Below are 144,179 nucleotides of genomic sequence, written 5' to 3' on the forward strand. Positions count from 1 at the left end.
AGTCTATCTTTTGCCCTTAGATTATTCTGTGTTCCTCAGATGCAGGGGGCATACACTAAGGTCTCCATGTAGGCCCCTTGAAACCTCTTTTCCTAAGCTTAAGTTAAAGTCTAAGCACTCCCATCTCTTCCCTTGAGGGCAGAGGTGGGGTAACACACAGGTAAAAGAGCAGTTTTCTCTAAACTTTTCTTCACCAGCTTCTAATTCCTGAGTTTTCTCCATTCAAAATGTCAATGAGGGGTTTAAGGGTCATGTAGCCTGTTTTCTATCATTTCTTTTAGAAATAGTACATTGTACTGAAGACCTTTGCTTTGAACTGTGATGTCTATTGTCTTGCTATTTCAGCACACTCTTCCATGTTAACATCCTGCAGTGCTTGCATGTTCCATCCTCAAAGCAAACAAAGCTTGTATGATCCCTCCTGGCTCTCCCAACTTGCTAGAACAACTTAACCTTTGACTCTCACCTGGGATGGGCTGTGGTAGGGGCAGCAGCTGACACAGCCAAATAGTGTAGAACAGCATATGGGCAACTCCTCCATCATAGTTGTGGTATATACTTCTGCCCCAGAGACCTACTCAAATGCCAGCTACCATTCTAAATAGTAGAATGTGTGCACTAAATGGTTCTAAATGCCAGCTACCATTCTAAATGGTAGATGTGTGCACTAAACCAAGACAAAATATCTCAGCTTCCTCTTTATAGACTCAAACATTTTAAGCCCCAATCCATTCTACTTCTGTTTCACAACAACCTTCCTAGATTAAAAATCTTTGATGTCCATTCAATGCACATTCTTCTGCTTTAGTTCATGTCCCTAAAGTCAGAGGTTTATAGCAAGAGTGATAAAATAGTGGGGGAAAACCCACAAAAAATACTAGCAAACCAAAATCCAGCAGTATATACAAAGGATTATACACCATGACCAAGTGGGATTGGTGGGTTTAATATCTAAAAATCAATGAATGTAATACACTACGTCAACAGAATAAAGGACAAAAAAACACATGATCATCTCAGTGGATGCAGAAAAAGCATTTGACAAAACCCAACACCTCTTATGATTAAAAAAAAGAAACACTCGACAAACTAGGAATGGAAGAGAACTTCTTCAATCTGATAAAAGACACCTATAAAAAAATCCACAGCTAGGAGTATACTTAATGGAGAGAGAAAGAAAAGTTTCTCCTAAGATGAAGAACAAGACACAAAGGCCCACTCTCACCACTTCTATTCAACACCATACTGTGGGTTCTAGCAAGGGTAATTAGGCAAGAAGATAAATAAAAGTACTCCGACTAGCAGGGAAGAAATGAAAGTATCTTTATTTGCAGAGGACATGACCTTGCATATACAAAATTCTGAATAATCCACTAAGAAACAATTAAAACTAATAAAAGATTTAAACTAAGTGGCAGGTTACAAGATTGATACACAGGTTGGGTATCCATTATCCAAAATGCTTGGGATCAGAATTGTTTGGGATTGCAAATTTGTTTGAACTTTGGAATATTTGCACATACATGCCAGTTGAGCATCCCTAATCTCAAAATTCAAAGTACTACAGTGGGCATTTCCTTTGAGCATGACTTTTGAGCATCATGTTGGCACTCAAAAAGTTGTGAATTTTGGAGTATTTTGGATTAGGGATGCTCAATATTACAAAGATCAGTTGTATTTCTGCAAAGATATAAGTAACCCAAAATTAAATTAAGAAAACATTTCATTGTAATAGCATCAAGAAGAATAAAATACTTAGGAATAAATTTAACCAAGGAAGTGCAGGTCTTATACATTCAAAATGACAAAAACATTATTGAAAGAAATTAAAGACCTAAATAAATGGAAATAAATTCCTTGTTCAGGGATGAAAAGACTTAATATTGTTAAAATTCAATAGTCTCCAAATTTATCTACAGTGTCAATGCAATCCCAAACAAAATCTCAGTTACCTTCTTTGCAGAAATTGACAAGTTGATTCTTAAGTTAGTATGGAAATTAAAGAAACCCAGAAAAGCCTAAATAATCTTGAAAATGAGCAAAACAAAGTTGGATAACTCATACTACTTGGTTTCAAAACTTATAGTAATCAAGACAGATTGCTACTGGCATAAAGATAGACATATAGATCAATGGAATAGAATTGGGAGTACACAAATAATCCCTCATATTTATGATCAATCCCTTTTTGAAAGGTGACAAAGACAATTAAATGGGAAAAAATAGTTTTACTAAGAAGTGATGCTGAGGCAACTAGATATCTACATGCAATACAATGAAGTTGTATTACTACCTCACACTATATACGATATATATAAAAATTAATTCAAAATGGGTCAAGCATCTCATTGTAAGAGCTAAAATTACAAAACTCTCAGAAGAAAGCATAAACATAAATCTTCATGACTTTGGAATAGGAAATGGGTTCTTAGATACAATATCAAAAGTACAAGAAACAAAAAATAGGTAAATTGGACATCACCAAATTTTAAAACTTCTGTGCTTCAAAGAACACCATCAAGAAAGTGAGAAGACAACCCACAGAATGGAAGAAAATTTTTGTATATTATATATATACGATAAAGGTTAGTATCCAAAATATATAAATAATGCCTACAACTCAATAACAAAGAGACAAATAACCCAATTTTTTAAATGGCCAAATGATCTGAATAGGCAGTTCTCTAAAGAAGACGTACGAATAGCCAGTAAGAACACGAGAAGTTAAACATTGTCACCTAGTAGGGAAATGCAAAGCCGCAATAAGATACCACTTCACATGCACTAGGATGGCTAAAATAAAAAAGTGGTATAGTGAGGATGTGAAGAAATTGGAGCCCTCATACACTGCTTGTGGGAATGGAAAATATGGTAGTCACTTTGGAAAACAGTCTGGCAGTTGCTCAGATGATTAAACATAGTGTTACCATATGAGTCAATCAATTTCATTTCTGGGTATAAGAGAAATGAAAATACATATCCACACAAAAACAGGCACATGAATATTTCACACAGAATTATTCATAATAACCAAAAAATGGAAACAACCCTAATGTTCATTAACTGATGAACAATAAATAAAATGTGGTATACCCATGCAACAAAATATTATTCAGCCATAAAAAGGAACTGTTACACGCTACAACACAGATGAACCTTGAAAACATTATGCTATTTGAAAAAGGTGATCACAAAGGACTACATATTGTATGATTCTACACACAGTCATGAGTCATTTAAGGATAGTGCTACATTCTGAGAAATGCATTGTTAGGCCATTTCAGTGTTGTACAAACATCATAGATTGTGCTTACACAAACCTAGATGGTATAACCTACTACATATCCAGGTTATATTGTATAGCCTACTGCTCCTGGGCTACAGCCCTGTCCAGAATATTACTGTACTGAATGCTGTAGGCAATTGCAACACAATGGTAGGTATTTGTGCAATAAAAATTTTTCAGCTTCATTATAATCTCATGGGGCCACCACCATACATGTGGTCTGTTATTGACTGAAATGCTGTTAGGCAGTGCATGACTGTATATGAAACATCCAGAATAGGCCAATCTATAGAAACAGAAAGTAGATTAGTCGCTGCTTAGCACTGGAGGAACTGGGAGTAAATGGTAAGTGACTGCTATGGGTACAAGAATTCTTAGGGGGTAATAAAAATGTTCTAAAATTGATTGTGTAATGATTGCATAACTCTGAAAGTACTGAAAACTATTGAATTGTATAATTGGGTAAATTGTATGGTATGTAAATATCTCAATAAAGCTATTACTTTAAAGAAGAGAGCTGATGTAGTCTTTGCAGAGGCAGGAACCATGTTGAAATGAAAAGCATGAAAAGAAGCCTTTCTAAAATATTACAAAATACAGTAAATCTTGGTCTTGCTAAAAGTTGGGGTAAAAGGGTTATTGTTTCTGAGACCCAATATGACCAGCAGAGAAAGTGCACTGAAGAGTAAGGAGATGTTCAGCTAGAAGATGGTTCAGTGAACGCCTGTCCCCTCAACGTGATTCCAAAAGAGAGCTTTGGGCCATAGTCTCTCACGGGCACAAGGGTCCCTGGATCCCAACTGAAGGCAAAAAGCAGTGTCTCCACAGACCTGAGCTGCCACAGGCAAGGGGCCCAGCAGAAAGGGGGTCCTGGAGTCAAATGACCCAGACCTAACTGTGTGCCTAACGGTCATGGAAGAGTCAATAGGCAATGGATCCCTGGCCCCAGAGTCTGTAATCGTAGGGGTCACAATCAGGGAGAATGTGAACTATTGTCTTAGCGTGGGTTTCCTCAAAAGCAAAGATTCATCTGTGAGTGGGAGCAGGAGTGAGGGACAGGGATGATAAACAGGGAGGGAAAACAGTCCACACACCAGTGTATTGTACTCAATCTTCAGGATGTTCTGAGCAGTCTCAGAGAATGAATTTCAGAACCGTTCACTTAGGAGATGAAACGAGGAAGCATTTATCCATAGGCTCCAGTTTTCCACTGGACCAGAGCCATACTTCTGGGTGGTGCAAGCATAAGTTCCCACTGTCATGTAGTGGAGAGAGAGGAGCCCTCGGGTGGGTAGCGCAGGGCACAGTGCACACTCATGGCTGCAAACATGCTTGGAACTTGTAGCCACGACTACGGTTGGAGCCAGATGCAAAGTTGAGAGAATTCTAAACTGTGCTGAAGAGGTGTCTGATGCAACTATCAACTAAATTCTATGAGGACTCAGAAACATCTGCATAATGTGTGGGGCCCAGTGAGAAATGAAAATGTGAGGCCTCTTGTTAAAAAATTATTCTAATTTCAAGATGTGACACAGAGCATTCGACCAAAACCAAAGCCCTCTAAGGACGGGCCCTCTATGGCTGCACAGGTTGCACATCCATGGAACTGCTATTATCTGGACTCTTAAGTAGCAAATTTGCCCCTCACTCCCACTGCCACTCCTCCCCTACCGCATATGTACACATGTACCAGGGACACCTGGCCACACCTTCTAAAGAGCACCAACATTGAGGAGCCTGAGTTCCCCTCTGCCCCAGCTTCTGCCTCTGCTTTAATCAAAGCACCCATAAGCATGGCCTCCAGAGGTGAATTCCTGACCCTGCTGGTGTGTCCTGAGGTTTTCCCAGGCCAAAGTCAAATCTGGACAAAGAGAATTTTTCATAAAAATCTGTTCTTCCCACCATAAAGTTCTTTGTTCTAAGATTCTGCCCTTACTTTAAACATGGACTTATGGTGATAGTTGGATACTTTAAATTTTGCTAGGGATATTAATTTTTTTAAGTAACAGTCATTTGTTAATTCTGGAATTAAAAAAGAAATTATCAATTGACGAAAGCCTGAGAACAACCAGGTTGGGAGGAGGGAAGAGCAGGTAACGGTTTCCCATCCAGGACAGGGTTGTGCAGATGTGATACCTGCTTGAACAGGAAGCGAATAGGGCAGGGTATTTTATCAGTGGTTCAACCCCCTCTGCAAGGTAAAGAACTCTCAAACTCTCTCAGCTTGAGTCTGCCCCTTGTAAATGTTCCTGTCATGCTGTTTCCTCCATCCATTTTCTTACCAGTCTCCAAGGAAACGTCCCTGCATGCCAGGTAGAGTTTGAGCATTTGGGAAGTTCCCTTCCTAAACACACCTCATCTATCCTAAATCGTTCACCTGAAATTCCACTACCAGTAATATACTACTTTGCGTAGAATATGAGCCTCTGGTTTATTCAGAGACTTCATAGATTCGTTCTTTTACAGCGCATTAAAACCCTAGGAAAATTCTTTTATAGTAGTTAGTATAGTGCCTGATGCATTGAAAATACTGCATGATTATTATTATTCTACTAACTTCAGGTGATTATGTCACTAAATTCTAACAAAACCCAGAGAGGTAGGTACTAATATCATTATCCCCATGTTTTTGGCTGATGAAACTAAGTTCAGAGAAATTGAATAAGTCACATTGCTAGGAAATAGAGGGCCAGGATCCAAAACAGACCAAGAGTCGATTATTTAACCACTCTGGAACGTCACTAGGCCTGGGGCACACCAAGGGACAGGGAGTGCAAAGCTGGGCTGAGAAACATGGAGGGTGGGGGACACACCACAGTGGGCCATTGTGCTCCAACTCTTGCCTCCCCTCGGGATGGGCAACACTCACTCATGAGCATTCCAAGTGAAAACACAAAGCCCTGTCCTAAGCTCTGCCTGTCTTTGTCCTCTTTCTCTCATACCCTCATCTGTCCTGGCACTTTTGGTGTCACTCTAGAAGGGTGTACCAGAAGAAGCAGACCAAAAAGACCCTTGCAAGATAGCATCTTGCATCTTCAGACCAAGCAGAGGATCTAGCATTTCACATACATGAGGTGCCTAATAAATGTTTGTAGATCTCTATGAGAAGGCAGCCTCATCCTGGTCTCTATGAAATAGTCAATGGTGTTTTTGTGTATCATAAGCAAAAGATCCATCATTCAGCAGGCCAAATAGTGGGCTCCCAGCCCACTCTCATCCTCGTGCCTCTCCTCACGCAGGGCTAACTTCATTATTAATTATGATGTCTCTGAAAGATGCAGGAGTGGATAGCTCAGTCCCATCTAAAATTCAGGATCCATCACCTGATATGTACCATCACCTGATATGTACCATCACCTTCCATCTACACTCCAAATGTGTCCACTTCAGCTCCAGAAATCTGAAGAACCAGAGAGTAAAGCCAGCTTCTGTTTCACCCTCACCTCACCTAATTAATGCAGGACTATAAGGAAAGGTACCTAGATGTTTGAGAAGGGACCACTAAAGGTTGGAATCTGCCAAGACCTCTTAATACGAAAAAAATGTTTGCAGGAGGTTAAAAAAAAAGAGAGAGAGAGACTGTCCATTCCCAGCCTAGCCCAGAGTATACCCTCTCTTAAGCAAAATCCTGCCAGTCTTCTGATATTAATCTCTGCTATACACTTATTTATTCACCAGTCATTTCTTAGCAGTGACTCCATTATGATAAAGAGTCGAAACTATTCCGTTATGCCTCTGCATATGGGAGAAGCCATTTCGGTCTGATTTTTCAATTTTCTAAAACTTCAATTTTCAATGTTAAATGAAGTTTTGCCAAAAATATTTCTTTCACACTTTGAGCCAGCACCAAATGGTAAGCATTATTTCCTTTTAATTGAACCCATCTGTAAATCAGTAGAATATTCCAGAGCCTCTAGAAGAAAACTTTCCAAACTCTGTTAATTACCTGATTAATCACTGAGGTTTGACATCTGGATCTCACACTGATATTCTGGCTCCAGCAGGCATACTCACAAACAATAACATGGATTATTATTTTTAAATATCTGTGTGTATCTCCTTCCAATATGGACGCCAATTTTATGTGTGCAGTTGCAAAATTAAGAGGAAAAAGAGGAGAGGAAGCCAGACTGTTTTGTTTCACCAGGCTGGTAATCCTAGCTCCAGAGACATTGTGGCTGAAGTAAGGAAGAGGCCCACATGCTCACTGAACCAAGTATGTCTGGCTTCTCCACAAAGAGCAGGCATTCTCCCTGCCCAGCCGATGGGGAACAAAACCCACTTACTGGATTCAGAGATGCTCCTCGGCCTCCCTTGCATGTGCAGATTCAGGTACACACTGCCATCCTACTCCTTCTAAGTGCCTGGATTAAAACAGGCCTAAGAACGATTCTGAGTTGTATAATGACCAAGCCAAGCTTGGGTTAAGCCTCTCATTCCTCCTCCTTTTAAACAAACACTTGAAAAGGACTACACAATTTGGAAGTACAGACACACTGGATAAAAACACTTTTGGAAGAAGGGTAGAGAAATGTTCTTCAGCAACAGTTGTCCATGACATTAGATACAAGTATCTAAGGCATGGGTAGTCATCTCTAGGCCCAAACATGCTATGATTTCATTTATTCTGTAGATTGTGAAGTGTGTTTTCCTAAAGAGCAGTTAAAATTGAGTTGGGAGGAAAGTGTGACTCAGAAGAACAGAAAAGAGATGGAGTGAGAACAAAACCTTTTCCATATGAAACATATTAGAGGCATCAGACTTTTGGGGACACTTTGACCTCATCTTTACCTTTGTGAATTTTCTGTCTCATTTTTACTCTCCTGATGTGTTCCACCTGTTAACACAAGGCAAAATATTTTCCTTAGACAAGTAATATGAAGAAATGAGCTTCCTGCCAAGTTTTGCTTGGTTTTTAATACATCCTCTTTTTTAAATGTTCATGTATACCACTAGCCAATCAGAGTTTCAAATATACTGTGAGATTTCCACTCTATCATGAAGTTTTTAGAATACACTTTTTGCTAGACTTGGTAATAAGTATATCCTTCATTGGGTATACAGGAAAACTCTTCATTGTGACTTAAACAGGGTTTCTCAATCTCTGCACTGTTGGCATTTTCAACCTGATAATTCTTTGTTGTGAGAGCTGTTCTGTGCATTTTTGTATGTTCGGCAGCCTCCTTGGCTTCCACCCACTAGATGCAAGAAGTATCCTTCCCCCATCAGCTTTGAAAATCACAAATGTCCCTAGCCATTGCCAAATGTCCTCTGGGTGGCATGTCTCCCCTTACACACACTCCCATCACAGCCTTCCCACCTCTATTGAGAAAAACTGGCCTCTGGCTTCAAGAAGAATCATTAAACTTGAAAAGGAGATATAAAACACTGATTTGAAAGATCAAAATCTTCCTCAGCAAACATCTTACAATTGCAAGAAATTAAATAAAAGAATGAAATGTCAACAGCCTAAGGAAGGTAGAGCAGAAGTCACAGAAGAGTTCAGTCCTTGGTGCCATTCTTGAACTACCAAACCAGTCTTGGAATGCCCACCCCAAGCATGTTCATTACTTGAGATAATTCAGCACATCTATTACCTACATCAGTGATTGGCAAACTATGGTATGTGGGCCAAATCCAATAACTAAGAATTACTTTTACATTTTTAAAAGGTTGTTAAAAAGAAACAAAGCAAGAAGAATGTGTGAGAGAATATATATATATGTGTGTGTGTGTGTATATATATATATTCACCAGTCATTATATATACACACCAGTATATATATATACACACACACACACATATATATATGGCCTACAAAGCCTAAAATATTTACTACGTGACTCTTTACAGAAAAAGCTTGCCAGTCTCCAACCTAAACCACTGATAGAAGATGTCTTGCAACTTTGCAGCCCAAAGCATTCCTAATACAAGTACTAGTATCTTCATTTTACAGTTACAGAAACTGAAGCTTCAGTTGGCCAATGGTAGGTTCAATTAGACAATGCAAATACAAATTTGTTATTATTACTTTTTTGTTTGTTTGTTTGAGATGGAGTCTTGCTCCGTGGCCCAGGCTGGAGTGCAGTGGTGTGATCTGGGCTCACTGCAAGCCCTGCCTCCTGGGTTCACGCCATTCTCCTGCCTCAGCCTCCTGCTTGTAGCTGGGACTACAGGTGCCGGCCACCATGCCCAGCTAATTTTTTGTATTTTTAGTAGAGACGGGGTTTCACCGTGTTAGCCAGGATGGTCTCGATCTCCTGACCTCGTGATCCGTCCACCTCGCCCCCGCAAAGTGCTGGAATTACAGGCGTGAGCCACCGCGCCCTGCCTACATTATTTATTTATTTTCTTTTTGAGACAGTATCATATATCGCAGCTCACTTCAGCCCAAATTTCCCAGGCTCAAGTGATCCATCCACCTCAGCTTCCAGAGTAGCTGGGACTACAGGCACATGCCCCCATGCCTGGCTAATTTTTTTGTTTGCTTGTTTGCTTGCTTATTTTGTAGAGATAGAGTTTCACCATGTTGCCCAGGCTGGTCTGAAACTCCTGGGTTTAAGCGATCTGCCCGCCTTGGCCTCCCAAAGTGATGAGATTATAGGCATGAGCCACTGGGCCTGGACCATTATTTTAATTCATTGTAAAGTTAAGCCAAATTGAGGCATCACAAAAATATTCAACAAACTTTTCTGTCCCATAAGGCTTCAAACAATATTTCTATTCTAGGCTTGATTTTATAAATTAGAATAGACAAAGCCTCCTGATGAAACACAATGTATTCAGTAGATAATTTCAAAAGGGGCCAGACTGTCCCAGCACTACCTAGAGCACTGAGGCATTTCCTGCACTAGGAAATCAAACCTAGAGACTCCAAGGAGGAAAAGACATTACAGAAAAACATTACGTAAACATACTCATTGATGTGATAAATTACTTCTTCTACATGCTGAAATAGTTCTTGCACTTCCTGCTGACTCACTCAGAGGGAATTATCAGTGTAAAGTATTCAAAGCTTTCCTCCTTTAACTCTATGCCCCAAGTTAATACTGGCATTCTCAGTGGAGCTAACACGTTGTGTACCACCTTAGTAAAGGGTTTAAATATTGACCAACTGATGGATACTGAGAAAATCAGGTCCAGAAGATGACACAAAGAGCCCGTTGTGGAAAGCCCATGAGTGTTGTACAAGTCACAATCAACAAGCCAGCAAACATCTAACCATGGAGCTAGGATTGAACATTGAATCACTAGCAGGGCCTGGCTTTTCTCAGTTGATCCAATCAGCATTTATTTGCTTTATATCCCAATGCCTATCCCAGTGCCTGGAACACGGTAGGTAGTCAGTAAGAAATGTGAGCCCTCAATCTACACCCAGTACTGGTTGTGCTTCAGCGTTGGGTTGGTTTGTTGGCAGAGTTTGACCATGTCGGGGTCCAGGTTCATTCACGTCTCCCAAGCAGCACATTTGTCCACTGGCTCAGCCACTGGAGAATACATTTGTTCACACCGCGGGGCCCTGAAAAGACAGACTGGCGGGCTGCTGGAGCTTTGTAGAAGGGGTGTCACTGTGACAGTGGGAACCGTTATGCTCCTTTCTGGCCTATGACTTGCGGTTGTGTGTTCCAGGCTGGTCTGGGGCTTGATAAGGGGTTTTGCCTTTTCTACCTGTGGCTCAACAGCCAGACAGACAAAACCGCTGCAGCCACTATCAGCAGGAAGACCATGGCAGCCAAGGGTACGATGACCATCAGAGGGTACCTGCTTTCTCTGGGCTGCGTGGGTGCCCAACGGCTGACTATTAGTGGTGGCTGGTGGCCAAATGACCTTGATGGCAGAGACTCTCCATCCACACTGAGCTCTTCACCACTGTGCTGTCCCCAGGGATCTGCTTTCTGCCATCTGGTCTGGGTCAGTTTCACTAAAGTTTCTGTCTGTGCCGTGAGTCCTGAGGAAAACACAGGCTTCTCCTGAGAGAGAACTGAGGTTACAAGGTTGTCTCCAGTGACAAATAAAGGAACATCTGGTGTAAATGTTTGCAAAAGTGAGGGGTCAGGTGGCACTATGGTGAAGGGGAGATAACCTATCACTGACTGTACATGATCTACCCTGAGCAAGAAAGTGAAGGAGTCGTTCAGCATCCCCACGCCTGTTGGTGGAATACCAGCTGCCCTTGGTCAATGTCCCTCTGAGTGAATACAGTAGCCTCTTCCATCACACTGCTGCGAACCCCTCTTCGTCCCAGTCTTCTATGTACAGGGGGCTCTATCACTTCAAATTTGGGATCACTGTTAGTCACATTAGCAAGCTCGGTAGCATCTAGGTCCCTTCTTCTCAGCTGATGAGCCACTTTGTCAGCAATTTTCAGGCCTGACATAACCTGCAGTAAAGGCTGCTCTCTGATGTTCAGTGTTTGTCCTGTCAGGTTGCTTTCTGATGTAAACAGTGAGAACTGTAGCTGGTCCTGTGTGGCAGTGAGATTTGTCATGTGATAAGAAAGTCTTCCTGAATCCAAATCTTCCTGTCCAAAATTGCCGGCCACCTGGTCTTCAATCAGCAGGTGCCCATGTTGGAGGGGCCATGTTATCTTGTAAGAGATTTGGGGGCTCCTCCCACTGGTCGTGGCTGACAGGTGAGCATTGGTGATGGTGATGGTTGTCTGGCCTTGTGGGAGAAGTAGGTCAGTAAGGTTCACAATGCTGATGCAGACGGGAATGACATCCAGGTCAAGAGCTTATATAGGGGCGGTGTGCACCATCTGCCACACTAAAGTAGAACACTCCAGAGGAAGGGCTTCCATCCTGTGTGAACCACACCTTAGAGTTATCAATGTCAGCTTATGCAAAATGGCGAACAGGTGTGTCCAGAAGGTAAGCCATTGCCAAAAAGCCATTATTAGGATTACAGATGATCATAGATCTGATTTCATCTGGAGGACTGTCCAGATCTTCCACTTTCAGATGTTCAGGTCCCACAGGCAACCTACTGCCCTGCAGAACTTTCAACCAAAGCCCCTTTGTCTTTAATTCTGGTGCCTGGTCATTATAATAATATCACCTGGAGAGATGGTGATATTAAACATTTCTTCAACAAAGTCAGCTTCCGGCTTGGTATTGAACTTGCTCTTTTGGTTTGGCCAAACCACAAAGGTAAAATTATCAGCCAGTGATTCAGAGTCATCATGAATGTATGTAATTCCAAATTTATTAATTATATACTGAGACGAACTGGGTTTTCCTTTGGTAATATTTCTTTCTCCAACCATAATTGTTCCGTGGTAAGGAAGAGATGTCGCTTGGAACCAAATTTCGTAGGAAGAGCGCTGAGATTCAGGCAATTTGAATAAGAGGTTGGAGGCATCTAACTTAAATTGGTCAATTAGAACCTTGTCTCCCTCCTTGACAAAAGCTCCTGTTAAAAAATAAAGAATAAATTGGCATTTCATTAGAACTTTTAGATGACAGCTGTAAAGCTCTTTTTTCCTCAAATTTGTCTAGTGGATTATTTGTAACACTTTGGTTGCTCAAGTACTTGAATTAGCATTGCTACTCAAGGCATATTAAATAAATACATTTTAAATACACACACTCACACACAATTAAGTCAACATTTCAGGCAACTGAGCTTTAAAATCTTTATATTCATTTATAAAACGTTAATTTCCTAACTTATCTACTACTGGACTTTCTCTTGCCATGGAAACGTGCAGATTTCAATACCCCTTTCCTTTTAAGAACTTACCCTATTTGTCATTTTAATTTTCTATGAACAGTTTTCTGTCATGGGCACAGTGAGGCCTTCAGTTGGAGGTGCAGATAAAATTCTTTAAAGCTAAGTTGCCATCCTTCTCCCAGTACAACTATTTAAGCTTCTGAGATAAAATAGAAGAGACCTGGAGAAAGAGGGCATGTAAAGAAATAATAACGTTTTATAACTCTTTAAGCTTTATTTCAAAGGTTTATATCATGGCATTGACAATTAAAAGGGGAAAGATTTATTTACAAACTCTCCCTACTTTAATAATTATAGATGAGGCACTGCTCATATCTTGGCGGCATTACCTGTGTTTGCAAGCAGACAACTCTGCTTACCAGGCTTAGTGATATCATATGAAATAGTAATACAGAACTCCTCAGGTCCCAGGGCTGCTGGTGGGGAGGAGGCCGAGAATGTAAAGGAGTCTTCCACAGTCCAGCCAGTGTTCTCACGGTCTATGTGCTGATATAATATCAGCCCTTCACTGACCTGACCAAACAATAAGATAAATTAGCCCCTGGTTTCAGGGGTGATACAAGGATTGATATATATCCTAACTGGAAGCGATACGTGTCCTTTGAGCGTTCACTTTACTCATGCTCAAATTATTGCACATACCCATCTAAATGCAGGAACATTAAAAATGTAGTAACTTATTTTTCCAACCTAGGGGATTCTATTATAAAAATGATCTATTCACCAGAGAAAGAAAAGCACATTGATTTTAAGACAACTAATGTCTAAGGTATTTGTATAATATTATAGAAAGTTTATAAGAAACTTCTACTTAACTTTCCAGAAGCTTCAACAATAATCAACTCAGAACCAGTCTTGTTGCATATATACTCCTACCCACTTTTCTGTCCCATAGATTATTTTTAATCAAATCACAGACATCATATAATTTCATCTTACTATGAAATGTCTGAATGTTGGTCCCCTCCAAAACTCATGTTGAAACTTAGTCCCCATTGTGGCAATATTGAGAGGTGGGCCTGTAAGAGGTGATTGGTCATGAAGGCTCTGCTCTCATGAATGGATTAACCTGTTCATAGATTAATGGGTTAATGGGTTAATGGATTGTCATGTAAGTCGGACTGGTGGCTTTATAAGAAGAGGAAGAAAGACCTGAGCTAGCACACTCAGCTTCCTCATCATGTGATGCCCTGCACTTCCTTGGAACTCTGTAGAGTCCCCACCAGCAAGAAGGCTCTCACCAGATGTGGGCCCTCAACATTAAACCTCTCAGCCTCCATAACTAATAAATTCTTTTTCTTTATAAATTACCCAGTTTCAGATATTTTGTTATAAGCAATGGAAATGAACTAAGACACATCTGTAAATGCTTTAGTAAGTATTGGTTAATGATGACTCTTAAAAACATAACCATAATACCACGATCACATCAAAATATTACAAATAATAACTTAGTATTTTCAAATATCCAAATGTTCAAATGTATCTGGTAATCTAGTACATGTCTTTTTTTTTTTTCACCAGTTGCACTGTTGAGTCAGGATCTTAAGTCCACATCACATTTGTTTGATGCTTCTCATAGGTGTCTTTTCATCTATGGGTTCCTCTGATTTTTTTCTGCGATTTGTTTATTGAAGAAATTGGGCTGTCTGTCTTGAGAGTTTCCCACATTCTGGATTTTGCTGACGGCATTCCTGGGATGTTGATTTCCTCTCACCTCTGTATTTCCTATGTACTGGTAGTTAAATCTAGAGACTTAATAGGAATCAGATTCAGCTTTTGGATAAGAATATTTTACAGGTTGTATTTTATATTTTCTCTTGCTTCTCATTGCAAAGCAAAATAATAGGTTGCCTCTCTCTTGGATATGTTAAGATTGACAGGCAGATTCAAATGTTGGCAGGTTAGTCCTTCTATTTTAAGGTTCCCCATTAGCCTGTCACCTAATAGATTTAAAGAGTCATTGATACCATTGCCTAAATCCATTATTGTTGCAGTGGCAAAACACTGATACTCTTTTATCATTTCTTCTTTATTATCTGGAAGTCTTTTATAAGAAAGAACTTTCCTTTGTCTGCTATTTGGTTATAGTGAGGTACAGGAAAGACAGGATAAATGCTTGATTCTTTCCCTTTATGTACCAAACTTTAATCACAGAAGGGAAGGCTACAGATAAAATATTCAGCCCTTAGTTCCTATGGGTCACTTCTTTTTCTGACCTGCTAGCTATTATAATACTCTGAGTTTACAGGTGTGTTTTGCCAAGGTATTCTATGTCCAGTTCAAATATGCCTAGGATAAACTATCATGTAAGTTACAGAGCAGTTGAGTCCACCTCATCAATCAATATCTGGAAATGCTATATTTCCAGAGGTCTGTTATAGGTTCTATTTTGTAAAAGGCATTTCAAGAGTAACTAACAGAAGTTTGGGTCTGTGAATATATGTTGCTGTGGCTCAATGCTGATACAGAGGCTATATCTTGAACTCGAGTTCTAGAAAGGCTTTTGGTCTGGTGAGTTTCCATGGAAGATAAGCTCCCTGTCCCAAAGTAGCAAAAAACTGTTGGTGAGGACTTTTTTCTTTCTTAGCCCATTCAAGGTTGAGGCAAGGAAATGCTGTCTTTGGAGGATTTTAAGCTGGGAGAAGAAAGAAAAATATCTCTAAACATTACCTTATAGAGAAACAAGGTTACTCAGGAGAAACTGGAGTTTCTCCAAAAATAGCAATTTCTGGTACTAATGAGTGACTCAGTTCCTCAGCAGTTCCTGGGAAAGAAAGTCTGCTTTATTTGGCAGCCCTAGCATTTCAATTCCTAGCTTAAGATTTATGGTTAGTCATAAATGCATTTCCCCTCCCAGAAACAGGTGACTGTGCCATGAATTTTGGACCAGAGGATGCTTTTTAGTCTACTTGAGAGAGGCATCATATTATAAAGCAAAAAAGATCCAATTCCCTAAGATGAAAAGTAACATTGTCTATTAACCAGGAGGAAAGATTTTCTTGGAAGCTGGTCAATCTTGTCCTTTGGTATAAGTGAAAATTAGCTTCCCTGAAAAATATATGAGAAGTTGTTAAAATAATCTAAGGATCTTCTGATGTCCGCGGTGCAGAGAGTGGTTGTCCCAGGAAAGGAATGGTGCTCACAGACAATTGAGATGAAAGTCAGAAATGTTCTGAGGGAAGAGACTGGGGAAGAGTCCTAGACATAGCTTTGTATTTCAGGAACCTAGTGGAGGAGAGGTCTGTCATAGGTTCTATTTTTGAAAAGGCATTTCAAGAGTATGAAATTAAGTGTGAATAACTAATTGCCTAATTTTACCCTGGAGAGTGACAGAGAGGATTTAACTAGATGCATCTTGAGTGTCTGGACTTTAAGACTGGATAGGGTGTTACTGAAAGTGCTGACCTAGAAATAAAAGGGAGTAAGGTGCCTGTGGAATGTGCACTTGCCAGCCATGCCCTGAAAGAAGTTTGCAGGTGAATAGAGACTCTTTGATGTTCAGAAGAGAGTTTTTCCTTCTGCAGCTTTAAGAGCCAGGTTCCAAGGGGTGTGTGTGTATTAAGGAGAAGGCCAGGAAAAGCAGAATGAGACCAAGACTTCAGGAGAAAATGTGTGGGGTAAACCTGAGGAGAGAAGGATCTAAGAGAGGATTAGGAATTTTGTCACTTAAAATAGAAAATGGCCTTGGAAACAATTTCCAACAGCTCTGCATATTTCCACGGTATTAAATATGGATAGGTAAGCTATTTAGCTGAATACCTGGGCTCTGGGGTTAGGGAGAGGAGAGAAGAGAGGTTTTTATTTCTTATGGATTTAGTTTAGCCCAGATATTTTCTCCTTAACAGATGAAATCTTTCTGGAATGTTGTTAGAAAACCAATGGTGTTGAATTTCAACTAATAAACATAGTAGGAAAAACAAAATGAGAAAAATCGCCATTTGGCAACCTCTACAGCAATAAACATTTCAGGCAAGAATCCTAAAACTAGTGGGTGAAAATGTGATGAGAAACAGGCTATTTAAATCTTTCCAAAGTGTCTCTTCACATGATATTTATTAATTACAAAGGGGAAAACGGTACCTTCAAGGGGATAAACATGAAAGCAACACCTGACCAAGTGACAGAGGTAAACATCCTCAGTCCTGGGCAAAGTGAGCCTTAGGGCCTCTGATGGGAAGCTCTGAGAACCCAGCAGCTCTTCCAGTATTCCTGCCCTAAATGCACAACCTAAAAAGATTTGATCATAAGGAAACAGGGTAAAACACCAGGCTAAGGGATATTCTACAGAGAACTGTCCTGTACCTGGCAAGAAATGGCAAGGTCATGAAAGGTAATGTGACTGAGGAATGATTCCAGATTGAAGGAGACCAAATGTCAGAGGCATTCAAACCAGAGTACCTCCATCTTAAATAGGGATTGGGTATAAAATAAAGCTGAGACCCGCTGGGCTGCATTCCCAGGAGGTCAGGCATTCTTAGCCACAGGATGAGATAGGAGGTCAGCACAAGACACAAGACAGGTCACAAAGTCCTTGCTGATAAAACAGGATGCAGTAAAGAAGCTGGCCAAAACCCACCAAAACCAAGATGGCAATGAAAGTGACCTCTGGTTGGCCTCACTGCTCATTTTATGCTAATTATAATGCATTAGCATGCTAAAAGACACTCCCACCAGTGCCATGACAGTTTACGAGTGCCACAGAAATGTCTGAAGTTACTATATGTAGTCTAAAAAGGGAAGGGGCCCTCAGTTCTGAGAACTCTCCACCCCTTTCCCAGAAAACTCATGAATAATCCACCCCTTATTTAGCATATGATCAAGAAATAACTATATGTATATTCAGTCAAGCAGCCATTGCCGCTGCTCTGGATTGTGATCCCTTTCTGGTAACATAAAGATATGGGACAATTAAATGCTATGTTTTATGCTGTGCCCTTTTTCTTTTGCTAAAAAAAATGTACTGAAACCACTTGTGAAATTTGAATAAGGTCTATAAATTATGATAGTACTGTGGCAATGTGAATTTCGTGGGTTTGAAAATTATACCGTGATTCTGTAAGAGAATGGACTTAGTTTTAGGAAAAACACACTGAAATATTTAGAAGTAAAGGGGCATGGCAGCAACTGGCTCTCAGAGTCTCCGAAATGTGTTTGTGTGTGTAAAGAGAAAAATGATAAAGCAAATGTGGTTAAATGCTAACATTTGGGGAATATGGATGAATAGTATATGGGAATTCTTTGTACTCTATTACAATTATTCTGTAAGTCTGAAGCTATTTCAAAATAAAAAGTTAAAACATGATAATTTAAAAAGTAAACTTCATGGTGTTTTACTACATCAACTTCAAGAAGGGACAAGTAATCCCTCTTCTCTGATGACTCAGAGTATGCAGAATGCGGGAGGGAGACCCACTCACAAATGCCTTGGGCACTTGAAAATCAATAAGTAATTTTAAGATCAAGATATAGGGTCTAGTTGGTCGCCATACCTGCCCCATCTCACCACCACCACCCAGCTGCCACCTCTAACCTGGGCCATTTCTCTAGGACTTTAACAAGGCTGTAATCCTGCCTTGCCTATGAAAAGGTGGATATGTGGTTCCAAATCCGACAACTTCCCAGACTAGTGCTGTTACAGGTAGTTAGGCATTAGTGGGACAGGAGAGGGCTTTCCCCCCCAACCCACTAGAAATGCCAGGTGATGGCTCGGCAATTATTTCATTGCCTCTCTAAAAGTGATAAATTGGCAGCTGGCACCAGGGAGAGGCCATTTCCTGATGGTCCACACATGTTAATGTTAAAGCGTTAATGAAAGGCAGATCCCAGGGAGAAGGAACTTCCTGGGCATGCATATTAAGAGACAAAAATGGCAAAGTATGGTCTTCAGGGCACACTCCACCAGAAAAAGGAAGAAAGACTCAGAAGGATATGCATACAACTTCCTAAGCACAACGCATGTGTTCAATTCCCAAGGGTAACAAAGGTACTGTGCATTCAGGAAGCCCACCCTAAGGGAAGAATCATGGGAAAGAGGCGAGCCTATAGAACCCTAGAATCAAGGCAGATGTCCCTTTTTTCTCTTTGACCTTCAGGTGCCCACTTCAATCTCTTTCAAAGGTTCTTTCCTGTCTGTTCTAAAACGTTTTTAATAAACTTCCACTCCTGCTCTGGAACTTGGCTCAGTCTCTTTTTCTGGTTTATGCCCCTCAGTCAAATTCTTTCTTCTGAGGAGGCAAGGCCTAAAGTGGCCGCAGATGCGTATAGATTTACCACCAGTAATTTGGGGTGACTCAGATCTCTTCCACTGCTAACAGTGCTTTCATTTGAAGGGGCAATATTATAATATCCCTCAGATCTCTGAGATTTAAACTTTCTGGATCTCATATCCTTGATTTCTAGGGAACCACAAAGAAACCCATTTGTTAGATACTAAAGAGAGATATTTGGTTCTAAGAAGGCCAGACTTTTCTGTGATGCTTTAATGTTTACAGCTGAGAAGCTCAGAGAAATTGGAAATTTAAGGAAAGACTCCCCACATCTACCCCCATACCCTCATTGCACACTAGTTGGTAGCAGAGCTGGGACCTGAAGCCAGATCTGCAGATTAGTCGATCAGTGCTTTCTCCTGTAGCAATAACTGGGGCCTCTGGCTCCAATGGCTTGAATTATTGCTTTTCTTCCTCCAAGGAAGAAAAGGGCACTTGTTAATATGAGAATGCAAGCCAAAGAGTAGAGTAGATTTTGAATCATGGATTGATCAGACCTAAATTCAAGTATAAATGCCACCAATTTTCAGCTCTGTGGCCTTTGTGCAAGTCACTTAATCTCTCCGAGCCTCAATTTGTGCATTAAAATATGGAATAATACCTCACTTGTAGATATGCATTTGACTAAATTGGCCTATTGCATATCAGTGTTCAAAAAAATGCAGGCTCTGGGCATTTCTAGGTTTTTCAAGAAAGCTAAGTTCTCACCAACCAATTCCTTACTAGAACATCAGAGGATTCTGGTTAAGTATACTCTTTTTTATACTGAATCGTGGATGTGAATATTAAGCAATCACAAAGTTCTAAAATATGCTTAATAAAATATTTTCCCATAAAAATGAAGGAATTTATAGGCTAAAATCTTGGCACATTGCAAAAGCTTACTTCTGGTTGCTTTGTAAATAGATATTTGTTCACTGTTCTAAAAATGTTTGCCAAACGGACAAATAAACTACTTTAAAAGTGTCATACAAATCTAAAGTATGTACATTTTTTACCATGAAGCAGAATTAAGGCCATCAAGGATATTTCTTATTTATTTAACAAAAACACATAGACAACACCTAACTTTTATTGAGTCCTAAACACAAATTCCAGGTGCTCTATGAGTCACTTTATATAATTTATAATTCATGCATAGACAATAAGTTGGAGAGCCTAGTTTTGAACCTAGCCCTGCATGACTCCAGAGTTCATGCTTTTTTGGCTACCTAGGAGCCATGCCTACAGTATGGAAAATTCAATGAAATTCTAGGCAGCAAAGAAATTCGTAAGAGCTCTCCAATTCCAAGAACCCTGGCAATGTGGAAAGTCAGTTGCAAGTATGAGTAGGGCAGATAGGTGCCATTTTTTGGCCTGGCCTGGGAAAAACACAGTCACTATTGACAAGGGCTTGTCCAGACTTGTAATGACTCAAATAAATAGCTAAATAGCTCACTTTACGTATTGTACTTATTACAAATGGCAAGGTAAAGAAAGGCTGTATTACCATTCTTCTATACTACTGCCTTTTTATTTTTTTTTTTCCCTGAGACAGGGTCTCACTCTGTCACCCAGGCTGGAGCGCAGTGGCATGACCTTAGCTCACTGCAACCTCCACCTCCCAGACTCAAGCCATCCTCCCACCTCAGCATCCTGAGTAGCTGGGACTATAGGTGTGTGCCACTATACCCAGCTAATTTTTTTATTTTTTGATAGAGACAGGATTTCACCACATTGACCAGGCTGGTTTTGAACTCCTAAACTCAAGCAATCCACCCACCTTAGCCTCCCAAAATGCTGGGATTACAGGCACAACTGCCATTTTTGATCAGGGAGAGACTCTCATTACTCTATTAAAGAGTAAAGACATCGGGATTAAAGAAAGAGGAGGTTTCCTGAGGGCAATTCCTGTTTGGGCCCCAAGGTGACTGACAGATACCTGCCTATTCAAGGCTAAGCTTTTAAAACCTGGAGCCAGAGAGCTAAGGATCACTGTGAGTGCCCTTGGATGAACCCGGGGATGAAGCAGGAGCTCAGATATACTATGCTTGGGTGGAGGGGGGTCAACTGTGGAATATAATTTTTTTTCCCTGAAGGTATTCTACAGGTCCACAGAAGTACACGGGGACAGAACTGAGGTAATGAGATCAAAACTGTCAAACTTGACCAAAAGGCAAGGCTAGAACACTCTGGAGAATATCTTCATTCTAAGGGTGTCTCTAAATACAGCTCCCCATGAATCTGATAAGAAAACCAGACCATGAGTCCTTTCCATTGATCCTTCCCACAGTGGGGCTAAAAAGTAGCTTTGAAATTCCCACTGGAGAAGAGAGTAACTAAATTATCTCCAGGTCAGCTGGGAGAAGGACAAAGAAGAGATGGAGACAGGAATCCACTTGCTTAATTCTCCACAACACAATGGTTTTGTCCAAGGTTCAGGTCTCCGGACAGGACAGCAGTTGGCCAGAAGGAAGAAGAGAAAGAGAACTGGCCACAAAAAAAGAAGAAGGAGAAAGAAATCTCTATGCCAGAGATTCATGGGGAAAGAGACTACAGAAAGTCAAACCATTCAAGAGGGTAAAGTCTGCAAGGGTCCATGAAAATTAACCAAAAAGTCCTAAAAGCTAACATTCTGAAGACACCAAGATGCTGTACTTCTGAAAGATGAGCACCAAGGAAGAGCTCCTCTCTGTTTACCCTTTCTCTTTTCCACCAGGACTGACATGACCAGGGCTACAGAGAGCAGCCAGATAGACAGGGTTCAAGGTTCCCAGAAGAGATCAGAAGCCCAGGCAGCCCAGGATGCCAAGGCTTAGAGAGGGCCCAGGAATCAGGCTAAATAAAGTGGGGCTGAGTTAAGTCCCAGGAATAATTTCCCTTAGTGGGAGTGGGTAGAAGAGGCATTTCAGAAAACCTAGGTTCCGAAATGGTGGTACTTGGAAATCTGCAGCTGGAAATGGGCAACTGAAACCTAACCCAAATAACTATCCTGGAGTTGTGGCTCGTGCCCTTCCATAACTGGGTCAGTCTCTCCAGAAACCAACTAGAATAAAAATCTTTTTGAGGAGCACAGCAAGATAGCCATCTATAGCCCTACCTGGCAGAGAAGTCCAAATTCACATTTATATAGACCTAAACATAGATTCTCATATGCCTTGTACCATTATATGTGTATAACCTTTAATAAAACTACCAAATGAGATCATATAAAAGACTGCTATTAGGAAACAGCAGAAGGCAGTATGAGATGTCTTACTTTTGTTATATGTGAGTGTAGTAAGTTAAACATTGCCCCCTAAAGATATCAGGCTCTAATCTCTGAAAGCTACCTATGAATGTTCCCTTATATGGCAAAAACCTTGCAAATGTGATTAAGTTAATGATCCTGAGATTGGAAGATCATCCTAGATTATCCAGGTGGTCCCTAATTGCAGTCAAATGAATCTTTACAAGAGGGAGGCAGAGGGAGACTTAGACAAAAAAGGAGAAGGCAGTGTGACCACGAAGGCAGAGATGGGAGGGATGCGGCCATGCACCAAGGAATGCCTGCAGCCATCAGAAGCTGGGAAAGAGGCAAGGAAAAAACTCCCCCTCAGAGCCTTCAGAGGTTGCACAGCACTGCTGACATCTTGATTTTGGTCCAGTGAAATGGAGTTCAGACTGTTCTCAGGAACTGGGAGGGAATAAATTTCTGCTCTTTTAAGCCACCAAGTGTGTAGTGATTTATCACAGCAACCATAGGAAATGAACGGAAGAAAAAAGGATAAATCACTTTCACAGAAATGGGAGTTTGTTCTATCTGCTTTTTGAAAGAAAGAGCCAACAGTTCTAAAAGAAAGAAACACTTTTGGTTATTCAAAGCCATTGGGCCAGGACCCATCAGCCAATTTCCAGCTTGAACAATGAACAGGTGATTAAATGATAATACAATAATACAAAAGCATCAGTGAAGTTTAAAACAAATGGCTTCGAATACAGATTATACACACACATACTTATAAAGACACACTTATATTAAATAACATATATAATATTACATGTTAAATGTAAATGAAAACACGTATATCCTGCAGGACTTATTTCTGCAACTATGCTTTGGATTTTAAGTCAGTCTTCAGTGATAAGGGGATCCCTTTTTATTTATTAAATATACAGTTTATATATGGGAAAATATGCTAGCACATAATTCAGTGAAATGTAACGACAAAGCCAAGATTAGCCCAAAAGAACAAAAACTAGTGGTAAATATCTGAAATAACTTCGATGTCTAGTCATCATTAAGTTTATTACTGAAAAGACCCCAAGAAAGCGGCAGTGGAGGTGGGGAGCAGGAGTAATCACTAACAGCAAGACCCTGATCCTTCCCTGCTCAGAATATTCAGGGACCAAAGTTTAATAATCCATTCAGTTGATTGTACTCTCCATTAAGTTGTAATAAATTAATTTCTATCCTATGGGAAGTGTGCTCACAATTTCTTAAAATGTGTTTTCTTGGGCAATAAATATAGATTCTGGGAGAAGAGGTAATTAGACAAAAGTCATAACCCAGAATTGATTGTATCATTTTCTAAATGTGGCCCCGGACACCTGTGTCCATACTGCAGCAGCAAGCAGAGAAAAGACGGATGATCTCCCACCCCCAACAGTACAATGGCTGAAATGAAATTGCTGGCTTTATGGAAAAGAAAAAGGGCCAGGACCGCACATCTCAAACTGGAACGCTTTGCTTTTTAATGAATCTAAATTATTTCAACGAGCACTGGAAATAAAATCATTCAATTAGCTTCATGCTATATTTGGAAGAAATTAGTGCCTCACAGAATTTAATTTTTATTTTGTTTATACATTCTTTGAAATGAACAATAATTTTTCTAAATTTGTAAAAAGCTTTATTTAATTTTAAAATCTGATGATTTACCTTCTCTGTGTACTTGCACACTTAATTCTTCAGGATACAAGATTTTAGCAAAAGTTTTTGTGGTTTAGCTTTTCCCATTTAGGCAGATATAATTTATGGTGAAGAGCAAAAATATTACTTGCTTATCTTGGGTAGGCTGACATGGTTTGGTTTGGGAAAAGAGTAAATTTATTCTGGGATATGAAAGTATTTTTGGACTGTGCCATAATAATTTTCCTCACAATTATTTTGCCAAAGTATGATCTTAAGTATAATAGAGAGTAGAGATTTCTTTCAGAAGCTATATCCATGCATATATTGCCTGGGCTGGAGCACAGTGGCATGATCATAGCTTACTATAACCTAGAACACCTGAACTCAAACAATCCTCCTGCCTCTGCCTCCCCAGTAGCTGGGACTACAGACATGCCCCACCACACCCAGCTAACTGGGTTTTTAAAAATTTTTTATGGAGACTGGGGGGCGGAGGTTGGGGGAGGTCTCACTACTTTGGCTAGGCTGGTCTCAAATTCCTGGCTTCAAGCAATCCTCCTGCCTCAGTCTCCCAAAGTACTGGAATTATAGGCCTGAACCACCGTGCGTGACCAAGCACGAGTGTTACTTGTAAACAATATGGTGGTTTTACCTCCCAGTGAAGGGCAGTAGAGAGCTAGGAACATTTACTGCTTTCAAGTAAAGGTGTGAAAGCACACTCAACCATCAACTACGTGAAACACTCCCAACTTAGTAGGTTATTGACTGGAATTGACTCTTGAAATTAGAAAAACTTATCAAGGAAACCAAATAGTAATCAAAGCCATTTGATCATTTATACTCAGCTAAATAGTTCTGAACTTATTTTACAATTGAAATTGTTTCCTGGGTATTTTTTTTTTCATAAGTGAGATTGAAGAGAACTAATTATAGTATGTGTTAATAAGTGTCTTCATTAAGCATTTCAGAGAAAAGGTTTTGATCATCTTCACCAACTCCATAACCTGTCTCCAGGTTTCTTTTCCTTCTCAAAATGTTCTGGAGGTGCTGGGTAATAAATCTGAGCCATTATAAAAAGACGGAGAGTTGACCAGGGTCCTGCTTGACAGAGGTCATAAAACTGTAGACTTTAGGAAAAGATTCACATTCTATTCGCATGAGAAAAAGGAGACAGGATCTGGCGAAGGGAGAGCCAGGAAGATTAATAGTAAGTTTTTACTCTTCCCAAGTCACAAATAAATATGTGCATTTTTGAACACACAAGCTAACCAGAATTGGAATGCCTTCAGATTAACAACCATTGTACTGTACTTACGGGTGATGTTCTGTGCTTTCTCGACATAAATCTAATGTTTTAATGTTTTCTTATCTTATAATATACATGTATTATTTTTATACTCAGAAACTAACACACACACACAGAAACATCAAGATAACTTACTCCCCTGAAAGAGCCAGAGCTGGCATTTCGGTTTATATCCTTACGGAATTCTCTCTGCACAATCCCTCTTCTCCCCACATTATTGTTGTTCTTTATGACTATTAAAGTGGAAGGGGAGACAGAGTATTTCAATGACATGCACAGAAATTTAACCAAACATCTTTTGTAAAAACACCTTAGTTTAGCTAAAGCACTCTCAGCTGCTCTGACCCACTGGGATGAGGTTCCTGGAGCTCCCCCAGCCCCAGGCTTCATTGCTCCTCCAACCTTTGCTATGCCAGAAAATGAAGTGTTCAATCCCCACATGAGACCCCATTACATTTTTCTCAGCCCTCCCCTCTCATCGTCACTCAGGGAAATGTATTGGAGAACACCAGGGGCTCTACCCAAAGGGAAACAGTAAGTGGATTACAAGGTGGAACAAAAGTCACTCTCCTCTAACGGCCTCATTTCCATTCATTAAATTACTGTAGCACATTAGGGTAAGCACAGTGTCCCAGAAAATTCCCTTCGCCTGTGAAACTCGACTTTCAGCTATTAGGAAAGGAATTTCTCACATTTCCAAGAATGAAAAGATAATAACATATACCTTAGCTACCATTTATTTAGTGTTTGCTATATGTGGGGAAATGTGTCAAGCATTTATTATCTATACATCCATTATCTGTCTTATTCCACATTTAAACACTAGAAGGAAGGCATGGCTTAGTTGACAGGAGTATGACCTAGAGTCAGAGGCCCTGGGTTCGAATCCTGGCTCTGCTATTTATAAGCTGAGCACCTGTGGATGGATTGTTTAACCTTCCTGTACTTTAGGATCTAAATCTGTAAGTGGAGATAACAGTAATATAATAGAAGGCTTAGAACAGTGCTTGGTACATGATGAATGTTCAAAATGCTGTCAATTATTATTGCTATTATTTTTCCCATTTTACAGATGAGGAAACTAAGGTTTAAAGCACAGGTAATTTGCCCTAAGTCACAGAGCTAATCCAGATCTTCAGACTTTAGAGGCCAAGGAACTTGTGCTCAGTCAGTAAGCAGTCAGTCGTAGATCAAAGAGCAGCAACAGGGTGCCTGATTCCTAAATTATAAGTTCTGTCTGCCCATCACACACCAAGGGTGCAGAAAGTGTGGGTTGCTGTGCTGAATTTCTATAGACTGTAAATTTATCTTAGATGTTCCTTTCAGGAGAAAGAAATTGTCATAGCCAGGAGTGTGTGCCTTGCATAAAAAGCCTGATAAACATTCTAATGTGTTGTACATGATAAAACAATCTCTCATCTGTCCTCTGAGTGAAAGCACTGGACCAGGCTACTGGTGTCACAGGTGCACACGTGGGAGAGGAAAGGGTGTGTGGTGAGAAAAGCTGGACACCCAGTCTATTCGGGAAGGAGAACAAAACTCTCTCTCCACCCCTCACTCATGGGACTTCCCAGGTTGTGCTTCTAGACAGAAGCCTTTTCCCATCTCCATATGGACTAGCAGTCAAGGGCCTTTCATCCTAGACACCCCTGTGTGGCCCTGAACCTTAATACAACACATCGCCTGCTCTGGTTCCACCATCACTTTCTCCCGCCTGCTGCAAGGACAGCAATGCCCATGAGAAGGGCTGCTTCTTCAACCCAGATGCTGGAATAAGGATGACATATAGAGCAGACCCATAGCCAGCCCACACGAATGGACAACGTAAGTGAGAAATATATTTTTGTTATTGTAAGCTGCTGAGATTTGTTTGTCACTGCAGCATCACCTAGAGGATCCTGGCTACTGTGTCGACTGTTTGGATAATATTGATCTAAAATACCATATATTTGCAAAAGCAGTTGAAAATAATGCTTGCAATGATTGTATTCAATTAAAAAAAAAAAAAAAAAAAAACTAGGGCTACAGCCAAAGCGTCCTTATATGACTGCTATCATTCTTATAAGTATTCTAAACGCAAACTGACTCTGGACATGTTTTGATGTCCTTGGGCGCATTTCAGCTCCCCCACACAATGGAGTTTTAATTCTAATCCTTTTTTTCCTCTTCTGGGTGCATCTGTGAGCTAGAGAATTCATACTTCCCTTTTCAGCATCACATTCAGAGCTTTAACTAGCATCATGACCAGTTCTCTTAAACTGATTCCCAGACAAAGGCAATTGCAAAGCGAAAGCCAAATTCAATTTTGCCACATCATACTGGAGAGAAATGGCTCGAAGGTTAATGGCAGACATATGGTTTACACTTGCTATTTCCTCTAAGCTTAACTTTGGATTTTTTTTTTATCCCTTAGTTGTGTAAAGCTATAGCCAAATCAGTTCTCAGATGCATGTAAATACTGTTTCAGAATGGAAAAAGAAAGTTGAATGGCAAACAAGTGAAATAGTTGTATTCAAGAAGACTATTTGGAAGCATAGACTTTTAGAAAATAAAATCACATATAAGTAAACATGTCTGGTCAGTCAGATTCCTGGCTAGAATGCAAAAAAAAAAAAAAAAAAAAAAAAAAAGTTTGAAGGCTTAGCCAGTTAAATAAGAAAGTATGTGTGGTGGTAGTGGTAAGCACCAGTGAAGTTTAAAACAAATGGCTTCAAATGCAGATTATACAAACACATATTTATAGAGACACACTTATATTAAATAACATATATAATATTACATATTAAATAGAAATGAAAACACATATATCCTGCAGGACTTATTCCTGCAACTATGCTTTGGATTTTAACTCAGTCTTCAGCGATAAGGGGATCCCTTTTTATTTATTAAATACACAGTTTAAATTTTCTCAGTGTTTTCTAACAATTATGTCTCATATGCTCCCTACAGATTGTCCAGTTTTAAAACCTGCACAGCTGAAATGAGTAATTGCCTGGGCAAAGGGTCACACCTGCTTGGTTTAACAGGATGCAGACAAATGAGAGGCCCGCCTTGCAGAGACGCTCAGCCCTGCTCAGCAGCACAGACCTCAGGACTCACCAGATATTGGGTAAAAACGGAAACTTCCTCTGTGCTGCTGTCAGAGTTCAGTCTCACCAAATTCCTGAGTCTAGGGGAACTTAAAACTGGAAAAGTTAAAGTTCTGTTTCCTGCACTGTCCACATCATTGGTCACAGCTTTCAGGTCATGAGATGAAAGGGGCTTCACGGAAGCTAAGTGAAGACTAAAACATGTATGTAAGTAAGTATAAAGCACAGAAAAGCTGCCAGTTAACAAAATAATCTGTACAGATCCCTGAAAACTCTCTGGAAAACACTTGGTTATAACTTGGTTATAATAGGGGGCACTGGCTAGCTGTAACTTGAAACTGGGCTATAAGATGCTAGTGATCCCTGAGGCATCTATCTGTGGACATAATTTGCTACTAGGGCCCCAGATGAAACAGGCTTCTTACCTCCAGCCCAGGCCTTAGTGTCTGATCCCTAGAGAAAGAAGGCAATGCCAGCATGTGTGGCCCCAGGCTCAGCTCCCAGTACATGAAAGGGAAAGCAAACTGCGAGGTGCTGAGAACACAGGAGATAGTACTCTCCCCTTGGAGGGTGGGTAGAGGCGTCCTGGCCTGATGGCGGCTGCAGTTGCTCAATGGAGTGCCCATCTGCTGATACCTAGGGGCAGAGGGTGGCTCTTGAACAAATGTGAGACATCTCCTGGGGACCCTGACAAATGCATGGACATTGTGGGGAGTGAAGGGCCCATTGAATGTCATGGGGGAAAGAACCAGTGACACATGGGTTTGTGTGCTAATGTGACCTCATTAGTAACCAAAGGCCAGAGAGACTTGGGGACACTCAAGTTAGAGCCAGAGAGGCTCGGGAACGTTCAAATGCTCTGTGGTGAAGGATCAGTGTTACCTAATTCACCATGGACAAATAATTTTATAAAATACAATAAAAATGTCATAGCAACATCAAATTGCTATACAAATTTCTAAACACTTCCTGTTGCTTTCAATTCTTATCGGTTTACAGACTGGAAGGCCCGTGGACCACATTTAGAGGAGCACAAAGTTGGAGTATATATCCCTTTACTTTGCAATGATTTGGGGAACATCTCCAACCTTTCAGGATGGCAGGTCTGAAATTGACTCACATGGTTCTTCCAGCCCAGAATCTTCTCTCATCTCGTTTGTTTGAGCCTTTGCTAAAGGTTTTAGCATTAGGCCTTCGCAGGGTAGCCCTCTGAAAAGGCACTTCCTAAATTGTTTATGAAGTTGAGTTAACTATCTAACAATTATTAAGCTTCCTGAATGACATCATGTTTTGCTTTCTTTGCTCAGACATTGTAGTCTTAGAGAGCAAGGGCCACGAACCGTAGTACTCAAACTACACTAGGCACTAGCTAAGTCCAAGGAGACACCAGCATTGTATCTGCAAGATTTCCAAACTTGCAAGGATTGTCCTAAGCCTTCAATTTGGCGGCTCCATTTAAAACGTCTGAGAACTTTGGGGTGGACACTAGGTCCTGGGGCTCCTTGGGGGTGAGTGCCTGGGCAAGTCAGCCACAGGAACACAGTTCCGCGCCAAGTTCAGGACTGCCTTGGCACAAGTTTGTTTATTACACAACATGCTCATATGATGCTGGTAACTGCCACCTGCATTCCTTTCACTTCTTGCTGTTGACATTTTTTGCAGTCATTGCCACCTTCTGGCTTCTGGAGCTGGGAGGCTAGAATCAGAGGTCACCCCAGGGAGACTAAGAGCAGTGTTTCTGTGGCCTCAGTCTATGCTACATAAAGCCATACCGGGGACCTTCCTTTGTCACCTGTCAAAGTAGGATGCCCCCTCCTCTCAGACGGATTATGTCTCTAATGTGTTTAGTCTCTGGCCACCCCCACATCCAACTTGTCCATCTTCAGTTTTTCTTAGAAACCTTTCCTCACTGTGCCTTCTTTCTTATAAAGGGCTCTAATTCATAATTCACTTGTTCCATCATGTCCAGGGTTGCCTTTGGCAAGTAGGACTCCTTTTTAAAATATATATTATTTCATTTATCTCAGCCTTTTGGAGTAGAGGAGCCACCAGAGCTGTCCCAGGCCAAGAGTGCTTTTCTCTCAGCTGTAGCACATCAATCTTCATCCTGTTCTCCAGCTATGTAAGCCAGAAGGGTATCTAGGTTTAATTCCTACTCAGCAGTCACTCAACATATTCAGTAAGCAAGACTAGCTCACCCCTGCAATTGCCTGACAAGCCTCTCTGATGACCCAGCCCAACTCTCTGAAAGGCAAGCATCATTTACCTCCTGCCCACCATATTTCATCCAAGCAGTTCATATTTTCATCAATGAGCTCCAGGCATTTAATTTGGAAATGATTTCTCTAAGGCCCTACCTAAATCTATATCCATAGAATAACTGCCCAATAAAGGGTATGGTCATAAGAGGCTCTGAAACCACATCTGTCTGGCAAGACTTCACTCCCTATGCCCTTCATGGAGATTTGAAAAAGCAAATCTACATTCTGAAGTCTCTGAGAAGTCATGGAGTAAAGAAATCTGTTTTATCCTCCTTAAAAACACAGGATTTCTCAAAATCCTTGTATCCCAGCATGTTTGTTTCATGAAAAAACATAGCCAGATTTTCATGGGCACTAGGCTTGGAAGCCTTAGATATTTCTTCAGTAAACACTATCAGGTACCTAATATATGAAAGACCCTACAGTGAGGAGCACAGCTATACCAAGACACAGCACAGACACAGCCCTACCCTCTCTTTTAGATATCATAACCCTAAGAAGTATGCATTTGTTTCCTCATCACTATGAAGGGATGATAAGGCTTAGCATAGTTAAGCAAATTCCTTGAGGGTCAAGTGTAAGTCTCGCTGACTCAGAAGTTAGTATTTATTTTTAAGTTGACGCTATCTCATCTATACTCTTCTACTTAGAACTCAATGGAGGAAAGGACATCCGAGTCAGGAAATAATGCGATTGACCATTCAAGAAATCTGACATATTCTCCTCCCCACATTCCAAACCCATCCTTCCTTCCCTGAGTCTTCACTTCGTGGTCTTGCTGTCATCCCTGGTGTGCCCTCCCCTCCTCGACGCCACCCACCAAAATGCTGCTCATTCTAAAGGGGCAGCTCGAGGCTTGTCTTGGCCAACAAGCTCCCTTTGACCCTTGCAGTCTATGGGACATTTCCCTCCTCCAAATTCCTGCAGCTCACCCATTCTGTACCACTCACTGGACACTTACTATATGTTTTACATGGTTAGTGTACTCTTGAGTGTAGAGCTCTCATTTCACCAATTAATAGGCCTTTAATTACTTCCTTGAGGATTGACAATCTTTTCTCATAGTTCTTGGTTACCTCCCACTAAATCTTACAATATTCAATTCAGTGTTTCAAGAGCCACTGACTAAAAGGTTTACAAATCCCTGCTCTAAACCCTTTAGTAACACACTGTGAGTCCCTCTCCTTTCTTTTCTCCTTTAGTTCTTACCATGGAGGACAGACAGCTGGTGGTGAGATGTAGCTCCTTCTATCTCATGACCAGAGACTGAAGTCACAGACTTTTCCAGGAAAACCCTTGGCTGAAGGGCTGCTTAATTCTGGGTCTATGTAAGCCTATATTCTAGACCATTCTAAACAAAACTCTCGAGGTCAATCCCTCCCCAGTACTTTTTGGAAAAAAAGCCAAGTGCAATTTGGATAAGCAGAAAAACCAGGTCCTAAAGCCACAGTATATTCCAACACACCACCACCAAAGATAAACAAACGAAATCAATGGCAGCATTCAAGGTGAAAAGCTGGTTATAAAACTCCTTTCTGGGGAGTAAAGTTTACAGAAATAAATAGAATGTGTTTCAATTTATATACGTATAAAATATAACAAAATGAAAATATACTTTGGCTAATTTTTTTTCTTAGTTCATTAAAAAAAAGTTCATTTAGAACTATAATCCTTTCTACTTTAAAATAACCAACTTGAAAGATAATTTTCAAATTTGTCAGGGCAGAGAAGTCATGGTTAACCTTAAAACATTCACCATACTAAGTACTATAATTATTTTGGCTTACCATGCAAATTCTATGAGTCTCAAGCTAGGCCCACTTTTTAAGGCTGGGTGCAAGAAGGAAGCAAAAGGGAAATAGCCAAAGTCGGACAAGCTGGTAGAGGAAGTTTGACTAGTAGGGGATAAATGTGAGTCAAAAAAAAAAATTGTTGACTAATGCCAGCTTGCAATATTTCCCTAACGAAGGAGAGTAAAACACAACATTTCTACGTAATCGTTGCTGCTTATTAAATTGCTATACATATTTTCCTGGTTGTGCATGTCAAAATTCTTCAGTAATATCGAGAAGGAGATAAAATAAACAGCTACCGTGATGGCCCCATTCTTAGGAAACCAACATTCTCCAGCAGAGACAGCCCTGGGACACTGGCCCAGACATACAGCAGAGGAGTGGCCCCATGCAAGAACAGGATTTAGAGTCGGAATTTTCACTTAGTCATGAGCCTTAGGATCCCTATTAGTTACATGACCTTGAGTCTTCCCAAGCCTCCATGGTTTTTATTTGATTTTTTTTTTAGAGACAAGGTCTTGCGCTGCCATCCAGGCTGGAATGCAGTGACACCATCATGGCTCACTGCAGCCTCAAACTCCTGGGCTCAAGTGATCCTCCTGCCTCAGCCTCCCAAGTACCTGTGACTACAGACACCACCCCATCTTGCTAACTCCATGTTTTTTATCTGCCAAATGGGGAGGACCAAAATTTGCTTTTATATATACTCTCATTTAAATCCTTATAGCAACCCAGTGCAATAGATAAACAATATAAAACACTATAAAAACACAAAATAATTACCTGCACTTCTAATTATTTCACTATCTCAAGCGGGCTATATTCTGCTAAGAAGGGAAAGAAAAAAGGGAAAGACCCAGCCCTGCTCTTGTGAAATTTCTACAAGAAGAGAATTCTACTCCCACACTCCTATCAACGGATTAGTGATATCAGTAAAGTTATAAATTAACTTATGTGCAAAGCTAAAACTGAGATGGATCCCTTATCGATCCAGTTCCCAGGAATGCTGGGACTCACAAAGCACCGGGCAAGATTCCTATGCAGACAGCCTAATGTTCATATCCCCATCATCCCTTGAAAATGTCCACCCAGCAGTACATTTGGAGGCCCACAGGTCGTTGCATCATGGAATGGGTAGAAATGTGTCTTTGTTACCCTCAGGGACCACGTGGCAGGGAACAAAGGAGACACCGTCAGACTCTGCAATTCTGTACAAGTACTCCCTAGAAACATGATTTAATAAAAGGTAGGTCAATGGCATAACACGCTCTCAAGTCCTTGTTATCTAAGCAAACCCTGAGAGTTCTGATTACACACACACACACACACACACACACAAGGTTACAGACTTAAAAAAAATTCCCAGTATACTCAAAAGTCACCATTTAAAAAAAGAGAGAGAGAGAAGTCTGAGTCTGTCTGATTCATAACAGGGGTCTACAACCAAATGTTCTTTTTCATTTGCTTGTTTTTCTAGAAATAGCACTTCAAAAGTTTTTAATGAAACATGCAATTAAGGAAAGAACATTTTCTGCCATTAGGCACTTTGAACTCTTCATTAATCCAGAAACAAAATAGAGATGGAATCAAAAGAATGATATCAAAGCGAATATAGAATTTTGTATCGGGTGTGCTCTGACAGACTATGACCAAATAAATATAAGGAGAGAAACACAAAAAGCAAGGTTGACCTGTGCATTTTCCACTGTACAATCTCAGATTTTTCCTGATAGACCTTCCAGAAGGGTGACCTTATATAAATCACTTAGCCTCCCACATATTGGTTTTATCAACCTACTTAGGTTGTGGAATAATGAATTCAATTACTGGTGGAACACTTTGCAAATATAAAATGCTAAGAGAGACTACTTAAGCCCAAGTCTTTGTTTGGGGCTGATGACGGACAGATGCACCAGGGGAGAACCAGCTGGTTTCAGCAACAGCCTCATCTGCAGCTGGGCTGCAGCCACTTTGAGGGTTATTAGTTGCCTCCATATCCATTTAGAAAATGTAATGGATTGGCTCTCACGTTTAGCTTGCCTTTAACTCTCTTTCCTACTTTTCTAGGAGAAATTATTTTCTCCACTCACCAAAAGTAAATATTGACCTGGTAGTGTACAAATCAATCCAGCAAGCTAATTTTTGTTTTAATCCTTCATTGAAAATAGTAACTTCAGTTCTTCTACCTACTCTACCCTTCAGTGGGTGGCAGCTAGTGGAGAAAGCCCAGCTTTAAGCTGTGACAAACTTAATCTTTCTGAGCTTGTTTCTTTTTTTTTTTTTTTTTTTTTTTTTTTTTGACACAGAGTCTTGCTCTGTCACTAGGCTGGAGTGCAGTGGCATGATCTCGGCTCACTGCAACCTTTGCCTCCTGCGTTCAAGCGATTCCCCTGCCTCAGCCTCCCAAGTAGCTGGGACTACAGGCAACCACCACCATGCACGGTTAATTTTTTATTTATTTATTTATTTATTTATTTATTTATTTATTTATTTTATTTTAGTAGATATGGGGTTTTACCATGTTGGCCAGGATGGTCTCGATCTTCTGACCTCATGATCCACCCACCTCAGTTTCTTTATCTCGAAAATGGAGTCATTCCTCCCTATGGCCCAGAGGACCTCATGTGATGAAAAGACATGGATTGCAGAACTGCACCTCTTGTGGTGCCTGACAGGTGGTAGTTAGTCAATAATTCCTTTCTACTGTGGATTTCACAGTTTTAGAAAACCAAAACTTCTTTTGTGCAATTCTCTAGAGCAGTCGTCTCCATTTTGAAAATATTATAATCCTTTCATAAAAATGAAAAACTTTCTAGGCCCTCACCTAACAATACTTATATAATACTAACAATACATAAGTGGCAGAAACATCCTATCGATTCAGTGCCTCTTCAGAGGAATTGTATTTTATTTAACCAGCACATCTTCACACATTTGAAAAATAGAAACTTGCATGTGGAAAATACCATTTAGTCTAGAAACTAAGCTTTGGTACATATGTAGGTAGATTTAGGACCTTGCTGCAATGAAACTAACCTCCACAAGTCCAGGCTACAGGTTTAGAACCACTATGTGAGAGCATTCGCATAGTAAATTCTTTTCCGATTCTTTGGGGGAGCCTTTGCATTAACTGTGAAGGTAGTCAGGAAATTACTCCATTTGGATTTAGAGGATATTTTACCTTTATTTTCTTTGCTATATTTTCAAAGAAGATAATTTGAAATAACTGAAAACAGGGCTTTTTAACTTTCTCGTCCAACCCTCCTAGCTCATGCTCCCTCCCATTCGTGCTGCAGACTGGGAATGGCCTGCTTCTCCTCTGACAAGGGCAGCCTGAAAACAAAGCCAAGCCACCCTTGCAGAGTGGCTGGGTCACCTTCAGCAGATTTACAGCAGTCATTTGGCCTACTGATTTATTGATGAACAGGAGGAAGAAGAAAAGGCCTTTCAAAGTCAGGATCTCTTAGAATTAAAGTTATATTCATTCATTCATTCATATATTCATTCATTGAACAAATTTCTCTTTGTGGTGTTTACTAATGTATTCCTAACATCTGGAACTTATAACTGGATACGTAATAGGTGTTCAATATTATTTCATTCTTTCAACAAATGTTTATTAAGCGCCTACCATGTTTTATTAAGCACTGCTAGGTGCTAAGGATACAACAATGAACAAAACAAAGTTTTTGCCCTTATAATCTATAGGGAAAGACAGATAACAAACAAATATCCAATTCAATCTATACTATAAGGTCAGGTATTCTGGGAAAGGGATGGAACGTGGCAGAGAAGGGATTCTATTTTAGTGGTGTTCAGGAAAAGGCTCTCAGAGAAGCTTATATTTGAGCACAGACCTTACATGAAAATTTGAGTAAATCAAATGAGAGTTATAGGAATGCTAATGTTTGCTATTATTAGCCTTATTAAAACTTGTCACTTTTTTAAAAAGTCTAGTGCCTGGAGAGTTTCTAGATGGCCTGTGGTTTTCAGTCATATGATCATCACATTAACCACTGATTAAAGTGCATTTTAGTTTCACATTGTTTTTCTCTGTAACATACCGGCATGTACAAAAACTAGCTGGCCCTCATTGATTGGTGCCTGGGTGAAGTTCTGAATGCTTTGGCTGGGAAAGGACTTAAGAGCCCAATGCCCATTGCTGGGTGGAGTGACCCAGTAGGCCAGGTCCTGTGGAGAGGAGTCCCCATCTTCTGCACAGAGGTCACCACCGGTCATCTCAGTGAACAGAATTCATCCACACCTTAAAAAGAAGTGAATCACAGATCTTTTGAGGACCAATGTCAATCACATCACATTAGTAAACTGGATAACAATGACATCCTGTCCTCTTGCACAAAGATTTAAAATCCAAAGCAATTCACCAGAGTTTTTAAAGCATGAACTTTCTTCATTTGAAACAGATGTATAATTAAATGCCAGATGAAATACAAAGCATGAAGTACTGTTTAGTTAATTTATGAGGTTTATGAGGTTTCAATAAAGAAATAATATTCATAATTAATCCAATTTCATTATGTAAAGTGCATGTACATTTGTATAATGTAGAAAAACACCAAAAATTGATGATGACTAAGCCCCTTTTGTGTGTATGACACATGCTGGATACTCTATATGGGGTCTCAGATAATTCAGGACCTACTTCATAGGATTTATTTAAGGATTTCCATTCATTGCTGTAAGACACAAATTATTTCACTAGCTTTTAAATAGTTGAGGGGAAATAAAAACCACATTGCATATTTTTTTATTCTATTTGTCCTACCTGTCTTACAAGAAGACAGATATCTGGTTCTTATGACCTTGCAATGTTTGCTGTGCTGATAGCACACATCTGCAATTGTATCTGAGTAATAGTCCCTGTTTTCCAATTACATTTAAAATCTATTCACATTGCCTAAACATCTTAATTCAATGATTCATCAAGCATTTATCGAGCATTTCCCATCTTCCAGACAATGTTCTGGGTGTTTGCAGTACATCAGTAACCAAAAAAAGAGTCCTGTTCTCAAACGCCTCCATTCCAGCAGGAAGGGACAAAGGAACACAGAGAAGAAGCAATGGCATAATAAAGAAATGAATTAAATAAGGTGTCAAAAAAAGTCATATCACTATGAAAAAAGAAAACATAAAGCAAGATAAGGGGAGGCCTCAGGAGTGGGCAAATGTTAAGTATGAGGTTCAGTTTGAGGAAAGACTGGAAGGAGGTGAAGAGGGAGCCCGTGAATACGTAAATATCTAAGGGAGGACCATCCAGGCAGAGGAAACAGCCCAAAGGCAGGGCTCACCTGTTGGAGGACTAGGAAATCAGTCAGTTGGAAGGAGCAGAATAAGCAAGATGAAGAGTAAAAGGAGATGAGTTGAAACATAATGAAGTCGTCATATGGTTTGGGGTCTTGAACACTACTGTAAAAACTCTGGCTTTTCCTTGAGTGCAATTATGGATCATTATAGAGTTTTAGGTGAGGAGTGACCTGGTCAGACTCATGTTTTCACAGAATCCTTTAGCTTCTGTGTCAGGAACAGACTGTGGGAGGGACAGAGAGACCAGTTAGGAGGTGACTGCAATCATCCCAGAGAAGGATGATGACAGAAGAGAGCGGCCCCAGAAGTTGCAGAGGTGGTATGAAGTGGCCAAATTCTGGGTGTCTGTTGAAGACAAAACCAGCAGACTATTTCAATGTGGGGAGGTGTGAAAGAAGGAAAGGTGGTGACAATGACTCTATGGCTTGGGCCTCAGAAAAGAGGACAGGGTTACCGTCAGTTGAGATCAGGAAAGCTGAATGTAGAGTAGATTTGGGGAGTAAGATCAGTAGTTCAGTTTTGAACATGGGTTTAAAATGTTTATATGGACACCAAATCACATTTGATGGAATTCAGCTGTTTTGAGTTTCTCTAATCATGTAGTCACAGGATACTTCACTAACACTAAAGACAAGTAGTTTTATCACTAATTCAATTTTCACATTTCTATCTGTATTTGTATTTATATATATTTTTCTTACCCACAGAAACATCATGTGCACATACCCAAGCATATGTGTCATTCTTTTTCTCTGGCTAGAACCTTATCATCTTCTAAGCTTTTTGCTAACTTGTTTAAAAATTCAGTCCTAACATAGGCATAGGCAAGGACTTCATGTCTAAAACACCAAAAGCAACGGCAACAAAAGCCAAAATTGACAAACAGGATCTAATTAAACTAAAGAGCTTCTGCACAGCAGAAGAACCTACCATCAGAGTGAACAGGCAACCTACAGAATGGGAGAAAATTTTTGCAATCTACTCACCTGACAAAGGGCTAATATCCAGAACCTACAAAGAACTCAAACAAATTTACAAGAAAAAAACAAACAACCCCATCAAAAAGTGGGCAAAGGATATGAACAGACATTTCTCAAAAGAAGACACGCATACCGCCAACAGACACATGAAAAAATGCTCGTCATCACTGGCCATCAGAGAAATGCAAATCAAAACCACAACGAGATACCATCTCACACCAGTTAGAGTGGCCATCATTAAAAAGTCAGGGAACAACAGGTGCTGGAGAGGATGTGGAGAAATAGGAACACTTTTACACCGTTGGTGGGACTGTAAACTAGTTCAACCATTGTGGAAAACAGTGTGGCCATTCCTCAAGCATCTAGAACTAGAAACATCATTTGACCCAGCCATCCCATTACTGAGGATATACCCAAAGGATTATAAGTCATGCTGCTATAAAGACACACGCATACGTATATTTATTGCGGCACTATTCACAATAGCAAAGACTTGGAATCAATCCAATGTCCATCAGTGACAGACTGGATTAAGAAAATGTGGCACATATACACCATGGAATACTATACAGCCATGTAAAAGGATGAGTTCGTGTCCTTTGTAGGGTCATGGATGCAGCTGGAAACCATCATTCTCAGCAAACTATCGCAAGAACAGAAAACCAAATACCGCATGTTCTCACTCATAGGTGGGAATTGAACAATGAGATCACTTGGACACAGGAAGGGGAGCATCACACACCGGGTCCCATTGTGGGGAGGGGGTGAGGGGAGGGATAGCATTAGGAGATATACCTAATGTAAATGATGAGTTAATGGGTGCAGCACACCAACATGGCACATGTACAAACCTGCACGTTGTGCACATGTACCCTAGAACTTAAAATATAATTAAAAAGAAAAAAAATTCAGTCCTAAATGACTTAATAGATGACCTCTCCAGTTAAAGAGAACCATTTCCCTCAGTAGAATGAGCAGTTGGTGAAATAACTTACTCCAAGCCCACCTATCATCTAATAACTAAACAGAATTTGAGACAGGAAATTCAGAAAATATATAAGATTCCTATGTTTTCATATCAGGCATAATGGGGCTGGAAGACAATCCATTCTGGTTCCTTCTAATACACCAACTACTAATAACACAGGAAAAAAACTATTTTGTGAATTATCGTTTAATTTCTTAAAAGTTAACAGCTGAGACCATAAAGTAATTGTGCATAAATAAATACCCACATACTCCACATGTGTACACATGTGCACACGCATACACACACACACACCAACTTACACCGCCAAAGCAATGTTTAACTCCTCAAAGTAGTTATGTTGAAAAATAACATTTTCCAATAACAATATCACTGCTTGAAATTCTTTTAAAATTATTTTCAGGTTGTTCAAGAATATTTGGTTTAGTTTCTGTCCAGTTAGACTACCTAGGTTTGGGTCACTGCTTTGTTGCTTACTAGCTATATAAACTTGGGTACATTTCTTAACCTCTCTCTGCCTTAATTTCCTCATCAGTAAACTAGAAATTATAGCTCTGTTACATAGACTGAGTGACTTAATATATGAAAAGTGCTTAGAACTGTTTTGCCGGGCACATAGTAAGCATTCAATAAATATTAGCTTTATGTGGCCCATCTTCTTCATCAGATTTGGCTTTGAGGACAGATGTGATTTTTTACTGTTTCCAAAAAGTCACTTAGGGTGTGATTATTGCCGTTATTGAGGCTATTCTATAACAGGTACTGCAGATTTTGTTTAATCTCCCAGCATTCCTCCATAATTTGGGGTGAATAGTGTATCTGTTTAATAATTGTGTTGTTGATGGACATGCCTATATCTTGACATTTGAATATGCCCACTGAAGATTTTGCAGCACTAAGTTCTAAGGACATCAACTTTTAAATAGCTACCAGAAATGCAAATCAATACAACATTCAAATAAGAAGGTTTTGGCCTTCATTTAAGCCCACAGAAAGGCTATAATAAAATGTACAAGTTGGACCGTTTAACAAAATTCCCAGCCCACTCATTCTGGTTTTTCACTTTTTACATTTTTTAATCCATCCGCATATCTCATCCTCATTTCTTCTAGAGCTCCAGCTAACTTGGAAATGTGCTGCCATTTCTCTTCTCGTGACTTGTAGAGACTATCATTTTTTCCAAGGCCATGCACACCAAGGCTGGGCGAAGCAGGTTTTCCACTGTAGCTACTCTGCTATGGAACACTGCTTTCCCTCCCGCTCACCTCTGAAATACACCATCTTCCAAAACAAATGGAAAACCTGCCACTCAAAACAAGATCTAGTAACCTCAGGTCTCATTTCCACTCAAACCAAATTTAGTTCAATTAACGACCCCATTGCTTCAGGTAAGGCCTGATTTAGTGCCCAGTGCTTGGTAACGGAAACTTCAGGCAGACGAGGAGAAGGAAAACAAGGACCCCCAACTTGAATTCAGATTTTAAAGTGATCCAAAGCCCAAAAAAGAATGGTTCAAAGCATAAATATCAGAAAATAACACAACCCTGGAATAATAATTTTTAAATTGACCTTTAGCTTTAAGAGGAGGTTAGTGGCATTTAGAAACCGAATTATGATCCCATTTAATCCTAGTTGTAAACTTAATATTTAAAAGCCCAGACCTTTGGAGGCAGAGGCTGCAGTGAGCCGAGATCGTGCCACTGCACTTCAGCCTGGGTGACAGAGCAAGACTTCGTCTCAAGAAAAAAAAAAAAAAAAAACAGACTTTTTTGAGTTTCATACGAGGGATGTGAAATGCTCATGAATTCACTCTCCCACTGTTGGTCCCCCAAGAGCTTCAGTTGGCATTTCAAACTTTGCTGCCCTAATTCTTCTACTCTGCCCAGCTCTCAAAGCTCCTTTAGTGATGACAAGTATTTCTCAAAAGCAAGCAAATGGTTCTATTTTCAGTATAAAATCAACAAAACAAAATGTATAGTATTACTGAAAGAGAAACTTGAAAAATAGGAAAATGAAGCCCCCTTGTGGACAAAACATGTTTTATCAGGTATGCACAAAATTCACTGATCATATTTGAATACAAAAATACTCAGTAGAATATATTTCAGAGTAAAATGCAAAGGATTCACCCAAGATGGTCTAACTCCAATTCCCAGTTCCAGTTTGTTGGGACACAAATGATTTCTTGTACCATCGAATGACCTTGGAGACCAGCCGAAAGCCCCGTGGCTTAAGGAAACGTTTTACTTCGTCAGGAGAAAGAAGTGTGTCTGAAATGGTGGGACACAGAGGTTAACATTCAGATTGCTGGCTATGAACTCCCCCCAGAGTCTGAGATGTTATCAGCAACTCTGCCCCCACGCTCCCACCTCCTTCTCCCACTTAGGCTGCAGACAGACTTTCTTGCCACCTCCTCCAGGCCCAGATGACAAGTAGGGAGAGTGAGTCATCATGCAGGATAATCCGAATGTCTTGAGAACATGCTATTTGAAAAGTGAGAAACAGCATTGAATCTGAAGACTTGATCACATTTGCATTTGCATAACTGCCTTTGCCCCAGACTCCGCCACTAATTTTGTTATTTTGGGCAAATAACCTCTTGATCTTTAATTCCACCTTAAAATTAGAATAAGAGCAATACTTTCTTTCTGTACTTAACCAGGTCCTTGAGCTTCTTCGCTAACTATGAAGGAAGAAGTGGGAGAACACTGTGGTTCCAGCTCCAACTCGCGTTCTAGCTCTGCCACTTGCTGCCACCAGCAGCCCTTCTGCTTTGGACCTTGGAGAAGTGTCAAAGCCTACAAATTTCTCACCTTTAAAATAAAAATCATGTCTCAGAGAGTTGTTGAAGATTCCCTGGGTAAATGTAAAGTGCATAGAACAATGCCAGGCATTGTAAGTATGATGTAAGTAATAACTATTGTTAGGATCATGTAACGGACCATGTAAATGGTTGTTATTATTACTGTTTGATATGCTCTGAAATATAGAAATAAGAAATGTCACTGTCTGAAATAATCTCCTAAGTTTAAAACTTTGCCTGGAAAGAAGTAACTCGTAACCATAACTTTGGAGAAACTATGTTATTGAAAACTGCATCCTCGTGGCTCTACTATTTTGATAAAATGCATATGCTTTATCTATTAGCTTTCACAAAAAAAGTAAACACACCTGATGTGTGAAAATTATTTAATAATGTTAAAGGTTATCAACTTATGAGAACAGTCTGCAATTGATCAATACACACAGTCTTTCAGGAAAGTTTCTATGCTCATTTGCCATTGTTATTATACATTCTAGTGGATAAAAGAGAAACCACATTCCAATAAAAAAATGAGGGGCAGAAATTAAAAGGATGTCTTAAATGTCATCAATTGCCTACACAGGCTATCAAAATCAGCGAGGCCAATTCCTGGATGCCTCTTGGCTCTTATTCATCAAGTTTAAATTATGTTGACATTGGTAATAGCCATTGTGATTACATCATAAAATTTCAGTGCACAAGACTTCATCATTCTAAAATCCTGACAGCAATTTCATTCACATTATACTATAGACACAAAGAAAGCAACACTGTGATTATATACCCTCATCTACATCCCTTTTTCTTGGAATATTTAAAATTTCATAATGTATTATTTTTCTTCCTTCATAACTTTGGACCACAACAGCAGTATATAAAGTGGATCTGCCAGATTTGCAGACAGTGTCGCTGGTACTTCCATCCCAATCTCCTTTCCTGCTGAAATGAACAAGGCAGAGGGTCAGGGTCAAGGGCAGGCAGGGTTAACCTGCAGGCAGGGCTGGGACCTTGAGAAGTCACAAGGAGACTTCAAAGCTGAGGGAAACAATCTGACTCCCACCTAGAACACAGAGCCCTCTTACATGCGGTGACGTATCCTGATAAAGTGGGACTTGGGGGTTGTTATAGGCTGTGTCAACTCTAGCATTACCCTATAGTACAGTTTCGAGTGTCCTGGTGGATAGTAGTTCCAGTAGATGAACTTCTGGGACTTGACTCAATCCCATAAAAGAACAGATTAGCCCAGAAACAGGAGGAGTGATGAAAAAAATGTGATTCATATCTATAAAAGAATCTAGCTTTGCTAGGTCAGTGGCTTACAATGTTTTTTCATTAATACCAAAGCTAAAGAATACATTTTACAAAGCAACTTAGTATACATATGTATATTCGTATGTGTGTGTGTTTAAAACTCTATATATATCAAGTGAAATTTTCACAAAAACAATATTTACCCTCATTATACACAACACATTCTGATACTACCCATTCTATTTAATTTTTTAAAAAATTGGTTCTGACTCAATTAATTTCACAGCCCACTCCACAGGTTGCAACCTGCAGTTTTAAAATGCTATTACAGAGCATTCCCATTGTAGATAGCAGAGTGGGGGCTCTGGACAAAGACAACCTGGCCACAAGACCCACCCACTCTTCTAACCATATGACTTTGGTCAAGTGACTTAACCTTTCTGTGCCCCAAGTCTGTTGCAGTCTTCGTTTTATTTCAAGAGTCGTTGAGAGAATTACATGAGAAATCATTTAACCACTTATGTGATACTTTTAGAAATGAGCCTGACTCCTAGCAGGGGCTCAATAAGTGCTGGCCTGCTTCTCTGTCATTATCTCTGAAAGGCCTGTGGAATAAAACTGTCTGGCGTTGGGGGGTCCTTATGCCCAGAAATCAACTCTCACCATGGAGAGGTATCTATTCACTCTCCTCCTCCCTCCATCTGCTCCAGTCACATGAGCTTTGCATGTCATCAAACACGCTCCAGACTCACTGTCTTTGCCCTTGATCATTCTTCTGCCTCAAGTGCTCTTCCCTCTAATATTCCTATGACTCCTCACTTCCCAGTCTAATCACCCTCCCCCAGCTTCCCATCTTTACTCAGAAAAGAGTTCACTCACAGGCTGAAGGCTGCCTGTCCTGAGAAAGCCCTGCTCACAAGGTTGGCACTGCACTGGTGTCTGGGAACTTGGCTATTAAAAAGTTTCCCATGCTGATATAAAACTTTCCCTAAATTATAAGGGAGGCTCGCTGTGTCTAAACTGCATGTGTAAATCATGTGGTTTATGCTGGACACCTGTTTCCTTCTAGGGGTCAGGGATTTGGGTACATACTAAGCAGAGCGTGTCTACCTAACCAGCTCCCAATAAAAATCCTGGGCACCCAGTATCTCATGAGCTTCCCCTGTATCAACACTTTGCATGTGTCATGACAACTCGTTGCTGGAGGGATTAAGTGCATCCTAGGTGACTTTCCTGGATAAGGACTCTTAGAGCTTGACCCAGTTTCCTCTGGACTTCACCTCATGTGCTGGGTCCCTTTGCTGATTTTGCTTCACATTATTCATGGTAATAAATCTTAGCCATGAGTATGCTAAATCCTATGAGTCCTTGCAAATCAGTGGGGGAGATCTTCGAAGCCACCCACACACAAGCCTCCACGCCTTGAACAGACCTTCCCTGACTACCATCTCTGTAGTCTCAGTATTCTTTAATTGCAGTCATTCTCTATCTCCTCAAGTGCTTTACTGAAGAGTAGAGCAGATCTTATTCCATTTATAAAATAATTGTATTGTCTTCCCTACTGAACATAAGCTCCATGAAGGCATTAGGCACTCAGTATTTGTTGAGCCTCCATAATGTGCCAGATACCATGCCACGCACTGAGGACACCTCAGGGAAAAGACAGATAAAGCCCCTTCCAAATGGAGCTTACATTTATGGGAGGAGACACAAAACAGATTTGCTTATTTGTTTAATACCAGAGAGTGGTTGGCACTTAAAAAATAATAATAAATAAGAGTCCAGGGATAAAGGATGGCATGATGCTATTTCTTCTGGGGTGGTTAGAGAAGGTCTCTTTTGAGAGCATCACATCTAGAAGCTTGGGGAGCCGTAGTCTAACTAGGCTACCTTCCCAGAGGAGGTAACACACCCACACTTAAAGGGAAGCCGTCTAACTAAATTGTGTACCACATGACTAAAAATCAATAAAATCCCAAAAGTCATTATTCACAATAGTCATAATTTAAACAAACAAAAAATTATTTGGCAAATAAGCTAAAACACCTTGGTTTGGGAAGACTTTCATTTAGCACGCCATGATCATTGCTTAGAATTCGAGAAACAAATTCTTGGATTTCTTTCATTTAAGAAAAAATCAAGAAAGTCCTCCCAAAACTTCTTCTACATCTTTACATGGCTAGTTAGTATGTCCCACAGTAGTACCTAGTCACCTTGAGACGTTAGACACACTGACTTGAAAACCAAAACTATTTGTACGCTTGTCAAAGAGAAGGGAAATGGTTCATCTGAAATGTAAAACCTCCACCTAGTCTAGACTAAAGTGAGTCTATCCAATGTAAAATGGCAGCTCTACTGCTTCTCCATCTAAGTCCAGCTTCACCCAGAGAATATCAACAAGCTTTACAACCATAGACTCATAGGGCATTAGAACTGGGAGGGATTGAGAGATCACCAAGTAAAACAATACCCCATCCCCGGGGTTTTGCTATTAAGGAAAGTAATGCCCAGAGATATTTTGCTGAAGTTCATATGAGCAGTTTACAAACCTTAAACTCCATTCTCCCAATTTTAATCCAAAACCTTCAAGGTAAGGAACAACTTTCTATACTGATAAATAAACGAATAAACTCAGAAAGCCAGCATTGAATGACACATCCTTCAAAAACTGGGAAGTCGTGCACTTCCTGAACTGGATCCAGACTATCCAGGGAATAAGGTAAGAATAAAGGAAACAGTCCTCGGCCACAGTTAGTCTTTCTTTTTTCCTTGAGAGAACACACCCTTATATCAAGGTTGGAGAGAGGCGGTCTGGGCAGACCCTTGAAGCAACCCTGCAGTGTCTGATGGAGACTGTTTCTCCCTAATTCCAAGGAAGGACAGAGACAAAGTCTAGGGTACATATTTTCCCTCTCACGTTTCAACGTTTCTGAACATCCTAATTTGACAGGTATATTTAATATCGTAAAGTTGATATTAAGCTGATGGTGCATCATATGAGACTTAGGAACTGAAAGCCAAGCCCAAAATGGAGCTTCAATTCCTAAAGAGGCCTAAGAGTTTACTAGTTATCCTTTGGTTTTCTCCTTCATTGGTCAACTCCAGCACTTCTCCAGTATCTTTCTACATCTCAACCTCCCTATTCCCTCTCTTGCGTCTCTCTCATCCTGCAATTCTGTACCATGTAGCCAAATGCCCAAAGCCTCTACTGAGATTCCCGGGTAAACCCATACATGCTGATAACAACTGCTACAGCTCTATCCCATAAAAGCCACTTCAGTAGAAGCAAGAGGCACAGCAGCTGTGGTACTTTTCTTTTTCTTGCTAATAAAGACACCCCCTGACAACTGGATGCATTGAAAGAGCTTGAGTCAGTCGAGAGGAGCAGGGAAAAGTGTCAGAATGTGGGGGCAAAATGTCAGGTTCAGACAGACTTAGCATCAAGTCCACGCCTCCTTTTTACCTCTCGGTGCCTCAGTGTTCCTGCAGTATAAGTAAGGTTATGAATCATAGACGTTTCCTTAGAGGGCTGTGAAAATGACACCCGTTACGGAAGAGGCCTGGTACTTGGGAAGCACACAATAAATGTAAACTTCTATAACTGTATTTAATAACAATGGACACCTAAAATTCCTCGTTGTAGCTGCCAACCTATTTCCCAGATCACTTTGCAGAGAGAGTTCAGGAGGCATTACTACAACATGAATCTGTGGGGTGGGGAGATGTGGCTGAAAACAGTGGGGCAGCCTAAATTGTGACCAACTGGAACAGACCATCCCAGATTACCTGAGCCAAACGATAATGTGACTGTGGAGTCAAACGATAATGTGACAAGTTCTTAAGGTAAAAACACTATTAATTTTTCACTTAAAATATAAAGACTGAATAATCAATCAAGCTCTAAGATAACTAAAAGCACTAAAAAGCCTATTTCTAGATCCAATTGTTTTGAACAAATAAAAACCCTTACAATTTTTAACCCTGTAAAGTGCACTAGTTACATAGCCTCTGGGGGGTTCCTGGCTATGCCTGCACAATCATTTAATTGGCCCTAGGGTGCTTTATAAATTAAGGTCAATGGTTTACTGCTTCGTATTTCTTCGCTATTCTCCCTGCTGTCATTCTGTCTCTCCCTGTTACCTATGTGGTCACCACTCTCACCAAAGACTGTTTCCCTGTTTGTATCACCACCACCCAGAGATGGTGCATCTGCTGTGCCAATCTGTAGCCTGGTGGTCTAGATCATCCTTGCCACTTAGAAAATAACCTTTGAGATCTATTGGGTTAGAATAATACTAGCCCTAACCATTATTTTGTTAGTTAAAATGGTCCATTTTTTAAATCCTCCACAATAGCCCCCCCCAGAAAAGCACAGTAAAGAAAGCAGGGTCACAGAATTCTCAGACTAGAAGTCAGGAGACCCCTACAACCAACCAGTTACAGCACCTTAGGCTGCACACTACTCCCTGGGTTCTAGTTTACTCACCTGTAAAACAAGGTTAGGGATAACATTTGGTCTTCTTTTTAACTGAGAGATTATACATAAAAAATATTATATCATATTGGTATATGCATATGCATTACACATTTATAAATACATATGAAAATAGTGTATATACTATAGAATATACAATACACAGATGTGTTTATTTTAGATCAGTTGATCTATTATGTTGGTGCCAAAGTGATTGTGGTTTTTGCCGTTATTTTCAGTGACAAAAACTGCAATTACTTTGGCACCAACCTGATACATCAGTGGCTATTAGGCAACACTGTCAAAACTAAATCCAGCCACATGGCCAGTCAGAGACTTACATTGGTTTCTTATTCTTTAGCCATGATGGTAATGAACTTCGGAAACAGAGGGAGGAAGGATAAATGCAGATGTACTTTAAAAGTCAATCTGGGATCACACTGAAAAGGATGAAAGGCTGTCTGAAGGAAAGGGAGAAAATTGCTCAAATGATGAAAACAGTATCATGCTTTTCTTTTTTAAAACATTATGAGGGTAAAGTGGCTTTGGAAGCTCTATGTTCCCTCAGCCACTCCACACAGATAGAATATATCTGCATGTTCTCCCATGGCTACAAAATCGTCCAAATCATTTCCTAGAATCCAAGGCCCTCATTTCCAGCCTATGCTGTGAAACATGGATCTTTGATTCTAGTGGGTTAGTTTTCTCCCTGCCCTGTAAATGTAGTTTTGAACACATTCTTGCCTCTGCCTACCAGAATCTGCCCCATCCCTTACTGTTTAGAATACTACTGTTCAATACAGTAGCCACTAGGTAGATGAGACTATTTAAATTTAATGTAAACTACTTAAATTATATAAAATTTAAAATTTCATTCCTTAATCATACTAGTCTTATTTCAACTACTTTCCAACTGCATGTGACTGGTGGCTACTGTATTGGAAGCACAGATACCACATTTTATCACCACACAAAGTTCTACTAGATAGTGCTGGTCTATAGCAAGGGTTGGCAAATATTTTCTTTTTTTTTTTTTTTTTTTTACTTTAAGTTCTGGGATACATGTGCAGAGCATGCAGGTTTGTTACATAGGTATACATGTGCCGTGGTGGTTTGCTGCACCCAACAACCTGTTGACTAGGTTTTAAGCCCCTCAGGCATTAGATATGTGTCCTAATGATCTCCTTCCCCTTGCTCCCACCTCCCGACAGGCCTTGCTGTGTGATGTTCCCCTCCCTGTGTCCGTGTGTTCTCACTGTTCAACTCCCACTTATGAGTGAGAACATGCAGTGTTTGGTTTTCTGTTCCTGTGTCAGTTTTCCGAGAATAATGGCTTCCTGCTTCATCCATGTCCCTGCAAAGGACATTAACTAATTTTTTTTAATGAATGCATAGTATTCCATGGTATATATGTGGGCTGGCAAATATTTTCTATGAAAAACCAGAACTAAGTTTAGGCTTTTGGGGCCATGAGACAAAACAGAGGATATTTTATGGGTACTTACATAACAAGAAAAAAGTTTTTTCACAAATTTTTTACCAATAAAATTCAAATAATAATAATAATAATTGAGCCACGTGTGGCGGCTCACAGTTGTAATTCCAGCACTTTGGGAGGCTGGGGCAGGAGGATCACTTGCACTCAGGAGTTGAGACCAGACTGGGCCACCTCTATCAAAAATAATAAAAAACAATTAGCTAGGCATGGTGGCATGTGCCTGTGGTCCCAGCTACTCAGGAGGCTGAAGTGGGAGGATCATTTGAGTCTGAAAGGTGGAGGTTACAGTTAGCTGGGATCATGCCACTGCACTCCAGCCTGTCTGACAGAGTAAGACCCCATCTCAAAATAATAATAATAATAATTGAATGTAATTTGTTTTTGTAATAGACACCTACTACTGAGAAGAATGGAATTCTTTTTTCAGGGAAAACATTTTGCTTACATGAGCTTCAAAGTTAATGTTTCCTATAATTAAATTGATTGCAAATGTTCATCTATAAAAACCATTCTCAGCTTGTAGACCATGCAAACAAGCAGGCAGCACGCCTGATGGGGCCTGTGTACTATAATTCCCAAGTTCTTCCTGGACTGTTTCTCAACAGGACACTATCAACGCTTCGGGTGGGTCATTTCTTCATTTTGTAGGATTAGCCCATACATTGAAAATAGTATACATCCTTGGCCCTCAGGCATTAAATACAGTAGCATCTTCCAGTCAATGTGATAACAAAAAACCCCACCACATATTCAAGCTCTCCATCACCCAAAGGGAGGCACCATTGCCAGACAGAACCATAGAATCTTTCTCACATCCACCTTTTCTGCACCTCTGACCATACAACTTCCTCTGACCCTCTAAATAATGTATTATTAACTATTGACCCTCATGAGCAGTATAAATAAGGCTGAAATTGCCAAATATGTATGTGGGAACATTCATCGCAACCAAATTTCAAGTTGAACACATTCAGATTCCCATGTCTTGACATACTTGATGAATGAGCCCACTATGGGCTCATTTGTGTGAGAGGCTAAGGCTTCTCCCAGAAACACAGTCACACTAAAGGAAGAGAGTCAAGATAAAAACCTGGTCTAGAAAACATGGACCAGTGCTGGGGGAATTAATGGTTTATATCTCCATTCATTCATTCCTTCAACAAATATTTCCTGTTTACTCTGCGTTAGGCACTGCTGGAGATCATGGACAAAGGCATGTAGGAGCCATCAGGCTTCCATGCTGTCCTTCCATCCTCAGCCTGTTGTTCAGCGGTCATGCAGTTCCCTCATCTGTCCAACAAGACAAATGGTAGCACATATCTCAGCTGGCTTAAGCCCTTAGAGAAGTACCTGGCACATAATTACAGCAAATACTTACTTTTTGAGCACTTATTGTATTAGTTACAGTTTTTCTTCAAGCCAGTCTTATGGATTCATGCGCAGGTTCTTAGAAGAAGAGACAGAAAGAAAGGGTACATGAAAACCACGAAAATCTATTAAATGGAAGTTTTTGGATACTTGAGTGTAAATTGGCATGGAAGGGTTTGCCAGCTTCAATGCTGGTGGTGCTGGTGTAGCAGGTAGTGCTGCTGTGGCAGGGAATGGAGCCACTGGTGTCAGGAGGCTTCCAGCACATCATCCTCTCTGTGTGGGCAACAAAAGCCACAGCAGCAGCTATCACCTCAGGGCTCCTGCTCAGGAGAGGTGTAAAATGGCAGACACTCTGCACAACCAAGAGGTACTTACTGTGAGCACTTGGGAAGTAGCCCTGGGGGATCATCTGACAGCAAAGGGAGACTGAGGCTCCCAGAACCAGAAAAATACTGTCCCATGACTCAGTAGTGGCCTTATTTTACCCAAAAACTGATATGGCCTTGGAGCGTTTTTTTTAGTAATAAGAGTTATCATTTAGCCTTAACCATGCATCAAGCACTGCATGAGAGCTTCACATCATTTTATCATTTAATCTGCACAGCTCTGCCTCCATTTCCCCCCACTCATATGAGAGCAAATTAGCAGACTAAGTAACTTGCCCAAGGTCACGTAGCTAATACTGGGGAGCCAGGGCTCATCCCCAGATCTATCCATCCACTACAGAGCCGTTCTCTTAACCACGATGCTGCCAGCCTGGCAGAGGCTGCCCACATGCATGCACCTCCCTCACCTGCCTTGAAACAGCCATGCCTCAGGGTGGTGCTGCTTATGAAACAGAATATGAAGGTAACTCATTGTGATTCCTTCTCATCTCCCAACAGTACCCAGCAGAACACCCAAGTAATAAGTAATATTTATTTAAAACCAGTGGGAACTTGTCAACTATATACACAGTCATAGGTCTTACTATTTATCATTAGAAATAATATAAATGAAAATCAAATTGGTAGCCCTCAGGTTCTTACGATAAGTCAAAAGCAGGTAGCACTTACCTGAAGGATGTTATTGGCTGTTACCACCGGAGCGTCATCATTTACAGATTCAACAGTCACAGAAAGAGTTTGGGGAAGACTGTTTTCCAAGCTCTGAGCTATTTGCAAAGATGGTGAATTGTCATGAAGCTTCTCGCTGTCATCATGAACATAGTAAATCAATTCATTTTCCACCTGTAACAAACCACAAAATCACCAGTTTGCTGAAATGTGACTTAAAAATACGAACAAATGGCAATAAAAGAAATCCCAATTTTTAAAGTCTCTCTAAAACACAAAAGCACATCCTCATCCTGTGAAGTTTCAGTCTGATAATCAGAGTGCAAACTGTGATGGATGGTATAGTTTTTCTGAAATGATACTGCATCCTAGAAATAAGATTAAGGAGGAACAGCTTTTCCAGCACTGGCTCCACTTGGTCAGTGTGGTTTTGCCTTTATGGTGGTGGAGTCCACCCCAGCTGTGGACCGCAAATAACCCTGTACAAATAGGAATGGAGATTGCTTCTATCCACCTAGATTCATAGGCTGCCCAGAGGCGATCTTGGCATCAAGGAAGGGAGCACTGAGGCACATTGCACCATCAGCTTCAGAGGATGGCAGCCACTGATTTGTCCCATGGGTTTTTTTCTGGGGAACCAATCTGCCCTTTTGAAGAAAAGACAAAGGTAGAAAGGATGGTGGTGGACTATCTGGCAAATGGTTGTCAGAAGGGGAAATACATCCTAGAACCAAATGGTCATCACTTCTGCAGGGTTTTTTGAAGAATCAAATATTCAATGGGATATGAATGACAAGAGCCTACAGTGGATGGAAACTCTGTGACTGTAAGAATTGTGGAGAGGTCTTCAGTGAACAGTTTTGCCTTAAGACACACGTGAGAGCTCAGAATGAAGGGAACACTTCTCAGGGTAATTGTTATGGAAAAGATGTCCTCAGTGTGCACAAGGAAGCTTCTATTGGACAGGAACTTTCCAAATTAAATACATGTGGAAAAATCTTTGCTCTAACTGCAGGCTTTACTGTACATCTTGAAATTCTCAATGCAAGACAATCCTACCAATGCAAGGAATGTGGAAAAGGCTTTAAGTATTTTGTGAGCCTTGATAATCACACGGAAATCCACACTGGTGAGAAACTATGAATTTCAGGATGTGGGAGAGCCATCACAGCTTCCTCACACCTAAAGCAGTGTGTAACAGTTCATACAGGAAAGAAATCCAAAAAGACTAAGAAATGTGGGAAATCCTTCACTAATTTTTCTCAACTTTATACACATGTGAAAACTCATAAAGGAAAGAAGTCCTTTGAACGTAAAGAATGTGGAAGATCCTTTAGAAATTCCTCATGCCCTAATAATCACATTCAAATTCACACTGGAATAAAACCAACAAGTGTACATACTGTGGGAAAGCCTTCACTAGATCAAATCAACTTTATTGAACCTGTAAGAACCCACACTGGAATAAAACCCTATGAATGTAAGGAATGTGGCCAAGCCTTCGCTCGGTACTCGGGCCTTTCTACACACATATGAAGTCACAGTAGAAAGAAGTCCTATCAGTATAAGGAATGTGGGAAAGCCTTCACTATGCCCACAAGCCTTATTCAACATACAAGAATTCACACAGGAGAGAAGCCTTATGAATGTGTTGAATGTGGGAAGACCTTCATTACTTCTTCCCGTCACAGTAAACATTTTAAAATCCATAGTGGAGAAAAGCCCTTTGTATGCAAGATATGTGGCAAAGCATTTCTGTATTCCTTACGCCTTAATGTTCACCTGTGAACTCATAATGGAAAGAAATCCTTCGTATGTAAAGAATGTGGGAAAGCATTTGCTGTTTCCTCACACCTAAGTAGACATGAAAGAATTCACACTGCAGAGAAACCCTATGAATGTAAGGGTACGAGTGTTATCATTTAGCCCATCGGTTGCCATCTTTAATTACTGGCAATAACACCAAAGATTATCAGATTTGTCCTAAATGCCTTGAGGTTTAACGGCTCATGGATTGGCCTTAGATGCCATCCTGAGGGTCTGAAATTAAACCTACAGGTTCTGAATACAACTCCTTCATGGTTGCCTGAGTCTGGGCATCTGTGAAGAAGGGTCATGGATGGTAAGGTCAGTACTGCAGGCTGCCTCACCTTGGTGATTAGATTCCTAAGATCATAGCATTAACAAGTTCTGTATGACATAAATCACGCAGACTGGTCCCAGCCCCTGTTGGTTAGTAGCTGCCAGTGTGGCACATTCATGTCAAAATTTACCAGGAGCCAAGATGATGTAAGCCCCAGAGGTGGATTGTTAAAAGATGCTCCTCCAAAGGTCTCTTCTGTTCCCTCGGATCCTGCAGAGCATGGCGGGAATGAAACCATCCATAACTGCCAGTAAACTTTCACAGCCGATTATTTCTGTGTCCCCTTCTTGTAAAATCTAAGAACTGTGACGGCCTTGCTTGTTCTGCCTTGTATGTCTATTTTAGGTGGCACAGTCTCAGTGGCAGTGTGTCTTCTAGTATAATCCAGTCTCTCCTCATTTCTGTTAAGATGGCTGATATAGTCTATGAATCTCATTCATGATCTCTTTATCAGATCATTGTTCAGCCACACTTTCAGGATTCTCTTCAGCACAAGTTTTCTAATTTTTGCAGTATGGATAGGCTGAGAATTTTCCAAATCTCCAAGCTCTGGTTCCGTTTTCCTCAACAATTTCTTCTGCAATTCAAGTCTCCTCTTTTGCATTTTCCTGTAAGCAGTCAGGAAGAATGAAATTTCCTGTGTACTTTAACACTTTAATTACAGGTCTTAGTGATACATACCTAATTTTATCTCTGTCAAGCTCTACCTTCCACAAAATGCTAGAATACTGTTCTGCCAAGTTCTTCACCACTTCGTATCAAGGGTTGTCTTTTCTTCATTTCCCAATAGCATGTTCCTCATTCCCCAATGACACCTCACCAGAATCACCCTTAACAACCTTATTTCTAGCTTGCACATCAGAATTTTTCCAGCCTCTACTCATTTGTCAGTTTCAAAGCTGCTTCACATTTTTAGCTTTTTGTTTCTTTGTTTTTAATTACAATACCTCACTTCTCAGTACCAAAATCTGCCTTAATGAGCTCAGGCCACCATAACAAAATACCACAGACCAAATGGCTTACAAATTCATTTAATTTTAAATAAATGAGGTTAAAAACAGAAATTTATATGCTCATATTTCTGGAGGCTGGAAGTCTGAGATCAGAGTGCCAGCATGGTCAGCTTCCGGTGAGAGCTCTCTTCCCGGTATGTAAATGCCCACTTCCTCATGTCTTTACATGATGGAGACCAACAAATAGGTTGGTCAGTCTGTCTCTCTCTCTTTCTCTCTCTCCTCTCTCTCTCCTCTTTCCTCTCTCCTCTCTCTGTCTCCTCCCTGCCATCTCTCAACATAAATTCATGATACTTCCTAAAGATCCTATTTTTACATACAGTCACACTGGGATTTGGAACTTCAACATACGAATTTTGGGAGTTATTGTTCAGTCAAAGTACTTAATATTATTCTTTTCCCTTTTAACATAGGCAATCACATAATCTGTAAATAATGGCTCTTATTTTTCCACTTTAGTTGTTAGGTTTTGTCTCTCTATATATATTTTTTCTTGCTTTACTGGACTGATTTCAAGGTCCAGCACAACACCAACTAAAAGTAGTAATACCAGCATAACTGTCTGCAATTCTGCTGAGATATGTGCTCCATTTTATTGGCTTGGCTGTAGGTTTTTATTTTTTTATTTTTTGAAGAGGCTATCTCCAAAGGAAAGATTTCTTTTTATAGCCAGTTTTTACATGATGAATGATTTCTCAATATTTCATAATTTGTGAGGCTGAATTCCTCTTGAATTTATTGAACGTTTCCTGTGCATCCTCAAAAAAAGAAAAAGATTAAGGAGGAACAAAGCGATTGAGCAATGTGGCGTAGCACAGAGAATGCTGGACTGATCATCAGAAGATGTGAGGTAAAAGTGCTACTTCTAACATGAAAGTGTGTTGTGAGTAACTAATTTTTGAGGTTACTAATTGCTTTGTTTGACAATTCAAACTGTTAAATTTCAGCTCTGAAACTTCTATTCATCCATTGGTTGGATTTCTCCTTTAGAGACATATGGACCAGAGCAACTATTAAGTTTGCCCAAATTTCTCTTTTCTAAACTAAATATGCATTGCTCCTTTAACTGTTCTTTGTATGTGAGGTTATACTTCCTTCTGAGGTTATACTCCTATAATCCTGCTCCTTCTCCTTCAGAATACAATAGGTTTTTGTGTAACTAATAAAGGATGCTATGCATAACTAGCTAACATACACCCGCTGTGGACAGACTGTCATGAATTACACCGAAATGAAGTTACTCTAACAACACAGATTTCCCTCTCTATAATAATCCAAATGCAAACATTTACTTTTACTTCTGTTATATATATATATATATATATATATATATATATATATATATATATTTTTTTTTTTTTTTTTTTTTTTTTTTTTTGAGATGGGGTCTTACTCTGTCACCCAGGCTGGAGTGCAGTGGCATGATCTCAGGTCACTGCAACCTTCACCTCCTGGGCTCAAGCGCTCCTCTCACCTCAGCCTCCCAAGCAGTTGGGAAGACAGGCACGCACTACCATGCCCAGGGAATTTTTTGTATTTTTGGTAAAGAGGAGGTTTCACCACATTGCCCAGACTGGTCAGATTTCATCCTTTTAATGTTTGCTCTGAAATCATCCTCCAGAGAATTAGTTATTCCTCTTGGATTTGTCATAACCACAACTTTGATCAAAATGCCTTTCATGTCTTTAAAACTCAGATGGAAATATTGAAGAGCACAGAATCAAAATCAGAGACCAAGAGGATTATAAAACTAAAAGGGAACTTAGCTGCAGTGAGTCTGTGACCCAAACATACAGCAGAGAACTTCCAAACCCCAAGAGTAGCAGAACTTCTGAAAAAGTATGTGGGATTGTGTTTATTTTGATAAAATACGGCCAAAATTTTTAACAGTTCAACTTCGCCCATTCCTGTGGCGTACTTCCTCTGAGCAAAGTCTTTTGATCTTTCAGAGGTGTTTCGGACACGAGTTGAAAAGTTCATGAAGTGTCTCAAGAGAAAGTTGTGTCCACTCATACACAGGTGCTATGAGAATTTCTTTGGAGTTCTGTGGGCAGAGGAATTCCAGATCATGGCCTGTGAGTGTGCTCCTGGAACATGCTGTCTTAAGCTATTCGAAAACAAACATGGAAGATGGCTCTGAGCAGAAGGTAGGAGAAGTTTTAATGCACTATAGGAATGTAACCTTTGAAGACCAGTCATGTTCACAGTATTTCTCCTGGAAAAATACATCATTTCCTTAATGGAGTGGCACTTCCCAAAATGACATGCCATTTAATAATATTAATCTGAAGGCAAAGAGAGGGTATGTTGGGGATTTGTCTTTCCCTAGACTTCTAAAACCAGAGCAATATCCGCTGGCCTGAAATTAAAGGATAAAACAAACTAATGGAAAATCTTGACAGATTTAAAAGTATTTGGTCCCCTGTCACCAACTCTGTTCGGGGACATACTTGATGCTCCTCTGCTCACATCTTCTCATCCCCCAGTGCTCCCCTCTCACTCCTTACTCCGGGTCAAAGGTGAAGCCTCGGGCCCTCCCACACCTGATCTGCTGGCTCATCTGCTGTGCTCCCCACAATGCCTGCAGCGCCAGCCACATTGGGTGACTTGCTGCTCCTTGGACACACCAGGTGTGCTCCTCACGCAAAGCTGTTGCTCTGGCTCTTGTTCTGCCTGAATGTTTTTCGCATATACACTTAGCTTACCTATCCATCACCTCCTCCGGGGTCTGCTCAGACGCTGCTTTCTCAACGGTGCCTTCCTTCACCACTCTATTAGAAACTGAATGTCAATACACACACACACTTCAGTAAAGGTGCCAGCACTTCCTAGCTCCCTTTCCTGCTTTATTTTTCTCCATAGCATAAATCATTCAACATACCATTTATTTCATGTATTTTTTTATGTATTGTTTCTTCCTGCCTCTCTCTTTCCCTCATCAGGAAAAATGCTCCCTGTGGGCTGGGATTATCACCTGGTTAGTTCACCAATTTATCCCCAGTACCTAGAACTGGCATCCCTGACACAAAACAGATATTCAAAAACTATTTGCTGAATGAATGAAGGGCAAGAATGGCCAGGGAATCTCCCTCTCCCAGTCACTAAAGGCTGCAGCCACTAGTTTTTAGAGGTTAGAGTCACTGTAAGTGAAATGACTGTGTCTCAAAACAGGAGTCATCTAGGGAGAGACAATGTGAAGGGGTCACCTCAAAAGCAGGGACCCGTGACTTTGACTCTTCTCTGTGAACAAGGCTACATGATAACATAAACAGCATGTTGTCACAGCAGATGCATAGGGAACACCTGCATCTCGACACATACATTTCAACCAGTCATTCTTAAATACATGCCTCTTACGAAGCACAATTAATCATTGAATTGACCAGGATTGGACCAAAATTTAGTGCTCAGAAGACAGGACTACAATTTACAAACTACTTTTAGAGAAGTATTCCATTCAACTCACAGCAGAGCAGGTTTGAAATGGTCTTAGATGGGTTTGTCCAGCCTTTGAGGGAGAAGCCATGACTGAAAGACACCTGCACAAGGTCACTAAAGCATCACCTTCCCTGGGACCCCACCTGCATGAGGTCACTAAAGTGTCACCCTCCCTAGGACCCCCACTGAGAAGCACTGATGTCTAAGGTCTTTTCCAACCCTCAGTATTCTCTGCTTCTCCCCAGGGCTCCCCAAGTCTGGCCTCCTTGACGTGTAATTCAGGTTACATCTCCTGTGGTCAAAGGGGAGGACTCCTCCACAGACTAGCTCCAAGTGCACTCTGCCACTCCTCCACCTCCTGGACAACTCCCCACCCACCTAGAATGCCGTTGGCCATGCTGTTCCCTTTGCTTGCCCTGCTTTTCTTTGTTTCCTCCTCTGTTATCTCCCTGCTCTTTCACTCTCTCCTCAAAGTCTAGCTGAAACAGTATTTCCTCTGTGAAGGTTCCCCTATGCGCTTCAGTTAGCATCTTTATTCCCACCGCACCACTGTGAAAATGCAATGTGAGAGGCAAGAAAAGTGCACCTTATATTAAACCTGGTGCCCTTGATTGCTCAGCAGTATTTCTTGAGGGTGAGGAATATGTTTCACTGACCATGGTAACTGCACACAGTAACTCGAACAGGATGTTTAGTAAATTGATTCAAATCAATGGATGCGTTGAAATTCTTAGAAGCAAAATGAAGCATCAAACATGTGTTCTTAGCTGACTAGACAAAGACACTCTAAAATGGTAGGTGGTTGTTAATGTTTTCCAACTTGGAGAGTGTATATTCCTAGGGTCTTATAAAGGAAATGATGGGGACCTGCAAGTTACTTTTCAGCATTTAAAAAGAAAGTAATGGAAATCATTCTTTTATTCATGATAAGAAAGTACAGTCTGACAATAAGACCATTCTAACCCAAAGCAAAGAAACATGACAGCAGCCTGCAGTTGTCCTTGGTTATTTTATGCTGATTGGATGCCAAGTTGGCAATTGTGCCCAGATCCCTGATTGCAGGGACTGGACCATTTTAACTATCCAGAGCTTATGTTCATTATAGGGTGTGATATGGAAAATGTACCATGTAAGCATCTGTTGGTTGAGTGAGAAAATGAATGAATAAAAAAATCCACCAATGATTAAAGCATACTTGTGTTAAATACCTGGGCATTACCCCGACATTGCTGAGAGGGACAGTGACAACGTGGCACTCATCTAGAACTGGGCAACCAGGATAGTGCAGGAAACCCATGGCATAGAAGCAAAAGCTAGAAAGCTAGGGATGTTTAACCTCAAAAAGATAAAATTCAAGGAAATCTGATAACCTTTTCTTTCAAATACTTAAAAAGCTTTCATGAAAGGATGTGTATGATTTACTCTGTACCAGAATAGTATCATTCTAAGAGAATCATACTATGAATGAATCTAGGAGGTGAATGTTTTATTCTGTACCAGACGTACCTCTGGTACAGAATAAATCTGGGGCACTAGAGCCAGGACCTAGGAGAAAAAGTTTTTAAATGGCATATTTCAGCTCAGCCTAAATAACTATCTAAAAATTGGAGCGTGTTTACATTGGAAGGGCTCATCTCAGCAAATAGTAAGTTCCCCATCACTGAAGTTGTTTAAGCACTGGCTGAATGACCTCTCTATAGGGATACTGTGGAAGGGCTTCTAGCATCTGTTGGGAGGTCGACTAGACACCCTGCAAGGTCCCATCATTCCCATGAATCTAAATAATAAATAGCCATTTTTTCTCCTACCCAACATTCCCAATTACATAAACTGAGAGTTATTACCTGTTTCCCGATAAAGTTCATTAGCTTTCCTCTTGGAAAATTAGAACTTTTGACATCACTGTATTTTGGTGGTTCAAGCAGAACAAATTCACAGTCAAGTCCCTCAAAATATTTGCTTGGAATTTTGAGGTAGTCTTCTAGAAGTGCTCTGGAGCCACCTTCTTGAACTGTGAAATTCTGCACCTGCAGAAGAATCCACTTAGGCGTGATATCGACCAAGATTTCGACTCTGCTCACAACTTGGAAACCATTCATCACATTCAGGGAAAAACAGTCCTGTTCTTGGTTGGGGGTTGTCTGCACATAAAGGATATTGCCATCCTCCACATCCGGTTGTGTAAAAGTCAAAGGGGACTTTTCATCTGCACCCAAGCTGCCTTCTTCTGGTATAAATTTTTGGAGGTATCGATGCATTGGTGGAGTTTCGACTGTGAACACTGCCTCTGAAGGAATATTATCTTCATGCTCAGCCTTGAGTTCACACACACAATATCTAGACACACACACACACACACAAATACTAATAAATGTAAAAGTCAAGACTGTTGATAACCACATTGTCTTATATTAACGCCCACAATTGGCTTAAGTTGTACTTAGGGTTGATACACAGTTTAAACCTGAGTCTATTTTGGTGCCCATGCCAATATTTTTAATATCAGCCCTGGTCACAAAAAAAGTAATGGTCAGCAACACTTGAGCAGCTACTAATGTATCAACCAAGAGTCATTCACAGCAGCAAAAACCCCAGGACTCGAAGGTTGAGGTGAAAGAAGGTAGAAGAAGCAGCAGTTGGGTCAGTAAACTTGTAAGACCTTGAGAGGAAAGTTTTCATCCCGCATTTTAACTCGCTCAGCATTTTCAATACTTTTTTTTTAATTCAGCAAACTCCATCTCAAATCTGATTATAACTGATGTGTAGTCATTGGGCTGCATATGCCCCCTTGTGGTGAAACTTAAGTATAAGCTTTTGAAAAAGAACAAAAAAGCTAGTTCTTATTCAAAACTCACTGTTTAACCCATTCTGATTTGAATTCATTTTTAATTAATTTTATTGGCTGCATCTAGCAAAAAAGTAAACTTGTTTGCAGTCCTGAGGGTAGATTCAGAATAGCCTGCATTTGTGGCCAGTTGTTATAAATCACAGCTTACACTTCCCACATCCTATACAGCATTACCCAAAAGAAGTACACCCCTTCCTAACTCTGATCAGCATGGCTGTGCCTGCTGGAAGTTTCCAGTAGGAGCCCCGGGAAACCAGGTGACTTTTGGTCTCACCTCTGACATTCCACTGGTCTAGGCTAGTTTTAACCATCATTTTCAGGATACTAAACAAAGCCACATTCAGAACTAAAAAACTATATAATATAGTGTTTTCAGCTAACTTGGGAATGTTTCTTACATTTGTTAAATTACTCCAAGTTTTTATACTGTGCTTCAGCACATCATAAATATAACTCAAATCAAATGAAGTATTGGCAGTGTTGCTATGAATAATGAATAAAAGATCTCTTAATTTACCATAATATATACCTTTCTTCCTTAGTCCAAGTTTTTACTGTACTAAACGTATACATGCACACGTATGCACACGTGAGCCCAGCTTTAAAATAAACCTGAGCATTGCTTACATTCCATTTCCAACTGTAGGAAAATTGATAGCATCAAAATCATGAAATCTTCCAAGTTTACTTCTCAACAGCATCTATATTTTTAAAAATTCACTCCTAATACCAGGGGAGAAATCATCACAGAAATAGCTTTCAGAAGCAAACAGATTATTAGCGCCTGTGAGAATGAGAATTCTTGGTGTTATGGATAGGATAATTACCTACCTGGAGCCTTCCGGTATTCAGTTTTACTGCTTTTCTTTCTTCAACTACAAGAGTCTTGATGTGCAGAACCTGTGTGTGATGTGGGTGACCTTCCGCACACTTGAACACAGACTCCCACTCCCACCTCTAAGCATGTGGCTTTAACTTTCACTGTCAGGTTGAATACATCAAAGTTGCCACTACCATCGTACCTATCAATCACATGTCATCAAGTCATCCTGAGAAAGTGAGTGGGAAACAGAATGATTGACCAGGATCCTGCCGTGCTTTGGGGCCTGCACAATGTAGAATTCAATCTTGTGGTCTGTTCTGACATCTTGGTTTGTGGTGATACTTAGGTTGGCCGCTGTGAGGCTGCCATCTTTTCTTCTCTGTATGAACAGCCCCGTGTTGTTGGCTATCTGGACATAAGGGTCTGACACACTGACCTCAGGAACAGACGATGTGTAGTGGACACCATCTGTCACAAACAGCACAAAGCGGGCCGAGTCTGCACCCTGATGCCCGAAAAGCACGTGCCCTTCCCACAGGTCCTCTTGCCTGAACTGGTAGAGTTTATGAGTGGGGTCGCTGGCTCACACCAAATCCCCATTTGGGATGCCCCGCCGGGTGTACAGCAACTGCCCATCATCAAAATCTAAGTCAGGGTCATGGCAACAGAGATCTGCCAGGGTCAATAAGTGCTGGTCATTCCGCACAACATGAAAGACTTTATCTCTCATGCATACTAGTTTCTCATCATTCTTTAACTAAATAGAAACGGTGACTTTTATTTCCGTAGATGAATGCTGAGTCAAGATCCCTGACTGTTCCCCTGGTCCTTTGGTGGAGGCCACAACAAAGAACTACTCATCACCTTCAGTTTCAGAGTCATCTTGAACATACATCAGCTGTTCACTCACTTTGTCTTGATTTGTGAACATAGTGATATTGTTATTTATTTCCAGAGAATCAGACAAGCTAAGCAGTTTCAGCTTCGCATGTTGAGGGCCTTTGGAGATTTTATATTGGAAGATCTGATTGCCCAAAATTTGAACAAACAGTTCTGATTTTTAAATTAATTTCCCTTCTCCTTCTTTTAAAAATAATCTGTTAAAATAATGTATGTCTTATCTGCTTTAAAGCTGATTCTGAAAGTATAATCTTTTGATTCTATCTATTTTGCAACAACCAAAAACCTAAAAGTATCCTGTGAGTCTTCCCTTGGCTTTTCCTGAGGTTCGCAACTTATCTTAAAGTCTGTAATATTTTTTTGGCTGAAGATTGAGTTTGTTTTTAGAACGTTATTGCCAAGTAGCAATTTTCCTTTCTTAGATGGGATCAGTAACTTAAAAAGTAGTTCCCTCTCAGCTACTTCCACACCCTCTGTTGCAGCCTGCAAATGATCCGAATTCAGTATGTGCTTGTTTAGTTGACTGATCTCTAGAGGAACATTTTTCAGAAGGATAAACTTTAGCCATTGTGCTGTAACTGGAAATATCAGCTTTTCACCAACTTTTCCTTCTATGTTAACTTTAAATTTAAAGTGATACGTAACATTTTCTAGTTGCAATTCTTTGAATGTACTACAGTACCGGACCTGACTCTGATCAACAGAACGCTGAGAAAAGGAACTAACTTGTCTCAATTTCCCACTTGACTCTCGCCACTGGATCTGGCCATACTGAGTGATGTCAGAGCAGGTCTCCATCTCATGCCATTCACCATTAACCTCCACTGACAAGTTACTCCGTGTAATCAGAGGAGTGCCACCCTGTTCTATGACCACACCAATTCTATTGGCCACTGCAAAGTCCCAAGGAACAGCCATGATTCGCAACACTGCTCTATTACTAACCAGCTCTTCATCACTTGCTCTCAGAACAATCTGAGAGTTTTGATGACCCCTGTGCACATAGAAAATGTTGCCATCTCTTAAATCTTCATGTGTAAAATGATTAATGGCTTTCCCGGGATCATTTGCATTTTCTAAAAACCCAGCATCTGAATTGAAGTTGCCAAGAACTGAAATACTAAGACTCAAAGAATCTGTGTCAGAGTCTGACATGTCTGTCATACTTAGGGTCAGTTGTTTCTTAGAGTTCTCAAATAGAAGAAGCAAGTTTCCTTCTGGTACCTTAAGGTACAGGGGATCGTTGACTGGAATGACAATAATGTTAAACATATGTGGAACACGTTCTTGCAGATATAATGGCATTTCTTTCTTGCTATTGGAAGAAACCAAAAATGTAAAATGATCTATAGGTTCTTCTGAACCTTTGTGGACATACCAAACTTTTCCTTGCCATAAGTCTAACATGGTAAAACCATCTCCATTTCTTGCTCAGGTGGCACATCTAATGGAAGGAACCCATGTATAGGCCTTTCCTGTATTTTAAATAGTGTTTGAGAATGATGGATACTCAAATCCTTAAATTTCACACCCAGCTTCATGTGCCTTTGTTCCAGTAAGGTCCACCTTCTTGGACCCCCAAGTTACTCAAAACCAAGAAATCGCTGCTCTCATCTTGAAGAAAAGGCTTGATGACCTCACGGAAGACAGTGGAAAGGAAAACTTCTGACTGAAGCAGATTTTCTATCGCTGTTATGGAAGGATTTGTGTTGTCAACACTCTCAGTTTTACACCAGCAGAAATACCTTTGAAAACAAGGGCATCCCTTAATGCTTTCTTTTCTGAATCGGCTTCCAAGCTTCTTAAGCACCCTTTGAAAGAGGTTCCTCGAGCAAATTTCCCAGGCACAGAGGCGAGTTCTAACCTCTTTACTTCTTCCCACATTTGGTTATCAAGACCTCCCACAAAAAGGGCTCCTTCAGATACAAATGGTTTGCTTTGCAAAGGCAGTGACTTCCTTACCTTTTTTTCATCTACTGTTAGGTCCAGATACTCCCCTGTGAATTTGAATTGAATAACATGCCTCTTGTTGTCACTGACAAAACTAAAAGAAGAAAGCTGAGTTTTACTTTAAGCCTTTCTACATAAGGCTTCAATAGACGTTCATCTATTTCCAAAGCAAGAAAATCTCCTTCCTTACCCAACTGAAATGAAAGCAAGGCTTGCTGAGTTACAGTTTGCAAAGTAAATTCCAATAGCCCTTGTCTTTGCACTCTCCATTCTGGAAAAGTGACAGAGAATCTGGAGCTAAAGAAATTGATGGCTTCATCCTCCCCTGCAAAAAAACTCATCATTGCATCCTAGTGACACCTCATAAACCTTCTTAAAACCAGGGTAAGATCTAAGGGATGTAAGGATCTCCCTCTGGTTAAATACCACATCTTTCATACATCCTCGAAAATTGGGGACCTTTCCATCCAGATAAGGTACATCGAGTGCCCTGTGGCCTCCTACGTAGATTCCATGTTGAAAACTCAAATTACGCATCCCACCAGCTGCCATTTGGCCAGTTGTCTCGTAACGTTTGTCAATAACAAAGGAAATATTATGCTTAACATAGCGCAGTTCCACGAGATGCCAAATAAAGTCATCCATATGAAATCTCTGCTCAGAAAGGAGCATTTGTTCACTTGTACCCAAATTTACTCTCACCTGAAAAAGAAAGAATCATAATTAATCAATCCCATCTCACTTTTCATTTCATACTGTTTTATTGAGAAAATGGGGCCTTTCACAAAAGAAAAAGAAGAGAGAAATTTGGGCATGAAAACTCTTCCCATGCTTATAGATTACATACTAAACTCAGAAAATTTTAAAGTTGAAATATTTAAGACATGCTAGTAAAACTGGAGAAGATCCCAACCTATACAAATGGCCCATCATTTTATTCTAGTGAAATAACAGCAATCAATATATGTAGCTATTTTGTTCTCTTTCTCTCTCACTGCTTTTCTTTCCAGTAATTCTATGCTTATATGTATTTTAAAGATTTAAAATCATACCCGTAAGGTTCCTGATTTAAGTTATATTATACAATAGTCATTTGTCCGAGCTGCAAGAAAAAGTAAACCCTGTGGTTTGCTGGTATGAAATTTTAATTGAAGAGATAGCTCAGAGGAAAGTTCTATGATGTTGAACTCCACATAGCTTTCACCATAAAAAGATGCTAAGGGGAAAATAACAAAAGAAGTATGTTAGTAAATGTATTAGGCAATGACTATTCCACTTTAAATTATTATCTCTTTTCAGGGACTGATCCTGGTGAAGAAAGTTGCCTTTCCCAAGGCCATATCTGCTTCCTGGGGTGACCCAGAGATCTGACATGGGTTATAAAAAGCTCAGTGTTCTCTCACCCCAACTCTGGAAAGCTCTGAACAGCCATTCCCTCTTCACAACTCTCAAGAGAGGTAGCTGAGGCTTAAACTGAGATGAAATTGCAATTCAACTCCTCCATCTACCCCAGAATGCTGCTTTCCCTTCCACAGGAGTTGATCCTACAAGCTTTCTCTAATAAGCCTCCTGCTTACTAAGTTCCATTTCAGATTCTGCCTCCCCAGAAGGCCAGCTTGTGACAACTGGTACTGGAAGTGGTCTGAAAAAGCAGATGCTAAGATAAGATTTGGAGCTGGACCACCACTACTCAAATGGTAATTACGACGCTGTCACTGGTGGTAGGTGAACCACAGAGAGCCCTGGCAATGACTGCAGACTCCACTGGTGGTGAGCTGTCTTGGTGTAAGAGCAGAAAGGAATACATTAGGCCTGGCTCTGAAATACTGAGGTATTAAAAACAAGGCAAATACAGAGTAAGTGTGAAGACAATGGAATTGGGTGCCTATTGCCAAGCTTGAATGAAGCTTTGGAAAAGATAAGGAAAAGCTGGGAAAGATTAGTTGACAATTACAAACTAAGTATGAAAGCCAGAAGACCTTCCTTTTAGCAAAGTCCTTCTCATCTCCTACAGCAGGAGGGCAAATAAGCTGAGACTCAGACCCAGGAATTAATCATCAGAGTAGTCAAGCTCCAAGCAAATTTTTGGGGAATCTAGCCTGCAATATCTACTCCCCTCTTTGCTCCTCTGTGCATGTCTTTATCCTAGAACCTACCAAGTTGCATTGAAATTTCTTATTTATGCATCTATCTCCTGCACTATTCTGTAAGTTTTCTAAGATCAGGGACCATACCTTTTATATCTCATCTCTTCAGTACCTAGCACAGTGCCTGGCACACAGGTAGTGTCATAGTTTCTGTTGGTGTCCCATTTCGATCCCTTTTAACAGGCTGGTGCACCCATCCTTCAGTTGCTGAACTGCCTTATCCAAAAACTCCAGTGAAATCACATCCCCTACCCTGGAGAGCAATCCACAGCCAAAGATTGATTGGAACTGAGCTATAAAATATGTAGAACTCTGCATTGCCATTCATATTCCAGATTCCCTTCTGGGATCAGGCTGAGATTACATCAGCTGAAACCACATCTTCGCTTGGCATCTTCTCCTGCCTTATCCTGCTTCCCTCACTTCCTTACATTCTCTACTGGGAAAAAATCATTCAGTGATTCACTAGCACCACAATCCCTCACTCAGGCTTTCTCACTAAGGAAACTGACCTAAAACAGGCAAGCAGTAAACAAGCATTTATTGAACCAAACTATACTGACCTAGTAGACCCCTTACTCTATAGTTGAGTAAACTCAGACTTAGAAAAGCTTAGGGACTTGCATAAAGTCATCAGTTGGTTAGAAACAGAGCTAGGACACAAACCAAGCTTTCCCCACTATCAATCCAGTGTTTTTATGAAGACAGGAAGTTAATACAGAGATGAATATGATCCCTACAGACTCTCCCAAATATGCATAAGCACCCTTTTCTCTCATTAAAATATGCATTAATAATTAAACGTAATAGAACTAGAATGTAGAGCTAGGTCATTAAAGTTGACAGATGGCAGTTACATACCCACTGGCTAGCTGAGTTTATCCTCCAGGCCTCCCCATTACTGAATGCCCCCACCTCAATTTCTGACAGACTCAGAGGCTGTATTGTTAAGTTTTCAAAACCAGGAAATGTTTTCTAAATTATAAAAGCTACCGCTGAGAATGACTAAGTAACATTAATAAACAATATCCATATATTTTCCCACGTTTCACCTCCCTGGCACTAAATCAATCCTAGTCCCAGCTGGTGGCCAGAAATTTCCATTGCCTCTGGAGAAAAGCAAGGAACTAGGTTAAAACCTGGTTTGACAGCCTGAAGCCGGTTCATGTCCTCACATACCTCTAAGTAGATCCTATCTTTTGCAGCCCCTAATAAGTGTCTCAAAATAATAATAAAGAGCAAATAGAAACATGAGTGAAATTGGCCCCTGGAAGAAGAAACGTGATCCCTACCTTCAGCGAAGAAAAAGTGTGATTTCAGCATTAGCGAAACAAAGTTGAGCAATAATCAGATAACCTCCTGGTTTTGCGTGCTTAAAGAAATGATGAAATGGCTGAGTGGGAGCCAGAGTCTTCCACTGGTAAAATATATAAAACATTTAGTTTGCTCTGCAATTTCTCCCAGGAGCATGATTATTTTATTCATTATATCCTCCTTAGAAGTGATTCCCATTCCTTCTTCCAAACTACATCTCTCTGGTTTTTTGTTTTATTTTGGTTTTGTGCTTTTGTTGTTTGGCTTACTATTTATAGAGTGCCTACTATGTGCCAGGTATTGCCAGGAGTTGAAGATGCAGAATCAATAAAACAAAGAGGCCTGTAGCCTACCAGAGAAGAAAGCCACTTGGAAAGAAGAGTGTGCACCCAAGTGATATTAGAAAGTTGGTCCATCAGAAGTACCTTCGGGGTCACCTGCGATATGAGGGAGGGAGCAATCCAACTATAAAGTGTCTCCCTCTATCCCTAATCCATAAAGTGAGATTAGTGACTTCACTTGGAAAGGGGCAGATTGAAGTGGCTGATCCTATGCATGGGTTATTCTGTCCACAAGTGATACCAAGCATCTTATTTAGTACTGAGGATTCAATGGTGAGCATGAGAGACTGCTAATCAAGTTATTACAGTTGCTTATTAATTGAGAAACACACAACAAAAGCACAGGGGCCTAATCAAGGGAGGTGTGGAGTCAGGGGGTTTCAGGCAATGGCTTCTGGAAAGACCTGAGTGATGGAGCAGACAGGAAGACAGGAGAGAAGGGAGAGAGGTGAACACAAGCACCTGAAGGTCCAGTCTGGCTGAGGGCAATGTGAGGAGAGGACAGCCAGGGTGGAGGTTGAGGGACGTGAGGGGTCACGGGGCAAACGTCAGAGAACAAACCCCACCTTGTCCTTCTGAAAGGCCTTCTCTGGCCACTCTGTTTAAAATGCCCTCACACACATACATGCAAATGCAAACAGGTCAGTGACTAGCTACTCCTTTCAAGGCCCTTATCGTAATCTCTAATTACCTTCTGTATTTGCTTTCTTGGTTATTATCCAGCCCCAAGACCACACCACCCCAAATAAAATGTAAGATTCTGAGGCCAGAAGCTTTTGTTAGTCTTGATCACTGCCTAATTCTCAGTGCCTAGAACAAGTGCCTGGCAAACAGTACTCACTAAATAAATGATGGTCTTGGAAAGCAAGTTAAAAAAGTCAGACTACATCTGCAAAGAGGGCTAGATAGGGAACAAATAGGGAAATGCATGATCAGATTGCAGTTTAGGAGATGATTGGCTGAAACGCAGACTCTCAGCAAGTAGCTGGGTCTAGGGAAAGGGAGGAGAAAGGGTGGGTTCAAGAAATATTTAGATAGGACTGTCAGGGTAGGGAGAAGGGAGAGGACAAAGGGACAATTCAGATTGATTTCTAGGTTTTGGGCTTAGTATCCACTTACTAAGTGGAGACAGGGAACCTGGGAGGAGAAGCTTTGGTTTCATTCTGTATTGTTTTGTTGATGCATATGTGACAAGAAATTCTCAGTGAACTTCTGGGGAGCAAGTGAATGACTCACCAACTGGATCCCCATGGACAGGGAGGGCCTTATGAACATGTTAAGGAGGTTGAACCTTATTCTGAAAACAATAGGCAAGCATTAAATTATTTTCAGTTGAAGAGAGACAGATCAGTTTGGGGTTTTAGAAAGATCAATCAGTCTCATAGCTATGCGAGTTCAAAACTAGCGTAGGATGGAAACTGATTAGAAAGTATTTCAAAAAAGATTTTAGATCTCCTTTTACGGAAAATTAGAATTACCTTTTCATATTGTATTTTCACTAATTTTATAATTGTGCCTCTTTATGTACTGCTATTCTTCCAAATATATTCTGCAGATATCATAATTATAACTTATTTTCAAAATTAAAATTTAAAAAAAACTTCTGTGATAAATTATTTGCATTACACAAAGTCCTAAGATGAGGTCTTAAGAGGAGGTCTTGCATTAATAGAGCAACTCTTACTTACGTTGTGTCATCTGAGATTAGTGACTTCACTTGGAAACAAACACCACACTTTGCATTACAAATTTATCCTTAAGAATCTCAGCAGGACGTGATGGCTCATGCCTGTAATACCAGCACTTTGGGAGGCCAAGGCAGGCAGATCACCTGAGGTCAGGAGTTCAAGACCAGCCTGGCCAACATGGTGAAACCCCATCTCTACCAAAAATATAAAAAATTAGCAGGGCATGGTGGTGTCCTGGCTGCTGCTTGGGACCATGCACAGGGCTGTCCTCTGGACTCTGGAGGCTGCACTCTGCGGTCTGAGGTTAATAAATGGAAATTGCCACAATTTTTATACTGCTATTTATAAAGACATCACTTATAAGGAACTTAAAAAACCTATTGAATTCTAAAAATATTACATTAATTGATGTTAGAGAGACATGGGAAATTCTGGACTATGGAAAAATCCCGAGGTCTATCAATATACCATTGGATGAGGTAGGTGAAGTTCTACAGATGAACCCAAGAGACTTCAAAGAGAAGTACAATGAAGTAAAGCCATCCAAATCTGACAATGTGGTGTTTTCTTGTTTAGCTGGAGTGAGAAGCAAGAAGGCTCTGGACACTGCAATATCACAGGGTTTCACAGTGCTCAACACTATGCTGACAATGGAAAGAATGGGTAACCTATGAATTTTCAGAGAAGAGATAAGGAATTTGAATTTCTGGAATACAAGTTGCCTCTTTCCTTGCGTACATGCAGCTTAGGATAGTGGAATGAGCAAAATAATAAAAATCTAGTACTGGCACCACTGATTATGGTAAGGGGAATTTTGTATAAGTCAGTTAGTTGTTGAATCATTTTCTCATCTGTGAACTGAAAATGCCACTCTCCCCTGAGATAATGCATGTTACTCGCCATGGAAATATAAGGGTTGGGATTCTAGGAATTAATTTTTAAGTAGCTTAATATCATTCAATAGTATTCTGAAAGACCAGGTTACTTATATTACCTAATCATGTGTGACATTTGTGTTAGTATACCTTCTATTTGTCAAAGAGGCTATGAGCTAGACCTGCAGATTAACAAGCAGATGTAACCTTTAAAAAAATCAATTAATCTGGGATCCAGAGAAGTAGATGAAATTTGAACAATGAAAATACATTAACAGCTTCTATTGATTTATAGCAGTGTTATGACCAGCATGGTAGTGATGAAATTCATAATTTAAAAAATTAAAATTAATATGATTATATGGGAATAGATAATCAGGACAGTAGTTGCTGTTCTAGAGGGAAGAAGATTAACTGGAAAAGGCAAGGAGGAGCTGGGCACGGTGGCTCAGGCCTGTAATCCCAGTACTTTGGGATGCCGAGGCAGGCAGATCGCTTGAGCTCAGGAGTTTGAGACCAGCCTGTGCATGGTAAAATCCAGTCTGTACAAAAAAAATACAAAAAATTAGCCAGCCATGGTGGCACGTGCCTATAGTCCCAGCTCCTTGCGGGGAGAACTGGGATGATCACTTGAGCACTGGAAGATCACTTGAGGCCAGGAGGTCGAGGGTGCAGCAGTGAGCCAAGATCACGCCACTGCACTCCAGCCTGGGTGACAGAGTGAGACCCTGTCTCAGAACAACAACAACAAAAAAAAAAAAAAAAAAAAATTGAGAAAAAAAAAAAGGCAAGGAAAGAACTTTCTAGGGTGATGGAAATGTTCTGTATCTTGACTGAGGTATGGATACATAGGTATATACATTTAAATGTAAATGACTCCCACTAGCATGGGTATATTCCTTTGGAATATTAAGTCCTATACTTGTTAGTGTGCTAATGTACTGGTGGCAAAATAAACCTGTTTTTCTCTTGTCAAAAAGAAAGAAGGAAGGAAGGAAGGAGAGAGAGAGAGGAAAGAAAGAAAGAAAGAAAGAAAGAAAGAAAGAAAGAAAGAAAGAAAGAAAGAAAGAAAGAAAGAAAGAAAGAAAGAAAGAAAGAAGGAAGGAAGGAAGGAAGGAAGGAAGGAAGGAAGGAAGGAAGGAAGGAAGGAAGGAAGGAAGGAAGGAAGGAAGGAAGGAAAGAAAAGAACTCAGCACAAACATCCAACATGCCCTGGGAAGCTCAATCTCCTTTATTCACTGAAAGCAAACCCCAACAGGCAAAATTCTAAAAGTCTCTGCCACAAAACTCAGGCCCACTAAGATATTTGCTCCATGGCTACAGGACAGGCAGGTGACCAGATATTTAGAGGGCTGGAGTGAGGGGAAAGCTCTGGTGCCACATCCCTCTGCCGACACTTTTGGAGGAAGGCAGAGGAGAGTGTGCTAGGCCCAGGCCCACAGTGAAGATGCAAACCTTGGGTTTCCAGGTACAGCCAAAGCAATCTATAGCCCTAGACTTCTTGCTTTGCAGAACACAACCCACCAGTCTCTCATCTATTCATTCATTCTCTAAATATTAGCTTTCCTGAAACTATTTTGTACTGAGATCTTAAGTAACAAAAAGAAAAACAGCAGGTACCCTGCCCTTACTTCCTCTCAACAGGGCATTCCCCAGGACCCCATGTCCACTATGCATGGCCGTTCAGATTGTGAGAAGAAGCTATTCCCGGAGTCTCTGATGTAAGTAGCACCCGCTGGAATTCTGCAGTGAGGCAGTCCTGGTGCCCAGTCTACCCCAGTTGAGCTGACAACTCTCTCTTAGGTGTCGCAAAACCTATGTCCTATCATGTATGCCCCATGTGTGGCAATTATGTGTTCCTGTGTTCGTTGCCCAGCTAGCGTGGGAGTTTGCCAGGCCCCAGTCACAGGCATGGGAGTCAGTGCTGTAGCCAGGCTTGCTCCCCACAGGGACAGAACCTTCCCTAAAGCCCCTGGCCTAACATTGGTGGCTCTTCCAGCCCCTTATTCCTCTCTGATGGCATCGCCATCTCATGCCTCTGTAAGATTATACGGCCGTTGAATTATCTCTTTTACTAAGACACAAACTACCTGTATAAGTTTCCTGTTGCTGCTATAACAAATTGCCACAAATTGAGTGGCTTAAACCAACACAAATTTATTATCTTACAAGTTCTGGAGGTTGGAATCTAAAAGAGGTCCCATTGAGCTAAAATCGAGGTGTGTGCAGGGCTGTCTTCCTTCTAGAGGCTCTAAGGGAGAATCTATTTTCTTCCTTTTCCAGCTTCTAGAGGCTACCTGCTGTCCTTGGCTTGTGGTCCCAGCCAGCAATCACACCTCTCCAACCTCAGCTTTCCATCTCCTCCTCCAACTCTGACTGTCCTGTCTCCCTCTTAAAAGACTTTTGTGATATTCAGGGCCCATTCAAATAACCCAGGATCATCTCCTCATTTCACAAATATAATCATATCTACAAAGTCCCTTTTGCCATATAAATCAATATATTCACATATTCAGAGATTAGGACATGAACATATTTGGGGAGCTGGTTTTCTGCCTATCACACTCCCCAGGGGCATTCTATCCTTCAGTCACTCGTATTTAATGAGCATCAATTATTTGTAGGTTACTGGACTATGTCCTGGGAATACAGAGGTCAATAAGGCAGTAGCATAAGGGCCTCTGGAGCAAAGGCCGTGAGGGTTTCATGGTGATTTGTATGTCCTGTACAGCCCTATTTAAAAAGAAAAAAGTTAAAACCAGGAGATGTTAAAGTAAAACCTGGACTTTTTGGCTTCTCTAGAAAAATTAGATGGTCAGGGCACCTTGGGACTCATTAGTTCCCACAACATAGCAACTATGTATGGGGTGTGGATGCTTCAACCACAGGGTACCCACCACTCTGTGTCACCTCCTGCCACACTAGAGGCTGCTTGGCTCACTATGACTCACTGGCTCCTGAAAACATTTGGGTTTGGGCACCACAGCTTTGGAGAAGAAATGGTAAAGTGAGATGCCAAGTTATTTACTTTGGAACTGAAAGAAAATGTTAGGACTTCTGGGGTTGCTATATCTAAAAACAAGTAAGAACTGAAATTTTTTTTCATCTTTAATTTACGGACTGATTGACATCCTGTCTCAACTGGCATGAGACAGCCTCACCTGTTGAGTGTGAGTTTCATCTGCTCAGTGCACAAGTCTCCTAAGGGATGGGTGGGGGTTCTACAATGCAGAAAGCTTGACTGCGATGCCCTCTCTCTCTCCCTACATTCAGTACACACCACGGGCAGGTTTGCCTGGAAAACTGGGTCTACTAATTGCGTTATCTCACTGTAACTAAACAAGTCTTGACAAATACGATCAGGAACTTACAAAATTCCTCCAAACAAACCACTGGCTAAAGCTATATACAAATAATGTAAGGACTAGTAATGCAAAGGAACAAGCGGTGCTGGTGATTCTCTTCCTGGACAAGTTCTCCACCAGCCTTGTTACAAGGTAAGGCAATAATATGCTAAGGAGATTTGACAATAAAGTAGTCAAACAATGAGAAATTATTGAACTATTGAACCATTGATTGAGTCTAGTGCTGAGTGGTCTAGTTTTGGTAGCACTGATAGATGATTTACAGAGATACACTGGGGGTGTATGCTAAAGATATTTCTATCTAGACAGTATTTTTTCACTAGACAAAGGTGGCTTCCCACCGTGATGAAACCTGCCAAGATTGTTCAAGGCAATAGCCTGAATCACCCAAGGAGCTAAGAAAAAAACCTAAATTCATATAATGCATCTGGCTACTCAAGAAAATATTATTCCAAGTACACCAAAGTAGATTTGAATAAGACTTTGGTATTCAATATTTGTCATGCCATCGACGCCATGGATGAAGAACAGCATATATGCTAAAATATATGCTATGGAAATCTTTATTCAATAAATCTCCATTATCCACATTCTTTTCCCTAAATGAATTTCTAATCCACTGGCACTTACCCAAGGTAATTGCACAGATGGGGAGGAAAGGAGGGTAATGAGTAGGAAAGGATGGAAATGAGTAGGAAAGGATGGAAATGAGTATTTAATGAGTGGTTCTCAGGTTGCTAGGCAGTCTTACATAGTATTTTATTTAAGCCTCTCTGTATCATCATCTCCATTTTACAGAGGTAAAAATCAAGACTCAGAGAAGTAACTTCCCCAAATTCTGAGAATACAGGACAGCACCCTGATTGAAGCCACGTCCATCTGACTGCAATGCTTCCTATCACCCTACACTGACCACTTGGATCACTGGCTCCTCGCCCATCACCACCAGATCTGTCCCCACGTGGCAATCACTGCCCTCTCAGATCTCGCTGGCCTGCAACTCACACCTTTCCCCTCAAAGCCACAGTCACGGCAGCCCCAGGCCTCCAGTTCCCTGTCCTATCCACTCTAGGAACCAGGCAGGAATGGGCAGGGAGTGGGCAGAGGAAAATCCAGGAAGGAAGGAGCAGAGCTGAGAACAGAGCCCGGCCTCCCCACCGCCACAAGGGGAAGGTGAGGTGTCCTCTACTCCAGGGGCGGGTCATCGCTGGAAGGTGCTGCAAAGCTCCCATGAAATCAGCAAGAGTGTAAGCAGCAAGGACACTATTTGTCTAGGCCTAAAATGCAGTAAATAAGACTTTAGAATTTAATCCAAGTACTACAGCGATACAGGGCCTTTGATTTAGAATGTGTTCTCTTAAAAAGTCTCCAAGGGAGTCTTGTTGAACCGAATTCAATTTTAAAACGCCGTGAAGGGAGGGAAGAACCAAGTACAGGGCTCAATCACGTAGCAAAAAGTCAAAGAATTAGCAATCTTTAACCTCTGAAAAGTGCCACAGAAATGTAGAGCACGACTTCCTCATGGAACCCAGAAATTTTATGCTGATAGGTGGAGGGGCTTATGGGACAGCGGGCTGGTGGCCAAAGAAGATTCCAGCGGTGAGTTTATGGCAACCCGAGCCCTGCCGGTCACTTGCGGCCGAGTAACTCGCCGGGGCGGGGTGAGGGGCAGAGCTAAGAAGGATCAGTAGGGAAGACAGCAGGAATCATTCATTCTGCTGGTAGGAATGCAGTCAGGAGGCCGACTTTAAAACTCCGATCCTCGGGGAAGGCCACCCGGAGGTGAGGAACAGGCCCTGCCCTGGAGGCGCCCGCCGCACCGACTTGGAGATGGAAGTTTTTCGCGGCGGCGCCCAGTCACTGCGCAGGACCGAGCAGTCTCCTTCCCCGGCTGCCCAGCTCAGGAATGCCCTGCCTGCGAGTCAAAGTCGGAGTCGCGGCGTGGCGAACCTGGCCCAGCATTGCCTGGGGCCAGCAGGGGCGCTGAGGGGGTCTCCCCGCCAGGGCCCTCCTCCCCGCTCGCCCACCCTCTCCAAGCGGGCTCCGCACGGCCGGGGATGGGACCGGGAGGGGAAGTTTGGGGCGCGTACCTCCTAGCGCCCGGCAGAGCCCCAGGCAGGCGGCCAGTAGTAAGAGGCGGCGGGCCCCGAACCGCCCATCCCTCTGCGGCGGCCCTTTGCAGTCAGATTGCAGTCAGATGCCCGGCGCTCACTCCCCAGCGGCGGCCGAGCTACCCGCGCTGCGGCGACCCGGAGCCCTGCAAGGGGGCGCGGCCCCCAACATCTCGGGGGCCGGGCCGGGGCGGGGAGAGCCATTTGCAGCCTGAAGCTGTTGTGCCCCTTCAGAGCAAGGAGCGGGCTGGGCCTTTACCCCGATCCTTACACCCCGCCCGCCGCTGGTAGCATCAAACTGGCCTAATGGCACCTAAAGGGGCAGAGAGTAAGCGGCTCCTGCCCCGGCCGGCCGAAATCTTCGATGGAGTGAAGTGTGCATGTGCGAGCAGGTGATTGTGACAAGTCAAGAGTGAGGGCAGCAAGCTGGAGGGTTGGGAGGAGACAGAAGGATTCCTGGAGAAGATAGGACCATCATCTGGCCTTGAGGCAACCGCTTCCCCTGACCAGGGTGAGATTCAGGAGGGTAGAGGGTTTGTTTTTCTCATTTCTATATCCTCAGTGAGTGCCTGGCACGTAGCATCAGTAAATAGGTGTTGGATGAGTATGAATGGAAGAGAAGACAACCTAATCATTCCTTCTTAAATGTGAGTCTTCTTTTTGTTTCTTTGAAAGCACGGCCCCTAAATTATCCCATTGGATTTTTGAAGCAACTCTCTGTCAGAAGAAGACCCAAGAGTCCCCACCCGGTGGATATCGCCCCTGAGTTTTGGCACGTGATCATAGATCATAGAGAGGAAAAGCCTCCACTCAGATCTGCCGCTACTGGTAAAAATTAACTTAAGCAGGGCCTGAAGAGGATAGTGCTTGACAGGGAGGCGCCAGGGACCTTCTAGAACCAGCTCCTCTGGGAAGCATTTCTTTCAGTTGCGTTCTCTGCAACATGGGTGTTTGCCAAAATGCCAACACTTGAGCTACAAGAACAATCAATGCTAGTGATATTTTGTTCCTAATAAAATTAACAATGTCATTTCCCCTTCATTTGCTTTTTTGGTTCTGTAATGAAGTGCTTTTTCAGCATAGAATCAAATTTTAACCATTTCTCCAGCAGATGACCTGTGAGACCACTGTTTTTACTTCTGAGCTGGAATGTTTTGTCTACCCAGCATCTTCCCTTCTCCTGGGAACCTCACCCTCTTTCTTTAAGGGACTGTCCACTCCTGCTCTGACCATGTGTAGAAAATGAGAGTTGGCCTCCACATTCATGGGCCACAGTGATAAGTCAAGGAGTGGGTTCTTGACCTGAGCAGGGCCAGTTTCTATTTAAAGACTTTCAGGGAAGGTTTCTAAAGGACAAGGGTCTGCCCCTCTCTGGAGGGGAGGCAGAGAAATTATAGGTAAAACTGTTTGCCTTTTCAAAGAAGCTAGCCTCTAAATGAGAAGAAAGCAGACAAAAAGATTTGCAGCTTGGGCCTGGGATGAATGAGATCTGTCGTCTCCATTCATCCACAAGGCCAGCAGTATTCTTATCTTTTCTGGGATTTGATTACATGAGTCAGTCAAGTCCCCTTTCAACCTAACCTAGCTGAGGTAGGGTTCCATTACTTGTAAGCAAAAGAACCTTCTTAACTTCAATCCAAGCATGATTTATATCACACTAGCTATGGTTTGTGCTCTGCAGGCCACAAATTTGCAAGCCCCAAGAGGAGGAGGTGAATTCCAGCTGATCACTGTCCTCAGCCCAGATTCCCCTGGCACTCATGACTGCCTTACATGCTGTTGATTTCTCCGGCAAGCACCTGCAGCTCTCTACATGGGGTTTACTCTCTGGGTGTAGGAACATGCCTCGCCTTTGTATGCCCAAGACAGGCCAGGGGTGGATGCTCACAGGAGCAGCCCTCAACCAATTATGGAAGGGAATTGGTGGACAAATATCCAAATTTCCTCACTCTGGGTGGGACAACACCAAAGTGGGATCTAAATAGTCTCCTAGAGGACTAGGTTCTAGTTACCCATGGTGGTAACCTGCTCATTAATGTGAGTACTTGGTGGAACTGCATATATAGTCCCAAAACAAAAAGTTGTGGGTTGGAAGGAGCCTCTGAGAATGAAGTAGAAGCAGCAGATTTGTTGTTAAGAACCTGGCCACTGACTTTGCATCCCAGACTTACCTCAGTGCCCCAGGGCAAGTCCCTTAGCCTCTTTGGGCCTTGATAACAGGCCTGACACATGCTTTTTGTCTGCAAAATTGGCATAGTGATAGTTCCTACCTCATATGATAGTTGTAGGATTTGTTATGACTTTTTGAAGTCTCAGAATGGAGCTAACGGGGCAGAGAGATTCCACTGACATGTGTGGTGGTTTTGTGCCTGATATACAAGTGAATCCAAACTTCCTTTTCTACAACTCCTTCCTTGCTGGGTTGTAAGGACAGTCACAGTAGTTCTTTAGCGTCAGACTAAATCAGAACAGGATTTCAAAGTAGCTTGAAGAGTCTAGTTAGGGGTTCCCAACCACCCCTGGCAAGAACCCTTAAAGCTGCCTGGGCAGTTGGAGTTCTACTCCTGGCCTCGCTGGACTCATCTACATCTCCTAGTTCCTTTGTGTCCTATCGGCCCCTCCATCCCAATCAAATGTTGTGCACTTTGTCAGTATTGTTTCTCTAACAAGCCAGAAATGAGTAATCAGCTGGCTGAGAAGCATCTAAGAGGGGAACCAGCCAAAAAGGATTAATTAGATTTTCCAGGTTCCACACAAACCTGTTACTCCCAGCCACTATGGTCTCCCACATAGCCCAGTATAAACTAAACACACTGTGCCTCTGCTTTTTCCCTCTTAAAACGTGGAAATCACACCAAATCTCTACAGTCCTTCAAAAGCTTTAGCATTGTAAGCAAATGGAAAGCCTCTCCACAAGGAATGTGAATTAATAAGCACAGAAGTTGGCCCCACCCTGGGCTGTATCCTACAAGAGTGCTGGAGGTGAAGCTTGGGAAGTCTGCTGGGGTCTGAAAGGCCAGTTCAGCTCAGATCAATCCAAGCGTGCAGAAATTATCCTGGCACGCTCAAGTATCCATATAAATTTAAAAGCACAGGCAGCATAGAACAAGATTACCCAGAGAGGCCCAAGCTGTCACCAATGTCTCCCAGAGGGGCCTCTTCTCAAATCTTGGTTGTCTCTGGCTAAGAACACAAGCTCAGGGGTTTGAGAGACCTGAGTGCAAACTCTACCTTGGATACTAGTAAGTGACATTGGTATATGACCTTGGCCAAATCACTCAAATGTCCCAACTGTCCCCTCATCTGTAAAATGCAGATAATCATTCTGATTCCATAGGCGTGTTGTGCACTTTAGTGAACTCATGAGGATTGAGTATTAAATAGTACCTGGCTCATGGTAAGAATTCTGGGCACTATAATTATACCTAGGGGCCCAGTTGGGCCTGTGGGCCTTCTCTGCCAGCCTCTGAGTAGCCCTGACTCAATCCCAAGCCTCAGACACTCTTGAGAATGAGCCATCTCTCATCTTTCCTGCAGCATGGAGGACTGTTTCATTTTGTTCCTGTGTACTTAGCCATGTATACTGCTAAAGACTACTCATGTTCTCCATGTTAATAATCTCTAGCACTTTCCAGCTGTCCACAGCAGTGTGGATTTTCTAGGGGTTGAAGAACCCAGGACCAGATAGGTAGGAGTTATAGCTCTGGTCCTAGATGTGTGACAAGGCACATATCCTGCAGTGGCCTCAGCTTCCTCCCTTATAAAATGAAAGGGATGGACTAAGTGATCCATAAATTCCCTTCAGGCTCAATATTTTATGATTCTAATTGGTTATCATTAGCGTCAGATGGCTCCCCCATTTAAATACAGCTCTTTAAATGGGCACACAAGAAAACTTGTAAAGTTTGGATTTCTTTACACAAACCAAGGTAGTGATTGCCAATAACGCGAAGCTTTTAATGTAGAAACATCTTTCAAAATGTTGAAAAGAGATAGCTAGGAATTTGCTCCCTGTAGGGCACCACTTGCTCCTCTTATCTGAATTAGTTCTAACTTATCACTCACATGCTTCAAAGATTGAATGTGATCTCCAGCCAATTTCCATGGTAGCTAAGATGGCTCTAGAATAATGGGAAGTTAAGATACTCAGTTGTTAGGGAAAACCCATGTTTGTGGTGACTCCAAGGATGTTTCTTTGTAGTGTCTGGTCAGGAAATCCACCTAAATAAGGGCCACACTCTAACCTAGTCATTTTGACTGGCACTCTCCTGCTATACCCCAGCAACAGGAATTATCCTATTCAGATACTGGCCTGAACATGATTCACTCAGAAATGAAGGTATAGAGAGCAGAACACAAATATAGGGATATACATTCACTGCTTCAACAAATATTCACTGAACTCTTTCAAATGCAAAAGGCACATGAAAGATGCCCTGGTGCATACAGAGATCAGTTACAGCCTCTGCTTTCTAGGAAGCTGCAACATAGAGAGAGACATAAGACATGCACAGCAGTAATTTTAATAAAGTGAATTGGAAGTTCAGTCATGCCTCTGGGCTCAAATGTCTCCTTTCTGGAACTGTCCAACCCATACACTGTTGTTGATGTGACCAGCTTGAGCAGCTGTGTCACATTTGCATGGCCCCTCACCCTCTGACCCCACACAGTTGGACCAGGTGAATTCCTCATCTAAAGGGCATGACCCTGGAGAAAAAGAATATCAAAGCTGATTCCATCTCAAAACTTTCAGCCAAGAAGCATAAAGAATGCAATGATCTGGTGGCAGTCACAGAACCAGTAAGTCATGTGGAGGTGGTGCCTTCATAAATACCAGCAGAGATCCAAGTTCCACCCAAGCTATGGAGGAATAGGGACTACAAGACAGCAGAAAAAGCCACTTGCCTCTGTCTTGGTCTTTGCAGAGAGGAGATTGGTAGCATGTTCTAGAGAAAAGCTGATTGTAAGAGACAATCAGAGCCACAGAAAATCATTGCCTGGTGGTCTTCTCATTCCTGTGAAGTCCAGATGTACTTCTTGAATTTTATGTCCATGAGATTCTTCTGGGTTCTTTCAATAAATCCATACTTTGCTAGAGCTAGTCTATAACTCTAGCTTCGCAGATTCTGGTGTGCACAAATTATGACTTTCAATATTTTTCCAAAACTCAACTTGATTTCTGTTTTGACCTTCAAAATCTGTTGCAGATGCAAAACTACAACTCAGCCAGTTGAAGGATTCTTTCCTGCATCCCCTGCCCCAAGTTGTTTTGCAGTTCCGTAGAATTTATGTAGTGCCAAGACATCAAGATGACTGAAGAAGGGGTGTGGCAGTTGTCTGTTGCAAGACACTCTCACCCTTATGCAGGCCCCCCTGAGACATTCTTCACCCCATGTGGTCTTCAGGTGTCAGTCCATGCAGGCTCCATGGAGACCGCCTCCTTCCCATCTGAATGGTCCCATCAGGTCAGCAACCTTTTCCATTTCTCCCTAGCTACTCTGAATGCTCTCGGGCCACCCCTAGTGCCGGAGCGCTTTGTGAGGCTGGGTAAGGCCCTGACTACCAATGCTCACCACACAGACATTTTCTCTCTTGGAATCTTACTGTCTTTTGGGACCCCATTCATCTAGCTGTGGGATTGGGCTGCTTCCATGGGTCTCTGACTTTCTGTAAGGCACACCAATGTCATCGCACTGACCATTTTGCTTTGACTGTTCTGTCCCCTAACCCAGGAAATCCTTTTCCTCTTGACCTGCTGGGTAGTGAGAAGGAGGAAACGCTGCATAAACCAAGATGGAGTTTTAGCCACTCAGCAGAATAAAGTGTAAAATCATGAGTTTGATTATTATAATATAAATGTATCATTTGTGCAGATTTGAATTGCAGACAAGAGGACTTGTATTTGCCACATTAAGGAGCCTACACAGGAATGCTAAGAATTCTTATGGAACCTACCCTACTCCCAGACTGGTTAACAAATGGTTGAATTTGAGCCAATTTCTTTAGGCAATGGCTGTGACCTCAGTGAGCACTGATGTGTGAAAATGAGGTAGACTCTCAGAAGTCACTGCTGGTTTCAGAAAAAACAGTCTTTGAAAGAATACCTCAGGATGCTTTCTGTCTCCCGGGAAGTCAACAGAAGGAAGGAAGAATGAAAATTTCTGAGTTTTCTGCAGAGATTAAATTCTCTAATTTCTGGGAAGCTGCCTCAGGAAAGACACGGATCTCTTCAGGACCTCTGTCAAGGATTCCAATTTCTCAAAAACCAGAACCTTTTCCCAAGGAGAGTGGAGCAATTCTAGCTGAACTGGCTGTCTCCAGTAACCAAGAGGTCCCTTGTTACTCTGCAGAACCCACATGGCCCCTTAATGTGACATTAACTTAGTGACCTGGAGCACATGCAGAAAAGGTCTATATCCCAGCTAGAAGGAAAACTCTGCCTAGCCCCAAGGGGAATATTTCCAGGTAGCTTCTCTGAGTAGAAAAGGGGAAATGTTCTCCAAGTAGAAAAGGGGAAGGTTCTCCAAGTAGAAAAGTGTTAATGGATTCTGTTCTTCCTTGATTTATGGGAAGATAAACACTTTATGGGAGATTCTACCCACAAAGAGACCCAGAACTAATAACATGGAAACTGAGGTATATTTGGTACCAGGAAAGGCAGCTTGGGAAACCAGAAGAGAACTAGATTGGGGCCACACTGACTCTGCAGGAGCCTAACTCATTCAGCTCCCTTGTCCCCTCTGAGCCCACAGAGCCCCCAAGGCCCAAGTTAAAATAATAACTACCAGAAGGAGGAGAATTATGTATCTAAAAAGCAGTTGAGGTAACAGCCCCATTATTTAGGGAGGCAGCTTTTCACGGAGGCTTTATAACCCCTCACTCTGTGAATGGTTAGAGGTTCAAATCCCAGCTTCACCACTCAGCAAGCCAAGTTACCTAGGCTTTGTGACTCAGTTTTGCCAGCAGAGATATGGACATAGTACAGTACCTACCTCCACTGGGATGTTGTAAGGTTAAACAAGATCATTCACAAAATATGCTTGAGACATAATGGTAGGCAGCATTTTGACTGTTAACCACTCCTGTTGCCTTTAAGCAAAATGAGATAGCTCTTCCTTGAAGAATACTGTTCAAAGACATGCAAACACCAAGGAGAAAAAGAAATGGCTGGGTGTGGGGAGTTGCAGGGATTTGTTTCATTTATGAAATATTACTCCACCATAGTAGTTTGCTTGCAAGGAACAGAACCCCACTGAAAGAACCTTAACTAGAAAGAAAAGTCACATATGATAAACAGGAGGAGAGCAAGAGCCTTTTTGGGTATGTGAGTTGGATTTTAAAGAGTGGGTCAAGGGAGATGTTATACAAGGCCCTAGAAGGCAGGAGGACATGAGGGCCTGGTGCTTCCAGCCCGTTCTTTCCTCCTCAGGAGACAGCTTCTGTCCGAGGGCTAACAGGAGAAGGAAGAGTAGCATCTCAGGATGTCAGGAGTTTGTGCAATTTCTCAAACTTGTTCAGTTTCTCCCCATCACATACACACATGGGTTCTTCCTCACTGGCAACACCCTCATCATATGGCTAGTGCTTTACCCCTTCTTGATCTTTCAAGGGTGGTAGGGATTGTGAGAGGCAATTTCCATACAATGAATGAAACTGGGGACTAAGTGAGGACTTTGATTCAACATCTCCTTGAGGACTGCCAGCAAATGCAAAGACCTCACTTGACAGTAATAGAAGGAATAGCACACTTGGCCCTATAGCACAGGCACAGGGTGGGTTCTTTCTGATGGAGACTGGACAATCTGTGGACTGAGGCTCACAAAGAGGCAAGTTCTCCATGCTTGGCCAGATCCAGCCATCTGGCATCTTTGGCAAATTCCTCAGAGTCAACTGTCAAGGAAAGCTCATACCCCCATTCTTTTATTCTCTTCTTTCCCCCCCTCCCCGCAACAAACACCTAGTCATTTTTTCTCCCTAGCACAGGATAATAATCTCTTTTGACATGGGAAAGAATCTGCTCTCTTCCTCTGCTTTTGGCTGTGTTTTTGCTCATTTTCTCATAGAGGGTTGCAGCCCAGGAAAGAGTAGAAAGAGCCCCTGAGCTATTGTAGCTTTTGTGTTACAAAAACCTTAACGCTTAAGGGTATGGGATTCAGAGGCACAGAGATTACTTGTTTGAATGATAAGTGAAAGGGTGCTCACAACAGGAAAAACTAAATTAATATCTCAAACTATGATTCCAGTCACTTCTGGTTACAGTATAATATTATGGGTAAGGCTGGTAGGCCTATCTTTCTGCCAATTCGAGAATTCAGAGCCCAGATCAAAGACTTGGCATTTAGAAACATCCTGAACATTTGCTTTCAGCTTATCCAGGTTCTGGGTCATGAAGCCTGAAGTCACCAGAAGAGTGGTATATAGTCAGAGAGAGAGAGAGAGGAAGTACTAGGACAGTGCGGGGTCTCTGAAGTTAACAGATTAGAGAGCTTCAAGGACTGACTGGGGTCCCAGACACTGACTTCCCACCCTGAGAAGAGCCCATTGGGTGGTCTCTGATAACACCTTGAAAACTATTTCTGATAATGGGTATCCCAATAGAAAAAGAGGAAGTCAAACTACCCCTGTTTTACAGATGACATGATTCTATATCTAGAACACCCCATAGCCATGGCCCAAAAGCTCCTTCAGCTGATAAACAACTTCAGCCAAGTTTCAGGACACAAAATCAACATGCAAAAATCATTCTAGCATTCCTATACACCAACAACAGCCACGCCAAGAGCCAAACCAGGAATGCAATCCCATTCGCAATCACCACAAAAAGAATAAAATACCTAGGGATACAGCTAACCAGGGACGTGAAAGATCTCTACAATGAGAAGTACAAAATACTGCTCAGATAAATCAGAGATGACACAAACAAATGGAAAAACATTTCATGGTCATGGACAGGAAAAATCAAAATCGTTAAAATGGCCATACTGCCCAAAGCAGTTTATAGATTCAATGTTATTCCTGTCAAACTACCAACAAGAATCTTCACAAAACTAGAAAACACTATTTTAAATTTCATATGGAACCAAAAAAGAGCTTGAATAGCCAAGGCAATCCTAAGCAAAAAGAACAAAGCTAGAGCCATCATGCTACCTGACTTCAAACTATGTTTCAGGGCTACAGTAACCAAAACAGCATGGTACTGGTACAAAAACAGACACATAGACCAATGGAAAAGAACAGAAAGCCCAGAAATAAGGCTGCACACCTACAACCATCTGATCTTCAACAAAGCTGACAAAAACAAGCAATGGAGAACAGACTCCCTATTCAATAAACCATGCTGGGATAACTGGCTAGCCATATGCAGAAGATCAAAGCTAGGCCCCTTCCTTACACCATATACAAAAATCAACTCAAGATGGATTAAAGACTTACATGTGAAGCCCAAAACTATGAAAACCCTGGAAGACAACCTAGGCAATACCATCTTGGACCTAGGAATGGCCAAAGATTTTATGACAAAGACACCAAAATGAATCACAACAAAAGCAAAAATTGACAAATAGGATCTAATTAAACTGAAGAGCTTCTGCACAGCAAAAGAAACTATCAACAGAGTAAACAGATAACCTAGAGAATGAGAGAGAAATGTGTGCAAACTACGCATCTGACAAAGGTCTAATATCCAGCATCTATAAGGAACTTAAACAAATTTACAGGGGGAAAAAAAAAAGTGGGCAAGACATGAACAAACACTGTTCAAAAGAAGACATATATGTGGTCAATGAGCATATGAAAAAAAGCTCAATATCCCTAATGATTAAAGAAATGCAAATCAAAACCACAATGAGGGCCAGGCACGGTGACTCAAGCCTGTAATCCCAGCACTTTGGGAGGCTGAAGCAGGCAGATCATGAGGTCAGGAGATCGAGACCATCCTGGCTAACATGGTGAAACCCCATCTCTACTAATAATACAAAAAAATTAGCCAGGCGTGGTGGTGGGCGCCTGAGTCCCAGCTACTCGGGAGGCTGAGGCAGGAGAATGGCGTGAACCCGGGAGGCAGAGCTTGCAGTGAGCCAAGATCACGCCACTGCACTCCAGCCTGGGCGACAAAGCAAGACTCCATCAAAAAAAACCAAACAAGAAAAAAACAACACAATGAGATACCGTCTCACACCAGAGAGAATGGCTACAATTAAAAAGTCAAATATTATAATAATAATAACAGATGCTGGCAAGGTTAAGGAGAAAAGGCAATGCTTTTACACTGCTGGTGAAAACACAAATTAGTTCAACCATTGTGGAAAGCAGTGTGGTGATTCCTCAAAGAGCTAAAAGCAGAACTACTATTCAACCCAGCAATCCCATTACTAGGTATATAACCAAAGGAATACAAATCTTTCTATCACAAAGACACATGCACACATTCATTGAAACACTATTCACAATAACAATGACGTGGAATCAACCTAAATTCCCACCAATGGTAGATTGGACAAAGAAAATATGGTAAGTATACACCATGGAATATCATGCAGCCATAAAAAAGAATGAGATCATGTCCTTTGCAGGAACATGGATGGAGCTGGAGGCCATTATCCTTAGCAAACTAATGCAAGAACAGAAAACCAAATACTGCGTGTTCTCACTTAAAAGTGGGAGCTAAATGATGAGAACACATGGACACATAAAGAGGAACCACAGACACTGGGGCCTACCTGAGGGTGGAGGGTGGGAAGAGGGAGAGGATCAGAGAAAATAACTATTGGGTACTAGGCTTAACACCTGGGAGACAAAATAATCTGTACAGCAAACCCTGTGACACAAGTTTACCTGTGTAACAAACCTGCACACGTACCCCTGAACCTAAAATAAAAATTTTAAAAAGAAAGAAAATGTTCTGTAGAGAGTGAGGACAAATGTCAGCTGGAAATGGGTTAACAGAGGAGTGTGGAAGTTCTGGAAGCTGATGGTATGATATAGATTTGAGGAATTTAACTTTGAAAAACCTTTATGTTTTACCTGGTTATCATTTCTTGTTTCACTGCCAGTGACAAATAGCTTGCCATTTTAGGAATGTAAAAAATTTTTATATCATATGACTTGATGCAATTATGGGGGGTGAATCACTACTGTATTTTGAAACATTTCTTAAATAAAATTAGAAGACTGGACTAATTGGTCTCTGAGGTCCCTGCCAGCTCTGACATTCCATGATGCCTTGAACCTTTGGGCCATCACAAATGAACTTTTACAGAGCACTTTCAGCAACACAGAACATGCAAAGATGGCTCTTGTCTGTAGTCACAATAGGAATTCTTATAAACTCCCTACAACTGGAGAGTCCTCTGCTTCTGACTGTCTCATCTCTTGCTTGGCTTTGCTCAGAATCAAGTCTTCATCAGTCCACAGGCTCGGAGGGGAAGCCACCCATCGAGCAATGAGGGGCCCACATGGCCAGCTCTGAGTGGTAAACTGCTCCCCACAAACTCACCCACAAGGTCCATATGGAGGTAGGACCCACCCAGAACCCTTGGTGGTTTAGGCCTTGTAATATGTCAACTTCTCAGCCCCTGGAAAGCCAGAGAGTGCCGCTACCACCCTTCCCCATGGAGCAGCCCCAGGGGCTCAGACATAATACCAGCAGGCACCAGGCCTCATTAGGGGAAGACATGTTTCTGCTGAACTTGCATTTCTAGCACAAAGCTGCCTCTAGTAACCCTAGCGAAAGAAATACAAGAAGCCACAGGAAACTATTTTCAGCTATCTTAAAACTAGAACATTGATTTAAAATTGTTGCATTCTGCTTTCCAAAGAATCATTTACAGCTGTCTTGCCTCGCTTTTATACGATTTACACATATGACTCAGTCCTACTTTCGCCCCACAACTGAGTGAGACTTGAAAAGAAATGTACACTAAAGAGACCTCCCTGGCCCCTCCAGACTCAGAGATAAGAGTGTTTTCAAGTCAGAAATAAAGAGAACTGCTTGCTTCTTTCTCTCTCTTTCTCTCTCTCTCATTTTCTTTCCTGACAGGGTCTCACTCTGTCAATCAGACTGCAGTGCAGTGGTGTGATCATAGCTCACTGTAACCTCGAATTCCTGGGCTCAAATGATTCTCCCACCTCAGCCTGAAGAGTAGCTAGGAACTGTGTGCTTTTCCTAAGCCAGTTTCCGGTCTACCTGCTTATGATCCTGTGTCTCTGGTGCCATCTGCAGGATGTAGACACAGCCAGATGTTTTATACAGATTGAGTATCCATTATCTGAAATTCTGGTGTTTCAAATTTCTGATTTTTTTTTTTTTTATTTTAACGTATGTTCATGTACCTAATGAGATATCTTGGGATGTGACCCAAGTCTAAACAGGAAATTCATTTGTATTTTATATATGCCTTATATGCATAGCCCAAAGGTAAGTTTATACAATAACTTTAATTTGTGCATGAAACCACGTTTTGACTGCATTTTCTACTACAGCTTGTCACATGAGGTAAGGTGTGGAATTTTCCACTTGCAGAATCATGTCGGCCTTCAAAAAGTTTCCAGTTTTGGAGGATTTTGGATTTCAGATTTTCAGATTGAGGATTCTCCACCGGTATTTTTATGTGATACTAACTCAGCAACTGGTGGTGATTGACCACAAAGGGGACAACAAACAAGCAGCCTAAGAGAGGTACCAAGAGAACCATGGACGATGAGGAAGTCATGAATGTCCCTTAGAATCACTTGGCAATGCTAAAGGCATCATGAGAAGTCAAGTAAGATAAGGATGGAAATTTTCTAGTGGTTTTGACCATTTGGAGGCTAGAGCTATAGAGCTAACTTCATGAGAGTAGCTTTATTATCTCAGCAGGAAACAGAAATTATACTGCCCTGATTGGATGGGTTCAAAGAGAAAGAAACTTCATGTGTTTCACAGAGTTTGGATCAGAAGAGTAGGAGGGAAGTTAGTTATGGTGAGGGGACTATAATATCAGGAAAGGAATTTTTAGGATTAGAACATGCTTTTAGGTTGGAAAAATAGAGAAGGCGATATTGGAGATTAAAAAAGGGAGAGAGAGTGATACCTTGAAGAGGCAGAAGGGAATGGAATCCAGAGGCAGGTGGAGGTTTGCCCTTAACAAGGGACAAAGGAAGGATGAATTTGGATATATGACAAGTCTATAGGTCAGAGTACAAGAAACTGAGCTTGGAAGCCTCAGTTTTCTCTACGGAATGGGATGCAAAGTGTAGATGGGCATAATACAAGCCTGGACAGTTTAGAATTATCCTAGGTCTGAACTTCTCTCCCTTTCCCTCTGTTATGTAAAATTGTTTACGAGTAGGTTGACCATTACTCTTAGTGTGTCCAAGACAGTCCCAGTTTATGCCTATTGCTCTGTTATAATTATTCATTCTCAACAATGTCCCAGTTGGAACAATAAATTATATGGTCACTCTATATATGTGTGTGCGTGTGTGTGTGAGTGTGTGTGTGAGTGAGGGCAAGGCTGGTGTTTTGTCAGCCTGCACAACTGTGGCATTTTCTCCTGTAATACGGACCCTTGCATCAGACCCAGAAGACACAAATAGTATTGATTCAGGGTTTGGGTTTTTCTAGGCAGGTGAAGTAGCAGGCTAGAGATACTTAAGATTTAAGAGTTCTGGTGATTGGGTAGCATGGGGACAATGGCATCTATCAATGCTTCCTCCTCCACACAGGTAAGAACATCTTAAACACTGTGGTTTGAGGTATTTCTCAGAGGAAAAGCCAGTGCTCTTTGTAGACAATGGTCTACAAAACCCTGAGTGACCTGCACCCACCTCTGACCTTCTATCACCTCCCTCTCATTTACTGCTCTGTGGAAAAGAAGACCACAGCCTCAGAATTTGCCATAAGGACAGCACTGTGGGAAGGAGGGAAGGAAGTATCTAAGTGTCTAGTGAACAGCACACCCCAGATCCTTAACACATGAAAACTGCAGACTTTCTTTACATACTGATACAACCAAAGACAACCCCTCCTCCACCGCCTGAGTATTGCCTTATGTATCAAGAGGGTGCAGGAATTTTGTAACTCATAGGCAGAGGTGGGAGGATACTGTGGTAGTCAGGGAAGGGGAAATCTAGGGATTACCAGGGGATGCAAATACTATAATCCTAAATTAGCAAACTTCAAAGGGCCATAGGGGAGGAGTGGCAATTACATACTTTTCCTAGTCAAACTTTAGCAATGTATTATTTCACTAGACATTAATTTTTCTTTCTATATAGTAGTTTGTCAAACTTGAAGCTCTGAGGAACAACAAGATGCCACATATGTCTAGAGTGGAGTATAAAAGAAGAGTCAATCTCATAGTAGACAAACACTCCAAGGACACAGGCTCTTTACACTTGTCATTTCCTCTGCCTGCGATGCTCGTAATACAGACAGCATCCAACTTAGCAAGGTTCAACTTACAATGTCTCTGCTTTAGTATGGTGCAAAGGCAATGCACATTCAGTGCACTCCTCAGCTCCCGATGGGGTTACATCTGGATAAACCCATTGTAAATTGAAAATACCATAAGTTGAAAACATACTGTTGACTAACAATATTTTCAACTCATGATGAGCTTATGAAGTTACTGATGGGCTTCTAGGGACATAACCCCATTATAAAATGGGGAGCATCTGCATCCTCGTGGCTTGTCCCATGTTGCTTTCTCTGCTGAAACGTACTCTAACTGGTGAGGCCTCCCATAGTCACCATAGAAAACAACTCCTCCATTCTGCATAAACTGCTTTTTCTCCACAGCATTGATCACCATCTGGTATACAGAGATCCTTATTTATAGTTTTCCTTCTCACTCTAATGTAAACTCTATGTGGCAGAGACTTGGTATGGTCACTGCAGTAACCCCAATGCCTGCAGCAGTGCTTGGGCCATAATGGGTTTTCAATGACTATTTGTGGAATGAATGAATGAATAAGTGGATACTAAGAGTATTCATGCAATGTCTGTTTTCATGAAATTTTGATGAGCCCTCATGATCAAATTGTGGAGATATCCTAAGAGAATAATTACATCTTGATTCTTATGAGTAGGTGAATTGCCCCTTTTTTCCCCTCAGAAAAATCTCTTGGGCAGGTAAGCTACACTCAGTAGCTTGAGATGAGTCTCAGTCCTGGGACTCAAGTATTTTAACTCCAAATTCCATCCCATTTCCATAGCCCAAGGTTAGATGCAGGATTAGTCCATCAGCCCAGTCTACACAGATGTTAATTGTAGGCCACATAGTAACAGGAGCAGTTGCAAAACCTGCAGGAGCTAACATTCTGAATGACACCGTTAACATCTACCTGGGTTTCTCTCATTCTTCTAGCCCTGTAACCCCATCATCCCTTCTTCCTATTTAGTAATGTGGTGACAGCTTCTATCTTCACAAAATAGAAAGACTAGGTTCTGACTCAAGAACCCATGGAATGAGGAGTGAATTTCCTTCCTGCTTCTCTTCCTTTTCTATCAGTGAATCAGGACGAAAAGCCAAGTCTCTCTGAAACCAAAGCCCTTAGCCACCACATTATGCTACTTCCCATACCCTGCGTCAAGGTAAATACAAGGCACTGCAGGTACTTGCACTGTGTCCAGTACCTACAAGGCATCCGTCATGCTCAGCTGCTGGGTAAACGGCGTCTGATGCAGCAGTAGCCCAGAAACAGCTGTGGCGCGCCCACGTCCTCTGTCCAGGGAGGTTGCAGCTCGTGGCTCATCATTAAACCTTTCTCAGAAGACAAGAGACCCTCCTGACTGTGACTCACTGTATCAGACAGCTGCTTCACAGAACACAGTGGGAGTCCAGCCTCCCTCCTCCTCAGAAAGCCTGTATTGCAAAATAAGACTTTTGAACAAAACGTCTCCACCAGCTCCCCGTCCTGCGTTACCATTGAGCAGCTGCTGCTTACGCTGCTGCAAACTGGCCTAAGTCCATTTGGCCATTCAGCAAACATCAGGATATTTTTCTGGTAAATATCAAAAGCCGATGATCGTCTGGAGGTTCTAAGTGGGTGGAGTTAGACGTTCCCTTCACCACACTCTCCCCATCAGGTGCAGAACAACAAAAGGGGCAAATTCCACCTAAAGTCACAATTTAGTCCCACAGCCTGCATGTGGCGAACAGGTCCCACTCTTGGCCACACAATCACCCCTTCCATGAAAGGCACATTCCAGGTGAATGCTCATCTTTGTAGTCAACTTGGTGACAAAAATCCTCCATGAAGAAGCCCACGAAAGCAGAACCCAAGGGATTTTCAACCTGGAAAGCAGTCGTTAAAGTCCTGGGCTTGCTCAGATTCTTAACCTTCATTCACATACGCCACTGAATGTTCATGAAACGACAGTGAGTCCTGTACTAAGCTTCCAGTCAAACTGTCCTTCACACCATGAATTTCAGCACTTAAAATTATTTCTGACATCCCTTCTGCTAACTTACAAACACTCTCAGGCTTTATTTCAGTAAATGCCAAGAAATTAGTTTTTGAGGTTTAAGTTTCTGTTTAGGATTCTGAATAGCTAATTAATAACCTCATGATTTCAAAGACTATTAATCACCTCTAAAATGATGGAGTTAACTTGTACACAAAAATTATGTAGTTTAAACAAATCATGTTATTTGTTATTGTTGCTTTATGACATATATTAAAGTGTATAACATGGTGTTTTGATATAGTTATCTTGATATCCATATGCATAGTGAAGTGATTACTACATTCAAATGAGGTAACATGCCCATTATCTTTGTTACCTTTTTCTTTTTTGCTTGTGATAAGTGCCTAAAATCTACTATCTATCTTAAACAAATTATTTTAAAGTAAATTAACCCACAAGCCGTAGAACATTGAATCTCTGCTGTTAAAATAGGAATAAACACTAATGTTTCTCACTTCTGGGTAGCCCTCACCTTCCTTCGGATATAAAGCAATTGGCACTCTCTCTTTCTCTCTCCGTCTCTGGCACACGTACACATGCACACACACAGATTTTCAACACACTTCTCTGCTTGAATTGGAAGAGACCGGGAAAATCAGACAACAGCTGCGCACTTCCAAGAAGGCTCCTATTTCTCTGGCTCAGCACAACTTGTGATTTAGTTCATTTGCTCACTATGCAGCATTTCTCAGAAACCACAAAGAACATGAATGCAGGCGGCGTGACCGGAAGGCTCAGAAAGTGCTCTGTGGTCTCCGTATGAGTTTGAGGTTTCAGATTCTACAGATGGCACATGTGAAACTGACACTTCCACTGCACTGCATCTCTGGCTCTGTAATTGAGGGGCAGCTGCTTCCTGGTAATGCAATAAAACCCAGGGGCCCAAAAGAAAGGCTTAGAATACTCCTCTCCCCTGCCCTCAATTCCCAAGTGCCTTCCCACCAAACTGCTGTAAGGGGAAAGTCACCTCTCCAGCCTCGTCACTCCCACACACCTTATACTCTTCTCAACTTTCATTATACCCTGCGGGGTGACCTGGTGATTTGAGTGCCTGTATCTTTATTAGTCATAAAATTATGTCTAATATTCTAGATAGCCCCATGGCACCTTGCATAGTATAGTTGCTTCACAAATATTTGTTTCCATTTTGCCTATAGCTCGTTCATTCATTCATTCATTCATTTATTCAATGATTTTGGGACTTAGGTTAGAATAGTCAAAGGTATATTCAAAGGGGGAGGACTTCAAGGTGGATTCATTTTTTAGCATTAAGTTCTGCTTAATGATGGTTTTGTTTCAAGTATCCAGATGCAGCATTAGAGGTTAGAGACTAAAGACAAGGATAGCTTTATGGGAAGTTGGTTCAAGCTTGAAGCTATCATACCTCTTTCCAAACACGTCTCTTGGATAGATAATGTACCCTAGAACTTAAAGTATAATAAAAAAAATTTAAACATTAAAAAAAAGAAAAAAAAGAAAAATAATAATAGTAATAACAACAACAAAAACAGGACGATTAGCATTTCAAGAGTGTTTACTTTTTTCAGGCACTGCTGTAAGTGCTTTACTCACTTACTCCACACGGTAGCTTTATGAGGGAAACACTATTAATGTCCTCCATTTTACAGATAGCATGTGCCTGTAGATTAGTATTAGCAAGTTTAAACTTGCTATCCTGCTGCTAGAGATTAGTATTCGCAAGTTTAAGCAATACCCTCTATCAGGCCATTCCCTCGTTTTAAATGTGCACATCCCTCAGCATGATGATCCCCTGCAGTAGTCCAGGTGACAAACACGCCTTAGTTTAAAGCAGTTTACAAAATGCCTCACTTCCTGGTAGTCTGCACTCTTGGAGGATTTGGAGTAGGAGCTCTGAAAGAGGGGATGGAATGGCTTCAGAGAGAGAAGGTGGGATGGACCCCTATATCATATTGGATGGACTTGATCAAAGCCACCGAGGCTGGGAATCCTGTAGCTGGGGTTTAACTGGAAAATGACTAGAGACTTGGCCAGAGCAACTTTTGTTTCTTTCTAATGCTGTGTCCATTGACTCCAGGCTAAACAAGAATCTTTTGGGAAAGGGCATTTGACTGACTGATGTCAATCAAGGGCAGTTTTGCCTTCCAGGGACATTAGGTACTATCTGGAGATATTTTTCATGGTCATCACTGGGTGGTCAGGTGTTGCTGGCATCTAGTGGTTCGGGGTCAGATAGGCTGCTAAACATCCTACAACGCACAGGACAGCACCCTTATCATAAAGATTATCTGGGCCAAAATATCAATAGTGCTGAAGTTGAGAAACTCTGCAACACATTAAAAAGCTGCATCTGTACCAGTGGAATTTGAGTCTGGGCTTCTGAACATGATGACTGCAGAGGGGCACCCTCCAGTGGCCAGTATGAATCACGAGCCTAAATCCCAAAGAGTGACTCCAGGTCTCTATCCTTTCCCTGCTATTTGCTCAGTCTTCCATGGAAGAGCTATCAGGAATGTCCTGTCCTTTCTGTCACCTCCTCCCAGGCACAACATTTATGAAAGTATGGCACACAAGCCTTCACCCTTCATGCTGAAACTCCTCCAATCTTCCAGTGGATTTTAACTTTATGCAATTAACCTTACATGAACAACAACAAAAAAAAAAACAAAAAGGGAGAAGGTACACAGTTCCCTTCCCTGAAGGGGGAACATGAGAACCAGGGAACTCTTTATCTTTCACACCAACTAAACACACCCGAATGTGTGTTTTCTCTTTCTTGACTCTTTCGGCTTCTTCTCATCTACGTTCAATGTGGTCACCTGTAAGGCCATAGCCAGCAGAATGGTATCTTCATTGCTCTTCTGGGAATGTTAATGAGCTTAGCAGCAACAAAATCCTTCTGATCTACTAAACCAATGCACCTCCTGACTTGTGCATAAGCCTCCATGACATTGCATTGAAATTGATGCTCCATTATCAAAGCAATGATAATTTGAAAGGTTTCTTTCTCATCTCTGTAGTTTTTAAGCTCTTAGATAATTGGTTTGACCCTTCTGTGGGATCTGTATAAAATGCCAAAGTTAGTGAGAAGGTGCAAGCGTGAGAGTCACTCCAGGTCCCTCCCATGACTGACATTGTCATGGGAGACTTGCCCTCCCAGACTTCAGATGGTGTCTGCATGTACCAAGTCAGGTGTGTGCTGACTTTTAATCAGGCCACTCAGCCTGGTTGACTGAGGGAGATGCAGATCCTCCCAACCTCTTAGGGAGCCAATTCTTTGGCCCAAGTGACTAATAAAACACCCAAGCAACAGATGTTGGACTACCCACAGCTCATGGCTCTCCTACCTCTCACAGAGGCCACCTCACTCCTACTGCACTGGGAAACGTGAGGAGGTCTCGTGAATGGTTTGCCAGCCTGTGGGAAGCTCTGAATCCATCCACTAGAATACTTCAAAGATTTTGTGTTCAAGGCCACCCTGGAGAAACAATCACCAAAGTGGTTCATTCATCCCACCAGTAACTTGATCACTGATGCTTCAGAGGAAACCAAAGAATTCAGCACTATTTACTACCTTGTAAAGTATAAATCACTGTGCCTTCTTAAAACTGCATGCGTAGGAGACAGAAGGCCAGCACATGCTTAGTTTCAAAGCACTTTTTTACCTAGTTTCTCAAGCCCCCTCCCTTGTTCAAACATCAACTCAGCAAGAAGGACTGATTCTAAACGTGTACCCACCCTTCCCAAGAGAACGTTCTGAGAAATCATCCCCTGGTCGTGCTGTATAGCATCAGTGCACGCCTCTAAGTTTCCTTCTCACGGCAGCAGGTGGCAAGGAACATCTTGAACCTTCAGGGACTGAAGACTAATAAGGATGAATTTGCATTGTCTTCTTTAAAAATAATAAATCTGATTGCTTTAGTATTTTTTTAAAAAAATGTATCCTGCTTTTAAGAAACGAAACTTCTGAAAAGACTGCCATGAGATTGAAAATCTGGAAATGGAATGTGCCGCTTGAGGGCGCCATTAGGTTTTAAGAAAATAACTGTCTGCTACTTTAATGTGCTGTCTTTGGAGCCAGCCCTATGTCCAACAAGCTCTATGAAATAAAACTGAATTTAGATCTCACTTCTAGGAAAATGAAGGGAAACAGGAATCTAGTCTCTTTAAACTCAAGTGAGATTAACCAAAATTCAGTTGACAAGTTCTAAATTCCCTTGTACAAAGCTGCCTTTACCAGCCAAATGAAATAAAAAGTGATACTGTGCTAAAAGATGCTCTGTGTATTTTTGTAGGAGTGACAGTTGCTTAAGATCAACATTCCAATGTGAAATGAGAAAAATAGTGGGAACAAATTGCATAACAGACATCTCCTGACTTCAAACTGGAAACCTAAGCTGTTTGGGTTCCATGGGGAAAACTGCTTTACTTGGGTGTTTGACACTCCCAGTGAAAAAGAAAAGCTTGATATGTGATTCGGGTTTTTTTGTCAGGCTTTGTTTGTGCAACACAGGTCCTACTTTCAACAAAGCATAGTAGAAAATGACAGAGAGGGTTGAAATTCCCAAGTATTGCAGAAGGAGATTTGTGGAAGATCAAAAATCAATTTGTAATTCAATAGAGTATTTAATGAAGCTAAACCTTCAATACAGAATTTGCTGAATGAGACAGTCAATGAGAAAACAGATTGTAACAGAGAGTTGAAGATAACAGACTACCAGGAGTGTCCAATCTTTTGGCTTCCCTGGGCCACACTGAAAGAAGAATTGTCTTGGGCCACACATAAAATACAATACTCTAACGATAGCTGACAAGCTAAAAAAATAATAACAATAGTAAGAATGTCTCATAATGGCTTTTTTGGGTTTTTTTGTTTTTTTTTTTTAAGAACAAAAGTGTATCAAAAAATGTTTTTATACAAAGTTATTTTTCTTTTTAACCTTTGTTTTTATGTGAGAGTTTGTTTTTCTTTTTTTTTATTATTATTATACTTTAAGTTCTCGGGTACATGTGCACAACATGCAGGTTTCTTACATATGTATACCTGTGCCATGTTGGTGTGCTGCACCCATCAACTCATCAGCACCCATCAACTCGTCAGCACCCATCAACTCATCATTTACATCAGGTATAACTCCCAATGCAATCCCTTTCCCCTCCCCCCTCCCCATAATAGGCCCTGGTGTGTAATGTTCCCCTTCCCGAGTCCAAGTGATCTCATTGTTCAGTTCCCACCTATGAGTGACAATATGCAGTGTTTGGTTTTCTGTTCTTGCGATAGTTTGCTGAGAATGATGGTTTCCAGCTGCATCCATGTCCCTACAAAGGACACAAACTCATCCTTTTTTATGGCTGCATAGTATTCCATGGTGTATATGTGCCACATTTTCTTAATCCAGTCTGTCACTGTTGGACATTTGGGTTGATTCCAAGTCTTTGCTATTGTGAATAGTGCCACAATGAACATATGTATGCATGTGTCTTTATAGCAGCATGATTTATAATCCTTTGGGTATATACCCAGTAATGGGGTGGCTGGGTCATATGGTACTTCTAGTTCTAGATCCTTGAGGAATCGCCATACTGTTTTCTATAATGGTTGAACTAGTTTACAATGCCACCAACAGTGTAAAAATGTTCCTATTTCTCCACATCCTCTCCAGCACCTGTTGTTTCCTGACTTTTTAATGATTGCCATTCTAACTGGTGTGAGATGGTATCTCATTGTGGTTTTGATTTGCATTTCTCTGATGGCCAGTGATGACGAGCATTTTTTCATGTACCTGTTAGCGGTATGCATGTCTTCTTTTGAGAAATGTCTGTTTATATACTTTGCCCACTTTTTGATGGGGTTGTTTGTTTTTTTCTTGTAAATTTGTTTGAGTTCTTTGTAGGTTCTGGATATTATTCCTTTGTCAGATGAGTAGATTGCAAAAATTTTCTCCCATTCTGTAGGTTGCCTGTTCACTCTGATGGTAGTTTCTTTTGCTGTGCAGAAGCTCTTTAGTTTAATTAGATCCCCTTTGTCAATTTTGGCTTTTGTTGCCATTGCTTTTGGTGTTTTAAACATGAAGTCCTTGCCCATGCCTATGTCCTGAATGGTATTACTTAGGTTTTCTTCTAGAATTTTTATGGTATTAGGTCTAACATTTAAGTCTCTAATCCATCTTGAATTAATTTTCGTAAAAGGAGTAAGGAAAGGATCCAGTGTCAGCTCTCTACTTATGGCTAGCCAATTTTCCCAGCACTATTTATTAAATAGGGGATCCTTTCCCCATCTCTTGTTTTTCTCAGGTTTGTCAAAGATCAGATGGCTGTAGATGTGTGGTATTATTTCTGAGGACTCTGTTCTACTCCATTGGTCTATATCTCTGTTTTGGTACCAGTACCATGCTGTTTTGGTTACTGTAGCCTTGTAGTATAGTTTGAAGTCAGGTAGTGTGATGCCTCCAGCTTTGTTCTTTTGACTTAGGATTGTCTTGGCAATGCGGGCTCTTTTTTAATTCCATATGAACTTTAAAGCAGTTTTTTCCAATTCTGTGAAGAAATTCATTGGTAGCTTGATGGGGATGACATTGAATCTATAAATTACCTTGGGCAGTATGGCCATTTTCACGATATTGATTCTTCCTATCCATGAATATGGAATGTTCTTCCATTTGTTTGTGTCCTCTTTTATTTCATTGAGCAGTGGTTTGTAGTTCTCCTTGAAGAGGTCCTTTACATCACTTGTAAGTTGGGTTCCTAGGTATTTTATTCTCTTTGAAGCAATTGTGAATGGAAGTTCATTCATGATTTGGCTCTCTATTTATCTGTTACTGGTGTATAAGAATGCTTGTGATTTTTGCACATTAACTTTGTATCCTGAGACTTTGCTGAAGTTGCTTATCAGCTTAAGGAGATTTTGGACTGAGATGATGGGGTTTTCTAAATATACAATCATGTCATCTGCAAACAGGGACAATTTGACTTCTTCTTTTCCTAACTGAATACCCTTTATTTCTTTCTCTTGCCTGATTGCGCTAGCCAGAACTTCCAACACTATATTGAATAGGAGTGGCGAGACAGGGCTTCCCTGTCTTGTGCCAGTTTTCAAAGGGAATTTTTCCAGTTTTTGCCCATTCAGTATGATATTGGCTGTGGGTTTGTCATAAATAGCTCTTACTATTTTGAGATATGTTCCATCAATACCAAATTTATTGAGAGTTTTTAGCATGAAGGGCTGTTGAATTTTGTCAAAGGCCTTTTCTACATATATTGAGAAAATCATGTGGTTTTTGTCTTTGGTTCTGTTTATATGCTGGATTATGTTTATCGATTTGTGTATGTTGAACCAGCCTTGCATCCCAGGGATGAAGCCCACTTGATCATGGTGGATAAGCTTTTTGATGTGCTGCTGGATTCGGTTTGCCAGTATTTTACTGAGGATTTTTGCATCGATGTTCATCAGGGATATTGGTCTAAAATTCTCTGTTTTTGTTGTGTCTCTGCCAGGCTTTGGTATCAGGATGATATTGGCCTCATAAAATGAGTTAGGGAGGATTCCCTCTTTTTCTATTGATTGGAATAGTTTCAGAAGGAATGGTACCAGCTCCTCCTTGTACCTCTGGTAGAATTCAGCTGTGAATCCATCTGGTCCTGGACTTTTTTGGTTGGTAGGCTATTAATTATTGCCTCAGTTTCAGAGCCTGCTATATTGGTCAATTCAGGGATTCCACTTCTTCCTAGTTTAGTCTTGGGAGAGTGTAAGTGTCCAGGAAATTATCCATTTCTTCTAGATTTTCTAGTTTATTTGCGTAGAGGTGTTTATAGTATTCTCTGATGGTAGTTTGTATTTCTGTGGGGTCGGTGGTGATATCCCGTTTATCATTTTTTATGACGTCTATTTGATTCTTCCCTCTTTTCTTCCTTATTAGTCTTCCTAGCAGTCTATCAATTTTGTTGATCTTTTCAAAAAACCAACTCCTGGATTCGTTGATTTTTTGGAGGGTTTTTTGTGTTTCTATCTCCTTCAGTTCTGCTCTGATCTTAGTTATTTCTTGCCTTCTGCTAGCTTTTGCATGTGTTTGCTCTTGCTTCTCTAGTTCTTTTAATTGTGATGTTAGAGCGTCAATTTTAGATCTTTCCAGCTTTCTCTTGTGGGCATTTAATGCTATAAATTTCCCTCTACACACTGCTTTAAATGTGTCCCAGAGATTCTGGTACGTTGTATCTCTGTTCTCATTGGTTTCAAAGAACATCTTTATTTCTGCCTTCATTTCATTATGTACCCAGTAGTCATTCAGGAGCAGGTTGTTCAGTTTCCATGTAGTTGAGCGGTTTTGATTGAGTTTCTTAGTCCTGAGTTCTAGTTTGATTGCACTGTGGTCTGAGAGACAGTTTGTTATAATTTCTGTTCTTTACATTTGCTGAGGAGTGCTTTACTTCCAATTATGTGGTCAATTTTGGAATAAGTGTGATGTGGTGCTGAGTAGAATGTATATTCTGTTGATTTGGGGTGGAGAGTTCTGTAGATGTCTACTAGGTCTGCTTGCTGCAGAGATGAGTTCAATTCCTGGATATCCTTGTTAACTTTCTGTCTCGTTGATCTGTCTAATGTTGACAGTGTGGTGTTGAAGTCTCCCATTATTATTGTATGGGAGTCTAAGTCTCTTTGTAAGTCTCTAAGGACTTGCTTTATGAATCTGGGTGCTCCTGTATTGGGTGCATATATATTTAGGATAGTTAGCTCTTCCAGTTGAATTGATCCCTTTACCGTTATGTAATGGCCTTCTTTGTCTCTTTTGATCTTTGATGGTTTAAAGTCTATGTTATCAGAGACTAGTATTGCAACTCCTGCTTATTTTTGTTCTCCATTTGCTTGGTAGAACTTCCTCCATCCCTTTATTTTGAGCCTATGTATGTCTCTGCATGTGAGATGGGTCTCCTGAATACAGCAGACTGATGGGTCTTGACTCTTTATCCAATTTGCCAATCTGTGTCTTTTAATTGGAGCATTTAGTCCATTTACATTTAAGGTTAAGATTGTTATGTGTGAACTTGATCCTGCCATTATGATATTAACTGGTTATTTTGCTCGTTAGTTGATGCAGTTTCTTCCTAGCCTCAATGGTCTTTACATATTGGCATGTTTTTGCAATGGCTGGGACCTGTTGTTCCTTTCCATGTTTAGTGCTTCCTTCAGGATCTCTTGTAAGGCAGGCCTGGTGGTGACAAAATCTCTAAGCATTTGCTTATCTGTAAAGGATTTTATTTCTCCTTCACTTATGAAACTTAGTTTGGCTGGATATGAAATTCTGGGTTGAATATTCTTTTCTTTAAGAATGTTGAATATTGGCCCCCACTCTCTTCTGGCTTGGAGAGTTTCTGCCGAGAGATCTGCTGTTAGTCTGATGGGCTTCCCTTTGTGGGTAACCCGTCCTTTCTCTCTGCCTGCCCTTAAGATTTTTTCCTTCATTTCAACTTTGGTGAATCTGACAATTATGTGTCTTGGAGTTGCTCTTCTCGAGGAGTATCTTTGTGGCATTCTCTGTATTTCCTGAATTTGAATGTTGGCCTGCCTTACTAGGTTGGGAAAGTTCTCCTGGATGATATCGTGCAGAGTGTTTTCCAACTTGGTTCCATTTTCCCTGTCAGTTTCAGGCACACCAATCAGATGTAGATTTGGTCTTTTCACATAATCCCATACTTCTTGCAGGCTTTGTTCATTTCTTTTTCCTCTTTTTTCTTTAGACTTCTCTTCTCACTTCATTTCATTCATTTGATCCTCAATCGCTGATAATCTTTCTTCCAGTTGATCGAGTCGGTTACTGAAGCTTGTGCATTTGTCAGGTATTTCTCGTGTCATCGTTTTTATCTCTGTCAGTTTGTTTATGGCCTTCTCTGCATTGATTATTCTAGTTATCCATTCTTCCATTATTTTTTCAAGATTTTTAGTTTTTTTGTGCTGGATATGTAATTCTTCCTTTAGCTCTGAGAAGTTTGATGGACTGAAGCCTTCTTCTCTCAACTCGTCAAAGTCATTCTCAGTCCAGCTTTGATCCATTGCTGGCGATGAGCTGCATTCCTTTGGAGGGGGAGATGCGCTCTTATTTTTTGAATTTCCAGCTTTTCTGCCCTGCTTTTTCCCCATCTTTGTGGTTTTATCTGCCTCTGGTCTTTGATGATGGTGACGTACTGATGGGGTTTTGGTGTAGGTGTCCTTCCTGTTTGTTAGTTTTCCTTCTAACAGTCAGGGCCCTCAGCTGTAGGTCTGTTGGAGATTGCTTGAGGTCTACTCCAGACCCTGTTTGCCTGGGTATCAGCAGCAGAAGCTGAAGAAGATAGAATATTGCTGAACAGTGAGTGTACCTGTCTGATTCTTGCTTTGGAAGCTTCATCTCAGGGGTGTACCCCGCCATTGAGGTGTGGGGTGTCAGTCTGCACCTAGTGGGGGATGTCTCCCAGTTAGGCTACTCAGGGGTCAGGGACCCACTTGAGCAGGCAGTCTGTTCGTTCTCAGATCTCAACCTACATGTTGGGAGATCCACTGCTCTCTTCAAAGTTGTCAGACAGGGTCGTTTGCATCTGCAGAGGCTTCTGCTGATTTTTGTTTAGCTGTGCCCTGTCCCCAGAGATGGAGTCTACAGAGACAGGCAGCCCTCCTTGAGCTGCTGTCGGCTCCACCCAGTTCGAGCTTCCTGGCAGCTTTGTTTACCTACTTAAGTCTCAGCAATGGCGGGCGCCCCTCCCCCAGCCTTGCTGCTGCCTTGCAGTTAGATCACAGACTGCTGTGCTAGCAATGAGGGAGGCTCCGTGGGCATGGGACCCTCCCGGCCAGGTGTGGGATATAATCTCCTGGTGTGCCATTTGCTAAGACCCTTGGTAAAGTGCAGTATTTGGGTGGGAGTTCCCTGATTTTCCAGGTGTTGTGTGTCTCAGTTCCCCTGGCTAGGAAAAAGGATTCCCTTCCCCCTTGCGCTTCCCAGGTGAGGTGATGCCTTGCCCTGCTTCAGCTCTCGCTGGTCGGGCTGCAGCAGCTGACCAGCACTGATTGTCCAGCACTCCCTAGTGAGGTGAACCCGGTACCTCAGTTGAAAATGCAGAAATCACCCATCTTCTGTGTTGCTGGTGCTGGGAGCTGGAGACTGGAGCTGTTTCTGTTCAGCTCATAATGTTAAGAAAGTTCACAAATTTGTACTGGGCCACTTTCAAACCCGTCCTGGGCCACACGCAGGCAGGTTGGACAAGTTTGGACTACAGCATCATTGATCCAAATTGGAATTCCTCTCTCTGCCTTCCACGTATCTCAATCTATCCAATCTTCAGTACACAGTGTGAGTTTCATGGTTCCCATAGAAACTCCTTTTATTCTTCCAAATATATTGTTCTAATTATTTTATATATGACTCCACCCTCTCCCATTCAACTTAAAAAGCCCTTAAAAGCAGGAAACAAATATTATATCTTTCTTATCTTCTATTGCCTAGTCCATGGACCTATCAGGCACATATTAAATATTTTCAGATTTTATTGATCAATCTAAAAAGAAGAGAAAAAAACCTTTTTCCTACCATTTGCTTATCTTTAAGAGAAGATTAGATGATTTCTATTAGTAAAAATGCTTAAGGATGTCAAAAACTCAGAAAGAGATGTGGGTTAAAATTTACTAACATACATGCATCACATTCCTTATATCAAGGCATTTTCCTTATATCAAGGCATTTTTATGGTAAATTATCATGCAGACAATACAATAATGCAAGACCTGCGTTTTAGGCAAATGAACCTGGTGGCATTGTGAAAGGCAGATCAGAAGGGGAAGACAGTGACATTTAATATTAGTTACTGTTTGTCAAATGCCAACTCTGTGCAAGCCACTTTATATTTACTGCCCTTAGGCATCGGAAAACTTGCTTGGAGAAAAGTAAGCAACCCATTCAAAGGCCTGAAGAGAATGAATGACAGAGCTGAGAGTCAAGTCCTGATGTAGGTGAATCCAGAGGTGTGGTCCTTGCACTACAGTTCTGTCTTCTGGGATAATGGCTGCGGGTCTGTTAAGCTGCAGACCAAGGAACACTCAGCCAGAGCTTGGATGCAATAGCAACCTGATAGGGCTAGGGCCCTCTTCCAGGTCAGCATTCACAGGTGGTATGAGCACCAGCCCCTTCTGTAGTGTGATCGGGGGGATGGGAGCCATGCCTTGAGGTGGCTGCTTGGTGACCAGCTTGGTGCTTGGTGACCAGCTTGGTGCTTGCCTCTCTCACTATGGTCTCATCTCATTATTAGCTAATCACCTTGAGGACTGGGGTTGTATTTGACTCCTTGCACTTCCAGCAGTTCCTTGCATGTAACAGCTACTCAGGATTTGTGGAATTGAGTCTTGAGGAGCAAGATAAGGGAAGTCTAACTACAGTTATGGCAGTAGAATTAGAAAGAAATTAGAAAAGATTAGATTCAAATGGCAATGAGGGAATAATCTTTAGAATGCATCAACTATTCTACATGAAGAGTAAGGAAGACTCATAAGATTCTAAAGAAATAAGAAGAGAGTTAGTTAGGGTGGGAGCAGTGTTAGAGGGTGCTAGTTTGGGGCATGATAAAGTTGAAGCTCTGCAAAGCCCTTCAGGTGGAGTGGTCCAGTAGTGGTTTAACACCATCAGACTGGCCCTTGGGAGAGTGGTCAACCAGAAATATTGATTTGGGAAGTTGTCCTACCCATCCTGTTTGCTGTGCCTTAAAAATAATCCAGAATCTGACTATTAACCCTGCTACCCGGGTCCAAGCCACCATTGTGTATTGTCCTGATTATGGCAGATGCCTCCTAACTGGTTTGGCTGTTTCTGTTTTTGCAACACCACCCTCTCTTCCAAGTCTACTCTCAACACAGCAGGTAACAGGATCTTTTAAAACATAATTTAGACCTCTCTTCAGCTAAAACCCTGCCATCTATCATCCCCACACAAACCCCCCACCAAACACACACTCAGAAAAAAAGTCCTGACAAAGGCTTGAACAGCCCATCCGGTGGGCACTGGCCCAACCGCTATACCACACTCCTACTTGTCAGAACTCCTCTTCCACCACTGCCTCTTCCCGGGCTCTCTGGGCTTCAGCAGTATCAGCCTCCTGGCTGCACTGCAAACCCCCCAGCCTCACCCCACCCAGTGTGAGGTGTAACCTACAAGCCCTCACTGTAACCTCTGCCTGGAATGCTTCCTTCCCCTAATCCTCATGGTTCATGCTCTTCCTTACTCTAGGGCTTTGCTCAAATGTCATTTTCTCCTTGAAGGCTTCTCTAATCCTCTCTTTAAAATGACAGTGACCCCACCCCTCACTGGCTCTCCTTCCCCTGCTTTGCTTTCCTCTCCACTGACATTCTATGAATTTTGTTTACTTGTGTACAGTCCACCTCCTGCAAATAGAAGTTCCATGAGGACAGGAATGTATATGTTTTTTCAACAAGCACTAAGAACAGCGTCTGGCACACAGTGGGCAGTTAGTAAATATTTGTTGAATGAGTGTTGAATTATCGAGCCCGTGCAGACTAACAGCTATAACTATGGCACTGCCAAGGGCAAGAACATGTTGAGAGAAAGGGACAGGGCACCAACCTTGGACACAGAAAGGCTAGGTGGGTGGTTCACCCAGGGTCACACAGCCAAGCTGGGGGATAAATCCATCTTCTGACTCCTGGGCCAGTCTTTGGCCAAGACACCAAGCAGCCTCATCTCCTAGAGACTGGCAGCCCCAGTGAGGGTGGCAGAAGTAGAAGGAGAAAGCAGCATGAACCGTTAGTGAGAAAATGTCAGATCCTAGATGCCTTTGGAAAAAGGAGAGGATTATTTTTCAGTCTGTGGCAATGGGCACTGCTAAGGACCTCGTGATTTTGCTTGTGGATGCTGAATCACAGATTAGTATTTTATTATCATTGTAGCCCTGCTGTACCTCTTAGGGAAACAAAGGTTGCTTTAAAATAAGACAAGAATTAAACTAATCCCTACATGTGAATTGTCAATAGAACACTAGGTAATTTCTTGGAATATGTTAACAACTTACTAAATTGCATCCTGACAGCATCCAAAGCTCAATATATTTTCTCCAGGAACTTTAGCTGCAACCAGAGATGTCAAACAGGCCTTGGGTTGGTATTGCTTGATGATGCAGTGACTATCCTGTTTCACCTGACTTTCCCCTAAGACACTTCTGGTTATTTGCCTGGAAATATGACTGTACATTCAAGAGGGTCATGTGTCTTGAATCATGAGCTGTGGCCCATTACCCTCTGTCCAAATCCACAAGATTATTTCACAAGGTATCAGCCCACCATTGAGTCCCTGGAAAACTGGTTCATTGAAAGAGAGATGTGTGGTTAATTGCCTGTGGCACTCCAAATACAGCTTCAGACTCAGTGTTCAGCCAACTCGCGAGATTCCACTGCAAATATCTGCTGATTGGCTCTGTAGTCAGGCAGTAAATTGGAAAGCCAAAGAGTAGAGCCAGATGGGTGGAAAATAATTGTCCACTCCTCAGTGAATCTAGACATGAGAAGACCTCCCAAGAGCTTCATCAGGAAAATGGCTGAATCCTTGCATTCCTCAACAGCCCTTTCGTGCACTGACCTTCAAATGTGAGACGACCTTTGATGATGATCATCCTCTTCACTGCCATTGTCTGCATCCACAGAAGCAGAAAGTCTTCATTAAGTTTCCACTGTCTGTAGTGCTATTCTGACCACCAACCAAGTACCTTGTCCAGTGGCCCCAGCCTCTGTGTGTTTACTTTCTAAGTTAAAATAATTGGCTACGGCTGAAGCTGCTTTTCATGGACATCAGCCTCCATCTGGCTGCTGTATCTTGTTGCAGTTGTTGTTTTAACCTTTTCAATATCATGATTCATGCTTGTATGAGACACAGGCTACTTTAGATTCTCTGACCAGAAAGAAAAATAAGATAAGTATTTGAATAGTATTTTCATGAATATAAATCAACTTATTTTTTACAACAACTCTTTAAAGGGACAGGCATATTTTTTTCAGTTTATTCATGATGAAATTGAATCTCAGATAAGGCATATGACTTACGGATTTATAATCTTAGCTAAGTGGTAGGGTCCATGTTTGATAACTTAAAAATATCTCAGAGAGCCTGAACATTTCTAGAGGAGGTCTCTAGTGGCTGAAAAAGAAAGTGCAGGGCATGGTGCTCTTTGTTCCTCCATGAGCTTTCGACTTAAAAGATATTGTTGACACATGTGTGTGTGTGTGTGTGTGTGTGTGTAAGAGAATGAGAGAGAGATGGAGAATAAGAATGAGTCCTCCGTGTGCGCTGATTCAAAAAGGAGACTTGAACTCAGGGGAACTGTAAAAACCACATACCCAGGACCAAAGGAAAGCCTGGTCACAGGACCCCTGCTTACAAAGCCCATGGGACCCTGACTGAATGGGAACATCAAGTACCCTGAGGAGCCCCGAGAATCAGAGCAGAATCTAGACTTGGAAGGGAAAGAGAATTGGACTAGAAAGAAAGGGAACAACCACACAGCCATTTCAAGCTCCTGAATAGGCCCAGATTCTGGAAGGAGAGAGAAAACAAGGAGTGCCTGGAAATGGCTGCACAGCGCACCTAGCCTCTGGGAGACTATGTGACGCCATCTTACCTCAGCTCTGCAGAGCTGGGCGCCACTGCCTCTGGCCTGAGTGGAGATCTGCGGCTCTTCCCACTGCCTCTCCCTGACCCCCTCCCCCTTCACAGGCCTTCTCACCTGGCTAAGCTCTAGTCCTCATCCAGCCTCAACCTAAAGTCTACTACCTCAGAGAAACCTTCTCATTTTTTGCTCCCTGTACTTCCCTTTTTATGACACTCACCATATTTATAATTTATTCTCTGGCTTCCCCCTAGAGTCTCAGATCCATTTGAGCAGGTCCTGTCTCTCGAGTCCAGGGCTCTGCCTCCAGCTCCTAGGAGAGTACCTGGCACAAAGAAGGGACTCCATAACTATTTTTTAATTGCATTGAATGAAGATTTGGGATTCGCTTGAATGGAGTCAGCAAATGTCATCATCAGAGGATGCTATTTCAGAAGAGAAAAACGGAAAGGAGGTGTGCTCCTAAGGGCTCCCTCCTTGGAGGTATTACTAGTACTACAGCCCTTCTGAAATTTCTATTTGCTTTGGTTAGCTTTGCGCTGTTGTCATTATTCTGGGGATTAATACCAAGAATATGGAGCAGATTGGCTTCCCTTCAGAGGCTACTGGGGCATACCCCATGTTGCAGAAAGATCTCTTGCTCTGTAACAAACCACCCAAAAACTCACTAGTTAAAACCATAATGATGTTTTTTATTTATTTTTATTTTTATTTATTTATTTTTTTTGAGACGGGGTCTCGCTCTGTCGCCCAGGCTGGAGTGCAGTGGTGCGATCTCGGCTCACTGCAAGCTCCACCTCCTGGGTTCACGCCATTCTCCTGCCTCAGCCTCCCGAGTAGCTGGGATTACAGGTGCCTGCCACAATGCCCAGCTAATTTTTTGTATTTTTAGTAGAGACAGGGTTTCACCGTGTTAGCCAGGATGGTCTCAATCTGCTGACTTCGTGATTCGCCCGCCTTGGCCTCCCAAAGTACTGAGATTACAGGCGTGAGCCACCGCGCCCGGCCAATAATGATGTATTCTTTCTCACAAGTCTGCAGGTCCGGTTTTGAGTTAAGACTTGATTGAGCAATTCAGTTCTGCAAGGCATTGGCTGGAGTCACTGACTCAGCTGCCCTCTGCTGCACATGGGCTGGGCTAGAGGGTTTAGGAAGACTTCACTCCCATGTCTGGTCCCTCCATGTGGACTCTTGCTTTCCATATAGTCACTCCTACAGTGATCTAACCTGTGCTTCTATAGAGCTGGAGTCTGGCTTCCCAGAGGAAAGAAAAAGCTGTGCAACTTTTTAAAGCTAGGTTTAGAACTGGCTGTCATTTCTGCCAATTGTGTTGGTCAAAGTAACTCACAAGGCCAGCCCAGATTCGAGAGAAAAGGAAATGGATTCCATCTCTTGATAGATGGAGCATCACACACATAAAGAGAGAGAAGAAAGCAATGGCCGCCATATTTGGAAGTTCCACCACACCTACCATATTCTACATTGTCACGCAGTTCTACGAAATTGCAAGTAAATGTTCCCCTTTCCTCATCTCTAAATTTAAGGCCCAATTTCCTTGACTATTTTTTTGTTTGTTTTGGTCTATTTGCCTTTATGTGTCCTGAAGGAAAATCAGCGTGATGCTCAAAAGGCCAAAGTCAAAAAACAAAAACAAAAAGAGAAACTTGTGTCAGATACTAAAGTCCAAATTCTTGCCTCTAGCTTCAAGTTACTTTGGCATAGTATAAAGACTCCCTGGACTACATGTAAATTGATTGGCATTAATAAGCTGCCTTTAGATTCTTTAACAACAACAACAACAAAGAGCCCAAATCATGTTTGAATTACGGATTGTATTCTATATCCAGTTCATTTTGTTTTTCTAACCTGTTACTACTACTCAGTTAATGAAACTCTTCAGATAGACTTTTGAGAACCAGGTGATATCCCCAGAGGTGAAACACCATGACTGCCCCCAAACAATGAGTGCCTAAACAGAGAGAAGCAAAGCATGGTCCTGTGTGTCCTTGAATGCCACATCCCTGGGGTGCAGAGAATGATGCTTCATAGCACCTAGTAAGTCATTTCCTGAGAACTACTTCAAATCATAGATTGGAAAGGGCTGCATTATCCAGCAGCTCAGGCCACCTCTCTGACAATTCTACACAACTCAGGGAATCCTGGAAAGTTCTAAAATCCTGAGTTCAAGTTTTTTTCACTGCTCTTCACTAGTTGTGTGATCTAGGGGTAGTTTTGCCTCTGTTTCCCCATCTGTAAATGGAGAAAATAATGTGACCTCCTGTAGGACTGGGGCAAGAATCAAATGGGAAAATAGATGTAAAAAGTAATTTGTGAACAGCAAAACACTTTTACTCCTGGTATTTCTTTCTACTACATCTCTCAGCATATACACATTCAGCCACAGGAGCAGACAGATGTCCCAGCTGGAGCAATGTTATACAAGTGCTTGCTCTCCTGTGAACCAGTCACTGTGCTAAACTCTGTACTTATTAATGCATTTGTTAATACATTAACTCTGTACATATTAACTCTTCTGCACCTCATAATAATACCAGATGTCCTATTATTATTGCTATTTAACAGATGGAGAAACTGAAGCATAGAGAATTTAAGTGGCGTCCATAGTATTCCAGGTAGAAAATAATGGTGCCGGGATTCTAATCTAAGTAGTCTTGCTTCAGAGTTTCTGCTCATAACCACTAAGTTATACCATTTCATCATTTTAAACACCATAATTGGTCCAAGAATAGGGCCATAGGACAATAATAATTAGAGCTGTTTTGACACTGACATGTGGACAGAGAGAAGGCAGTTCTCTCCCTTGGAAGCAGGTCAACCTGGAGCTAGTGGCAACCATTTTCATTAACCACATCCAAAAAATCTGTCTACAGAATGAAGACGCCAAACAGGGTGTATTGGTAGAGGAGGTTCCTCATTATAACAAATAATGCAAATAAATTTCCTTTTGGCTCTCTCAGCAATTCACCACCAGGAATCCTGATTGAGCAGCTTCCCTCCATGCAGCAACTTCATGACTTATTTTCCATCTTTTTGATATTGAAAAGGTTAGATGGCTTTCTATTGGGGCATACCACCTGCCACCCCTAGACTTCATTCAGATGTGTAGTTGAATCAAAGACAAAGGCAGTGAATGGAGAATCTAAAATGAGGAGTCAGAGTTCTCCATTGTCCTATTATTGCACAAAGGATGTCTAAAGAAATGCCTAACGTCAAGGAGCAGGGAGTTAACAGCTGGGCACTCCCTTTCTTTACAGCTCTTCTCCAGCTCTCCCCTTGCTGCCACATGCAGGCCACCATCTTCTAGTCATGGACTGATTGCTAAGGGAGTCAGGTGGTGGGGTAGGTATATCTAAATTAAAAGTCTAGGGAGATTATTCTAGCTCTCTGGAAATAAAGGCACAAAAATTATTTTACCACTTCCATTTCATTTTAACAAACTGTACTCATTCACCTCCTGCTCTGCAAGGTGATAAGATAGTATAAATAGACAACTAAATGCGATCAATCTACAGCAAAAGTCTAGGTAAACTGCTTGAGAAACCAAGTGGTAAATGAGATTGATGAGAGCCTCAGAAAGATGTTGCCACCAATAAGCCCTTTCATGGGTTTATGAAGGAAATCCATGGATAAAAAAGCCTCTGGGATAAGCTCCTCAGTGTCTCACCATTCGACTGCTGAACAGCAAAAGATTTGTTCCCCCTTCAGATGCAACAGTAGCAGAGCTTAGCTCAGATAATACAAAGAATCTAATATTATCTCAGACACATCATTAATATCAAAGTGTTTCCTGAGGAAAAGCACAAATCACAGTCAGCATCCACTGGCTTTTGGGCTTTCCCAAATGTCAAACACTTCTGGGACCATTTCCTTCTTTTTTCTCCTGTTTTATATCCCTGAAATGGACCAAGGGCACTTTTTTTCCACCTATGATTCAGTGCTGATTCATTTTTTTCTCTATTTCATGCTATTTACTTTGATATTCTCTTTGGCTGAAGTTGTCTACCTTATCCTATAATTTTCTGAAGTTTAGACCTTCCCTACCAGATGACTTATTCAATACAAAATGGCAACGATAAGCGGTTCATTTTATTAATTGTAATCAAAGTATGGGATCAAGTTTGAAATATTGGCTGTATAAATGAAACTTCAGGGTCTATGAAAATATGACTCACTCTAGCTGACAATTGTTTAGCCAGGGCCCAGGCTCCATAACCTTCCCTCCTTCATTCCTTTAACCTTATGCATATAAACAGATGCCATTAGAATGTTGTGTTGGTTGATGGCATAATTACTCATCACACTGGGACACTTTTGAGAGAGAAATAAAGCACTAAAATAATTAACAAGCATTAATTGAGCTCTAGCAGGTGTAAACTGGTACTGTCCTGGACAAATCAAGGTGTAAAACTATTTAATTATTGTATATCCTGAAGCATTCTTGTAATGGCCATCATCTGGCCCAGTAAGCCAAGGCTATGTCAGGACTGCTAAACCAGGTCAGAAAAACTGTAGGACTGTACAGAGTATATTTTCATCTTTATGCATAGATAAGGCTTTCCAAGCAAAGGAAACTGAAATCTGGTTTAGAGGAAAAACCTTAGAAGTTAAAGGGTGTTAGATCTGAAGCCATCTGTTCCCATTAACAGGACAAATAAAATTTATATCTCCAGGAGCCAAATATTTACATTCCAGGGTAGGAACTTTCCCCTTTCTCTTCCTATAAGAATTTATTTACATTCAAAAGACTGTAAATGACTAGGGAGCACAGATTTTTCTCTTTCTCTCAGAAAGAAGGAGGGAAGGACAGCCGTCATGCTCCTACAGAAACTGACAGACTCATAATTTGGGGGGTCCTCGTCTGTGGTGCAAAAAGCCTCTTTTTGTATATGCACAGGGATTTTGATAGGGATTATATTGAATCTGTAAGTCAATTTGGGAAGTATTGTTATCTTAACTATACTAAGTATCGCAATCCATGAACATGAGATGTCTTTCTGTTTATTTAGGTTTTTAATTTCTTTCAGCAATGTTTTCTAGTTTCCGGTGTACGTAAGTCTTGCTCTTCCTTGGTTAAATTTATTTCTAAGTATTTTATTATTTTCGATATTATTGCAACTGGAATTGTTTTCATAATTTCCTTCTTGAGTTGTACATCATTGGCTGTACAAAAATACACCATTTTTGTATATCAATTTTAAATCCTGAAAACTTGCTGAATGAACTCAGTTATTGGCTCAGTTTTTTGGTGAATTATTTAGGGTTTTCTTTAAATCTGTAAGACCATGTCATCTTCAAATAAAGATTGTTTTTATATCTCTTAAATTGATTTTATTCCTTCTCTTCCAATCTGAATGCATCTTGTTTCTTTTCTTACCAATCAGACTGGCTAGAATCTTTAGTATAATATTGAACAGAAGTGGTGAGAGCAAATTGTGTTGACTAGAACCTCTAGCATGATGTTAAACAGAAGTGGTAAGAGCAAACATCTTCTTCTTTCTGATCATAGGGGAAAGCTTTAAGTCTTTCACTCTTAAGTGTATTAGCTGTGGGTTTTTCATAGGTGCCCTTTATCAAATTGAGCAAATTCTCTTCTTTTCCAGTTTGCTGAATAATTTTTTTAAAATGATAAAATGGTGTTAAATTTTGTTGGAGTATTTTTCTGTATCTATTGAGATTATCATGGTTTTCTTTCACTTTTTTCTATTAATATAGTGTATTACACTGAATTTCATATGGCAAGCCAACTTTGTTTTCCTGGGATAAATTTCACTTGGTTGTGGCATATGATTCTTTTTATATATTACTAGATTCAGCTTGCTGGTATGTTGTAGAGGACTTTTGCATTTGTATTAATTGGTAATATTGGCAGGCAGTTTCCTTTTTTGTGATGTCCTTATCTGATTTTGAAATCATGGTAATCTGACCTCATCAAATTAATTGGGAAGAATTCCCTCCTCTTCCATTTTTTGGGAAAAGTTTGGGAAGGATTGGTGTCAATGCTTGTTTAAATGTGCGGTAGAACTCACCAGTAAAGTCATCTGGTCCTGAACTTTAATTTGTGAGTTAAAAAAAATTAATAACACAATCTCTTTACTTGTTATAGGCCTATTTAGATTTTCCATGTCTTCTTCAGTCAATGTTGGTAGTTTGTGTCTTTATAGGAATTTGTTCATTTTACCTAGGTTATCTCATTTGTTGGCATACACTTGTTGTTAGTATTCTCTTATAATTCTTTGTATTTCAGTAATGTCCCCTAGTTTTGGTTTTTTACCGTAATAGTTTACATTATTGACTCAAGATTTTTCTTCTTTTAAATGTAGGTATTTACAAGTATAAATTTCCTTCTGAGCACTATTTTTTGCTGAATTCCATAAATTTTGGTGTTTTGTGTTTTTATTTTCATTCATCTCAAATAATTTTCAAGTTACTCTTTTGATTTCTTCTTTGGCCAACTGGTAATGCAAAACCACTTTTAATTTCCACACATTTATAAGTTTCCCAGAATATTTTATTTTATTGATTTCTAATTCCATTCTATTGTCATCAGAAAACAGACTTTGTATGATTTCGATTCTTTTTAAATTATTGAGATGATTTTATGTTGTAAAAGATGTTCTATTCTGGGTAATTTTCCATGTGCACTTAGAATAATATGTAGGTTGGAGGATTCAAGATGGCCAAACAGGAACAGCTCTGGTCTGTGGCTCCCAGTGAGATGGACGCAGAAGGTGGGTGATTTCCGTATTTCCAACTGAGGTACCTGGTTCATCTCATCGGGACTGGTTGGACAGTGGGTGCAGCCCACGGAGGGCGAGCCGAAGTAGGGTGGGGCATCGCCTCAATTGGGAAGCACCGGGGTCAGGGAATTTTCTCCCCTACCCAAGGGAAGCCATGAGGGTCTGAGCCTGAAGAACTCTAGCACAGATACTGTGCTTATCCCACAGTCTTCACAACCTGCAAACCTGGAGATTCCCTCCAGTGTCTACCCCACCAGGGCCCTGGGTTTCAAGCACAAAACTGGGTGGCCAGTTGGCTGAACTAACTGCAGGAGCCCATTTTTTTTTTTCCATACCCCAGTGTTGCCTGGAATGCCAGCAAGACAAAACCGTTCACTCCCCTGAACAGGAGGGGCTGAAGCCAGGGAACCAAGTGGTCTGGCTTGGTGGGTTCCACCCCCATGGAGCCCAGGAAACTAAGACCCACTGACTTGAAATTTTCACTGCCAGCACAGCCGCAATCTAAGAGTGGAAGAAAGGATATCAGTGCTTGAAGATCAAGTTAATTAAATAAATAAAGACAATATTAGAGACAACAGAGTGAAAAGAAGCAAACAAAGCCTCCAAGAAATACAGGACTATGTGAAAAGACCAAATCTACATTTGATTGGTGTTTCTGAAAGTGACAGGAAGAATGTATCCAAGTTAGAAAACACTCTTGAGGATATTATCCAGAACTTCCCCAACCTAGCAAGGCGCCAACATTCAAATTCAGGAACTACAGAGAACACCACAAAGATACTCCCCGAGAAGAGCAACCCCAAGATACATAATTGTCATATTCACCAAGGTTGTAATGAAGCAAAAAATGTTAAGGGCAGCCAGAGAGAAAGGTTGGCTTACCCACAAAGGGAAGCCCATCAAACTAGCAGTGGATCTCTCTGCAGAAAGCCTACAAGCCAGAAGAGAATGGGGGCCAGTATTTAATGTTCTTAAAAAAAAAAAAGAATTTTCAACCCAGAATTTCATATCTAGCCAAATTGAGCTTCATAAGTGAAGGAGAAATAAAATTCTGTACAGACAGCAAATGCTGAGTGATTTTGTCACCACCAGACCTGCCTTACAAGAGCTCCTGAAGGAAACACTAAACATGGAAAGGAACAACTGGTACTAGCCACTGCAAAAACATACCAAATTGTAAAGAACATCAACACTATGAAGAAACTGCATTAACTAGTGGCAAAACAACCAGCTAGCATCATAATGACAGGATCAAATTCACACATAACAATGTTAACCTTAAGTGTAAACAGGCTAAATGCCCTAATTAAAAGACACAGACTGGCAAATAGAGTCGAGACTCAGCAGTGTGCTGTATTCAGGTGACCCTTCTCACATGCAAAGACACACATAGGCTCACAATAAATGGATGGAGGATATTTACCAAGCAAATGGAAAGAAAGAAAGAAAAAAAAAAAAAAACAGGAGTTGCAATCCTAGTCTCTGATAAAACAGACCTTAAAGCAACAAAAATCAAAAGAGACAAAGAAGGGCATTACATAATGGTAAAGGGAACAATTCAGTAAGAAGGACTAACTATCCTAAATATATATGCACCCAATACAGGAGCACCCAGATTCATAAAGCAAGTTCTTAGAGACTTACAAAGAGACTAAGACTCACACACAATAATAGTGGGAGACTTTAACACCCCACTGTCAATATTAGACAGATCAACAGACAGAAAATTAACAAGGATATTCAGGACTTGAACTCAGCTCTGGACCAATAGGACCTAATAGACCGCTACAGAATGCTCCACCCCAAATCAACAGAATATACCTTCTTCTCCGCACCTCATCCCACTTATTCTAAAATTGACCACATAATTGGAAGTAAAACACTCCTCAGCAAATGCAAAAGAATGGAAATCATAACAAACAGTCTCTTAGACCACAGTGCAATCAAATTAGAACTCAGGATTAAGAAACTCACTCAAAACTGCACAAATACGTGAAAACTGAACAACCTGCTACTGAATGACTACTGGGTAAATAACAAAATGAAGACAAAAGTAACCAACAAGAACAAAGACATAACGTACCAAAATCTCTGGGAAACATTTAAAGCAGTGTGTAGAGGGAAATTTATAGCACTAAATGCCCACAAGAGAAAGCAGGAAAGATCTAAAATTGACACCCTAACATCAAAATTAAAGAACTAGAGAAGCAACCACAAACAAATTCAAAAGCTAGTAGAAGACATGAAATAACTAAGATCAGAGCAGACATGAAAGAGATAGAGACACGAAAAAACCTTCAAAAACTCAATGAACCCAGGAGCTGACTTTTTGAAAAAATCAACAAAATATGTAGGCCACTAGCCAGACTTATTAGTCTTTATTAAGAAGAAAAGAGAGAAGAATCATATAGACATGATAAAAAAAATGATAAAGGAGATATCACCACCAATCCCACAGAAATACAAACTACCATTAGAGAATACTATGAACACCTCTACAAATAAACTAGAAAACCTAGAATAAATGGATAAATTCCTGGACACATACACCCTCCCAAGTCTAAGCCAGGAAAAAGTTGAATCCCTGAATAAACCAATAACAAGTTCTGAAATTGAGGCAATAATTAATAGCCTACCAACCAAAAAAGTTCAGGACCAGATGGATTCACAGCCGAATTCTACCAGAGTTACAAAGAGGAGCTGGTACCACTCCTTTTGAAACTATTCCAAACAATAGAAAAGGAGGGAATCCTCCCTAACTCATTTTATGAGGCCAGCATCATTCTGATACCTAAACCTGTCAGAGACACAACAAAAAAAGAAAATTTCAGGCCAATATCCCTGATGCACATCAATGCGAAAATCCTCAATAAAATACTGGCAAACCAAATCCAGCAGCACATCAAAAAGCTTATCCACCACGATCAAGTTGGCTTCACACCTGGGATGCAAGGCTGCTTCAACATACACAAATCAATAAATGTGATCCATCACAAAAACAGAACCAATGACAAAAACCACGTGGTCCTCTCAATAGACGCAGAAAAGGCCTTCGATAAAATTCAACACCACTTCATGCTAAAAAGTCTCAATAAACTGGGTATTGATGGAACATATCTCAAAACAGTAAGAGCTATTTATGACAAACCCACAGTCAGTATCATACCAAATGGGCAAAAACTGGAAGCATTCCCTCTGAAATCCAGCACAAAGAAAGGATGCCCTCTCTCACCACTCCTATTCAACATGGTATTGGAAATTCTGACCAAGGCAATCAGGCAAGAGAAAGCAATAAAGGGTATTCAAATAGGAACAGAGGAAGTCAAATTGTCTCTGTTTGCAGATGACATTATTGTATTTTTAGAAAACCCCATCATCTCAGCCCAAAATCTCCTTAAGCTGATAAGCAACTTCAGCAAAGTCTCAGGATACAAAATCGATGTGCATCACAAGCATTCCTATATACCAAGAACAGACAATCAGAGAGCCAAATCATGAGTGAACTCCCATTCATAATTGCTGCTAAGAGAATAAAATACCTAGGAATAAAACCTCCAAGGGATGTGAAGGACCTCTTCAAGGAGAACTAAAAAGCACTGCTCAAAGAAATAACAGAGGACACAAACAAATGGAAAAACATTCCATGCTTATGGATAGAAAGAATCGATACTGTGAAAATGGCCATACTGCCCAAAGTAATTTATATATTCAATGCTATCCCCATCAAGCTATCAATGACTTCTTCACAGAATTAGAAAAAACTTCTTTAAACTTCATATGGAACCAAAAAAGAGCCCACATAGCCAAGACAATCCTGGGCAAGAAGAACAAAGCTGGAGGCATCACACTACCTGACTTCAAACTATACTACAAGGCCACAGTCACCAAAACAGCATGGTACTGGTACAAAAACAGACATATAGACCAATGGAACAGAATGGAGGCCTCAGAAATAACACCACACAGCTACAACTGTCTGATCTTTGACAAATCTGACACACACAAGCAATGGGGAAAAGATTCCCTATTTAGCAAATGGTGTTGGGAAAACTGGCTAGCCATATGCAGAAAACTGAAACTGGAAGCCTTCCTTACACCTTATACAAAAATCAGCTCAAGATGGATCAAAGACCTAAACGTAAGACCTAGGACCATAAAAGTCCTAGAAGAAAACCCGGACAATACCATTCAGGACATAGGCATGGGCAAAGACTTCATGTCTAAAACACCAAAACCAATGGCAACAAAGGCCAAAATTGACAAATGGGATCTAATTAAACTAAAGAGCTTCTGCACAGCAAAAGAAATTACCATCAGAGTGAACAGGCAACCTACAGAATGGGAGAATATTTTTGCAATCTATCCATCTGACAAAGGGCTAATATCCAGAATCTACAAAGAAGTTAAACAAATTTACAAGAAAAAAAACAAACAACCCCATCAAAAAATGAGCAAAGGATATGAACAGACACTTCTCAAAAGAAGACATTTATGCAGCCAACAGACATATGAAAAAAATACCCATCATCACTGGTCATTAGGGAAATGCAAACCAAAACCATGATGAGATACTATCTCACACCAGTTAGAATGGCTATCATTAAAAAGTCAGGAAACAACAGATGCTGGAGAGGTTGTGGAAAAATAGGAACGCTTTTACACTGTTGGTGGGAGTGTAAATTAGTTCAACCATTGTGGAAGACAGTGTGGTGATTCCTCAAGGATCTAGAACTAGAAATATCATTTGATCCAGCAATCCCATTACTGGGCATATACCCTAAGGATTATAAATCATTCTGTGATAAAGACACATGCACACATATGTTTATTGTGGCACTATTCACAATAGCAAAGACTTGGAACCAACAGAAATGTCCATCAATGACAGACTGGATTAAGATAATGTGGCACATATACACCACGGAATATTATGCAGCCATAAAAAAGGATGAGTTCATGTCCTTCGTAGAAACATGGATGAAACTGGAAACCATCATTCTCAGCAAGTTATCACAAGATCAGAAAACCAAACACTGCATGTTCTCACTCATAAGTGGGAGTTGAACAATGAGAACACATGGACACAAGGAGGAAACATCACACACTGGGGCCTGTGGTGGGGTCAGAGCCTAGGGGAGGGATAACATTAGGAAAAATACCTAATGTAGGTGACGGGTTGATGGGTGCAGCAAACCACCAAGGCATGTGTATGCCTATGTAACAAAACTGCACATTCTGCACATGTAACCCAGAACTTAAAGTATAATAATAATAATAATTTTTTAAAAAGAATAATGTGTATTATGCCATTGCTGGGTAGAGTGTTCTACAGATGTCTGGTCTAGTTGCTTTATAGTGTTGTTCAGATCTTCTAATTTTTGTTGATCTTTCTACTTTGGATAAACCATTATTGAAAGTAGGGCACTGTCAGCTCTGGGCAATGAGTTTCTGCAAAATAAATAAATAAGAAAATAGGGATCTGAAGTCTTCAACTGTTATGGTTGAACTGTCTATTTCTCTTCTCCAGTGTGTCAGTTTTTGCTTCATGTATTTTGGGACTCTGTTGCTTGGTGTACACATATTTGTAATAATTAGATCTTCTTAATAGATTGACCTCTGTTTGTCTCTAATAACAATTTTTATTTTAAAGTCAATTTTGTCTGGTATTAGTATAGCCACTTGTCTCTTTTGATTACTGTTTGCATCATTTGTCTTTTATCATCTTTTTACTTTTAACCTATTTGTGTCTTTGAATCCAAAATGAGTCTCTTCTGGGCAGCATAAAAGATGTATTTTTCTTAAAATTCATTTATTTATGACTTTTAATTGGCAAGTTTAACCCATTTACATTTAATGTAATTACTGATAAAGTAGGATTTATGCCTGCCATTTTGCTATTTGTTTTCTATATGTCTTATGTCTTTGTTCCTCTCTTCATTACTGCTTTCTTTTGTGTTAAATAGACGTTTGCTTGTGGTGTACCATTTTAACTCACTTATGATTTCCTTTTTCTTTTCTGTTTTTTTTTTCCCTGGGACAGGATCTTGCTCTGTCACCCAAGCTTGAGTGCAGTGGCACAATCACAGCTCACTGCAGCCTCAAACTCCTGATCTCAGTTGATCCTCCCACCTCAGCCTCTTGAGTAGCTGGGAATACAGGTGCATGCCACCACAGCCAGCTAATTTTTTGTATTTTTTGTAGAGATGGGGTTTCACCATGTTGCTCAGGCTGGTCTCAAACTCCAGGCCTCAAGTGATCTGCCCCACCTCGGCCTCCCAAAGTGCTGGAATTGTTGTTTCTTTTACTACATATACTTTAGTTGTTTTATTGTGGTTGCCTATGAAATAGCATTAATATCTTAATTTATAGCAATCTTGCCCAAACACTCAGTGTCAATAGTATGTGAGAAATTTGCTTCTATCTCTATGCCCTCCTCCTCCTTTATGCTGTTATTGTTACAGATTGCGTTTTCATACATTGTGTGTCCAGCAACATAAATTTATAATTATTGCATTATGTAGTTGTCCTTTAAATCAGATGGAGGAAAATGAGTTACATGCAAAATATACATTTATTCTGTCTTTTACATTTACCTCTGTAGTTACCTTTACTGGTGCTCTTTATTGTCTCAGGTGGACTTGAGTTATGTGAAGGGTTTTTTTATTTTATCTTGAATGACTATTTTTAGATTTCTTGTAGAGCAGGTCTGCTAGAAACTACCTCTCTCAGTTTTTATCTGAGAATATCTTAATTTTTTTTATTTTTGAAGGATAGTTTGCAGAAGATAAAATTCTTGGTTGACAATTTCTTTCTTTCCTTCTTTCTTTCTTTCTTTCTTTTTCTTCTTTCCTCTTTCAGCACTTTTCAGTATTATCATCTTGCCTTCTGTCCTCGCTGGTCTTTGGTAAGAAAGTCACTGCTAATCTCATCAAAGATTCCTGCACATTGTCTTAGCTCAGGCCACTATAACACAATACCATTGACTGAGTGGCTTAAACAGAAGACATCTATTTCTCACAGTTCTGGAAGCTGAGAAGTCTGAGATCGGAGTGCCAGCATGACCAAAGTTTGGTGAGGGCTTTTTTTTTTTTTTTTTTTTTTTTTTTGCTTGCAGGTGGCTAGCTTCCTGCTGTATTCTCACATGGTGGATAGCAGAAGCTCCAGTGTCTCTTTCTCTTCTCATAACAGCACTAATCCTGTCATGGGGTCTCCTCTCTCATGACCTCATCTAGACCGTACTACCTCCCAATGGCCCCATCTTCTAATATTCTCATATTGGGGGTGAGGGACACATTCAAACTATAACATATGTGATAAGTCTCTTCTCTTTTGCTTCTTTCAAGATCCCCTCTTGGTCTTTGACTTTCAACAATTTGACTATGATGTGCACAGGTGTGGATGTCTACAAGTTTATTCTACTTAAAATTTGTTGATCTTCTTGGATGTATAGATGAATGTTTTTCATCAAATTTGGAAAGTTTTCAGCCATTATTTCTTCAAATACTTTTCTGCTCCTTTTTCTCTCTTTTCTCATTCTAGGACCCCATTAAGCATATATTGGTATGCAGAGTCTCACAAGTCTCTTAGGTCTGTTCATTTTTTAAAATTATTTTTTCTTTCTCTTTCTCAGACTGCATACTCTCAAAAGACCTATCTTCAAGTTCACTGATTCTTTCTTCTGCCTCCTGAATTCTGCTATTGAGTTCCTGTAAGTGAATGTTTTATTTTGGTTATTGCACTTTTCAACTCTAGAGTTTCTATTTAATTTCTTCTTACAATTTCTATCTCTTGATTAATATTCTGTATTTGCTGAGACATTCTTCTCACGTTTTCCTTTGGTTCCTTGATATGGTTTCCTTTAGCTCTTTGAACATATTTTAAATACCTAATTTAAAGTCTTTGTTTAGTAAGTCCAATGCCTAGAATTCTTAAGCATAGTTTCAATTGATTGATTTTTTGGTGCATGGGTCATACATTCTTATTTATTTGTATGTCTCATAACTTTTGTTTCATTCTGAACATTTAAATAATATAATGTAGCAACTCCAGAAATCAGATTCTCCCTTCTCCTCAGGGTTTAAAATATAAACTTATTGTATATTGTCACAACTTATTGTAGTTGTTGTTTGTGACAACAAAATTATTTTAGAAAAATCAGTGACTTTTCTTAAATAAATTTGTAAAATCTGTATTGTCATGTGTTGCCACTGAAGTTTGTATTCAATTAGCTTTTTGATCAGCTAGTGATTGAACAGAGATTTTCCTAAATGGCTGGACTAATAAGTCTCTTAATATTTGCTGAGGGGGCTCTGTGTACATGTTAGGGCATACCTTCAACATACATTCAAGCAGTTTATAACTCTGCCTTAGTTTCCATATCCTACTTATGCAGAGTCTCAAAGTGAGATAGAGGTGAGAACTGTGGGCCTTTTCAGGTCTCTTATGAGCATATACACAGCCCTATATATGCACATGGCCTTCTGAAGTCCCAGGAATATGTTGGGGCTTTTTAAAGCCCATATGGACAATTCATTCTTCAACATTTACTTTTAAGCTTTTGGTTTGTCTATTGCTTACCCTAATTGTTACCCATCACCTCAGGCAGCCGTGAGTGCCTGCCTGTATTAACCTGTAAATATTTTTGACAAATCACCCCAGAAAAAGGCTCTTAGCACTATGAAAACTTGAGTCAGGTCAAATAAAGACAATCCTTTTGAGTGGGGCCTTCCAAGAAACACCAGATGAGTCAAATAATAACTGTTCTTTGGAAATGAGACTTTGAAATAACTCAAGCTTCATCCTACTTTCTCCAGTACCAGGCATGCAGGCTGTTATTTTTCAAGGCTACCACTGAGCTGGGAGCAGGGAATGAGAATAGAACATGTTAAAATGATACAAAATTCACTTGCCTTACTGAGAATCAGGCATTTTTCTCTACTAAATGCTCCCTAAGTTTCTGCAAGTCTTCGATTAATTTCCAAAGTTCTACAAAAGTTTATTCAGATCTTTTTGCCAGTTTTTTCATTGCCTTTATTGAGGGGCAAATTTTCAGAGGTCCTTACTCTACCATTTTTGCTGACATTCCACCACGATGTCGTTCTTACTATAATAATTATCTGTTTCTGCTCCAGAAACCTCATGTTTACTTTCAAGATAATATGAATAAATATAGATACTAAAAATTATCAGTCATGCATATTCTGTGACAATATACCCCATATTGGCCTTATTAAGTTGGGGATATCACTTTTCGTGTTCAAGTCAGAGAGGGGTTTACACTCGCCCATTCCAATCAATGATGCATTTTACTACATTTGAATTGTATTGAAATCATGAGGTCTAAGACAAAGAATATAAACACACTCAATTGTTTTCAGGGATTAGAATAAGACATTTGAATTCTGTTATTTTTCTACACTCTGTAGTGCTAGTTCTTGCACTTTTACGGTAGATTAACCACCACATTCCTTCTAGGTGAATTACAATGACTTTATACAGAACTCCAAAAGAAAGTATAGTTCCGGGAAAAATTGGAAAAGAAAATATGGTCACAAGAAAAAAGTTAATATAACAATGGAGAACAAGTACCTGGGAATCCAATGATTCTATACTTTCTTTCTCTATTTAGTGACAATCTGCCCCTTCCGCAATTCCCTTCTTCTCTTTCCCCAAACCCAAAATAGTTCTTAACATGGAACAAACACATGACAAGTGGGTTATTGGTTGAGATTATTGGATTATCTGTCCATGAGACCAAGATTATGGCTTTCATATCCTCTCAGGCATAAGAACACCAGCTGATTGTATGCAGTATCACCAATGCTCCAGCAAATGAATACTTTTTTTCCCCATAGGTTTTTGGGGAATAGACGATGTTTGGTTACATGAGCAAGTTCTTTAGCGGTGATCTGTGAGCAGTATACACTGAACCCAATTTATAGTCTTTTATCCCTCACCCAATTCCCACCCTTTCCCCTTGAGTCCCCAAAGTCCATGTGTCTTTCTTATGCCATGCATCGTCATAGCTTAGCTCCTACCTATGAGTGAGAACATCCGATGTTTGGTTTTCCATTCCTGAGTTACTTCACTTAGTATAATAGTCTCCAATCCCATCCAGGTTGCTGTGAATGCCATTAATTCATTCCTTTTCATGACTGAGTAGTATTCCATCACATATACATATACACACACACACATATACATATATCTACACACACACACACACACATATATATATATCACAGTTTCTTTATCCACTTGTTGATTGATGTGCAGCAAATGAATACTTTTTAATGGGAGAATTCAACTAATATTATTAAATATTAAGACACAGTGGTAGGCACAATGTTAGGTGCAAAAATTAATTGCGCATAATTGTGTCACTCAAAGAACTGTTTTTGTCAATTATATAATAGATGTCTTAGCCTGGGGGTTCAGAAATCAGAGTTTAAAGCAAAGGCTTGTGTATTACTACAATATTAAGGAGCACAATCCCAGAGAGGAGCAGCAAGGGGCGAGGGTTGCTATGCAGGGAAGAAAGAGCCAACACATAATATAGGTTATCAAATTCGCTGCTACTGAATGTGACTGATGAGCAATCCCGCAGAATCATCTTATGTAAACTCTAATAACCTCTCAAAACAGTTCATCCCGGAGGGGAAACGTAGCCGAAAAGTAGTTACTGGCTACTCATGTCCCATTTAATAAAGGTCTACTTTCCTCACTCCTGGGTTGTGCATGTGTCATTATTAGGCAGGGCTCATCAGCATTCCATGCTTAAGAAAATCCACGTGTGAGAGTGATGAGGAAAACTTTTGTGACTGAGGAAATATCTGGGTTCTACTCAGAGGAACAGAAGGGACTGTGGACAGAAGGTTGCAGGGTAAGGGAAAGCGGGAGGACATTGTATAAGGGAATAGGGTGATTGCTGATTTAGCTCCAGTGTGATAGCAGCATTCCTCCAGAAGCCAAACTTGAAACAAGGATTTGAGTACAATAGTTAATTTGAGAGGTGAGCCCAAGAAGCTCAGTAGAGGAGTGAGGAAGTGAGAGAGGAGAAGGAAAGAAGTCAATTTAATGTATGTTACATGAGGCTGGGCGCATTGGCTCAAGCCTGTAATCCCAGCACTTGGGAGTCCAAGGCAGGTGGATTACTTGATGTCAGGAGTTTGAGACCAGCCTGGCCAACATGGCAAAACCCTCTCTCTACTAAAAATACAAAAATTAGTCAGACATGGTGACACACACCTGTAATTCCAGCAACTTCGGAGACTGAGGCATGAGAATTGTTTGAACCCAGAAGGTGGAGGTTGCAGTGAGCCGAGATAGCGCCACTGCACTCCATCCTGGGGGACACAGTGAGACTCTGTCTCAAAATAAATATAATTAATAATTAATATACAAAATAATGTATGTTACACTAGCAGGTTACTGCTGTAGGCAGATGATGCTTGATCCCAGGGAAGACCTCTGGGAGACTGCTTGTTCACTTGCTGGTGAACGAGTTGGAGTATTTGTCTATTTGCCTCCTATTGTCCTTGATTGTACGCTGCCTTTAGAGGCATCAGCTCTCTGGTATTCTGGCCTACCTGTTGTGTGGGAAAGTCATACTCCTGGGTAGAGAATTCCTCAGCAAAGTCACAGATGATTTTAATGAAAAGCCACTCATAGTTAAGGGAATGGTGAGTGCCCTGGGTATATAAGCTGGGCACTGACTGCATCTGATAAAAAAAATTAGGACATATTTTCAGGACAATGAGTTATACAATTGGGCATAAAATTGGGGCATTTAGAGAAGTGGGCTGCAAGTTTCTTTAGGGTACTAGAAGGTTATGTAAATAACTGATGTGATGTCATGAGGACCAGCAGGCAGGTTCTCATGACAGTCTAGCCACTACTCATATTCAGTTGAGTGTGAAGATGTGAACCCAGTGTCACCAGATCTCTCAATGTTTCAAAAGAAGCTAGAAATCGAAATTTGTGTGTGTGTGTGTGTGTGTGTGTGTGTGTGTGTGTGTGTGTGGATGTGTGTATGCAATGACTCAATGTTTAAATATGAGCAACTAATTAATAATTTAAGAAAAGAAGTCTGGTAACCCAAAAAAGCCTACAGATCGGGGATAAACAGCCCACTGGATAATTGCAATAGCTGATGTAATATAACAGTGGGACATAGTGGGAAACATTTAAGAACGTTGAGCTGGATCCATATTATGAACAAACTTGCTTTCCAGGGGGGATTTGTGCTTAAATTGGCTTGCATTGGAAAACCAATGAGTAATTTTGATCAAGAAAGTGGAGTGATATGAGCTCTGCTAGAAAAAAAAAATTAATCTGATGATGACATAAAGAATAGATAGAAGAGGGAGGAATGAAGAAGGATGAAAGGCAGAGAGACTTAAGAAGCTTCAGGTATATTTTAGGTAAGGAATCATGAAGGCTGAGTGGAATTTGTGTCAAACCTTAAAACAGACATTCAAGAGAAAGGAGGGGCAAGGCACACTGAAAAGTAGATGTATCAGTATAAAGAAAACACTATACTTTTGGTGGAAAAAAAACATTCAACATTCAGGGCCCAAGTCATCCTGAAAGTTTAAGAGCTGGATGAGAAAACATAAGTGGGGTATGAAGTGTTAACCAGCTTTGGTGCTGTGCACCCCCATCCAGTCATGGTGTGGAAAAGCAGGTCTCATCCACTTGACTCCACACCCACGCAGATGTACCAAAACAGCCCACCAGAGAGAGAGCTAAGGAACCAAGCAAGCTTAGGATGAGGGATGAGTCAAGGGACTGGCCAAGGTGACCAATCAAAGAGAGAAATCCACCATGAGAGTTTGGGAGGGAGACTTCACAAAGCTCTGCATTACACACAGTCCACTCTCCCATTATGTTCAAGGAATCTTCGAAGTTCACAAAGACCAAAAGGGTGAGAGCAGGTACCAGACCACCTATGAAGCGTGTCCTCCACAGTTTCTTTCTGTCTTCCAGGACTCTGAGACCCAGAGCTTCCAACACTGACAGTTCACCTCGGCTCTCTCTGTTCAAGGAACATTATTCCAACCTTTGTTCACTTTTCTCTTCCTCATCCTGTCCCCTCTCCCCAAATCAACTCATACTCGATCTCTGCTCTGGTCTTTCATACTTTTGCTGTAGGTCACAGGATAAACCAACTGATGCAGACACTGATGATGCCCAAACCCCTATCCTGTCAACCCTCCTCAAGTTCATCCACAACTGCATTGGTGAACAGTCCCACTCATGATGTCCGTGTTGAGTACCCCCATCCTTTGCCCTCTGCCTGGGACTTTCTCCTTTGCCATAGGATCTTGCTCAGCCCATGCACACAGCATCTTGCCCCAAGGGCAGCCCTCAACCAGTGAGGAGTGAATATCAGGTGATAAGTACCCCGCTTTCAATGGAATAGTCGTGAAGTACATTTTTTTACATTTCCTTAAGGATCTTCAGCAGTAATTTTCTCTTTAATACAACTTTTACTGGCTTTTGTCCCTTCACTATCTGACCTTCCTCCTCTCCCCTCACTTCTTCCCTGGAATTTCTCCTTAAATAAAATGTCAGCATTGGAGCCGCCAAAGGGTCTGACTTTGGTGGAACCCGAAAGAGACATTGCCCAGTCTATCTGTTAACAGGTCATCATATTATTTGTTTGCCCTTTTTGGATTATACTTGAGTGCTTACAGATACCCTTTCTAGAGGAAAAACAGCGTTTTAATATAAAGGAGTGACAGAAGAGTTGGTGATTTTGATTTGGGACACAATTGTAGACCAATAGAGAAGATACTTAGAGACACACAGCACCTATTTTAAAAAAACAAAATAAATAAAACTACTAACCAAACTCATATCTATGAGTCTTTTGCCCTGTGTAAAGGTGAGAACATGCCCTATCATACTTACATTCACAACTACAATGGAACAAACTGAAATTGAGGTTTATTGCCTGGACAAGCTGCTTTGTTTGTTAGGGGAAAATATGAACTACTTTTTCTCTATGGAAATCAATTTGAACTGCAAATGATGAATGTGGTAAAGGCTGAGGAAAGTCACAATTGGTACTACTAGATACAACCATTGATTGATGACCTGCTATGAACCAAAATAGTTAAGCAGCACACAAATTATGTCCATGAGCCTTACAATTAAATTTAAATGGAAAAACTTTTAAAAGCCAAAACCATCTTCTAGTTTTCATTGCTTTCATATACATCAATGTCAAATTTAATGTGCATATAAACCATATTTATACTTAAAATACATTATACCCAGAGTAGGGAGAATGGTAAAGAAATGGTCAGCGTATTGGCAAGTGTGTCATTTGTCTTTGCATAAAATTGTTTTCCTACCTTTCCCATCAGCTTTTTCCCTTCTGAGTATTTTATACCCTATCAATCCTTTAACCTATTGTGTTGTATTTATTTATTGTGCAGCTTCCATATTAAAGAAACATGCCTCCATATGAAAGACACAATGCCAGCCTCACATAACACAGAGATGAGTTGTGCAGAGTTCTGGCTCTCCAAGGGTTTATGTTGTAGTAGGAGAGTGAGCTAACGCATCTGGCTCTCCAAGGGTTTATGTTGTAGTAGGAGAGTGAGCTAACACAAAGGAGTGAATCTTCAAACCAAATTTACATGAATCAGAGATCTTACCCAACATCAAGCTCTATTAATAATTCAAGGACATAAGGATTCAGGAAGCAAAGCCGAAAGAGATCTGAGGCATCCCGCATGGCTCCCTGGGTTCTCTTTCCACATTAGACATTTGCATTTTTGCCTAGCATAGACGACGCCTCTCAGTGAGAGCCACAAGTTGCCTGACACAACAGAAAAAAGAGACGTTGTGATACAACTCCATTTTATATCCAAGAGAATTGTATAGCTTACAAGACAATCTCCGATCAATGATGCTTCATAAAGCTGTAGAACCTAGGTGTGTTTTCCTAAGCAAACCAAAGACATCCTGTTAAGAACAATCCACAGAAAAAGACTCTTCTCCTAGGAAATAGCATTAGTCTATCTTGTTGACAAGGAGATTCAGTGAGCTTCCTGCCACCTTCTCTTTCCCTAGGGAGAATCCCCCAGTAATGGAGAGAGAAAATGGATTACAGGCCAGCTGCTTCAACACTTTCCTCCCCAGGGAAATAGAACATACATCCAAACAAGTATAACACCCGACAGGTATCAATAACTATTTTAAAGTGCCGGGTAGTAACTAGTGTACAACTCAGGGGATGGTACAGCATAGAAAATTCTACTGCCTGTGCAAATTCATCATGAAGATTTTAAGTTATCTAAAATTATGGCTTCCATCTATGACCAGCACACCAAGAGAAGCCCTAGAGGATCAGTTGTGCCCATCATCTGAAGATCTGACCCAACCAAAGTTCAAATGAATATGAAAGCCCAAAGTGTTCAAGGACAGGGGATGAGGGAGAATGGTTATAAGGGTGGGAGATATGGTTTGAAAGGCAGATGCTATTAGATTGGACATTCCTTGAGTAACATCTTTAAGGGGTTGTTCCTCTTCTCTCTGCTACTCTCTCCTCCTTGCTTTCTTTCTCCCCTTCTCCCCTCTCCCCTTCTCCTTCTCCCTTCTCATTCAGCAGAGGTTTTGGAATAGACATAAATAGTATATTTTATAACATGTATTACAAACATCTCTTTATAATCTGTATCTATGCATTATAATATATTGTAATTTTAATATATACACATACATATATCTGTGTTTTTCTATAACCCTTGATATTGATTTTGACAAATACTGATTAAACACTTACTATGTGGTATCAGGCACCATTCTAGGTGCTTGTGATACATCCATGAACAAAATAAACAAAAATCCCTTCCATTGTGGAGGTTACATTCTATCAGGAGGATAAAGACAATAGTCAATAAATATAATTAATAAGTAAACTATATACTTTGTAAGACAGTGATAAATGCCCATAGAAAAAGAAAGAGAAACAGGAGTGCTGAGAGCAGTCAGGCTGAAATTTTAAACAGGACATTAACCCTGTGGTCAGCGGAGTAATGGGGTTGGAGCAGGGGGAAGGTAAATGATAGAATCTTATAGACCATGTTAAAGACTTCGGCTTTTATTCAGAGAGAAAAGGGGACCCATTGAAAGGTTTGGGACAGAGCAGAGTCATAGTCTGATTTATGCTTGCCATGGTAAGAAGGCTGTAGGAGTCAAGAGAAGCCAGGAGACCAGTTAAAAGGCTACTGCAACAATCCAGACAAAAGAAGAGGTTGGCTCAGCCAGGGTAGCAGCAGTGGAAGTGACGGGAAATGATCAGATTGGATATATCAGAATGGATATATTTCAAAGATGTAACCAATGGGATTTCCTAATGGATTGGATATTGTGTGTTGGATGAAAAGAATTCAAGAGTATCACCAAAATCTTGGATGTGGGTAACTGGAAATTTGGAATTACCCTCAACTGAAGAATGAGAAGAAAGCAGGTTTGGAGAGTGCACTTGGTTATTACCTGTTGTCTCTCAGCCCCACACTTGCCTTTCTATACACTTGTCAGTACTTCTGGGGTAGGAGTCTGCAAACTACATTTCCCAGGCTCCCTTGCAATTTGGCTTCTTGTTAGGACACGCTACTGGGAGATCAGAAGGAGAGAGGAAAAGAGAGTCTTCCTACTTCTGGGGTAATGTGATAGTTGCTAGTAGTTGCTAACATGAAGATGGGTAAGGGTGATTCCATAGGCCAACAGCCCAGGCAGGGGCAGCAGATTTCTGGCAGCTTCAGCAATGATCCTGAAGATCCAGACCTGACACAACACCATCTCCAGCAGGGCAAGCTTGTGAGCTCCAGCATGGGAGTGCATGCAGCTTCTGACCTCTGGGTATTGTTCCTTCTTCCTTTATTGCCTCCAGACCTCCTCCATTTTCCCTTTTGCACTTCCAACCCTTCCAACACCTATGAAACTTCCTGGTATTGAAATGCATAGGTAGTGGTGGTGGTGGTTGTTGTTTCTGACCAAGCCTGACTGGCATGGGGGTGGAAAATTAGGACTTCACTTTTGGACATGGTAATTTTGAGAAATCTGTTAGAAATCCAAAAGTTAATATCAGATGGGCAGAGGGATGCATGAATCCGGAGGATGTGAGGTTACCCTCTTTTCTTGGGAAAGAAGTCTGGGCTGGAAATATACTTTGGTTGCATATAGATGGTATTTAAAGTCACGAAGCTAGGTGGAGTGACCAAAGGAGTTAGTGTGGGTCAAGGAGACATATAAGGACAGAGCCAGGGATGCTCCAACATTAAGAGAAGAGGAGAATCTGGCAAAAGAGCCTGAGACGGAGAAGAAATGAGGTAGGAGGAAACCGTGGGAGTACAGTGCTCTGGAAGCCTGTGCTTCCTTACATAATCTGGGTTTGGTTTTTTGTTTTTGCTTATGAAACTGAAAAAAGGTACCAAGACTCCCTTACTACACCAAAGGATTCCATGCTCTCCAAGGACTAGGAAACCCAGACTGGAAGTCATCATCATGATATCTGTATTACCATCTCTATCACACATTTCTTAGGTGGTTAGAGCAAATTCATTTGGCTTCTCTCTGCCTTACATTTTCCTCAGCTATAGAATGAAGATCACTTTGCTGCTTATCTACCTGCCATGGATGTTTTGGAAATTTACAAAGTGATTATTTTTAAAGCAAGTATTATCTAAAAGAATTTCATGAACCAAGTTTTGCCACTTATCAACTGAGGTGGCCACTCACAGACAAAAGCACTGGAGCTAAACAGTTTCTGTCCAAAACCCAGTGTTATCACTTACTATATAATGCCCTAATTCAAGTGTTAACCTTCCTGAGTCTCATTCTCCCTACCTGTAACGTCCAAACAATGACAGTAACAGCAGGATGGTTGGCCATGAGAAAAAAACAAAACAAACAAGCAAAAAACATGCTTGCAAGGTCTCCAATACATAGCAAATAAGAAAAAAAGAGTTGATCCTATCCTCCCACTCCAAATTTTTAGAAATCTAGTAGGCAAATGATTATATTTTTACATCAGATAATTTCTAAATATAGAGATGATGGAAAGCCTGAATTGTTTTAACTAGATAAGGCAGTGAGCCATGAAATTGTCAACAATGTTCTCAGGAAGTGAACGCTAAAACAACCAGAACCTCAATTTGTCTGTTAAACTCAACCCAGCTTATGCCTAACAAGCAGGATCATATGTTAGACAAAGCAGTGGCATGGGTTACTCTGCTCTTGTTTGTCTGATTGTTTGTGATTGTTTGCATATACTTACATGTACCCCGAGAGATGTACGGTACAGGACGACTGCATTCGTTTGCTAGGGCTGCCATGACAAAGCACCACAGACTGGGTGGCTTCAACAACAGAAATTTATTTCTCACAGTTTGGGAGGCTAAAAGTCCAAGATCAAGGTGTAAGAATGTTTGTTCCTTCTGAGGACAATCTCCTTGACTTGCAGATGGTCACCTTTTGCTGTTCTTCACACAGTCTTTCTTCTGTGCGTGCACATTCCCGATGTTTCTCTGTGGTTCTAAATCTCCTTTTTTTATAAGGGCACCAGTTAGATAGAATTAGGGCCCACCCAACTGACCTCTTTTAACGTAATCACCTCTTCAAAGGCCCTTTCTCCAAATACAGTCACACTCTGAGTTAGTGGGTGTTAGAGCTTCAACATATGAATGGAGTAGGGAAGACACAATTCAACTCCTAACAAGGGCTAAATTAGCAATTTAGGAGATAAGATTCCATTCAGATCCTTAAAATATTGGGTGGCTTGTAGGCACAGGCAAAAGAGGACTGCCCAGAAGGTAAGGCTCTAGGAGTCCAGGAGTGTGCTGCCATGTGAATCACAGACAGTCTGTCTTAGAACAAGGTATTCTTGTGAAGGTAGTATGAACTGATCCACACACAATCCTATTCCTTCCTCCTGGGCTTATTAATAGCTATGCACTTTCAGGGCAAGGGTTTCTCCCTCAGGTTGAAACCCACGTCTCCCCATCCATGGTCCTTTCATCTGGTCCATGAGCTATAGATGGATTAATGGCAGGAGCTAACCTAAGGAACCTGGGCATTCCCTTCTCATGTGATTGTCAGCAGCAACTAGATAGTGATTGCCACACTTTCAGTAGTGCATTCAGCAATTTCTGTCAAATTAATGGACTAAAATATGCTGCGCCCTTGAACTGATCTTGCAGTTGTCAGATGGGGGGCTGGTGAGAAAGAACAAGAGCAAGTGAGAGCAAGCCAGGGTCTTCGAAGCCATAGCCAGAGTACTGAGGATTACTAAGAAAATGGCCTTGTGTCTCTTGACCATCACACGCTCCTCTCCCTGAGTTTTCTGTTTTAACCTGCCTTGAACTGGGGAGAGAGGTGGTATTGTCATCAATACATGAAACATCAACAGAGAAAACTAATGTATCACTTCAGCTTTTTGTCTTCTCAGTCTCTTCCATTCTCAACTCCTTAGAAGAGGTTTCTCAACCTTTCCCCAAAAAAGGTGCCTTGCTCACTCAGGATGGAACTCTTTACAATAAGTAATGGTAGGTGCTGGACCAAATAAACTCCAAGTCTCAGGGGCTTAGCAGACCAGAAGTTCTTGGTCAGCAGGTGGCCTTGCACACAGTCCTTCAAAGATCCAGATGTCTCCCATCTGTCCTCAAAGGTCTCATAGACATTTGCATTCACATGAGGAAAGAGAAAGAAGGTTTACAGGTAGCAGCAGGCTTTTCTGGGCCAGGACTAGAAGTGGCACCCATCACTTCCGATCACATTAAATTGGCTAGAACTCAGTCACGTGGCCACACCTAAAAGTGAGGGAGGCTGGGAATGTAGTCAGCCATGTGCCAGGAAGAGAAGGAGAGCATGATATTCATGAACCACGTAGTCTCTGCCGCAAGGGTCCACCAGGAAATACCACTTGTTTTCTATTTTATGCCCAAGAAGAATTGGGGCACATTCTGTACATGAAAAAAAAAAATCAGCAAAAACTAAGAATCTCTCATTCTTAATGTAACTTTTTGGAAGTGATCAGACATCATCTCAGAACAAAATCTTTTTGGAATGTATTTTAAAGATTATTGTCATTGTGGATCAGGATTTTCCAAAAGACACAAGCCATGCCTTTCTCATTATGGATCCTTGGTTATTATTACTACTATTGTTATTAATACCTGTAAGAATTCTTTTGATTCTTGGTAAAGTCCAGATGGGGATTTCACCAAGAATACAAATCAAATTCAAAGGCTAAAAAAAAATTCTATTGTGTATTGTTCTACTTGGTAATTTTGAAAACATCGCAGTAACTTCTTCTCCAGCTGCTTTTTAACAACAATAAAGAGCCCAAAAGAGTGTCCTAGCATCCAGAAAGAGGCTCAGTTCTATGTGATTGCAACCTACAAAGGCCCCCATGTCCAGCCCGGGCTGTCTGAGTAGCCACTCCACAAACTGTTGGCCATCCCAGTTGTGTTATCACAACATGTGGTTGAGTTATCAAGCCCTTTAGTTCAACCCACTTGGAGGCTTTGTAGCAAAGAGCCTTTCAGCATGACAGGGGACACCATGAAGTCAGTCTTGTCATGGGTAGGAAGAGTGCCTGCCAAAATGCCCCTAGAAGAGCTTCCTGAGGAGGAGAAAAAAATTTCTGCCTGTCTCTGAGTATGGCCCTAAAGAAGTGGCTAAACCCCTGATCCACAGATTTCCAGAATGGCCAAGCTGGAGAGGCCTTAGGGCACTATGCTGAGTATTTCACAAGGCTCTCATGTTATCAGAAAGGAAAGTGGGGCTCTGAAAGGAAAAGTGGTTTGTCCAGGATCACTCCAGCACTATAACCTACTGCCTCCTCCAATTTTATGCGACTATGACCTTTGGATTACACAGGCTTAGATTCAACCTCTAGTTTCACCACTTTCTAGTTGTGGGGCCCTTGAGCTAAGTTCCTTAACTTCTCTAGACTTCAGTTTTTCACCTGCAAAATCTCAAATGTATCAACGTAAAATTGACAATATTGGTACCCTTTTTCCAAGGTTGTTGAAATGACTAAATGAGACTGTCACTACGTGAAACACTCAGCCTAGTACCTATAGGCAGTGTAGGGGAGCTATTATTATTAAAATAGGAAGCAGAGCCAGGGTTAGAGCAGTTTGCCTGGTGCTCGGTGCAAGTCTCTTTCCACTGTGATACTAGAAACAGAGCCAGCAGGGACTAGAAGCAATAATTCTATATTTCTCTCAAGGACTACATAGGCTCAGGGGATGGTGGGATCTTTTCTGTGCATCACTCCCTGACCCCTGACACCACTCCTGCTACATAGTGTTTGTAATGCAACACTTCTTTTACATAAGTGTCATACTTCTGTTGCAAGGGATGCTGGCTGGGGGAGTCATTTTCAGCTGCATCTGAGTAGAAACTGAGACCCAAAGAATATGGAAGAAAGGAAGATGGAGGAGGCTTTGCCTCCCAGGAAATGTATTATAATATATTCAGATAGAGACAAAAATCATACATAATGTTAAATATCAAAGAAATTAGACTCCAGTTTTTACTGCTCTGGCAATGGTGAAATGATCAATTTCATTTACACTCCTCAAAGTCACGTTCCCTTAACTTGAACAACCAATAGAATATACAAAGGAGGTAGTCCCCTAACAAGGGTTCTCTCATCCTTAGCTGAACATTAGAATCATCTGGCAGCTTTTTAAAATTTTATTTTTCTTATTTCATTTTATTTGATTGATTGCTTGATTGATTTTGAGACAGGGTCTCACTCTGTCACCCAGACTGGAGTGCAGTGGGGCAATCTCGGCTCACTGCCACCTCTACCTCCTGGGCTCAAGCAATCCTCCCACCTCAGCCTCCTAAGTAGCTGGGACTATAGACGCGTGCCACCATGCCTGGCTAATTTTCATATTTTTTGTGGAGACAGGATTTCTCCATGTTGCCCAGGATGCTCTGGGCTCGAGCAATCCACCCATCTTGGCCTCCCAAAGTGCTGGGATTATAGGCATGAGCCACTGCACTAGGTGGCAGCTTTTCAGATACAAGTTCACTGTCTGCACCCCAGACCTACTATATCTAAATCACTGGGGTTGGAGCTGTGGCCTTAGTATTTTGTAAATGCCCCAGATGACTCTAATGTGTAGCCTAATATTCTAATATTAGGACTATAAAGTTGATAAATAATTTGACAGACCTAACACTGTCATTAACATAAAAGAGCATTTTGGATCGGTGTTAGTTTCCTGCTACTGCTATAAAAATTATCATGAACTTAGAGGTTTAAAATAAAACAAGGTTATTATCTTATAGTTCTGATGTCAGAAGTCCAAAATGGGTCTTACTAGGGTAAAGTCAGGGTGTGGTAATGCTGTGTTCCTTCTGGAGGCTCTAGGGAAGAATGGTTTACCTTTTCCAGCTTCTAGAGGCCACCTGACTTGGGCTCATGATCCCTTTCTCCATCTTCAAAGCTGTCAGCATAACATCTTCAAATCTCTTTCTCTGCTTACATTGTCCTATTTCTTCTGTGATTCTTATAAAGATCCTTATGATTACATTGGGCCCATCCAGGTAATCTAGGTCAATCTCTCCATCTCAGGGTCCTTAATTTAATCATATCTGCAAAGTCCCCTTTGTCATGTAAAGTAACATATTCACAGGATCCAGAATTAGGATGTGGACATTTTGGGGAGCCTATTATTCTGCCTACCACAGGTTCTTTTAAGAACTGGAGAAATGGCAGTAAGGACAAACAAACTGAAGTCCCTTTTGGCTACATAAATGGGTAGATTTTTAAAAACTGCCTAGAACTCAAAAATGAGGCTTCCAGAGTTTTATCCCACCGCCTTGAAAAAAAGCAGATTTCAGGTAAGAATTCTGGTTAACTTTCCCTGCTACCCTTTGTTTCCCTTCTCCAAACCCCCCACTCCAACCCCATTCCCAATAAAATGCAGCTATCTAACAAAGGCCATAATGTTTTTTATAGTAAGTAGATTCTGGGGAAAATTAGAAATATGGTTTTCCAATTTTTGTCAAGAAAAACATCATTTATAATTTTTTAAAGAGGAGAAAAGGCCTTAAATATGTTGAAGCACTGCCACTCATTTCTTAGTTGGGACATTCATATACCCATAGGCACACATTCACAAGGCTGACATTGCCCTCTAATTGGAAATCCTCTTTAAAAAGGAGAGAGGAACTTGTTGATCTCCCTTTCATTAACCTTGGGAATAAAATCCTGCAAACAGACAGGTGTCATGATGCGGAAACCTTTTCAGAAATTCCCCGGGATGAATATTTCCTCTACCATTTCTTTCTCTTTTTTCTTTTCTTTTTTTTTTTTTTTTTTTTTTTTTTTTTTTTTTTTTTTGAGATGGTGTTTTACTCTTGTTGCCCAGGCTGGAGTGCAGTGGTGTGATCTCGGCTCACTGCAACCTTTACTCCCAGGTTCAAGCGATTGTCCTGCCTCCTGAGTAGCTGGGATTACAGGCACGGGCCATCACACCCGGCTAATTTTGTATTTTTTTAGTGGAGATGGGTTTCACTATGTTGGCCAGGCTGGTCTTGAACTCCTGACCTCAGATGGTCCGCCTGCGTCAGCCTCCCAAAGTGCTGGGATTAGAGGCATGAGCCACCGCGTCCGATCCTTTCTCTACCATTTCTAATCACCCTATGGATGGGGGATTCTCTTCCTCCTAAGGTCCCGCCTCCCGCTGCTCGCAATTGCAAAGGAGATACTTTGATAGATTACAAATTGTTTTCAGTAGCTGACCTAGACATAACATCACCACTTCCTGATTATATTGATATGTGTTTCTATTATTTGCTTATTTGCGCCTCCAGGAACAATTCTTTTTTGTTGTTTTACTATAAACAGAATTGCAAGGTCTCTGTATTAAATCATAATTATTTACCCATGCAGTTCATGCACCTTTGTCCCTGGGGAATCTGGTGACGTGAATTTACAGGAACGTCAGGGTATTTCTCACCAACAGTTTCCTGTTATTGATATGCTTTTGTTTAGTTGTGATCTTTTTTTTACGCATTCAGTTTCTCAAGGGAAAAATAAACAGGCATGTGACAATTATCACAGTCATGGGATCTCATCTGGGGACCTCATGTGTATGTTTTCATCAGGGACTGGCCCCTCTGGCAAGGCCAAACGCTGTGAAATTGTATAAGCAGACAATTGGTTATCATTCATTTGTTCTCTCAGTTTTCCCACATGCTTCAGATAACTATCTTAGTGAATAAATACACATTACGCTATGTAGAAGAAATTCACAGTCTCAAAAGAGCCTGTACTAAAATAGAAAAAAAAAAATTGTAAGAGATTGATCGATAAGAAATCATTGATTTTTCTAAGCTCTGAAGTACAGAAATTCAAGGTTGGACTGTGCAATTACGAAGTATTTATGTTAGTTAACACTGTCATGAGCCTAAGTATTCTTGCCAACTAACGTAGAAAATTGTAGTACTTAATTACTGAATTGAGACTTGGAAAGATATTAAATGTACCTAAGTTTTCAGTTTCTCTTTATTGTTACTCAAATATACATTCATCATGATTTTCAATGTCTACTTTTAATTGAGAAATGAGAATCCTTATCCTCAAAAACATTCCAGAAAATGTAGTGGCTTTTCTAAATCCTGTCTTCTATATCAGTATGCTGTAAAACGTGAGCTGAAGACTCACATTAGCAAAGGACTTTCTAAAACTGTGCTGACCTGGGTGGTAGCTACCAGCCACAACTGGCTATTTAAATTCAAATTAATTTAATTAATTTACTAGAGGCCATCATATGGGACAGTACAGATTACTGTCTTCTTCATCATTACACAAAGTTCTATTGGGCAGCCCTGTTCTAAGATGCAGACTCAACATGCAATAAGTAGAAAGCTAATACCTTTTGAAGTGAACATTTACTGATGGAAATTGCAGCTAAACTTTTCTTATGTTTGAAGATGTTTTACTTTTTCCTGCAATAAAGTGGCCCCCTTATACCTAACACCTCCTCTCCTCAGGTTTTATTCCTTTCTGAAGTTTATAAAGTATATAGAGCTGGTAAGCCTGAAAATGAGTCAAGAATACAAAAAGGTATTGTGAAGCAACAGTGTATCCTGCAGGAATAGTGCTCATCGTGGCTGGCTGACAATTTGCCTGATGTGAACTCTCAAATGTATTTGTCAAAATATCATTCTTCCTCGCTTCTTTAAAATGTCAAACAAGCGCAGGTTTAGATGAATATTATAACATGTAAATATAGAAGTCAGCTGTCTGAAAATTCCCTTTATGGTATGTTTACCCTTGGCATCAAGTCCCTTCCTTCTATAGTCTCTCAAATTTTATTACCTTCATTCCCACTCTCAGACTTACCTCTAGCCTGGTGGCTCCTTAAATACACTAAAGAGAAAACTGAGAAAAATTCTCCACTTCAGATGTTGAGTCCTGGATCTGCCACTTACCTTGAGTCATATGACCTTGGGGAAGCTACTTCAGCTTTCTGACCAACAGTTTCTCACTCCTACAACATGTAGGGTGCTGCTAAGGACACCTACTCCACAAGACCTTGCCTGTGAAGGTCTAATGGCGTGATAGGTGTGACAGCACCATGTGAGTCACAGATCACAGCACAAATGCAAGTGGCTATTAGCACTAGTTCAGTTACTTTTCCTTGTTGACCATGAGGTTCTGAGAGCCACAGCACCTGGGAGTCCCATAGAAGGACAAACTGAATCACTGATTTTCTCAATGTATGGAAAGCCCAGGAAAAACTGGACTCGTCAACTCATCATCAACTGTAGGATGCAATTTTCAGCTTAGAGATGAATAAAGTAACACTGAACATCAACAAATCCTTGATCAAGACCATACAAATCTGGGCCTCTGAACATTGCACACTGAAGTTCTTTATTAAAACTAATGTAATCTAATTACTTAAATCATCTAATCTGGGTATTTTTTTCAAAAGTCTGTGCACCTGAGTTGAAATGTTCTGTGTCGGCTGGGTGCGGGGGCTCATGCCTGTAATCCTGACAGTCTGAGAGACTGAGACGGGTGAATTGCTTGAGCTCAACATGGTGAGTGTGGTGGGTATGGTGGCATGTACCTGTGGTCCCAGCTACTCAGGAGGCTGAGGCAGGAGGATCACTTGAACCAGGAGGAAAAATGTTCTGTTTCAGTCCTTCATACCATCATGACTTTTTGCCGTCCTTTAAATGAATTAATTTTTTTTCATCTTTTCTTCTCTACTAGCTCTTTAGTTAAACATTTTGAAGGGTTTTAGTAGTTATCCTAGAGATTTGAATATGATTCTTACTTATTTCGGTCTACTCTAAATTGCTGCCTTTATGGCTTAAGAATTTTATAAAAATTTATAACTTTTTCTTCCTTTTTGCTACTGTTTTTATATTTTGTACCTCTATTATGTTATAAATGCTATAAGATATTATTATTGCTGCTATTTCAAACAGCCATTATTTCATTTTTCTGGCTTTATTGAGGTGTAATTGACATAAATTATCTATTTTTTTTAAATCTCTGTTGAATAAGTAGTAATATAAATAAATGTAAACATAACAGGATAAACAAAATCACAGTGTAGCAAGAAAGAACAGAGGGAACATTTATCCAAATAGAGCATTTTTCATTTATAGACATTGGTTCTGTTTTTCCACTCAAGTTTCACTAAAATATTTTTTTCCAAGCAAAAAGAAAATTAACTTTCTTCTGTTCTTTTTGTACTAGTCACCTCAGATTTGGTTCTAGGAAAAGGATTTCCCTGTTGATGAAAGAATGATTTATTTTCCAGTTCGTGAAATGAAACTCTTGCCAGGACTCTACCAGCAAGGCAGTTCACACAGCGAAATCTCTGACCAGGCTTCCAGCAAGCCCCTGTTGCTCCCTCCCATTGTTGGGAGATTTACATGATCAGGCTGAAGTTCACAGAGCCAAGTTCCCAGTTAGACACCTGAACAGGGCACTGCTCTGCAGTTCCTTTTTTCCAGTGTGAGATTTATTATTTGGAGGTAATTACCTTAACTATTCCTCAATTTCTTCATCTGCACATTGCCTGTCTCAAAAGGGATATAGTGAAGACTGCATGCATTGTCCCATTTAGAGTGCCAACATGGTGCTTGGCATGTGGTAGAGGTATAATAAATATAAATGACTTTCTTCTCCTTCTTGCATTTGCATAGTCAATTCAGTTTAATAAGCATTGATTGAATGCGCAAAATGCAGCTAGCACAAGGAAGGGGGCTAATGATAAACACAATGGTCTCTACTCTTGAGCCATTTACTCTCTAACGGGGAGATAAAACAAACACACAACTATCACTTGAAGCAGAATGTGACAAGTGCCTAAGAGGTAACAAGCAAACCTGTATGGAAGCACAGAGGAAGGAGAAAGTGTTTCAGGCTGGGGAGTTTCTGATGGTTTCATGCAGCGGGGGGCATCAGCCCTATCTTTTAAAGAGTCCTTAGATATCCATGGTGCAGATGGGGAAGAAGGCTTGAAACAGTGAATGAACAGAAGGAGTAAAACCATGGGAGGCAAAGTAAAGTGTTTTAGGAAATGGAGGTGGGGGTAGATCTGGAAGTTTGAAAAGGGCTATGTATGAGGAGAGCTGCCAGAGGTCGGGCTGGAAGAGAAGAGCATAGACAAGATTGAAAAGGCATTGAATGCTGTACACACTTTAGACCTTATATCCAGAGCCAGGGCCTCCCGGCCTTTTCCTTGTCATGGCACACATAGAAAATAATCATGTCTGTATAGCACGCTGGGATGAATGGATGAGCTTGCCTTTGGCTGCACGCATAGCTTGGAGCTGCCCCAAATGCCAAGGGGATCAATATCTCAGCACATCTGTAACCAATTTGTGGCAAGCTTGGATCCCATGGCACACAGGGCAGAGGAGTAGAATCTCTGCTTGAAGCGATGGGGCCAAGGGAGGCTTTTTGAACAGAGATGTTACAACACCAGAACTTCCTACTAAATTGTCAACGTTCCAAACCATGGGTATATATGTCATGGCTGAAGTCCAG

The 144,179-nt window shown here is 40.9% G+C and overlaps 1 protein-coding gene and 2 pseudogenes across 1 annotated transcript; 1 reads left to right on the plus strand and 2 right to left on the minus strand.

Moving 5' to 3' along the window:
- Positions 1-9,899: 9,899 nt before the first annotated feature.
- On the minus strand, positions 9,900-11,572 carry LOC144329359 (uncharacterized). The gene has a single exon (XM_078004737.1). The coding sequence runs from the start codon at positions 11,426-11,428 to the stop codon at positions 10,952-10,954; it is 477 nt and encodes a 158-aa protein (XP_077860863.1). The 5' UTR covers positions 11,429-11,572; the 3' UTR covers positions 9,900-10,951.
- CSPG4BP (chondroitin sulfate proteoglycan family member 4B, pseudogene) lies at positions 12,470-77,411 on the minus strand (annotated as a pseudogene).
- On the plus strand, positions 52,951-54,281 carry LOC106998761 (uncharacterized; annotated as a pseudogene).

This window comes from Macaca mulatta, chromosome 6, assembly GCF_049350105.2.
Source record: "Macaca mulatta isolate MMU2019108-1 chromosome 6, T2T-MMU8v2.0, whole genome shotgun sequence".
Classification (NCBI taxonomy): Eukaryota; Metazoa; Chordata; class Mammalia; order Primates; family Cercopithecidae; genus Macaca; species Macaca mulatta.

Coding starts and splice junctions, on each gene's coding strand:
- LOC144329359 (XM_078004737.1), bottom strand. CDS start 11,428: ATGCTGAACGACTCCTTCACTTTCTTGCTCAGGGTAGATCATGTACAG.